This window comes from Ammodytes marinus (genome assembly GCF_949987685.1).
Source record: "Ammodytes marinus genome assembly, chromosome: 12".
Lineage (NCBI taxonomy): Eukaryota > Metazoa > Chordata > Actinopteri > Uranoscopiformes > Ammodytidae > Ammodytes > Ammodytes marinus.
This window is the reverse complement of record NC_137216.1, coordinates 23,362,822-23,484,717: the sequence shown is the minus strand read 5'-3', so window position 1 is coordinate 23,484,717 and position 121,896 is coordinate 23,362,822. Positions and strand designations below refer to the sequence as shown.

General features: G+C 41.2%; 2 protein-coding genes across 3 annotated transcripts; both read left to right on the top strand.

The window, feature by feature from the left end:
• Positions 1 to 1,400: 1,400 nt before the first annotated feature.
• On the top strand, positions 1,401 to 65,089 carry nalcn (sodium leak channel, non-selective; the record flags this gene model as incomplete). 2 transcript variants are annotated; one of them, XM_080038731.1, is made up of 44 exons in its annotated part: positions 1,401 to 1,442; positions 2,539 to 2,679; positions 3,148 to 3,330; positions 5,522 to 5,605; positions 5,736 to 5,875; positions 6,000 to 6,128; positions 10,077 to 10,228; positions 11,388 to 11,530; positions 11,833 to 11,937; positions 15,590 to 15,676; positions 25,889 to 26,020; positions 29,453 to 29,620; positions 32,008 to 32,199; positions 34,002 to 34,139; positions 34,681 to 34,755; positions 49,591 to 49,727; positions 50,543 to 50,684; positions 51,099 to 51,172; positions 52,542 to 52,643; positions 52,759 to 52,828; positions 52,939 to 53,030; positions 53,174 to 53,296; positions 53,584 to 53,640; positions 54,277 to 54,397; positions 54,856 to 54,987; positions 55,845 to 56,012; positions 56,828 to 56,932; positions 57,542 to 57,648; positions 57,748 to 57,868; positions 57,987 to 58,085; positions 58,216 to 58,309; positions 60,050 to 60,156; positions 60,327 to 60,401; positions 60,516 to 60,635; positions 60,721 to 60,789; positions 60,903 to 61,051; positions 61,203 to 61,296; positions 61,649 to 61,781; positions 62,304 to 62,419; positions 63,040 to 63,197; positions 63,731 to 63,881; positions 64,031 to 64,180; positions 64,355 to 64,466; positions 64,947 to 65,089. In XM_080038731.1, 44 exons carry the CDS (start codon positions 1,401 to 1,403, stop codon positions 65,087 to 65,089), a joined length of 5,232 nt encoding a protein of 1,743 aa, XP_079894857.1. The 2 variants fall into 2 exon arrangements, with proteins under 2 accessions (XP_079894857.1, XP_079894856.1); XM_080038730.1 differs by having other exon boundaries at positions 64,902 to 65,089.
• Positions 65,090 to 89,565: 24,476 nt separating this feature from the next.
• Positions 89,566 to 98,833, top strand: tmtc4 (transmembrane O-mannosyltransferase targeting cadherins 4). Its single transcript, XM_080038679.1, has 19 exons — positions 89,566 to 89,776; positions 89,869 to 89,999; positions 90,122 to 90,325; positions 90,575 to 90,690; positions 90,940 to 91,156; positions 92,185 to 92,272; positions 92,503 to 92,603; positions 92,907 to 92,999; positions 93,208 to 93,369; positions 93,715 to 93,917; positions 94,398 to 94,572; positions 95,405 to 95,536; positions 95,670 to 95,749; positions 95,864 to 95,971; positions 96,117 to 96,258; positions 96,478 to 96,592; positions 98,097 to 98,209; positions 98,333 to 98,402; positions 98,581 to 98,833. The coding sequence occupies exons 3-19, from the start codon at positions 90,164 to 90,166 to the stop codon at positions 98,727 to 98,729; spliced, it is 2,226 nt and encodes a 741-aa protein (XP_079894805.1). The 5' UTR covers positions 89,566 to 89,776; positions 89,869 to 89,999; positions 90,122 to 90,163; the 3' UTR covers positions 98,730 to 98,833.
• The last annotated feature ends 23,063 nt before the right edge of the window (positions 98,834 to 121,896 follow it).

The window sequence follows — 121,896 nt, the reverse complement described above, 5'->3', positions numbered from 1 at the left end:
CAAGCCAGGTATTCAGTTGAACTTTGATCAAGACAATGAATGCCCTTTTCAGACCATTTTCTCATTCATTCACTTTTTTATTAAAACTATATTCTTTAGTATTATTTTTTCAAATCTTAAAGATAAATTGAAAGTTGCAATGAACTTCTGTCATAGACCCATGTGAAATGAGTTAGTTTTTTGTGTATGTGTCATCAGCAAGGATGAACAAACCTTGCTTCAATTCATTCAATGCTCCTGTACATGTAACAATTCTGTTTTTAATGAAGTCCAAAACCTTTGCATTGAGCTGTTGATGTAGTGACATGATTCCCCTGGGCATATTAGGAAATGGATATCTGTCAGGTGTTTGTGATCATGTGTGGTTCAAAAGTAAGCAAACAAATGTTGAATCTATTGTTTAGTTAATTTATTCAGCAAGTGTTTCTTTTCTGACATTATGTTTCAATGCTGTTTTTCTTGAAGGACCGGCTCACCCAAATTGAGAAAAAGAAAATACAGCCTGTCTGTCACATTCCTATGTAGTCATGCACATAGTTTTTAGGTGTATCTGCTGAAGTTTCTTTCTCTTAGATTCCTGCCTCTATCCCAGTATTTTAAAAATGTGAATTGAATTAGGTTTGTGCTGCGAGACTATAACTATGACAGGAATGTCTCGTTTACTGGAACAAAGAGTATTACTCTGGGCAAATCAAACTTTTGACAGCTTTCATCCAAACTGCTTTATGCTGAAGAATTGGTTCAGATAAAAACCCTTTTTGCTGTGTCCCCCAGGATTATCAAGAGCAACATTTGCATAGTGTCTTTACATAACAAGAGAGACATATTTCAAATGTGCTGAGGGAACCACATATAATGTAAGTGGACAGTGGCAGAGATCTTAGATAATGATATCTCAAAATTAGGACAAATAGAACCAAAACTATCTGCGTAGCAACATACTGAAAATATGTTTTTGTGTGCTGAAGCTGCACCTTGCAGCACTTGTCTCACCTCTTTTTACTGTTCTTGTGCCTGTATACCATTCACTGTCTGACGACGCAGGACTCTGCAGGCCTTTAGGACATTCTCCTTCTTGCATCAGTGGTCTCTCTCCCTCTCTCTCTCTCTCTCTGGTTGGTCCTTCCACCCCTTCTGTGACCTGGGGATGAACGCACCAATGAGGAGCCTCACAGTGAGTCCCCCCCGTGGTCTACCTCCACCCCATCCTCTTCTCCACAACACCTCAGTCAATCAGTCACTCACTCATAAATATGCCTTGATGTCAGCCATGGTGGGCATCTTTTGTCTTTCTGAACATACTGTAGATGTGGGTACGTAGTGTAACTGTACACCATTATGAACCATTGCTGTTGACTAACTGTTGTGTGTTATTTACAGGGTTTGCCTGATCGCATGTTATGTGCAGTGCTGGAGCAATTTCAGCTTTACTTTTCCCTTTGGTATGTGCGCTTTGTCTCCATTCAGACTGTCATTTCTTCTTGAGTTTCTTCTTATGTTGAAAAACATTTCCTTTTTTCTGCATACACACATACACACAGACATGGACGTGCACACACGAGAAAATTACTGGGATGAAGATTGACCCTGTTTAAGTTAATATTGCACCGAACCCCAATACTTGGTTAACTTACTTTACCCACTGCAATGAGTTGTTTTTCCTCAGTGTTAAACAAGTTTCACGTTAAATTTGTCCTAAATGTATTAGTCATACAGAGCAATGTGTATATGACATTCAAAACTTAAAAAATATGTTACTAATAGTTAGGCCCTTTATAGTTTAGGTAAATAATCATAAAGTCAATAGTCTTCAGTCTGTATGTACTGGGTAAAGTGAACCTATTCTTTTGTCGATGCTATATTGACCAACATTGGATCAGATTTGAGCTCAGTGATTTTTAGTGTGCAGGTAACACCGGCTCACACCTCCTCACACTGTACACACTAGGTTGTACAGCTTAATCCAATGGTGCCTTGGTGTTCAATATTACAAAGATCATGTGTGATCTTTTGAAATGGTAAGTTACTGGAGCTGTTCCAATGTGAATACGCTTGCCCTGTGTTCCATGTGTGCTACTTTGTGTATCACGTTGGCCATTCAACAACGCAACACATGTTTGATTTGAAAAGTACACAAATCTGGCAATTCAAGTCAGGGTAGTTTTATGTTGCAGAACAGTATCCTCAAGCCTAATACTACTGTACATGTGATTACACCACAACAATCCACTACTGACACACAGCTTATCTGATGCTTTGATACTATATTTTATTACCGGTAAATTGAAGCTTTGTACACTTGTTAGTTTTCTTAATAATTCCACTGGTATACGAGTTAGTTACTGTTAAGGCAATCCAAGTGAGCTGAGCTGCTTTAAGTACACAGTACATACATTTACTTCGATCGTAATCCACATGATTGGACTAACGGAAATTGGTACCACATCTGCCCAGACTTGGATGTAGCCAGAGTGTTCTTGTGTTCCTCATGTATGTTTGGTGACTGTGTGGTCCGCCTCCCCTCTCTCCCTGGGTCAGATCCACTCTCTGTATAGCACAGCCAGCCCCAGCATGCTGAAGAGGAAACAGAGCTCACGGGTGGAGGCCCAGCCCATGACCGACTTTGGGCCGGACGAGACCCTCACAGACAGCACTGACATCTTCTGGATCAACAAACCAGTGAGTGCCCTATACTAGCATGTCTGGGCTAGCTTAACCAAATCCTGCTTTTTTAAAAATCTTCCATTTATTTATAATATTTGTGATTTATATTTTAGGATTGTGCGCGCTGGAAGTTCTGGTGTTAATATACAGCCTAGGCTCTCTTAACAGGTTTGTCAACAAAGGGAATGTAAACAAAAGGGACCCACCGTTGCTATCAACATGCCCTATTACAGAGCCTAGGCTTTGTACTAACACTGGATTTTCTCAGTGCACACAGTATGGACAGGTAGCGAATCGTGAGGAGATATTCACTGATTTTGACAACAATATTTCTGACACGCTGACTCCACCTTTAAGTCATGTATTTCCCTTGACATTTTAAAAAATATGTCGAGACCATCCAAATAGCTATACAGCGAAGAATGTAACGACATAATGTAGCTTCATTGTGTCATTATCTCTTGTTTTGCTCTCTCCCTGCAGTGGGTGCACACCCTGCTGCGGGCCTGCGCCATCATCAGTGTCATCTCGGTGTGTATGAACACCCCCAAGACATTCGAGCATTACCCTCCGCTGCAGTATGTGACATTCACTCTGGATACACTGCTCATGTTCCTCTACACCTCCGAGATGATCGCAAAGATGCACATCAGAGGAATCATCAAGGTAGCTACCGACAAGACATAGATAACAAGAAATAAAAAATGCTTACAAAATTTGCCATCCCACAATACTTGAATCTCCTACAAGGAACTTTTATATGTGAAATGTCTAATTTTTCCTCTGATGATGATAAATGACTTGGAACAGCAAATGAGACCATCAGCAAAAACAATGCTATTTTTATGAGTTATTTTTAATGCATTTGCATGGGTCCGATTTTTCCAGGGAACAATTTACGATTTTGTTTCCTTAACGATACTCAATCAAATTTTTATCTGCTTCACATACTCATATTAAAACACATCAAAGTCAAGAGGGAAATGCTGATTCCTTTTGACTTGGAAACCACTTTGACGAATTAAGTCTTGAAATGATTGGCTGAATTTCAACAAATACATATTTAGTTGATAATTCAAACAACATGGGGGCCACTGAAAAGTTTGTTTTCAGTTCATTCATAACCGCTAAGCCAGCTATTGCAAAATCTAGTAGGTAAACAAAGGGGAGCCCTAACATCCGCTGAACAAGGACAAGCCTGATTGAACACATGTTGGTTTGTCAACCGATTCTGCGTGGCCCTCTTTTTGCCATGTTATTCAACCTTGCTAGTTGTAGTGCGCTGTAAATCCAGATGACTCATCACAATTCAAATCCAAGGTGCACAGATAATGTTGAATGGAAGCATCCAGAAACGGACAGCTGGCGGATGAAAGGCCCATAATTACCGCCATAAAAAGTGTGGACAGCTTAATTGGCAAATCAAGGATAACAAGCAAGGAGGCACTGGAGGACACAGAATAAGAATCACCATCAAACTGGAACATTTCTTTTTTCTTATACTTTGTTCTTAAAGGGAGACACAGTAAAACCCGTGTTTGTCTGTAAAATGGCACGGCATTTATCTGTTTATGGCAGGTGTGTGTAGCAGGTAAAATTCAATAACTCAACGTTTTATTGTCTTAAGGTTTCTAAAATGTATATTTAATTTCAGATTTCAGTAGTCGACGTGTCTATCAATATTCATAGGCACTTGAAAGATGTATTTTTTGCAGCTTGTTAATGAAAGTGCCCACACAAAACACACAATCCACATAGCGTGGCAAAGTAATTGCATGCTTTTGCTCTTGTCAATGTATGATCAAACATGGTCTTCTCCGGAGAGTGTTTCAAGAACACACCCTCCGATTTGCAGCTTTTCTTCCTTTGGGAGATTGACCCCCTAAAAGCTTCTTACAGACTCCCTCCTTCTGTAAGTGGTAATTTAGTGTGCTGGCCCCATGACATTTCAGTTTGTTCACACTTCAGTGACTTCATAATTTTGTTCTTATCATGTTGAAAACGGCAGCGTTTGAATATTTTGTCTGTCTGTCATAATGGGAACAGACGATTTTGTCTGTATGTAGAAAAAAAAGTAATGGCAAAGCATTGGTAAGGGAAAACAACAAAGGCTTCCTATCTAAATAAAAAGCTTTCTGTGGCAGTTTTCAGAAGGCAATGGTTGGCACTTTATATAGGCAATTTCCACAAACCACAAAGTGTTTTTAAATCCTTAAATCGTCACAGCTGTGCGATTGGCAGAATACATCAGCTTCCCATACAAATATGGCCTTGGAATATAGTAATCATAGTTCATATTTATTTATTTATTTATTTTTTATTTATTCACTTTCATATTTCTTGCTTCAGCTCTTCTCTTAACAGTTATTCTCTCCAGGGTACCTGCAGGGTCTTAAAAGCATTACAAAAGCATTGCATTTAATATTCTCAAAATAAGGCATTATTGGAATGGATTTTCTTTACAGAGTAGTGAACTTTCTTTACAAAGGTCTTACATTTTTCGATTGCCCTTTTAAAAACTTGGGCAGGGTTTGTTTACTGACAAATAAGCACTTTTTGATTTTGTTAAGAGTATACACATACTTCACAAAGCTATTGTTACAGTATATCAATGTGAGTATATTAATGTGAGTTTATAATACAAGTTTATTATTAGATGTATCTTAAAATGCGTCAGAATTCGCAGAATATCCTTCCTACTTTTGCCAGTATGGCCTGAGGTTGGCATTACATTTCATTTTAAGTGGCATTAAAAAGTCCTAAATTTAACATGGAGATCCTGGGGGTACCCTGTCTCTCATTTTTAGCCTTTTGTCTCACAGTTGATGTCCCCCCCTCCCTGTTTCTCTCTGCACAGGGGGAGAACTCTTATGTAAAGGACCGCTGGTGTATGTTTGATGGATTCATGGTGTTTTTCATCTGGGTGTCCCTGGTGCTGCAGGTATATTGCAACATTATTCTTTTCTGGAATACATTGTCATTGTTTCAAGTGCAGCTTGACATTAGGCAGGCGATCGTAGTACAGTAGCTGCTGTTTTTACTGCTTAACAATCAATTTGTCTTTCTTTTAGGTGTTTGAAATAGCAGACCTGGTAGATCAGATGTCTCCATGGGGAATGCTGAGAATCCCACGAGCGCTCATTATGATACGGGCTTTCAGAATATACTTCCGCTTTGAGCTGCCTCGCTCCCGCATCACCAACATTCTTAAGTACAAAAAACTGTCACAAGCATATTTATACAATATTGTCTCTCCACATTAAATGAAAAGCTGTACATGTAAAACAAATGTTGGGCCTGATATGATTTGCCTTTCTTTACTCTGTGCTCTGCAGGCGATCTGGGGAACAGATCTGGAGTGTCTCCATCTTCCTGCTGTTTTTTCTCCTGCTCTATGGAATTCTGGGTGTTCAAATGTTTGGAACGTTCAACCATCACTGTGTTACTAATGATACGCAGAAAGGGTAAGGGCTAAGCAGTGTTATTGACCCGTCATCCTTTTTTTATTTTAAAGATATTTTTTTTTATGCTTTATTGATAGTGCAGAGAGACAGAGGTGAAATGGGGCAGAGAGGGGAGTGACATGCAGAGAACGACCGCGGGCGGGAATCGAACCCGGGTCTTCTGCTGGGCCCGGCCCGGGGGGGGGGGGGGGGGGGGGCGCCCTACCAACTGAGCTAAGGTTGCCCCTGCCCCGTCATCCTTAAGCACTTGATGAACGCTGTCATTCCCAGCTTTAAAGGAAGTAATGCATTTATGTTTTACTGAAGCAATAACGGTTAATAGGAAGTAGGACCGTTTAGCTATTTAGAAGAAGCATACATTGGCGGTCTTTGTTATCACAGTAAATGGTGCAAGTGAAGTGCAAAACATCCAAGGAAAAAATCATTGATGCAGATATACAAGAGTTTGAATGCATATAGCCAGAGATTTAAACTGGGCTAGCAGTTTATTACAGTGTAAATCTAAAATAAATTATCTGCAAAATTTAGATGATCTAGACCAGGGGTGTCCAAACTTTTTTCACTGAGGGCCACATACAGAAAAATCTACAAAGGGCCGGGCCACTTTGCAAAAATAACACATTTATCAGGACATGTAGCTGCTCTGATGTTTAGTTTCATAGTGTCTTCGTAAATTGTAATCCTTCTTCACGGCAACACTTTCCTTGCACATTAAACAGACACATTTCCCCTCTTGTTTATATGCCAATGATACACCCAGTGTTTTCTGCCTTTGCGTCCAATGTCCAGCAGGGTGAGAACAGTATCCAGCCGAGGTCCTGACCCTCCTAGGGGGGTCCGGGGGTATGCCCCCCCGTGAGATTTTTTAAAGTTTTTAAAGTGAAATGCATGAATCTGGTGCACTTTGAGAGGGAAATTAAGAGGCTAAATCTGAAGAATTTTGTAAGAAAAAAAAAATGGAGACACTGTGTCAGATGAATTAGAAGCTATTGGAGAAGGACACATACATTTTCCATAATAATATTAATCTAAAATAAAATATTATTCAGGGTCCTCTGGGATGGGCTTGTTGCTCTTTTTCTTTTATGGGACATATTTCTCAGTAATATAATGAGTGCATTTAAATTATTTAAAAATTAAAAGGGCCATATTACATTATATTTTTAAAATGTGCCACGGGCCAATCAATCAGTTTTGACACCCCTGCACTAGAGGGTTAACTAAGAAATGCAAAAAAAAAAAAAAAAAAATTATTATTTTTTTTTTTTTTTTCAAAGGGCCATATTACATTATATTTTTAAAATCGGCCGCGGGCCAATAAAAAGCGGGCCGCGGGCCGCAGTTGGCCCGCGGGCCGTAGTTTGGACACCCCTGATCTAGACACTGCATAAAAGCATATGGAACTTGAAAAAGACAAAAAGACATATATTGGACATTATCGAGGGTCTAATAGAGATAGCAACTTGGTCCCCATTAAAATAACAATTGTTATCAGAATGAATTAACTTCTTCATATTAGTAATAGTAGACCAGACTTTTTGCCAAATGTCTAACATCCAACTTAATGGCAGTCTGGTCCTTTATGCATAATACTGCGCTGTCTGAAGACCAGCTGTTGAGGGGATTACGGCTGTGTAATGCCTCTTGAAAACAATAGCCTTCCCCTGCACAATGCCGTGGTTGTACGTTTAGTATGAGAGCTCAGTTACACGGATTCATTGATTTTAAAAGGTGCATGCGGTGTGGTAAACCTAATACTTCAAATAAACTTCACCCTGTCACACGTTCCAGTGTTGCGTGTAACCGATTGACCAATCCATATTTCCCCCTTTGAATAAAAACGCATTGTGAAATCCCGATTTGATTAATTACTGCAAAGCCAAACAATGATGTGTCAGCTGCATGATCAGTCAGCAACTGTCACCTGCTGCGGATCCTTGTCATCTTCTGTGATCAATTTGACTGTCTAAGCAGATAGCCTCACACATTTCATTTGCTTTTTTTATGTGGTGCACATCTTCTCCACAACCTGTTCCAGTATTCAGGAGCAGTTTTGGTCAGGGTTTGGACATTTCTTCCATTACTGTTTTTTTTTTAAATTATAGTTATTTGAAGTACAGAAACATTCAGTTTAGAAACTTAGACAGGATCTCATTATTTTTATTTATTTATCCGACCCAATCTTTAATTGTCTGTTGGACATTATGATTAAAGTGAAACAATGTTACATGTTAACAGAACACACTTTGTAGATTTGGGATTGGGGAGGTGTGACAGTGTTTGCACATTGCAAAATCAGTATGTATTTAAACACAGTAGTACCATCAAATCATTCAGCTGAGGAGGAAGGTGATATTGTGAAGGGAATGGGAAACCTTGTGGAGTCAAAAAGGGGAAGAAAACAACCATCACAGTTCAAGCCCCAGGCTGGAGGGAGAGCCAACACTCATTATAATAATTAAAACTTCCCATTGTCCAGGATTGGTATTAAGCTCAGACCTGCTCAACAGCTACCCATCTATCTCTCCTTACTGATAGTGTCCCTAAGCACCCTAGAGACACAGCATACATTGATTATTATTAGTAGCAAGAACGATAGCACAGGACATTCTCTCATTCAGGGCTCTGACTTCATTTGTTTGCTGCTGTGAAATGCTTCTAATGGGCTGTTTTAGAAATATGTCACACAAGGTCAGGTTGGTCTAATCCTCATCAGCTGAATGCCCTTGGTGCAAGGTCAAAGCTCCCTCGCTTTTCACAAACAAGGGATTACATGGATATTAGGGGAAAAATAGCAGAGGAGACATTTTCTGATATGGATATTATGTGAAAATGGTTTTGTATTTGTGAACAAAGTAGGGTCTCCTCTTCTATTCTGGATGTCAGGATTTTGGCAATTGACCCTCTTTGCTATTTACCTCCATGGCATGAATAATGTGCATAGATTTGGACAAGGTGAATACGATCTTCTGAACTGGATGATGACATTTGTGTTTTGTAGATTTCTTTAAGTGCACATTGGGTTTTTCCGTGTTTGAGGTTAATTCTAAATATATAAGTCTACAACATTAGATTTGATTTTATTATTATTATATAGTTATAATATGTATACACTATGTACTAAACCCAATGAGTCTGTGGACTATTTGTCAACAAGAGCGGGTTTTGCGAGCGGGGCGGAGAGTGTTGACTCCAGGAACTCACATTTTCTATAATGCAAAGCTTTCCAAATTGATTTTGCTTTTTGATTTAATGACTGATTCAGAAAACCAATCATATAACATTTCTTATCACAAATATGTTTTGCGTTTCCTTTGACTCACCATGTTATTACTGGACATGTTGCTCTCAAATTGGAAGCTTCATTTATCTTCTTACCTTTGTCATCACAGACCTTTCTTTGATAAGACACAGTACAGTGGTATCATTCACCCAGTGTAATTAGCTTTATTGGGATTCATGGCTATGCCTCTGATTGCCCTTTGTGATAGTGTAATAAATTATCCCTTCTGATCCTGTAGCCATTAATAAACAATCCTGATGAATGTCTGGGCAGCCAATTTAAAGGCATTCATTTTCATTAGAGAAATCAAGCAGCTCCTGCAATAACACCTGTGGCTAAGAGACAAGCGTGTGGAAAGAGAGAGGAGGGCCACTGTCTCTATTGCTTCTCCTGCCTATGTGTTTGAATGTCTGATTATTGCTATAAGACCAAGAATATTGCCATTTAAAAATATACTTATAATATATTTTAAAGGTTTTACTCACTAGCAATCGACATGATCTCCCTGATTGTTTTGTAGAGCAGAGTATCACCCTCAAACATTGTTATTTACACATTTTAGTGTAAATGTGTTAAATCTTTTAGATGTTGATTCCAAGTACCACATGTTGCATACATAGCATGTACATATTATACAAATAAAGTATTTTTTCTTTCTTTGTCAGTAATGTGTCATGGAACAGCCTGTCCATCCCAGACACCCATTGTTCTCCTGATGGGGAGGGCTACCAGTGTCCCTATGGCTTCAAATGCATGGACCTGGAAGAGCTGGGCCTCAGCCGGCAGGAGCTCGGTTATAGTGGCTTCAATGAACTAGGTATGAGCTATACACTGACACATTCAATGGATTCAAACATAGACCTTTATGATTACAACAAAACATTTCATATAAACAACTATCTGAACATGCAAGTTGTAACTGTTTCTGTTTCCTTTTCACATTAAAGTCTTTTCTGTTTAGAAATGTGTTTAGAAATTGTGAGAGAGAATTACAGCGCTTTATATAACAGATTCATTGTAAAGCCGTGCCATTCAGCAGCACCCTGCCTTCTTATCAGCTACATGTTGCACAAATCCAGTGTCAGTGCACAGCACGGTGCCTCTAATATTTACATAGCGAAGGAGAATGAGAGATTCACAAGTAACCTTTTCATTCAGACATTATAGACTGGACTATGGCACTTTGTATGCAATTCACAATCTAAATGTGTTGGCCTATTAGCACACTGTATACATATTAATGTAGCTTTTAGTTTGAAGCATTGTAGAAAAAAGATTTTATTGTTATGGTCGATCTTATTTAAAGGCTCTCACTTCCTAAAACAGTTTGAGTATTTTTTATCTTAAAAAAGTGATCTGATGCTTAATAGCAGAACTGTGAAGTCCAAAATACTGTTACTGATCTGCCAGCTGTCTGAGGCATGACAGCTGGCAGAATGGTTACTTGTCTCCAAATGATGTAGAGAAAGACTTACTAATGAGTTGTTTTGTTGTTTTAATCACAAAAGACCACAGGTCACTCACAATCTTTTAAAACATTAAAACAATTTGGTGTGGTGTTTTATTTCCTAATTAAACCATCTTTGGCCAAATGTTTTAAGTACACAGAGTTCATTTGCAGAGAGCTGCCAAAAGTTTCACATTTTGTAGTTGGGCCAACTCGCACTGCTTATGTTAATTAGCTGCATCTGATTAAAATTGTCCGTGACAGTGAGAAGAAAAATGCATTAAAGATTATTTCATCAGATGAATGAGTCTGCCAGGCAGTTTAGAGTTGGAGGAAAAGCTTGGTACTTGGATATGTCATCCTGTACGCTGCAGAAATGAGAAACTCAAAGTATTAACAGGCCAATTGATGTGAGGCTCACAGGGGTACAAGTAACAGACAGACACTGAACAATAATAAAATAGGATAAGGAAAATATCTGCATTACATCTAACTGTACATCTCTCTGATTCCTGTGTCTTTTGTTCAGGCACAAGCATCTTCACAGTCTACGAGGCTGCATCACAGGAGGGTTGGGTGTTCCTCATGTACCGAGCCATCGACAGTTTCCCTCGCTGGCGCTCCTATTTCTACTTTATAACTCTCATTTTCTTCTTGGCGTGGCTTGTCAAGGTTAGAGCCAGTCTCTCTCCCTCTCTCTTCTGCACTTTTCATTATGCCTTCAGCTCCCGCAACATGGCAGCAGGTGATAGCTGAACACCAAAGGGTTTTGGTTATTTGACATAACCTTATCTTTCACCTACAGACATAACGATTTCCCCTTGTAGGTAGAATGTTCTCTAGCTAATGAGAGAATGTCACGTCACACATAGTGACAGAAAGTCAGGAGACGGACCTGCACTCTGGGATTTATTTTTTAATTCTCTCTCTCTGTCTGCGTTTCACTCTCTCACTATCTTTCTCTTTTTTTGCAGAACGTGTTCATTGCGGTCATCATTGAGACTTTTGCTGAGATCAGAGTGCAATTTCAGCAGATGTGGGGGTCGAGGAGCAGTACCACCTCCACTGCCACAAATCAGGTACAACCACAGTATTACACTCACAGACACACACGCTAACAAAGAACTGCAGCTTGGACACAACTTTTCAGTATGTGGTCCCTACTGTACATCTGACCTGATTTTAAACATTTCATGAACAGCTTTTGTTTAAAGCTGGTCATCTTGGTACAGAGTGAATAAAAAAAATCTGTTAATTCATCAAAGTTTAGCTCATTAAAGTTGCATGAATTCAGAAGAACACAAACACATTTTGACAGGGATGACTTTCTCAAGTGTTACAAAAGTGCATGGTCATCCTCAGTACATACCTTCGCTTGCCTCACAATAAATGCCTTAGGGCCGGAAGACCATCAGCTCTCTTTTTTTTTTCCTAATACATTGGGCTTCGGAGTATAGGAGATCATATCTGCTTAATTATAAGAGAGGCCACATGAAAATTGAAAATTGACAAACGGGCCCTCGGGTTGCAGGTGAAGGCCTGCTGTTGGTCCTTGTAATTTAAAATGTCATCTCTCTATGGGAAGAGGATTTACTGTATATTCTGCTCTATTCAGCCACCTCGCTCTGGATTCAAGCTCTTGGATAATAGATTTTTACCCAGTTTTCCGAAGCATTTGGCTTGTGTGGTTATACCCCTTTGGCCAAAGATGGACAATCGATGTTTGAGTTGTATTATCAGATCTGGATGAAGTGGTGGGGATGCTGTTGGATGGACACTGTAAACCCTAACATCTGGGAAAGTCTGGTTGAGGCCCTTCTCTACAAGGTCTTTAACCCTGACCTCTTAAAGATTTTCCTGCATCTTTGGAACATTTGATTCATGGAGTTTGATTATGAAAAATGATTAAGAAGGGAGACAGCATTGTATGCTTTTATACCGATTCTCTTTCGTTCTTTGTTTTTTAATGGAATGAATACCATGGAAGAGACGGTCTGCTTTGCTAACTTCAGGGTAGCATTTATGTCTCTGGTCAAAGATGCAAGTGGCCAACAATTTGATAGGTAAGGAGGTAGACCTGTGGAAAGAGCGTGGAGAAGAAATGCTTCTTATTATTTGTGTTTAAAAGAACCATTTCAGACACTGTAGTTTGGTTTGGTCTAACCAGGATGCTTCAATGATAAGGCAACAAAAAAAATAATAGCAACTTGCAATTTACTGAGATTTAAGGTCTGATAGGATAGTGCATAGGATGACATGCAGTAAAGGTCCACGGGTTGGATTTGAACCCGTGACCACTGTGACAAGGACTGAGCCTATATGGTACGCACTCTACCCACTATGCCACCGGAGCGCCCAATAATAAGGAATATTTACAAACTATTAGTCGAAAAAAAACACGCTCAATCTCATAGAGAGGAGGTTTGGGTGAGAGGACAACAATAACAAAAGAAAGGTTTGACAGGTTTGGGAGGTTCATTCTATAATTGTCTGCATATTTCTCCTCATCATCCAGTCTAGACAGTACCCATTTATGTCAGTGATTAGCATTGGCTTGACATTTTTTTCAATTGTTACGTTTAGCTGTCTTACAAATGTCCTTTAAAGTATGAAAGGAGTTGTTATTCTGCTCTTGATTAATGCATATTTTTCTGTGACAGGTATTTGATTGCCTCGACCGCACTTACAGTCTGGCTTCTTGAAAAGGGGGCAAGACGTGGGTTTAAAGCAGGGTAAATCAAGAGAGAGAGAGAAAGTATTTTGTGAAACTGATGATTTACGATGACAGTACAATTGCGAACTGCAGAGATAAGAAGGCAGAAAATCATAGTTATTTATTGAAGAGCTGAATAACTTTAGTTTTTGCAGAAAATATATAAAACTAAATAGGGTGATGTAAGGATGACAGTAGCCAGTTAAAACACTAATGACTACAACAATAATTTAAGTATATGATTGGTGGATATATAGATCTGCACGTGAAAAGCTAAATGGGCCTTTCACTCAAGGATATCTGAAGTTTAACATCTGTATTGGATTTGTCAACGATTCTAATTCCATTTGAAACTTTTAATCATACAGGAGTTTGTCTGATAAGCAGTTCACTCTATTCAATACTAATTCAAACTCAAAAATACTAAACCTGTTACTTCAATCACAACTGAAAACAGGCCGCTGCCACTGGCATGCATATACTGCTATGACCTTGAAAACAATTAGCCTTTCTTTCCATTATCCAAATTAATTGTAATCACGTCGTCATGCCCCAATCCTTATCTTAGAGGGGGGAAACTAATTAGCTGTGGTGTGACTCTTAACCGTCAATCACAGAGGCTGAAACAGTATGCTCCCTTTTTCCTGTTCCCTAGAGAGGTAGGCTGGTACAAGGTGGTGAGTGGGAGACGCAACCTATGCCACACTCCCCATTCCTTGACTTTGCTGTACTGTCTCCAGATTATTGAGACTCTCAATAGAGATTAGTGTGTAAAGCCTGCATCAACTGCATTGATAAAATGACAATGGAATAAACCCACTTTTGCTTCACAGGATCAAGCTATTTGTCACTTTTTGGGGGGATGAGTGGATATGTAATTAAGGGGCTTAACTTGAGGTTGAATTTAATTGAAGTCTGCTTTAGCTTGTCTAAAGTTGAATATATTTAACCCTGTGTGTTTGACATCAAGGTTGTAGATTGTACTCTCTTTGCCATGTTATTATAAAAACAAGATGATAACAAACTTTAGAGTGGGACCAACAGGCTTACCAGGATGTAATACAACGTGGTAGACATGTGACAGGTAAGACAAGGCTGATCAGAGGAATATGCATTCATGTAATTACGGAGTAGAATGAATAATGACGCAGACTGCTGGAAGGGTTTATGCACACGTTTATGGAACAAGCAGCAACTCTTTGTATTGCCTGTGTAATTCAACTGAACGTTTTAACCTTCAAATTATTCTTGGTTCCCACAGTTTCGTTGTATGTCAGTCGCACCAATTCAGAAACAATTAATGATAGAAAGTGATTCATCCCACTGCTTATTGCAACTATTAAGTGAAAGTAAAAGGGACATTCATGCAAAAAGTTCTGGTTTGTGGATTCTACCAACCCATCTGCCAAACACAACATTGAAATTGCAATAGGGGTTCCATTTTTATTAGCTTTTTGCCATGCCGGTCTGTTGGTCGGCCTTTGGGTCAGTCGGTTGGTTCTCTGCTTTGGTCCTGATGACAATATCTCATCAAAATGTGGATGGATTGCCATGCATTTAGGACAGACATTCATGATCCCCAGAGGATGAATCAAATTGACTGGTAATCCCATACTGTTCCTCTTGCACCAGCAGCAGGTCAAAGTTTTTACTGATAAATCTTCTGCCAAGTATAAGGTGCATGCAACAGTATTTGAAACCAGTTGCGATTGTTTATATTACTTAGTGAGCCAGCTGTCCTGTACATTTTAAAATCTCTGCTGTGATATCTTTATTTTCTCGGGTGTTAGGTCCTCAGGCCTTTATACTGTATTTATCATTCTGTTTTCGGTTGGGTACGAAGCTGTGAATATGATGCCTTTAGCTTTTTTTGTGACCACAGATGTCTTATGAAAATGTAGTCAAAGGGCTACATGTGTGGGTTTGAATTATGTCCAGTACTATTTCAAGGTGTGTGTGTGTGTGTGTGTGTGTTCGTGTGTTCGTTCTGCCCCTCATGTGCCATCTTTGTGCCACAGATGTTCCATGAAGACTCTGCTGGGGGATGGCAGCTTGTTGCTGTGGACGTCAACAAACCACATGGCCGCGCGCCTGCCTGCCTCCAGGTAAACACACCACATCATTAATATGCTGCTGATGCTGATGGTGTAAAGTGTTTCTCACACTCACACCCCCACACACACATAATTCTATGAAATATGTTCAGCCTGTGTGAAAGGTGACACTAATTCTAAACGTACCTGAACTGCCAAAGCTGAGCTGTACGTATGTGTGTGTCTGGAATCAAATGTGTGACACTTAGGGATGTCCATGGTTAACTGGTTAACCGTTAAGAAGATCTTTAACCGGTTAATACTAAAGGTTAAACGGTTAAAAAAAAAAAAATCCTCTTAATTTCTCTGAAATCCGGACTCTTATTTTGATATTGATGAACCGGATGTAAGAATGCCAACTGTCGGTAAAGAATGAATGATGGTAGGCTACCCATCCCCTAAGCCTGTGTGTGTGTGTGTGTGTGTGTGTGTGTGTAAATGTCCCTTTTCAGTCACTTATTGCACTTTTTTTTTTCACATTCGCATACTAGACCTCTTCTCACAACAGAGCTGTGTCAAAATGTAGGCATTTAAATTGGCTACTGGTCCTTGAATTGTTTTTAAATTAATATGCTGGTCCTTGGAACAAAAAAAGGTCGGGAGGCCTACTATAATGCTTCATGTATTTCACTATAAATAAGCTACATTAAATCTTAACGGTTAACCGGTTAATAACCGTTAATTCTGGTGGTTAACCGGTTAAAGAAAAAATTCTAAATGGCCATCCCTAGTGACACTTCAAAAGCAAACAAATCTGTATATCTTGATGTTCAAATGCTTTTGTATTATTAGAGGATCAGTAAACCTCATCCATTTAACAAGTGCCACGGACGCACGCACTATCACCTCATTGTTTTCACATTTGCCTGTGTCTTCAATCGCTGTGTCAAACGACCAAATGATGGGATTTTAAATGAGCTGAGGCTTGTGTTTGATGTGTAGAGCAGCACTAATGATGTTGCTCCAGTGATAGATGAGAATGAAATGACGTCTACATGATGGACGCCACTGTTGCCTGCTGGTCAATGTGATCCAAATGGTTGGGCTTTAAAGATAAGCTGAAAGCAGCGGGCGCTGCATACAGCTGGCCCACTGTTGATAGCGCTGTGGTGTAAAAAGGCCTGGGCCCTGGCTGTGAGAGACTGCCAATAGACCTCAGCTTTGAGAAAGGAGGATAGCTGTCAACAAACCCTTGTGGAAAAAATAACTATTCCAGAGCTGAGATTGATGGCACGTGTACACACACACACAAACAGTGAGGAGAGAACACTTTTTTTTTAGAAATGGGGTACAGAAGAAGGGAATAAATAAGAGAGAATTGAGAGAACGTGAAATATGCAGTATTCCCATTAAAGCGGCATGTCCCCCAGAGCCTTATCATCAGTTGGAGGAAAGATTTAGATGGAGGGATAACTAGAGGGATAAACATGGCATACTTTCCCTCTGAGCACTGTGCTCTGTTACATTGAACACCCAAAGACTGCTTCATCCGTCTCATTCACTCATAACAAAACATAGGCTGCCTGGCAAACCATTTCACCATAGGGCTTTAGCTTTACGTTCAACATGGCCTGACTGTCTTTGAGTTTGCCCTTGTCAAAAACGACACTCCTGATCAGAGATAATGGGTATCACAACTGTGGTTACTGTGGTGCCATTGAGAACTTGGGCTTTACAATCAGCATACATTGCTAACCTAACCTGACAAGCTCACTTGTTGCACAGCCCTCTGGCCTTACTGCATTGTAACGACAAGCATCTAGCTATGCATTGTGTTACCTAACCATGAGTTCAAACACACATTCCAAGTGTATTACTTAATATAAATAGCCTAGCCTGCTCCTGTTGTTTATCTTGTAATAATCGCACCTTTGAACTCATGGAATACTAATCAAACTAGAACACTTCACACACAGACCGGGTTTCACACTGTATTAGTGGGTCATAGCGTAGAACAACTTACACCTCCGTCACGTGAACTGTTTTAGCTCTGGGCAATGGCCCAGAAACTGTGATAGATGTCTCCTGCCAAAGAGAGCCTGACACATGAGAAGCACCATAGAAAGTGAGAATGGAGAAAGGAATAATATTTTTTTTATTTATTTATCTTAATACTACTACATGGGGAATATATTTCATAGTAGCACTAGTGTTAAACAGACATTCATTACAATGAAGTTCACAGAGTGGGAGAGGGAAATTCTGCAGAAGCCTTATCTGGTGTTTAATGGCAATGTTCTGTTTTAATTTAAATGAACTATTCCTGCAATACCAGTGCACAGTGTGGTTATAGTTATAGAAAGATTGTGGTTACAACAAACAAACTGGTTAAAGTGTGGTTAAGGATGCATGAATACATCACAATCTTTAGTCACTTGACATATGATATAAGACATCATTAATTGCTTTTCCTTTGGCACTGGATATAAAAAATATATTGTGAAATCATTTAGTAGGAATAAATGATTAATTCTTTAGCCTTTATTTGTTATTTGTTGCCGTCAAGCAGCTAGAAAATGATGGTGCTATCAGTTTCTATACATATTTCAATATTTTTGGTTATTGAAAATAATTGGAATCCATTAACACCTGTATTGATAAGAACACAGATCTCTGTTACTTTCATAGTTTCCACTTTAAAAGTGTATAGAGAATGAGCATTTGGCACTAGTGTCACTTTGAAGTATTTTTGTTATTTAAATGTCTGCCTTGTTGAGGATTTTAAAGTGTCAAACACGGGGCAAACAATCCAGCAGTGCAAATATTGAATAGTGAGAGTGACTTTGACATGCTTTACATAGTGCCTCACTTCATAAATTGTTTTCAGTTGCCAGTCACACACTGACAGCATTTTGTGGCACGTCAAACAATCAAATCATTGTCTTTTGATTTTCCTGATGGTGTCAGGAAATCACAAGATCTAACCCAGCTGTTCAATCCAACCCACAAAGGCCTCACCACACATCAGAGACACATTCTAAGTGAGGCAGTGTTTTTTTTAATGTAGTTTTTCAGTTGGAAAGGGTCCATCTCGTCTCCGATACATAATTCGATTAAGGCCATTTTTTTTAAATGGTTCAAACTAACTAATGCTTTGATTCTAATGAAGGGCAACAAGAGTTCCCTCAATCTTATTAAATTACATTGAAACTCGAGAAAAAATGTGTGCTGCAGATGGAACTTTTAAGTACCTTAATTTCCCACACTTACAGTATATCCCACAAGGATTCCAAATAAAAATCAATACATTCAAATTTTTAAAATCGAAATTATAAAAATATAATGGTGCTACCATGTTTTTCTCCTTAAAAGTAAGATTCGGTCACTTTACAATCATTTGAAAAAAAATATACGAGACGGGGCTAGACTCCAAATTAAATTGGATTCACTTACTACAGTACCCTAGGAACACAAGCAGATGATAGATTAGTGGGAACCTGACTTTCTATGTAAGTGTTGAGGTGATTGACAGTCTGGGTTAAATATTTTCTCAGCATTTATTTCCTCTTTGATGTCGAACCAGAGGTGATAAGGCACGTCACCTCACAGCGGTATCACTTTAGATTAATGATTGATATCCCCTCTCTCTCTTCTTCTAAAGCCTTGCCAAACACCTTTTATTCCATTGTTTTTTCACCCATATCAGAAGGAAGCAGCACTAGCTGTGTTGACAGGTAGAGTCATGAAGACAGGCAGTGGAGAGACCCAGCCTGCAGGGCCATCTGTGGTGCTGGGGGAGTGAAGTGTGAGTTTGTGTTGTGCTCTGCCTTGCTCCAGAGTAATTGGCCGTCACATGATTAAAATGTTTCCGTGCTGGCAGGCGGGCGCTATCTACAGGCGGCGTGTGCGGGTTCCTCCTGTTTGTCTGCTGCTAGCTCACCCGTACCTGTCTTTTAAACCACCTGTTGGTGTCCAGTCAGGCCTCCGTGTGTCTGCCTATCAGCCTGTCGATCTACCTGTTGACATTTGTGTGCGTGGGTGTGTTTGTGTGATGGTCCACCACGCTGCAGACGTTGGAGATAACACATCATTGATGAACCACCTGCTCTTTTTGGAGACAGAGAGGAAACGACAGCTTCCCCTCTCCTGAGGGGCTGAAAACCGAAATAGCCCTTGAAGCAGGGAGCGTCACCACTGTCCTCTACCTACCTGACAGTTGTTTTTTCAATACTTTGTCATTCATTATCAATGTATGACAGTAATAAACCTGAAATAGTCTTGATTTTAATAAATAGATACAACTATATTATGAAGTTGTGGTACATAACGCCCAATATAACCACAGCTTGACATTTTCAAACTATTGAAATATGGCATGATATTGTGTTCATTAGTGCGCTATAGAGGTGCTTGTGAGCAGATTGTGTTACCTTTGGACAGAGTCAGGCTGGCTAATTCCCCCTGTGTATTATTGGCTAAACCAGCAGTTAATTGGTTTGAGCTTCATATTTAAAGAACAGATATTATATAAGAGTGCAATCCATACTCATATCTAACTTTCTGCAATTATGTGAAAACATGTATTTCATGAAATGATGAACATTTTTTTTCGTGACTGCTTTATTACATAAAGTTTAAAGATCTAGATAGACATATTTGCATTCCCTATATTTCAGGTATGAATTGTATTTTTCAGTACTTCCCAATCTGGAGTAGAATTCAAAATGAATTACGGTGACTGAATGGATGGTCAATGCATAAATCCTTATTCATACATTATGCTTTATTAATACTACGACACTGTGCTTCAACTGGATTGCCTATTTGCATCCTATTGACTGCTCTCTGTTCACAATACAGACATTGTTTTTAAGCTTGTTTTGCGCTTTCCTGGGTTTGTCAGTTTGTTCTCTCCTGGTAGCAGTATATAGACCAGTGGAGGTTAATGAAGCATCCTGTTTCTTTCCCTACAGACCTGGTCCACTAATTAGCCCCTGGTGCGCCACCATACCATAATTAAACAGCAGATTGGAACAGTAGCTTTGAGCAAGAGAAGACGGTGACACTCTATACAGCTGCACCCCACAAGTCTTTAAAATGCAACATTCGCTAACCCTAGAACCCTAGAGTGAGAATAAAATATATATGTTTTGGATCTATATAATGACCTATACATGAAAGGTATGACAGCCATGATAAATGCTACCTTCTTCTAGTCATCCAGAGGGATCATGTGATTAATTTAGAATGAGCAGATGTTGCTTACTGCTCCCCCGGTCTCAGCCCTCCGTCCAAAGGGCTAAATACAGAATGATGGACCCAGTGGCCAGTCACTGGGGGGTTCTGAGGTCTATTGAAAGGAAAAGCCTTTTGACCTGTCCCTCCAAAGCCAGAGGTTATTGATTCTCTGGAATCCTCCTTTTACCCCTGACACCAGCCTTTTGCCTTCGGGATCTTCCCAGTGACACCACTTGTATCATTTCAAGCTCACATACTGTGTGTGTGTGTGTGTGTGTGTGTGTGTGTGTGTGTGTGTGTGTGTGTGTGTGTGTGTGTGTGTGTGTGTGTGTGTGTGTGTGTGTGTGTGTGTGTGTGTGTGTGTGTGTGTGTGTGTGTGTGTGTGTGTGTGTGTGTGTGTGTGTGTGTGTGTGTGTGTGTGTGTGTGTGTGTGTGTGTGTGTGTGTGTGTGTGTGTGTGTGTGTGATGAGAATGCAGAGTAAAAGGAAATTGGCTAGAGAGAAAACATGAGACAGGGAAAAGAATCAGTAAGAACATTGCTATAGATGGAGACAGTGAAACAAATATGTCCTTGGGTTGTAGCAGGGTAGATATTAAACAAAATCACCTGCAAGAAGAGCGTTAACAAGATGTAACTAGTCCTGTGGGATAAACATTCTTAGTAGGGGTGTAAATCACTGGTTTTCATAACAATATGATTTTAGATCAATTCATTGGACAAGGAGAAGATATTTGCTGAAATCAGAAAGTCTGCATGAATACGACTTTGATTTCGATTAAGTTTTTTTCTTCTTTCTGAGCTCTTCCATATATTTAAATGAAAAACAATCCATTCTCACACACAGACGCACAGAGAGATTGACAAAAAATAAAATACATTAATGCATGATGCGGTGTGATCTTTCGCCAATGAATCGATATATCGGTCTATATCGATGTATCTTTACACCCCTTATTATTAGACACATTATTCAGATTGAAACGGCTAGATGCACACATAATTATCCTGTATGTGCTGAAATCAAGTAAAGCAAAAGTCTGTAATGGAATGGCCAGACAGGAATGCAGAGGTATTGGCAGAGCACAGAGGATACTATTAAGAGTAGGAAGGTGCAGACAGGCAGACACTAATGTTTTATTAAAGCCTGTTTTCCAGCCAGACACATGAGTCAGCCTGCTCTATAGTCAGGGCAGTAATAAGACAAAGGACTACCACTTCATTAGATCCTCCACCCAGCGAGATTTGACACACCCACCCATCCCTTCATCACAAAGCTATAGGTTAAAATAACTTGGTTGATACCACAGTTAGCCACAAGTTCACTTGGCGGCTTCCCAGTTTGACAACAAGATTTCTATATGAGTTTTCCTGTTCTACATATTTTCAATCAGAGTTGTTGGCCACACTGTGGTAAAGAAAAGAGCCTGGACATAACTCCGATAATCACCACTTGTTTGTCCAATATCGACAAACACCAGTGTGGCGACTGCAGAGATAAGTCAAGTGAAGCAGGCTGTAATGCCACTCGTTCCTTCTTAATCTCGGCAAACAGGAGAGACTAAACTGTAGCAGGAGACGGTCGCAGAACATGGCAGAGTCTGTTGGTGACAATTCCCGCGTGGACACCGCTCTCCTGCCAGCTATGTGCACATGTGCTATACACTCGTCTCATGTACCAGCAGGGAGACCATTTGTCCTCCTTGGCAGTCGGAGTGAACAGCCAGAGCACGAGGAAGCAGTTATTGGCCTGTCAGTCTGCCTGTCTGTATGTCTTGTTGGCGTTACTGTTGCAGCCACCGAGGATGCTCTGGGTATGATGCATTCAAATAATATTGTTTAATGTTCAAAAAGGGGTAAGGTAGATAATAAAAGTTAAATGGCCAGCCACCCGTCTCCGTGATATTGAGTGATAAGGAACACGAGGACCCATAAAATAAATTGGTGTATTATTTTCACCAATTTTGTTCTTATTTTTTTTTTACTGCAGGGAAACATGCCCAGAGTGCCCCATTTTCTCCAAATACCAATTCACATGCCACTTAATGATTCCTTTTCATCCATTACACTATTTGCATACATCATTTGTATCATGGATAGTCTGTAGCAGTAGAGCGAATAAGAGCGAGTACACGCTGTATTTTGCAGATTGTACTGTGTCTTGTATTAGACATTCATCTTAATCAGGCAAAATGATGCCAATGTTCCCTTAACAACAACTCAATGTGTTGCGTCTGCTTGCAATACTTCAACTTTAGTGTGTGTGTGTCTGTGCACAGTGAGCTCCTAGTGTTTCAGAGACATCAGCCAGAGGCAACACAAATAAATAGCATCCATCAAGCAAGTGTGAAAGGATTTGAGTTAAGAAACATCAAACAGCAGGGGAGGGTCATCTTGTCGCACAATTGATGCTGTTAAATTGATTTTGACATCTTCAGGCCGAATATAGTGTGCCAGTTATATGGAGTGAGTGCGTTGAGCTGGTGAATTGCTGAATGGTGAAAGATGAAAAGGTTATTTTGTGCCAGAGCTGATGGGCAGACTGTATTTTCAAATGACAGAGGTTACAAATGAATGCTGATCTCCAGCTTGCGCTCCAGCGTTTTTTTTGGCAGTGTGAATCCCAAAAAACTGACGGATAATATGGACAGCGTCAAGACTTTGACAAAATCCACCGTCTCATACACACAAGCATTTACTTTCTGTTCTCTGTCAGTTTGCCTCTGTCTCTTTCTCCAACTCCATCCCTCACACTATACACACACACACACACACACACACACACACACACACACACACACACACACACACACACACACACACACACACACACACACACACACACACACACAGATACACCTCCTTTCAGCCAAAACACCCGTGGGGGAGAGCGTCTGGTTGCTGGAAATGTCAAACTGCTTTGTCGTGTCCAATCTCAGTCAGGGAGCCTGGCCACTGAGTGTTGGGAGTGACCATGTGTGTGTATGTGTTCTGCAAAAACACCCAGTCCCAGGGCTATCTGTCTGGACTATCAGTTGAGCCTACTGTAAAAGAATGGCAAGAATTCACATTGGTGAGGGGGGAAAAAATGGCATGTTGTGTTTGAAAAAAATATGCCAATAAACTAAAATAATGAGACAACAAGACGGCACTAGAAGAGCAGAAAATATTATAGTTAAACATTAAAACAAAGTTATGAGAGCAGACCTCGTAAAAAAAAGAAAAAAGGCTTTCGGGTTTAGGAAGTCAATTTTACAAGATGCTACAGATTTGGCAGTCCTGTGGCGCTCTGGCAGGGAGCTTCACAGCAAAGGTAGTGCATCATAAAGAGAAACTTCACACCAGCTCAAGATCTTGTTTTATGTGACCAGCGGTGCTTTAGCTTCTCACCTCTCCCTGCAGTGGTGTAGCGCTGTTTACTCCAGGATGTGTCATGTTCACCTTGACATCACCGTTGGGGTGTGGTTATACAGAAGGTGATGAGGTGAAAAGACTAACAACCTTTGAGCCAGAGAGGGCAGATACTTTTCAGAGTTAATTTGTCTTATTTTACTGCATGGTTTTGAATAACCTTAAGGAAAAAAATAATTTTATGTGTTGACTTAAAATGCGGCCATTTTTTCAGTTGGGACGTTCTCTCTTAAACTCTAGTACTATACTATTTTTGTTCCTTGAAACAGCAATACGGCATTTACATTAGGTTTTTAAGTGTTATTTTTATTATCATATGCACAACAAACACAGCCACAGTTGTTGGCAGTAAACATTCATGAATCTCTGGCTCCCTGCAACAATGCAACATTTTAAAAGAAGAAAGGAGAAAGAAACATACATCTGTATATATACTGTATATAAATGTATGAACAAATTTAACTATAGATAAGTATTAAAAAAATCATCTTATAAATAGGTGGTATTAATGCAGATGTGAATATATAAAATGATTAGCAGATGCAATATAAACACATTAAAACATAATGGGTGTGTGCTTAGGTCAGTAAGAGTGATCATTTTATCTACTAAACCCATCATCACTATCACTTGTTTTTTGAAAGCACCAAACACTATTGCAGACCAGGCTTTGTATACTTTAAAGAGTTTGTACTGTAAGTGTATTTGTGCGTAGGATGGTGGATGGCATCCGTCCGGTTTTCCTGGGGCGAATTATTTTTCTTTTTTTCGGCAATGCTGCAAACACTCTTCAGCCGTCTTAAATTTCTTCCTCTCATTTTTCACTTTTTCAATCCTTCCTATCGCCCGGTCTCACATGTTGCAAGTCTTTTTTTAGGGTGAGTGATTGTACCCACTCACAAGCTGTTGATTTCTGTCACAGACATGCAGTTCAAAGCTGTGGTCACATCTGTCATATTGTCTAAAAAAAGGAACGCACAGTTAACATTCCTTGTATAAATAAAGGAAAGTTTTTTTGTCCGAATAATTTTTTTGTTTCTTTCACATTCTTTTAAGTCATGATTGTTTCTACTATGCGACGCTGTTTGCATTCAATTCCACTGCTATTCTAACAGGAAATAATAACATGTATTTATTTTCCCCATTCCCTTCTTGTTTCCGGCTGTCTGAATACACTCTGATTCTGCTGTCTGGTTTGATGTTTCTCTCTCTGCAACCAATGAAAGGCTCCTGATTGCTTTGAATTGGCCCTCTTTGCCTCTTCCCATCTCTCTTATATACAGCACAGTCTATGGTTGGCACCTCATAAACAGAAAAGAACCCACGCCTGTGCTACCTCATGTATATTGTCTGTCTTTGATCATCTAACTAAACCTTATATGTCCTCCAGCCTTTTGTTCTCTAAAACTGAAATTTCAACTGTAAATGTTAAAAAAAAGTACATAAATGTATATTTACGTGTGTGTGTGTGTGTGTGTTTGTGCGTGTGTTTGCGTTTTTGTGTGTATTTTTCAGAATAACTCAGAGAAATGAAATGAAAATGGCCGCTGATTTTCTGAGCACTTATCCTTTTTCCTCTTTGCCTGTTGTGTGCAATTTACATTGATTGCCACTGAACACTGCTCTTGTTTCCACAGCAACTGATGCGGTCGTCTGTCTTCCACATGTTCATCTTGAGCATGGTCGCCGTGGACGTCATCGTTGCCGCTAGCAACTATTATAAAGGCGAGAACCACCGCAGGCACTATGATGAGTTCTACCTGGCAGAGGTGAGAACATGTCCTGCTTTGTTCTTACAATCACCAAATGTCAACCACACACCCTTGATTTTAAGATCAAGAAAAGCCCTTTGCACAAGGCTTTTACGTGTATTATTATACAAAAAAACTGTTTGAGTGTCTTTCTCCCCTTATCGAAAATCTCCCCCATAGCGATGTTATGGTTCTTATTAACAGGGATTTCATTCTTCGTAATCTGAGTGCCTCATGACATTGCCATGTCCACTCACATGTTGCACGATGCCATTGAGGATTTTAGACTGTGGTGTACAGTCATATGAAAAAGTTTGGGAACCCCTCTCAGCCGGCATTATAATTGACTCTGCTTTCACACAAAAAAGATAAAAGTGGTATGTCTTTAATTTACCAGGAACAGCTAAGTACTGGGATGTTTTCCAAACAAAGATTTTTTGAAAAGCAGTATTTAGTTTTATGAAATTAAATAAAATGTGAAAAACTGGCTGTGCAAAAATATGGGAACCCTTGTGGTCTTGCTGATTGTAATGCCTGTAACAGCATGTAAAACTGAGGACTTTAAACACAAAATTGGTTGGATTATGTTGTTAAGCCTTGAACCTCATATAAAGGTCTGTTTAATCATGATAAAAGGTATTTTAGGTGCCTAAATGCAAGTTCTACTTCTCTTTGACTCTCTGCAGAAGTGAGGCAGAATGCGATCATCAAAACAGCTCCCAAAAGATCTTAAAAACAAAGATTATTCATTGTCATGGTTTAGGGGAAGGCTACAAGAAGCTTTCCCAAAGGTTTCAATTGTCAATTTCTACTGTAAGGAACGTTGTCAGGGAATGGAAGGACACAGGCACAGTTGCAGTTAAACCCAGGTCTAGCAGACCAAGAAAAGTACAAGAGCGGCATATGCGGCGGATTGTGAGAATGGTTGCACACAACCCAAAGATCACCTCCAAAGACCTGCAAGAACATCTGGCTGCAGATTGTGTATCTGTACATGGTTCTACAATTCAGTGCAATTTGCACCAAAACATCTGTACGGCCGGGTGATGAGAAGGAAGCCCTTTCTGCGCCCACGCCACAGATACAGTTGCATGGAGTATGCAAAACCTCATTTAGACAAGCCAGATTCATATTGGAAGAAAATGCTTTGGACTGATGAGACAAAAATTAAGTTATTCGGTCTTTATAAAAAGCAGATGTTTTGTTGCAAATTGCGCTGAATTGTAGAACCATGTACAGATACACAATCTGCAGCCAGATGTTCTTGCAGGTCTTTGGAGGTGATCTGTGGGTTGTGTGCAACCATTCTCACAATCCTCCACCTATGCCGCTCCTGTTTTTTTCTTGGTCTGCCATGCCTGGGTTTAACTGCCACTATGCCTGTGTCCTTCCATTTCCTGACAACGTTCCCTACAGTCGAAATTGACAATTGAAACCTTTGGGAAAGCTTCTTGCAGCCTTCCCCTAAACCATGACAATGAACAATCTTTGTTTTTCAGATCTTTTGGGACCTGTTTTGATGATCCCATTCTGTCTCACTTCAGCAGAGAGTCAAAGAGAAGTGCAACTTGCATTTAGGCACCTAAAATACATTTTCTCATGATTAAACAGACATTTCTATGAGGTTCAAGTCTTAACAACATAATCCAACCAACTTTGTGTTTAAAGTCATCAGTTTTACATGCTGTTACAGGCATTAAAATCAACAAAACCACAAGGGTTCCTATATTTTTGCACAGCCAGTTTTTCACATTTTATTTTATTTCATACAACCAAATACTGCTTTTCAAAAAATCTTTGTTTGGAAAACATCCCAGTACTTAGCTGTTCCTGGTAAATTAAAGACATACCACTTTTATGTTTTTTTTGTGAAAGCAGAGTCAATTATAATGCCGGCTGAGAGGGGTTCCCAAACTTTTTCATATGACTGTATGTGCCATGCAGGTTGGTTTGATGTCATCAGTATGCAGGTGGTAAAGCCGCTACGAAGACAGGGGGAGAGGGGAGGTCCACTTCCTGTGCCTGCTTAATACCTCCCTCTCTCTCTCACACAGCTGAATGGAGGAGATAAGAAAAGGGAAAAAAGCTCACACATTATTACCTTTCTCTCTCTCCCTCCATCAATATCATGCAGCCATCGATCTGCAGATTTGTTCCAATCCGTGTGAAGACTGTGAAGGGAAAAATGGGAAATGGAGGCACTGGGTTTTAGAGTCAGTTAGATAAATTAACCTTTCATTGGTGAGGTGCCAATCTTATTCTCCCTGCTCCTTCCAATGATTCAGTATCGCACATAAAAGTCTTGGGGGACTAGCAAGAGACAGGTATACAACAGAATGGCAGACATCATCAAGAATGGCCGAGATATTTGTTTGCTTAATTCCTTACTATCAAGCTTCAAAAAGCACAGAAGAGGATTTCTTCATTTTCCATACTGCAACTTAGTAACGCCGTTTGTTAGGACCTCAGTGACAGGCAATTGCTCCAGTCTTACGGATTCCCTGCCCCCCCCCCATTACAAACACAGGCATTCTGTTAAAAGATTTGTAAAGTCCAAACCCAAGCTAAGATGAGGGACTGGAAGTACTTTTTTTTTGTTTCAAGGCAACAGAGCAAGCAAATTAACTTTGATAAATCGGTGCAGTGCCTCCACCAAGTAGCAATACAACACTGTAAGAATGTTCCAAAAGGCCCTTCAAAATAAAAGTACAGTGATATTGTCAGCAAGAGTTACCCAAGTCTTGCAATTTGAGAGTTCTTATTATGCAGAGTGGTGTAATATTATTAAACATATTGGAGGAAGTTATTTGGAATGCCTCATTAGCATGTAAACTGCATTTTAGTATTGTAGCTGGAGGGGGCTGAGCTCTTCTATGCTATTGGGGAGTGTACTCTTTAATGACACATCATTTTATTAATTGAACAAATGTTTTTTTCTATGTTAAATCATAATCGACAAATTAACTGGGACAATTTGTACAATTAATGTGGCAGCATGAAAAGTACGATGTCCCCCTTTTACATTTACTATAGTAGAGGAGAATAGAAGCACATTTTGAAAATATCGACTTTTTTTCCCCAAAAAACATACTTATAGGTAAGTGCATTACTTTAGGAATTGTACTTAATTACTTTTGACCACTCCTTTTGTGCATCAATATGGTCTCAAGTCCATTGTGTTTTACTCTTTTTACCATCAACATCTTGTCTGTCTGTCTATACTTAAATAAAGTAGCATGGGATAGGATTGGTGGAGAGATGATCACTATGCTACTTCTGACTTGCTCATCAAAGCTTTTGCATCAGAAAGTGACATTCAGCTGGGGTCGTTCCTGAACAATGCCTTGTAGCAATGCATATCTGTTTACTGTAACTTAATGCACATCTGTTAACCCTTTAGCAAACATCAAATGCCAATTCTGATTTTCTATCTACTCTGTTCCATCCTAGGTTGCCTTTACTATCTTATTTGACCTGGAAGCTCTTTTGAAGATCTGGTGTCTGGGCTTCACCGGCTACATCAGCTCCTCCCTGCACAAGTTTGAATCTCTGTTGGTGGTGGGCACAACGCTGCACATCTACCCTGACCTCTACCATTCTCAGTTCACTTATTTTCAGGTATGGATGTACACACATGCACACATTCATCTTTCTTACAGACAGTATACACTTGCTTAAATCAATGCATGCCTGTGTGAATATGCATGAATCCCTTTTTATATCTTAAATATGAAATGAAATCATCCACTCCCCTTATTAGACTGTAGCGAAGAAGAGGATCTGTGAATCACTTTGTGAATTTATGAGTGCAAATCAATCATATCTATTTTGCGTGTTAAAATAAAAGTCTGCTCTAATCATTCAGATTGCTTTAAGTGTACTGTCACCAGAGATTTTGGTTCAATTGATTTCTGAGTTGCGTTTCTCCGTCCTGACACTTTTTGTCGGGGGGGGGGGGGGGGGGGGGGGGGGGGACATTTACACTTGATGTATTCTGTGAAAAGAGTCTTACTCAGATGGGTTTTATTGAATTATAGTTAGCATAAATCTGAGCCTGAGTGTGCAGTCCTCAATTCCTCTATCCTAGGCAGAGAGCTGGGAAAGTCCGGAATTATGTAGGTGGACTCAATGTGTGATGCCTTTGGCCTCTAGAGAAATGTATAGAAAAATAAGTCGGCTATGAATACATACTATGACCTGTGTGAATACTGTGTGTGGCAATTGTGCCTTGCAGCATTATAGTCCATGAATAGAGCCTTTAAGTATTGCACTCTGACCAGCATTGAAACCTGTGAGCTTGCCGTGGGTTGCGTAGTGTAGCCTACGAAAAGGTCAGTGGATGATCCAATGGGAAAGGGGCCTCCTTCAATAGGTCTTTAATGAGCCTTGACCAAACAAGCTGCCCTGATGCTGTCTGAATCTCTCAACAGCTACCATTCTGTAAATAAGATGCGAACACTGAAACAATCACATTCAAACATTGTTTGTATACTGTTGCTGCTGTATTCAATTTCTAGTGATTACTGCTGAACTTTTTCCAAAACATACAACACTGTTGAACACGTTTTCCTTGTCATTTCAGTACAAGATGGAAATGAACTTGCAATGACATGAGACTTTTTTAGGCTTAAGCTAAGTAATCCATCCCAGTAGAAAACGTTTGAACAGTGTTATGTCAGTAGACTTTTCTGATGCAGCAAATCCCTGTTCATACAGTTGTGGGAGTTAAATGCCTTCCTCACTCACGGGAAGGGATTTCTCACTCACTCTCTCTGCTGAAACTTTTCCAAGAAGGTCCCACTTTAAACAGGTGACATTTAATCAAGTGATTAACCTTAAGGCAATTTGCTGGAGTCAGAAGTGTGCGTGCTGGCGATAGGAGAAGGGACAAGGAAACAAAATCAACGATTGTTTCAGATTTGTATTTAATTTTATCCAACCAAGGGGTGTATCACTGCTAAAGGTTAGCCCTACTAATTGTCTTTCAGTCTGGACCAAATGTCACATGCTTTTGGAGCCCTATTTGCAACACACACACACACACACACACACACACACACACACACACACACACACACACACACACACACACACACACACACACACACACACTTTCAGTAGCAGCACAATTGAACAGTTAGTTCTATCAATCCCTTCATTCAGAACTGAGCATTGTATAGTTTTGGACATTTTTGGTCAGGGATGTGCTAATCCAATTCTGGTTATTAAGCCAATATGGATTTAAATTACTGGATGGTATATATTTGACAGTGTCAGTGTGACACATTATGCATGTCAGTTTTCTGATAAGCATTGCTTTGTCTTCCAAGAGTCTGCACACACAGCTGGCAAGCTATTCTTTAAATTGTTTCTTGCTCATTTCATGTCCGCCTTTTCAGAAGTTGAGATATTGTTATAGCCTCACATCCTTTGAGAACTTACCCACTTATGGTTTGCTCTTGCCTCTGTTTTAAAATGGATAGTGGTCATCATGGTCTGTCAGGAGTAGAAGTTCCCATCCCATCTGTCATCATGCTGTGAATGTTATTGCTGTGTTTCTTTACTGTAGGTTCCCTTTCAGACCAGGATCCCCTGTTTGTCTTCTTTTTATTTATTTTTTCGCTGTTTATCTTGAGGGGATTGGGAGAACAAAATTTGGCCAGAGGCATCACAGTGATGAGCTCGATCAATAGCCACTCTCTGGATCCCTGATCAAAGCCTGACCAAGATGCATTACCTTTTCGGGGGTTGTTGTCACCGCAAGCAATTTAGGGACTAAGCCTGTTGACAAAGTACAGTATCACTGCACCTTGCCCACTGGGTTTAAAATCGATATGTAATCAATGTGCTACTATGTTGTTTTTTTATCATGATATTTATTTTGAACCATCCTAAAAATACCGCCTCTTTGGTGCGTATTAGAAATCTACTGTTCAAATGAAAATGGTTAACAAACAGCAGAATTAAACGTAAATATCTGTGTGTTTTTTTTTCTTCCACCTCAGGTGCTCCGTGTGGTGCGTTTGATTAAGATCTCCCCGGCTCTGGAGGACTTTGTGTACAAGATATTTGGCCCAGGTAAAAAGCTGGGCAGCCTGGTGGTGTTCACAGCCAGCCTCCTCATCGTCATGTCAGCCATCAGTCTGCAGATGTTCTGCTTTGTGGAGGAGCTGGACCGCTTCACCACGTTCCCCAGGGTAAGGAAGCACTCAGTCACTCACTCACTCAGTCACTCACTCACTCACTCAGTCACTCACTCAGTCACTCACTCACTTACTCAGTCACTCACTCAGTCAGTCAGTCAGTCAGTCAGTCAGTCAGTCAGTCACTCACTCATTCACTCATTCACTCACTCACTCACTCACTCACTCACTCACTCACTCACTCACTCACTCACTCACTCACTCACTCACTCACTCACTCACTCACTCACTCACTCACTCACTCACTCACTCACTCACTCACTCACTCACTCACTCACTCACTCACTCACTCACTCACTCCTTGAGGTAAACAGCATAAACAACTTGTAGAAAAGTCACCCAAAGCCACAACTGTAGCTTAACTTGAGCACAAATGGCTTCTTTTTTTAATAGTTTATTTTTAATTTTTTTAAATCTGTCTCTAACTATCTGAATTCTACTCCAGTCAGGTTAGCTAAGCATGATGTACTTTACTCTTTACTTTAGCTTCTCTGTGATAATAGCAGGTAAGAATAAATAAATAAATTGCCAAAATATGCCCACCATTTTTTTTTTAATATGCAAGGATTGCAGATCTTCCCTTATGTGGAATTAGGAGCTCTTTGATTCTCCCTCTCCCTTTATTTAGTTTGGGTTGCAGCTCATTGAAAAAAAAGATTAAGCCAGATATTTCAGGCAATCTCAGCTGTTATTTAGTTGGCGCCACCTTATTTTGAAAAGTATTGTTGTTACCTCAAGTAAAGCAGACCAACACTGTAAGTTGGCCCACAGGAAAACATGAAATGTAATTAAAATCAGAACATACAGTTATGATATGCACTACTTAAAAATGAGCATTTCCAGAAGGAGACCGCAGACAAGCAAAAGGGGAGGGAGGTGGGGGGAAGGCCCCGCAGATGTTGATGATGATGGGTCGACAGATGCGGCACCTCCTTTTGATTTCTAAATGCTCACGAGCTTCTTTTCTCTCTCATTAGCTACATCTTTCCATCTTCCATATTTATTTTCTTCACAACGTTTCACTGATCCCAGGCACAGCGGGATGTGAAGGGTTGCTCGTAAACAGATGCCACTTGTATGCTGTGTTACCCCTCTCTCTCGCTCTCATTTTCTCTCTCTCTTGACGTTTCCGTATCGCTCGCGCCACACACTCCCACAACACGCATATGCACATAGACACACACACACACACACACACACACACACACACACGCATATCATAGTTAATGATGTTTGGCTGTCTCCCCCTAAGGGCAGACCTGTTGCTGGCTTTATCCTAATCCGCAGTGACTGTGAGAAGGGAGGGTCTGGGAGGACATTGGGGGGGGGGGCACTGTCTGGAGGTGAGAAGCTAAGGAGGAAAGCGTAGGCATGCCAGTTGGCTCCAGGGGCCACAGTGTTGCAGCTGCCCGTTTCCTACACCTTCATTTGACCTCTACAAAGTAAATGAAAGGGCATTAGAGCAGAGTTTAAAAAAAAAAATTTAAAAATAGTAATGTCCATCTCCTCATGTCCTCCTTTCCTCTCTCCTGTTTCCCATTCTCACAGCTGCAACCTAGAGACTGATGGTCAGAAGGGGGGATATGCGCACCATCTGTTTGATATTTGCTCTCCAGTGAAAAAGCAATGTTTCAAATGTCACATATGTCTGTTTTTCTCTGTGTAATTTGTCTACCTTCTCCTCTCTGCAGCACTTTTATTCTCCTGCGTAGTCCGTTGCCCTCTCTTGCCTTCTTACCGCTCTCCCTCTCTCTCCCTCTCTCTCTCTCTCTCCTGTGCTTCTCTCTTCCCTGTAGGCGTTCATGTCCATGTTCCAGATCCTAACCCAGGAGGGCTGGGTAGATGTCATGGACCAGACTCTGGTGGCTGTAGGTCACATGTGGGCTCCGGTAGTGGCCATTTACTTCATCCTCTACCATCTGTTTGCTACCCTGGTGAGGACCACACTGTGCTCTTTCAAAAAGGAAAGGTCAAATAAGTTCAAAAGGACTTTCGCATGTGAGTTTTTTTAGTGCTTTGGTAAAGTTAAGTGGGCTTTTTTGTTTACTGTTATACAGTACAGTATCTGCTGCAGTATGCTATTCATATTATTCATTATTTCTCAGTGAAAACAGGTTGGGGGTGGACATTAAGTGGCAAAAGCATGCACAAATTGCTTTCTTAATGCATTCAATTAGTGCCCCCGTCCCGTCAGTACTTTCCTCAAGTGGAACATCTAATCACGGTAAATCAGAGTTGGAGGCGTAAGGAGTGCTGACGTTTCAGTGTTTGGCCTCCTGATATGGGGGAGCCATCAAACTGCTCAGACACTCCTCTGGATGACTCACACTTCAACCCAGACGGACAGGATGTGTTCCAGAACAGAACAAGACACCCATGAAATTACCAAGCCCAATTTGTACTTCCTGGTTTTTCTTTTAATCATTACAATGAAAATGTTCTCACACGTCATATGTTCTCTCGTTTCATTTTTAGATCCTGCTCAGTCTGTTTGTGGCTGTAATCTTGGACAATCTGGAGTTGGATGAGGACTTGAAGAAGCTCAAACAGGTAAGAAGCTTACTGTTTGGAACTTGTGCCCAGAGGTTGAACAAGTTCAGGCTCATATGAACAGTATAAGGGCTTTACATGGGAATATGAACAGTGCAGTCATGTGCATAAAAACATATTAGGATTCCACTTTAAGCAAAGTAGTCACTAATGAGTATCTTGTAGATTTGAGCTGTCACTGAGTAAGTAAGTAGTTACCTCCTGCAGCTTATATATTGCAAGCTGAGTTTTCACTGCATTAATTACGTGTTGATGCAGCCATTAAAACATCAGTTTCAACCAAGGCGTATGCAGTAATACCTGACCAATCAGCAAACAGCTTGATGATTATGTGACTCGTGCCTCACCGACCCCTAAAGCCCTGCCAACTGTTATCAACCATTAAAACACTATTCTCCAACTCCAGGACCTATTTTTCACCTAAGAAACTCACTTTGGTTGACAGTTTGAAAGACATGTGAGAAGGTTTTATAAATACCAACCCAGCAAGTGCTCTATTGTTCTGTGTCTGCTTTCAATTGAGTCTATACCATTGTTTCCTTTAACACAAGGTAAGGACTGTCAATAGTCTCTAACATAAAATGATGTTTATCTCAACTTAATTCAACCTTGGCGTTGCTAGGCTACAGGTATTAACTGCCACCATTCCCTGGTTGATCAAAGTGTTAACAATCCACATATCTTTAATTTGGCTTTCTTTATACCGAAACAAAGTGCAAAGCAAAGTACTTCACTCATTTTGAAAAGAACAGACTAGGAAAACCTCCCATATAAAGACAATATGGCCTCAAGAGTTCCTTTTGAAGTGTTTCAATATGTTGCAGTACATACTCTCTATACATCTGACCATTTCCAGAGTGCTGGTTGATGTGAATTGGAAGCCAAAATAGTTTTTTGTATTTCTGGAGGGATTGATGTGGCGAGTACACACCAAGTGGGAACTCTCATAAACCATTCCAATGTTCACACACAGAGAAAAGGTTGAGTGATTACATTGAACTCCATTTCCATACTTGTGCCACTTCGTATGCTTGGCAACTTGGTAAAACACTGCAATATAGCTTTTTGAGGGTGTACAGAATCAGCGAGAGCTCAGTTTTCTGTCTCACATAATGTTTGAATCAGTTGACCAAACTGTTCTTTCAAAAGCCATATAAGCATATGGCAAGAATAACAAGAGTGATCATGTAACATTTCAATTCCTCATTTTTGTCTTCTGCTTGCCATTTCTACTTGTCCTTTTATCCTCTATTCTATTTTAAAACTGAGCACTTTATATTGCGACCCTGGAAAAAGTGACAAGGATGTACAACTGTAATATGTGCCCTCATGTGGGACTGGTCGCGGGTAATTTCTTCATTCTCATCTTTTTCGAAGCTTTTCTCTGAAGGGCTGAGTGAGTGCCGCAATCAACTTTAAAAAAGAAAAAACAATGTGCTGTGAAAAAGCTCACACACACACACACACACACAAACACCCACATACACACACAGAGGACTCCATGCTAAGCGATTCTCACCAGGAGAACTTTAATAAGCCAGTCCTGTCGTGCAAATGAAGTGTGATTGCAGGCGATTTTCTATAGGGACATTGGTTTTTAAGTGGTCATAGATAAATTGCTAAAATTAGATCCCCTGCTCGGTTTCTGTTTCTTTTTGTAGCATGTTTTTGTACATTTACATAAATGACTCAATCTATGAGCTCACAAACATGAACAGGGTTGCGCACACAAACACACACTCGTAGCTGTCTGTCAGGTCTCAGCTTGCCTGGGCAGGTTATTTTCCCACCCACAGCTGAGTGATTAGGCGCAGTGACTGTAAAATTGCCTATTTTACAGGTGCTTCAATCACGGATGCCATGAGTCCGACTATAAATAGACCATAGATTGTGATTGCTCTTGCACAAAAGGCTTCCGCAAAACATTTGGCAGGAGCCCAATGACATAACCAACCTATCCATAACAAATACATACATTTGGCTGTGGCGGATGAGGAGCCAATTTCATAGCATGCAATGGCTCATGTTTGTTTACTGTGTATGAACATTACTTCATGTAGTGGGTAATATTCATTTGTCATGTCTTGAGTATCAAAGGCAAGCTCTTGAAAAAAAAAATTATACCAGAATGAAAAAATTGTATTTCCAAATAGTAAAATACATTTTTTTTCAGCTCAATAACTCTTTTGTTTCAGTGGCTGTTATGGGAATGGAATGGATATCAATCAATATTTCGAGTGAGATTTTGATACACGGGAGGATGCGTGTGTTCACTTCACGGAGACATTTTTAATCCTTTCTTTTTCACAGTTGGTTGAACACACAGACAATTGATGTGTTCAAATTAATTGGAAATAATGGAACAACAAATTGAAGCTGAATGATATTCAAAGAGTGTTTTCATGCAAAGCGTATAATTTCGTTTTGGTATTAGATGAGGTTCAATACGTGTCTGTCTTTGTGTGTGTGTGTGTGTGCGTCTGTGTGTGTGTGTGTGTATGTCTGTCTGTCTGTCTGCTTTTAGATGGAAAGCGGCAGGTTATATGCACAAGTTGACGGTAACAGGGAATAACTAATGCAGTTGCATTGTTGGTGGCATTTAATTAGTAGCAATTATTGGCTAAAGTGTTAAAGTGAGCTGCTCACAGCCGTGCTTGCTGTCACTTACTGAACATTAAATCAGTTGCTATATTGTTTGAGAATATGTTGTTTTTGAAAGTAGCTGATGACAGACAGTGTATCTTGCTTTAACATACCATTCCTCGTCATGCTCCATTGTGTGTCACAAATATCAGTTGGAAAACCAGTCACACATGTCATCTCCCCTTTGTCGACTTTGTATTTTTGCTTCTGTTCAAGCACACAAGATGTGTGTGGTTGCAGGTGTGTCTGATTTGTGTGTGTTGTCACACTGAAATGAAAATGTACATGTGCAGATAAGATGTAAGCGTTTTGGCCTGCCTGCACAGCCACTTATGCACCATGGCATGATGGTCAACCATTCATCAGCCAATGTCATGCTTTATGAAATCCATTTTACATCCAGTTTACTCTTTCTGTATGGGTAGATTAACAATGCTGTTCAGTCAGACAAAATTGTGATGACCTATCCTTATAGTAAATTTCACTTTCAAGCAGACAAGGTTAGCCGATCCTCTTTAAAACAGCCCTGTGAGTATGTTACCGCAGTGTCAGTCAGTGAATATAGATAGGGAAATACCTGTGGTTCACAATACATAAGTAAATAGAAACCTGAGAGGCCAAACAGTCCGTCTGACCTCCACAATGACCTCATGAATCAGAGCTGTGAATGGAACTAATGTTGTAAGCTCCTCTGTGAACGCAAATGTGAAAGACTGCAACATTTTCACGAGCCCTGCAAGACATAAGCTTTATTCTCTCGCCTTCATGCATTTGGCTGGTTAAAATGCCAATATCTGTAAAACTCCCACCCACACGCAAATATCCGCTCCATTATAACCAACATCTGTGCCCAGTGGAGCGTTAATAAAGCAGGTCGGCATGGATCGAGTTACCTGGCAACAGGTTTTGGTCGTCATCATGATGTGAAGGGCTGCCTTTACTTTTCCACCTGCCACTCCATCCGTATATATGCACATTTTGTCAGACTGTAGACATAGCCAGGTGTGAGTGTGTGAAGCGTCAACACTTCTGTGTCCATCCATGCTGCTGATTTGATAATGACATCATCAATAAGGCATGTAGCTAAAACATTCATCATCATATGCTGTTCGCAGCCCAGCCTTTCACGGGAATGACTTGCATCTGTCAACCTGGACAGACCATTTGTCTTGATTTGGTTCATCAGAGTCAATGTTTGAATCGCCAGGAGAAGCAGAAGGCTTGTGGGTAGTCACACATTGATCAAGCAGATCACTGTTAGCTTGCTATGCTCTTAATATTGGGTTGCTTTAATGTTGTGTGACTTGAGCTGTTGGCAAATTGAAAGAGTTCTGAATCCATGCATTGTAATCCCAGCCTGAGAGCAGGAATGAGGATTGTTTGCTGGAACACACACACACACACACACACACACACACACACACACACACACACACACACACACACACACACACACACACACACGAGTATGTGCACATTAAGATTGGCCATTATAATTAGAAAAGTGAGAGAAAGCAGGGATACGGCTAATGAACGGCCAGTTTATTCCACCAAACTGATTAGCCAGGAGCTCAGCAGTGCCAGATATTATGGTATAACGGCACACTCGTACGCATACACACACATTTGTGAGCGGGCACATACATAGACATATGCATTTGTTCGCCAGTGCATGCTTCACTCATCAGTGTTGATTAGGATAATGCATTTACTGCGTGAAATTAGTTTGTTAGAATTTTTAAATGAAATGAAGCCTGGGACAAGAGAAAGGTAGACAGCAGATGAAACCAGACGTGAAGGGAGGAAGTAGACACTCCCCCACGCACAATCGTTCACACACACACACACACACACACACACACACACACACACATTTGCATGATAACAGTCAATAATCACACTGCCACATATGAAGGTAGGTGATGCTAATGTGGGACTAAATAGAACACAGGCTTTGGGGATTTTTTTATTTCTATGTCTGTGTGATTGCTGCGTAGTAATACAACCCTACCCAGTATTACCTGCTAGCTTATGCTAATTATTCCACTAATCTGCTATTCAAAATGTGTTGCATTGTTGTTATTTTACATTATTAAAAGCTGCATCATTAAATTGGGAGAGGAGAGTATTGGGCAGGAAACATAAACATCTATTTCATTCTTTTGTACATTTAGGGACAGTGAATATCCACAGAACAGGCTTTTCAGCTGTGTTTCTGAATCATTTGGATAATTAACTGACTAGGAATGGCAGTGAGTTATATATGCTATAGAGCAATTTTGAAGAAACCATTAATGGAATTCCATATATAGAATATTTAACCCTTTAATCTTTTCTAAATATTAATAATCCACTGACTGCTTTAAAAATAATTTCCTTTTATTTATTTGTTTGTTTCGAAATACAATTCAACCTCAGTTGCCAGTCATTGCAAATTCACAGACTGTAATGGGCATACATTCTAACATGTGAACGTGCCACCAGAAGCACCTGGGTTTTTTTTCAGTCAGAGGAAGACAACAAGAATGGGCCAATAGCTGCATGTGATTTAAAAAAAAGGAATTTGTCTATTGGATGATGTCGCTGCTGCCTGTTGTTGCTCCTGTACCTTCATCTATGGTGTCACAGGTCGATAGGCATTATGATGTGAGAGATTGATGGGCCATCGCCACATGACAAATCATCGCTGCCCACTGAGTAATGTGTGCAGGACCAAGGGGAGGGGCAGGGAAAAGGGGAAAATGTTTATCCTATGCTGTCAGATACGGTAGCAACCAAATAGAAAAACAGTGTTTACCCCCAAGGGCAGTGATGATGGCGATGATAATAATGTGTGTCTGTATGGGAAGGAATTGTCATTGGTGACAAATCTGTGTGTGTGTATACACAAATGTTTAGCATTTATATGTGTGTTTGTGTGAAAGTGGAAAATGTCTTCCAATCAAACAGGTCCTCAGGCTAGGTGGTAGAGGAGTCGTGAGGAGGAACACATTTTGGATATTGTGCAAGTAAAAAAATAGAAGGCAGAGAGAGCGAGAAAAGCTCAAAGTATGGCTACCTTGCCTTCATTTGTACAGTCTGTTTTCATAATGCATGGAGACAAACTGACATTTGAATCCTTTGCAAAATGAGCTTTAAGACCTCTCTTCCTCTGTCCTTTGACATTTCCTCTTACTGTCCAGGCCCGGTTCTAGACAGTTTGATTAGGGTGGGCTGGTAGAAATTTTAGGTGGGCACACTGGGCAAAGAGACCGAAGATGCGAGTGCGCGCTGAGCGCGTGAGCAGATTTTTTTTCCCCTCTAAGATCTCTGCGTCTGATTTTTGGCACATTTACTGTGAAACACAATATGCAGGTCCGGGGGTATTCCTTTTATTGTATGATAATTTAAATTTACATAATATGATGTTGATATCAAACACATAAACTCAATTTTTAAAAAAATTGGGGGGGGGGCCCTGGCAGTCGGGACCCTAAGCAACCGCTTATTTCGCTTATGCCTCGGGCCGGCTCTGCTGACCAGTGACCACTATAAGCGGGTGGGTAACTTGGAGGCAGGCTGTCCTGCCCACCCAATAATACAATTAGAAGCAATGCATGGTAATGGTATATTCTTTAGTATTAATTAATTGTCTGAATTTTATTTGACATTTTCTTGGACAGCGAATGAACAGGGGCCGGTTTCCTGAAGCCTTGTTAGAGCCTTCTTAACACTACGTCAAGCGTAACCCCTACGTAGAGTTCCTACTTAACATTTCGCCTGTTTCCCGAAAACGTTCTTTGCTACGAATCTCTTTCGTGCTTCTAGTGTCCAACGGAAGGAAATGTGGGGGTCAGTGTCTCTGGCGATACCACAGCGATCGCAGGCACTCTCACTTGTGTCAATAAACTAATAAATCTGACTGTATTTCATATCAAGCAGACACAGCGATGACTGTATTTAATAACAAACTGTTAAAAACTATCCATCTGTATATAGTGTAGCCTATACCATTCACTTTGATTCACAAAGTGTTCAAACTATATGAACAAGTACTTTTTAGTCATCTAACTGACTTGACAATCAGCATTAACTGAATGGATGCGATGTCCGTCAATATGAAAATACTTACGTGATATACTAGCCTATAGGCCTACGGTCGGATCGTTTCTATCAGTTAAATACAGTCATCGCTGTGTCCCTTTGATATGAAATACAGTCAGATGATGTATTAGTTTAATGACTCAAGTGAAAGTTCCTGCAATCGCTGTGGCATCGCCAGAGATTCAGACCTCCACATTTCCTTCCGTTAAAGCACCATGCGTAAAACGGACACGAGTGACATCCCTGTTGCGCATGGAACTGCCACATTGCCAGTGTTGTGTTTCACCAATGGTTTAAAGTCATTCATGAAGAAAATAATTGCTGGAAACAATCTTAATCTCCTCCGCTGTTTCTATATTTTCTAGGCAATGGTAGTATGTTCGACCGTGGTTAACACTAGAACCTCCGCACTGTGTTCCACACCGTGGCTCGTCCGGCTCAGCTGACAGCAGACGGGCAGAGTGTGTCGGATTCTCCGCCTCAAAACATGTAAACGTGTGAAAAAATTTAGACACACATTTGGACACTGTTTTGGCCGTCTGTTTTAATTGATATAGCTCATGAAATGAGCATGAAATATAAAATCGATCTCTTTTCAGCACTTTCTTGCTGGACAGCGCCGTCTACGAGCGACATAAGGAGTGGTTCTCCTAAGAGACAGTTCGGGAACCACGACTACAGAGGTAAACAACTTTGGTAAGTCATAACGTAGGAGTCTTCGTAGCACGCTAAGAGAGGACATTATCGGAAAACCGGCCCCAGGTCTGTCCGATAGTGGGTCTGGACTTCCACCTAAAAAAAACAATTTTGATTGGGTGGGCACAGCCCACCCTTGCCCCTGGCTACCGCCGGCCCTGTTACTGTCCGTCAGAGTCTGCCAGATTGTTATGAACAGAGTTTAGAGGATATAGCTGTAGTGTGTTCAGCTTGTAAAGGACAAACATGCTCTAAGGGCACAGTAATGGGTTTCCACTCTGTTGCCTATGTCCTCAGTGTGTAACTAAAATGAGGACCTGTGTGATATAATTTCAATGTACGTGTGTCTTGAGGTTGAATGATTGCATGACAACAAATTGGAGCACTTCAATGTGCAGAAATGTTTCACAAATAGTCAAATATGACCTTGTCTGTCCACCATTAAGCATTATTCACCTTAAAGATAAACCCACAGAGTCTTGATCACAATTCTATAAAGAGACACTTCACATCGGCTGAATGTCTTGTTCTTGCTGACCTCCATTGGTATGTATATTGGCCAACAAACCCAATATCTGTTTTTTAAACTGTTAAGTAGCGTACCATTATCCATATGTTTTACCCTTTCCAGTAAAGTTTAAGCTGAATTATAACGCTAAAGAAAGATGAAGCAATCAAAGCAGAACCATTTCCAAATTTTGGTTCATGAGAGGACACTCCCAGTAATGCATTCCTTTTCATTCCCGGCCACGCTCCTAGTCATCTCTTAAGCTGTTGTGATTGGATCTGCTGTGCTGTGTGCTCTGTTCTTTTTTTTGTACCTCGTAGCCTCTGGCCTTTTGTTACTGTAGAGCCAGACCCTCGGTGGCCTTGGGAAAGGATTTCCCCCTGCACACACCAAGGATAATTGTGGTAAATATTAGATCCATGATTATCAGACCCTGTAAGGTTCTGTTAAAAGCTACAGAGATGATAAAGCAGACTGTTCTGCCTCATAGTCTCTACCATCTAACCATACTGCCATCTAGCTACTGCAAAGCCCACAAGTGCAAATGAATTTGAATTACAAGTCATAAGGATATATGACTGGTACAGACACGTGTGTGTGTGTGTGTGTGTGTGAATGGTTTTGCATCTCTTTATACCGCAGAGGTTTACATGGTATAATGTATAATGGTGAATGACTTTCAAATCACAAATATATTATCAGTTTAACAGACAGTATTGTGAGGGAACATCCTTAAAGCCCCTGTTAATCCAAATCCACAAAATAGTTCTAATTATGTCATTTTGGGAGTTAGTTCCATGCAACTTTGATATCATTCATTGACTTTACAGATTTACAAGGGCTTTAAAGTAGCATTGCGGGGAGTTCCTCAGACTACAGACAGAGGCTGTGATCTAACAAAAGAGGAAATCAGATGTCTGTGTGTCAGGCTTGTCAAGGTTGGCGTGTAGAGAGAAACATGGCGGCGACAGTGTGTGTGGTCTTTGCATTCCACGTTTGTCAGTTGAACGCGGGTACAATCCACCCTTGACTGTGAGATGAAAAAGACAATGAGGAGGGAGGTGGTGGGGAGGGAGAGCAGGCCCAGACTGAAGAGGGATGTTTGCTTTGGGTGTAAATGAGCTTTAGGAGCAGTCACTGTTCCACAGCTGTGACAGTGTCACCGTGGCAACAGTGGCACGATAAGGGCTCTTCTCTCCAAATCACAACGGAATCTTTTCAATATTGATCTATGCGCGTGTATGTGTGTACATATGAGGGTGGCGTGTTTGTACATGTGCATTGTCTGCTCTCTCTCTCTCTCGCTTTCTCTCACTCTTTCTCTCTCTCTCTCTCGCTCTCTCTCCCCCCTCTCTCTCTCTCTGCTCCGTGCCAAAGCCGCCATATTTCAGATGGCACTCAGCATTGAATATACATTTTGTTAAGGAGAATTCAGTTTGATCAAATGAGTTACGGGGGCGATTGTATTATGGCTTCGCACCAAGGATTTCATTATTTATGAATTAAACTAAAAGCCCTGTCCTCCATTTACGTGATTTAATGGACCAAGGTCTTATTTGGGGATTTAGTGGAGGAGAAGAAAGGCGAGAAAGACGGAGGGTGCGGAGAAGAAAAGACGAGAGTGGTGCCCCTTTGAGAATCCCAGTACAATGTGTTCTTATCTTTTTGAATGTCACCTTCAGAATTTTATTGAAAAACACTCAAGGCGCTGTGTCCCTGCCATGTTCTAAAATGAACACACACGCACACACACACACACACACACACACACACGGACACACACACACGGACACATACTTATCGAACACATACTTATCGAACACAGTCACAACCACCTGTGTTTAAAACTATTTTGAAGTAGTACAAATTATTACTTTAGTTGTTTTTGCACGTTTTTTTCTTGACTGTATCTACATAATAATCAGACACAGCTCGGATTGTATTTTTTTTAGAATAACATTCCTGCAAATGGGAAACCATGATTGGGGAAAAAAAATATACTTTGGAATATAAAGCCGCCATTTAATTTGGACTCATTTATGTTCTCAAGTTTTACACTCAAAGTCCATTTTAAGTTATTGACCCGATAGTGACAATTTACAAAGAGCACAGTTGCATTTTACTGCTTAGCTCCGAATGATAGTAAATGTCCACACGGATTAAAGTAACTATTGCCTGCAGTGCTGTTAGCATAATTTAATTAAATGACCCTTGAATTACGAGTTCTTTTTAGGATGACTTTATTTGTCATATTGATAGTGTAGAGTTAAGACAGCCAGGGAGCATTGGGAAGGAGGAAGAGAATGACTAAGCCAAGTTCATGAACCCAAAGGCACACAGATACATAGTTTGGGATATAGATGTTTGATATAAGAAAGCAATGGTGTCTGCCAAGCTGTTTTACAGGAGCGCCTCAGCAGGGCTCATTACCCAGCTAATGAGATGAGAGGGTGACCCTGCTAACTCGCCCTCATCTCTCTCACCCCTGAGTGTAAAAGCCAATCAACACTGGGAGGGAAGAGGTGACAGGGACCACACGTGTTCGGATTCCTATGTATACTTTTTTTAATTTTTTGAAGATGATGATTGATTGTCAAGGGAATGCAAGTTTACAGCAGAAGAGAGAAACACAGATATAGTACATGCCATGCTGAATGATTGATTACACAGAAAGCAAGGCTTTGTTGTTGTTCTAATACGAAATGTGCAGTCTGTGATGACACATACACACGTTTTCACACATGCACAGCTGTTGTCTAGTGTTGTTGGTGAATGGCAAGCTCCGATGTTTGAATGGTAAAATGCAGATGACTACAACGTACATCCACCCACGGGCGCTCGGGGGTGTGAGTGGGCAGCAGCAGTGGTGTAGGCGGCTGTTGAACAGTTCCCCATTGTTTAATTGGCTAGTCTCACTGATACTCTATGTGTGCATGTGCCTCCGAGGGACTGGTCAGGGAGTTAAAGGGAGATAAAAGCAGAATTCAGAGACAATAACCAGTGCTTGTACTTTTTATGAATGCTCATGCTGAACTGACCAACATGCTTGAGTAAGATTAAAGATTTTGAATGTTATTTATTTTTTGTTCTGGCATATCAGTGATATTCAAGTTGTTCATGGTTAATATTTAACATTTTCTCCTTGTTCCAATTGGCAGCAGTGTCTTGTTTGCCTACTTCCAGGTCAGTTTGAAAGTGAAATATTTTTAAGGTTTGCATGTATTAAACAGACAAAGGGCCCAGTCTCCAGGTGGGTTAGTCATTCTGTTAAGTGAAGTTGTCATCATGCTATCAGCATGGAGCTGCCTTAGATTGAACTTAGCTGGTCCTGCAGCTGTGTAGTAAAGCTGTCATGACAGCTTGTGCATCTTGTCTGAAAGCCTACATATCGTATGGAGATATGTATAAAGTATATCCAATGCTTGTACATATTGTCATAATGCAGGCCAGTTTTAATGCTTTGTCCCTTAAAAAGAGGAGCGTTTTCTTGCTTTTTCTCCATACTGTATAAGACTGTACAACGGCTTATTTGAGGCCATTTTGATGCTGACTACTTTATCTCCCCTCACCCCCTCAATGCCCCCCACTGAACTATGGCTATGACGGGCCTAATGCTAATGGTCAGCATTAGTTTTTTCATCCTCTTTCTCGGCGTTGGTGAGAAAAAGCTGCGGAAATCCCGGACGGAAAGCTCCCCAGCTTAGCCGAGCCTGAAATTGGCTTCAATGGAGGGGGAAGCAGCGGCAGGTCACCTGAATGGATCTCAAGGCAAAACACATTAGTCTCGGCTCCATTGTTACACCACCATACACTAAATCTCATCTGTGACAAGCGAAGCAGCAGTTTTGATTTATGAACCATCCCCTGTGACATAATGAGACACACAGAGACGTTTTTTTTTCTCAGCTACACAAACATGTACGGATTTACAGGTGAGCCTCTTTGCCCGATGAGAGTGGTCATACAATTCACTTAAAGGGATAGTTCAGTATTTTTGAAGTGGGGTTGTATGAGGTACTTGTGCATAGTTAGTCTTTTATCTCATGGAGATGGCGGTCAGTGCAGTTGTTTTAAAAAAGCTTGGGGGAAACATCACTTTAACCTTTGGTTTTGCACTTTTTTCAAGGGTAGTTCGGGCCATATATTACCACACCAACTTGTGCCGGTAGATAAGCATTTATATGGCGAAAAAAAAAAAAAAGTTGTTCTGCTTGCCCCATTTGCAATAGTGCAATACTGTCTTCTGCTACAGCGATGTCTCTCCCAAACTCCTTATAATGACTGCGCTGACCGCCATCTCCAAGGTAACAGAGTAACTATGCACAAGTAGCCTACCTCATACAACCCTACACAAAAAATACGGAACTATCCCTTTAAGGAGGCTAAGATTTTCCATAAAGCTGTGGGGAATTGTGGCATCAATTGATAAATCTCTGTGGGTTCATTACTGCACGCAATACCTGTCACGAAGGTGTCATGTTATCCATTGTTGATTAGAAAATATGGATTATATTCTACATTCACTGACAGAAAGAAAAATGGCAGGTGCATTGAAATACCGAAATGGGTAGCTGTTCCTCTTCTAAGATACAGGAACAAGTAAAACCAATTATTAATATAAGATAGATGTTGCTTGTAAGTGCTCTGTTCTTGAGCTGTGTTGATTGATTTGGGCTTTATTGATCCTATTTATTGATCATATGTATTGATCACACAGATGGCCCAATATGCATGTGCAGTCAATAGTGATGTATTGCAACTTACCACTGCATTTATTCACAGGACATCCTTATACATCACCTCCATTCATTAAGGAATCTGTATGTTTAGTGCTGTAGCTGACAAACACTTCTCCTGACATTAGTCTCCTGGACATTATCCGTTGTGCTGTAAAGGCATCATAGCACTTCCCCAAATACAATCATCTAAATTGTTGATGGTGGGGTGGATTCTGATTAGTTTTTCCAAGGCTAAATTGAAATTAAATTCGCTGCACCCCTTGCTTATTCATTTTCAAAGTAGGTGGGTCCCCAGACGCAGCATATAGATAAATAAGCAGATGGATTGACGCACTTGAATAAGTGTGCATCACTCACCCAACTAGTCTATTTATGAGAAAGGATTTTAATGGCATTTCTTTTTGAATGCCTGTTCCTCTTCCTTGCAGCTGTCTTTTCAATTTGTTGGGGGGAAAATAGAAAGGAGAGAAGAATAGTAGATCAGTGAGGCAAGGAGGCAATGACTAGAATCTGAATTTAAAAACTAAGACAGTCTTATATAAAAAGATCTGGGGTAGATGCTCAGTTTGATAATGAAAAAACAAATCCCTTTTAGGTGGAAAAAGGGAGAGTAAGGACATGACACAGAAATGTTGCTGTGTTGAGATTGTGCTGCAGATAAGGGCCTATAGAGCCTTGCTTAAAGTGTACATCTCGCTGAGTTGGCCCCAGTTGATTAGGACCGTTGGGAACAGTATGGTCCATATTAATTCTTCACTTTGTGTTTTGTGTGCGTGCTTTTTTTTCCCCTGGACTTTCTTGTTTGTATGTGGTTTTTTTTCGCTGGTTAATTCTGCTACCAAATGTGTAGGTTACTTTTTCAGATGACTGCAGCACTTTCTCTCCGAGTTTCACCCAGAAAACTGCAGCACCAGAAAAGAAGCCCACTGTTGAGCTCGACACATTTTTTTATTTTAAATTCAATACCGCTGAAGCGTATACGGCATTGTTTATCGCTTTAGGCATACTGGATCCACAATTTGTAATCATTCTTTAAGTTTTGTCTCGTGCTTATTGTCCCATATACGTATTTCATGCATGTTTTTTTTTCTTTTCTCTTCTACTTGTTTCGGTCCCAAGCTCTGTTTTCCTCATTCTCTGCCTCTTTTCATCCCTCGTCTATCTTGGGAGACAGCATATAGACAGAAAGCCTATGCAAGCAAAACCTGCTGTATTATTCTGTCTTCACTGTATATGCCAATCACCACTCACCCACTCGGGGTAAAAAAGAGGCTCCCAAATTCGAGTCTTGACAGAAATACCAATACATTTGAGTGTCATGAAGGGACCATTTCATTGACAAAAAGACAGACAAACATCATGAGCGACAGAGATACATTCACCAAGCCAAGTCAATATGTTTCACACAGTGGTTACCTGCTCTGAATGACAAGCGACCACCATTCACCATTGTTCCAAATTCAGTTATGCCCTTCTTCCAGGCACTAATCTGCAATGCATCGGGGAGGATATCTCCAGGCACCCAGACATACAGTACCTACGGGGGAATTTCAATCAGCCTCCCACATATGTAATTAAATAGAAATAATTGGTTCCATTTTCTTTGTAATTTTTTTATTTTTATTTTTGCCAGTGTGCCCCACAGTGTTCAGGTCTATTCTAACTGCCTCTATACCTTTTTTATTTTCTCCATTAACCACTCCAAATTAACAATTTTCTTTTTCTTTTGTTGCCTTCTCCATTCTTTATTTCTAAACGTAAGTGGGATCTCGTCCTAAATGTTGTTTTCCATAATGTAATGTATGTTGTGTGTGTGTGTGCACAAGTGTTTTTGGTAAGTGTGTTGCTGCCATCATCAGGCAGAACCCTAAAGCTGCACTCTTAAGACCTTGATCAAAATTAAATAAATAAAAAATCCTCTGCATTTCACAGTTTTCTATTGCAAATACCAGGCTTATCTCAGGCCAAGGGTGATGTCTTGCATTTCTCCAAAATCCCTCCACTTTCCACACCCAAAACTACAGTAGCAGTGTCCTTTTTCCCCCTTATTTTCCGATTTCCTCCTCTGCTTCATTCTCGTCACGTGGCTGACTTTCCCATTTCACTATATCTTGTCTTGCTCTTTCAATTTTTCGCTTGAACCAGTTTTCTTGCTCCCTTCTTTAGCTCAAGCAAAGTGAAGCCAACGCTGACACCAAAGAGAAGCTCCCCCTTCGACTCAGGATCTTTGAAAAGTTCCCCAACAGACCACAGATGGTGAAGATCTCCAAGCTCCCATCTGATTTCACCGTGCCCAGGATCAGGTATATAGTCGTAGGCATACACACACACACACTGAGTTAATTCATACAGTATATACAGTATTTTGTTTGTAGACCTAGATTTCTGTTTGCTGCTAAGAATCATGATGCAGTTAAACTCTGTAGTGGGATCTCCAGCCATTTAAAAAAAAAAGATAAATTGCTCTTTCAAGATCCAACTTCATTTTTTTGGGGGGGATTTTTTTGCAAATACTTAATGAACCACTTTATGTTTCAAGCACACATTAGTAATTTAAGGAAAAAGAAAACTAGGCTGTCAAAAATGTGCGAAACTGGGACAAAATGGTCAACAATATCCACAACATTCAAGCAGAAAATCGAGGTGTGGAAAAGTGATAACCGCACAACAACGTGCACTACAGATGTAAAACCTTTTAATGTTGCCACCATTTCCCATGTACTTTTTAACATTACTGACAAGATGTAAAGTTGCAGAGAAAAAGGGTTTCAGCCTGGCTCCTGACAGTTACCAACAATATTCTCCCTCTCTGAAACTCCTCTTGTATTTCATGCGGTGTTGGGCAGGATAGCAGTTTCTGGCAAGTGAGCTGAACTGTGTCCAACACAGTGGACCTCATGATCAATTTGATCATTTAGTTGCTGGTTAGTGCACAGCTAGGTACTTCACTCCTCGAGAAATCCCCCTTCTGCAGCCTATCTGCTGGGCTCACTCAGATAGTTTGCAGCGGAATATATGCCAAGGTTGTTTGATGTTATACTACAATCATGATAATACAGTCACACGTGTTTGTGGGTGTGTGTGTGTGCGTGTGGTTGCTATGCGTTGTGTACTTTAGGGAGAGTTTTATGAAGCAGTTCATTGATCGTCAGCAGCAGGACACCAGTTGTTTGTTCCGGCGTCTCCCTTCTGCATCATCATCCTCCTGTGACCACTCCAAACGCTCAGCCATTGAAGATAACAAGTATATTGACCAAAAGGTACTTTCAATCACACACACACACACACACACACACACACACACACACACACACACACACACACTCACACTTACACACTCACATTCTCTCTGTTTCCCACACAAACATTATTAATTAATTTATTTATGTAGTGAATGTATTAACATTTTTTAAATGATAATAACACAAAGGCAATTCTGCACGCACACACACACACACACACACACACACACACACACACACACACACACACACACACACACACACAACATTTATGATAACTTACTTTTTACTGGTAAATATCCAGAAGATTTTGCAGCAGTAGCAGTAGAAAATTGTCCCCAATGTTTACAGTTGTATGTATGGTGTGTTTTTGGATGATACTCTTAATTAACAAACTACCAACTAATAGACTCTCACTATGGACTCTCTCAGCTCCGCAGGTCAATATTTAGTATCCGAGCTCGTAACCTCCTGGAAAAAGAAACTACTATCAATAAAATCCTTCGGTAAGACACATCTCTACACCTCCCTAGTAAGCAATGTGTTGGTGATTTAGAGGTCAGAGGAAATCTAGGGTTAAAATTGGGCTGGATTTGGTTTCATTTTAGTTTTAACATTTCAATGTCTGTATCTTAACGTATGACTTCCTCCAATCAAAGTTAGTTTGAATCCTTCTGAAACAACGTGACCCAGATGCATAAAAGCGTTCCACAACCAAATCTGGCTCCATTTTAACCCACAGTTGTAGACTGCAATTTTAAACAGCTCCCCACTGATGGCTCTCAGTTGTTTGTGTTCTTTACTTATTAATCAGCAGGACATCATATCATTTTTGAGTTGACACCATCCTCGGAGACCCCGGCAAGATGTGTTTAGTATGCATCATCCACTGTCGCGAAATTCATGCCAGTCTTCATAATGTGTGAGCCAAATTAGATGTAGCTCTGCTGTAGAAGCACTCTGGTATTGTTAATGCTTCTCTCTCCTTCACACACACACACACACACACACACACACACACACACACACACACACACACACACACACACACACACACACACACACACACACACACACACACACACACACACACACACACAATCCCACTTCAGACTCATTTACTTTCACAGTGAAGTAAATGGATAATTTGCTGTTCAGCATGGCAGAGCTGGCACTAAGTGTAGATTAGCTTGCTGGCACCATGTCCAATCTGGGCCTCTTTCCCTCCCTCATCCAGACAGTCTGAAGGAGAGACAGCATATCAGCAGTCATAACACGTTCTGTCTGCTCTGCCTTCTTCTTCTACACAAACACACAATTAGGCATCACAGTCGCACCAGTGTATGCAAACATAAACGCAGTCCATCAAACGCAGGCACTCATACATAGCCTACTTAACTGCCAATAAGTTCTCACTCAGTCTCTGTAAATGATTCAAGTAGTACACACACTGCTGGTGCCCACTGTCATTAGCTCTGTTCTGGTACATGACACACATGCACGCAAAAGCACACACACACACACACACACACACACACACACACACACACACACACACACACACACACACACACACACACACACACACACACACACACACACACACACACACACACACACACACACACACACAGACACACACACACTGACTAATGGAAAGATTGGATCCTATATCAAAATGACAGTCCGGACCGCCACTTTTATATTTGCAGAATGAAAAAAGCTAAAAATATAGCTTGTTTCGCAGGCATATGGACCACATCCAGCTGTTGTTGTGATTGCCAGATGGTGGACCAACTGATAATAATATAATCCTTATTATATTGCTCATGAAGAGAGAGTGGAAATAAACCTTTTTGTGTTTGTCTTTCCCAGGGCGTGTACCAGACAGCGTATGCTAAGTGGATCCATTGAAGGCCAGCCACTCAAAGAACGCTCCATACTCAGTGTACAGCATCACATACGGCAGGAGCGCAGGTCTGACAGCGCACACACACACACACACACACAGACACACACACATTTCGAACAAGTGCAATCTTATCTACCAACACACTACAATGTTGTACCTGTCTGCTCTTTGTATCTGCAGATCTCTGAGGCATGGTTCCACTAGTCAGAGGATCAGCCGTGGGAAGTCGCTGGAGACACTCACCCAGGATGTGAGACACACACACAAATACTGACAAAATATTGCACTCATATTCATTAAAATATATAAGACATTTTATTCTTCTAACCTAATTGTCTTCTAACCTAATTTTTTCCCCAGCATTCCAGCACAGTACGCTATCGCAATGCACAGAGAGAAGACAGTGAGATCAAGATGATCCAAGAAAAGAAAGAACAAGCAGAGATGAAAAGGTATTCACTCACACTATAATGCCTCTAAAGTAATTTGCTGACAAAAAAAAGAGTATATATTAATGGGGCAACATTCACTGATTTCACCTATGTAGTAACTGGTGATTTTACCTGTCTCTCTCTGTGCTTGTTTGACTGATCAGAAAAGTCCAGGAGGAAGAATTGAGAGAAAACCACCCATACTTTGATAAACCTCTCTTCATTGTGGGGCGGGAGCACCGCTTCAGGAACTTCTGCAGGACAATCGTTCGGGCTCGCTTCAATGCGTAAGATCTGTCTCATATCCATATACGCTCTGTAAAGATGCCTCCACTGGCTGTGAATGGTCAAAAACTAGACCTCAGCATTCAACAATTGGAACATGACATCAGTGGTCCTCTTTCACTGATCTATTTACATATACCCATGTACCAATTTACCAGTGATTATTCCGCAGCATATCAGGAAACAGGGTGATTATCCCTGTATGAGTTTTTGCTCATTAGATGGTTTTATTTAGCTGTTTTTTCCTGTCAAAATGTTGACAATTTATTTCTGTTTGTATGAATTATAGATCCAAAACCGACCCCATAACAGGAGCAGTGAAGAACACCAAATACCACCAGCTGTAGTAAGTGTGATGAATTATCGATCCCTTCACTCTCCTATTGATCTGCCCATTCTACAGCAGTGAAATACCTTTTAATTCTGTTGTCTAATTGCCTTTGCCCGCTGTGGCTTCCCCTTCAAAAAAAAAAACTGTGGTAAGGAATGAAGATTGTGAAGTGAAGAGCTGTGAAATAGATCTCAGCCATTACACAACCTGATCGTAATTCAGCCCGAGCACACGGTCTGATTATGAAAGCCAGAAGCGGTCCTTTGTATCAGATACTGCTGGTGTCGGGGGGATTTTATACTGACTACCTGCTGTAGAACAGATTGGTCTGCACACACACACACACACACACACACACACACACACACACACACACACACACACACACACACACACACACACACACACACACACACACACAGAATTATTCACTCTCGCTTTCTGATACCTCTCCTCAATTAATATCCCCCATTCCCCCTCCCTTTCTCTTGAATTATCTCTGAGTATTTCCTGGCTTGCAAACCAAATAGCTCTTCTGACCTACTTACGGGGAATATGCAATTTCTCTGGGTAAATTCAAAACCAAAGTAAATAACTATGTTAATGTGTGTGTGTGTGTGTGTGTCCGTGTCCGTGTCCGTGTCCCTACAGCGATCTTCTGGGCCTTGTCACCTATTTGGACTGGGTTATGATCGTCGTTACCATCTGCTCCTGCATCTCCATGATGTTTGAGTCACCCTTCACCAGGGTCATGTACGTCCCCACACTGCAGGTAGGTAAAAAGCAAATGGATCGGGGGGCTTAAAGGAATAGTTCAACATTTTGAATTTTTAGCTTTTTACCTCACTCTCCGGCTCAAGAAAAGGCGACAGAACCCATCCCTGTAACCCTGTGCATGCAATTGTGATGGATACAAATATAAAGCAAAACATAACGTGGTTAATAAACCAGTCCCAACAAGGACACATGAACATTTAGTGATGTTGTTAAGTGTTTCTTTTGACCCGCTCCCCTTGACTTCCAGTGTTGAGCTAAGCTAACCTGACCATTTCTATATCAAAACAATGCACACAGTTACAGGAATGGTTTCTGTAACCGTTTCTTGAGCTGGAGAGTGAGGCAAAAAGCTTAAAAATGTTAAATCTTGAACTATTCCTTTAAATGAGCGAGCAGCAGATGCGTTGTGATTGGTTAGACGTAGTAACACCCGCGTCCTCTTGTTGGTTTCAGATCGGGGAGTATGTGTTTGTGATCTTCATGAGCATTGAGCTCAACCTGAAGATAATGGCTGACGGTCTGTTCTTCACGCCCACTGCTGTCATCAGAGACTTTGGAGGAGTCATGGACATCTTCATCTATCTTGTGAGGAATGGCACACAGTTTGGCCACACAGTTTGGTGGCCCTCAAAATTACTCAATTATGTGCATCTAATTTGCATGTAGGTTATACGAAAGATGGATTATTCAGTGGTGGATAGTAACCAACTAAATGTACGTGACTACATTCTGCTTTTTTTTTGGAAACTTTAGACTTTCACTCCACTACATTTCAAAGACAAATATTTAACTTTTGACTCCACTAGGTCTCTATGAAGCTTGTCTTTACTTGTTACTTTCAGGCTCAGCAAAGCTTAGAAGTGAATTGTTGTTTTTATTTTCTAAAATGCACTTGCCACAAACTATGTTCCTCACAACTAAGTGAATACCGAAATACGTTGAGAGGTATATATACGTTTTCCAATGTCATAATTGTAAGATTATACTATGAACGATGATTTTAGATGTAATTTTATAACTTTGGAATTTGAGTGAAATACATGTCACTTCACTTCTCAATTTGATCCCCTTGTCTTGTTGGAACCACAAGTCCTACGTTAATCCTTTGCTTGTATCTAGCAGAAATTTACACTTTGTACTTTTCAATACTTAAGTATTTTGACCCAAAGCGACTTCTAGTAAGTGCATTCAACTATGAAGGTACAAACTCAGAACAACGAGAATCATGTAAGTACTATAGCTTCAAATAAACCAAACTGATTTTTAAAAGCCAATACTCTGGAACTTTAACTTTTGACCTGGAAAAAATTTGTCCTGGCAACTTTCACTAGTACTTGAGAACTTTGTCCACCACTGCTATTAGTCAGTGGCATTGAAGTAGAATGTATTGGTTGCGATAGGGAAATGGGACACTCACACAGGCTTGTTTTTCTCCTGTATAGGTGAGTCTGATCTTTCTGTGCTGGCTGCCTCCTGACGTCCCTCCTGAGTCTGGGGCTCAGCTGCTGATGATGCTGCGCTGTCTGCGTCCGCTCAGGATCTTCAAGCTGGTTCCCCAGATGAGGAAGGTGGTGCGGGAGGTTCTCAAAGGATTCAAGGAGATATTCCTGGTTGGTGTATTTGCTAGTGTACCATTTCAACTTGTGTCTGGTAGAAAAGTGTTGAGAAAACTATTTTCAAAAAGTTTTACAAGAGATATTGAGGTGAACTACTACCGGTAATTACATTTACTCAGCCCCATAGCAAAAAGGTGCTATATAGGGTAATTAAATTAATATGAAAATGTTATTCCCTGTGAATCCCTCTTGATAGGCACTACAGACACATGTCATTTTCTTAATCTTGCTGCTAACTTGCATCCACTTAATTAGGAGAAAAACATTAACAGTTTAGTGGTGATAAAATAAGCCATTACCTTTTATATTTCTTATCTGGCAGGTAGTTATTTGTTTGCATTCCACTTCAGCGCATCGACCTAATTTGCTTGCAATGACAGGGCTTGAATACAGCACTCAAGAACATGTTGGGGGGAAAGCTTTTAGGGCTGTGAATAACCATAATATGCTTTGGAATTGAGTTATAATTGGCAGTAAAGTATTCATGGTTACCTGGCTTAAAACATGCAAAAATACAACCAGGATATGTAAAATAATGCATTGTATTCACCTCTAATGGATTTTGCTCTTGTTGTTATTGCATTAATAGCCATTTCTTGGAACCTTTTTGCTTTTTCTAGCGCATATTTTATTATATTATCCAAAGCTTGTGGTAGTTACTGGTTCTCTGTGGGTCCTGACTTGGATTTTCCAGGCTGAAGTCCCTATATAAGCAGCTGTCTCACTATAAAGCTTTTTCTCTTTAATCTCACAGGCTTGGATTATGTTGAACTGTATGTCCTTACACTCTGGATTGATTCTCTCCGCAGGTTTCCATTCTGCTCCTCACACTAATGCTGGTATTTGCCAGCTTCGGAGTTCAACTGTTTGCCGGAAAGCTCGCCAAGTGCAACGACCCCCATATCGTCAAGCGGGTACGGACAAGAGACATTATCTCCTCAATAAACCACCCAGTCTGCAATAAAAAAAAAACCCGCAGAGACACACACAACCTGAACCAGTACAAGGGGTTTCCCCACAGTCAAATCAATTATCCTGTGGTTCCTTGTATCCTACTATAACAGAAGTCACTATGCCTATGATGAAGAAAAAAAACCCTTACAGATATTTTACACTATGATGCTCGAACATTTCTTTCTGTAACAGCGTGGGTATAATCTTTGTAATTGTAGCTAATGTTCCAAATATTTATAACATCACTGAGTTAGCCAAGTGTGAACCTGGAATGCAGTGATGATAATAATGCATTAATATTATCTATAAACTTGCTTATCAATGAAGAGGAACAGAATGTCTTCACACTATTTTGGGTTTTTCATTATTTACGGCCAGGAGTTCCATATTAAAACCACATATGTATTATGCAAACCAAGCAAAGTATTACAGTCAAACTCAGTTTGTTTACTTAGCAAAAGAAAATTGTTCTTTCATACAGCAACAAACCCCTTCACTATCTTTTTCTGCTTTGCTTGCTGTTTCTACCGGTTGCTTTATTCTGTGCTTTGCTGTGTTGTCGGTTTCAGGACGATTGTCATGGTATTTTCCGGATAAATGTCAGCGTTTCCAAAAACCTCAACCTGAAACTGAAGCCTGGGGAGAAGAAACCTGGATTCTGGGTACCTAGAGTCTGGTAAAGCTGCTCTTTTTTATTACTGCTTGATTTAAGATATTTCTTCTGTTATTTGCTACTGCAGCCAGAGATTGATATATTGACTCATTCCTTCCTCAGGGCTAACCCTCGTAATTTTAACTTTGACAATGTGGGAAACGCCATGTTGGCTCTGTTTGAAGTGCTGTCACTCAAAGGCTGGGTGGAGGTCCGAGATGTCATTATTCACCGTGTTGGACCGGTACTTAACCTTACTTTACCTTACCCTTTTCCCAATCACTTCCATCAAAGAGTTTTTCCCACTCCTGACTCCTACATTATAAGTAACGGTAACAGTTAAAATACCTCTGTGCCTGCAGATCCATGGCATCTACATCCATGTCTTTGTGTTTCTGGGATGCATGATTGGACTCACTCTGTTTGTGGGTGTCGTAATTGCAAACTTCAACGAGAACAAGGTAACACATAGAAACAGCTTATTATTCTTTTTTCTTTTCTTTTTTTTTACACATGTGGCTGTATGGAGACTACAGTATATCTGCATCCATCACCAAGATTGATATTGTGTTGTGTCTTTGCCACCACCAGGGCACTGCTCTCCTAACAGTGGACCAGAGAAGATGGGAGGATCTGAAGAGTCGACTGAAAATAGCTCAACCTCTCCACCTGCCTCCTCGCCCAGGTGCTCTCAACCAACACAAAACACATGCAACCAATGCTTTGTAAAAATTCATCATTCTAGAATACAAAATCGGTGATGGCGTATCAAGCGGAACATTATCACAGCCATATCTTTGCTCCATTCCCTGATTGATCATGTGGTAAATGTGCGTGTGCCTGCCTGTGCATTGTTAAGAAGCACCTGCATAATCCATCCATATTTAATAGTTAGTTCCTTGTTTTCGTTGAGAATTGATGCATTGAAGGATTCATCATGAAAACCGAATGATAAAGCAGTAATGAAGAAGCATAACAGGTAGACAAATAATGCAAAAATGTTCACAGTTCTGTTAAGTTAACTACCATGTTTATCCACACAGCTAAATGTTGAGTTTATTTAAAATCGTACACACAGAGTCAATTCAAGAATGATTGAAGGGTTGGCGGTTCGATCCCCGCCCTGCCACTTGTGTCATGGTTGTTGTGTCCTTGGGCAAGACACTCACCTTGCCTTGTGTGAATGTCGATAGTTAGCCTGCTATCGGTGTATGAATGTGTGTGTGAATGGTAACGTGCAAATGGGAACAGGTCTCGCTGGCAAAAGAGTTTCCTATCTCAATGGGATTTACCTGTAGAAATAAAGGTTAGAATAATCAATAAACGCTGCACTTCCCCCTGCGATTACAGTCATGAGAATAGTTGGAAGTGTGTCGGAGGCAGTGTGGGAAATGGCCTGTTTACTACAGTTGAGGCTGAGGACTAACAACAAATCAATTGCTTCAGTTTTAGTCGGCAAATGCGGCTGACACCAGCAGTATCAACCTGACTTTGATCCACATCCAAACGGCCCACGGCAACTGGCGCCCATTCGCTCTGTACTGGCAGATCATTACAGCACGGAGCTACACTCACACGTTCTCACTCAAAGTACTAGCAACATGATTGTCTCTGTGGTCAGCAGTCATGTGCTATCACAGAGATTGCTGCTGGATATTAAATAGATATTAAACTGCCCTCTTTGAAGAGGACACTAGGGACAGTTATAAAAAAAGATTTGAAACAAGGATCTATTTTTCTAACAAGGATTTGTTATGCTTATGCCAGGGATAAAATATTACAACATGAATCAAATTAAAGGCCAAAATGCATGAAAGGAACACACATTTTGAAATGAAAGTGCACACAGGGAAATGTAATTATTGCAGTTTTGGAAACCCACACTGCAAGTATACAGTCCTTCAGATGGACCAGGAGAAGTGGGAAAAATACAATCTATTATCCTAAAGTAGATTTAAAATGGGCTTCAGTAATGGCCAATCAAATCCGCTCCTTTCTTCCCTTTTTTAAAAAGGCCTTAGTTTCCCGATGGAACTAAGAAAATACTTTTTTAGTAGACACTGAAATACAGTCAGTTTTGAAGTCGGTGAAGTAACAGTGACCTTGTGGTGCAACATGCAGAATTCACATTTGCAGTTAGTTTTTCTTTTGCCCTATTGTGACAAAAACACATCTACATACTGTACATAAATGTGTGTAAAAAAAAAAAAAAACTGCAGCATATTTGAGCATTATCATAGTGATAGAAGCACCCCAGCAGTCCATGAGTGCCATCTGCAGGACATTGAGGGATACCACCACAGATTCAAGCATCAGCTGACCTGTTGAGGGCACCACAATGCAGACAGGCAGTTCTGATAAATTACTTTTCTCATAGGCTGTGCAGGTTATCAATATAACTCTGGTCTTCTTTTCTGCCTGACAGAAAATGCGGGTTTCCGGGCCAAGATGTATGACATCACCCAACACCCTTTCTTCAAACGAGGCATTGCTGTGCTAGTGTTGGCGCAGTCAGTGCTGCTCTCAGTCAAGGTAAAGCCTCATCACAATGCATCATGTCATTGCATGTATGTACAGTATATGCTACCTATGTATTTTTCTTTTTTCTTCTTACATTTCAGCTAGTGTTTTATTTTGAAAATGTTTAATATAGATATAATGTGAAGTGACATATTGATGGGTTTGAATCTGCTCTTCTCCAGTGGGACGTAGACGATCAAGTAACATTTCCCCTTGCCACCATGTCAGTAGTCTTCACCTTTATATTTGTGCTGGAGGTGAGTCTGTTGTCCTGTCTACTCATAATACATCACTCTCAAGGTTCTACTACAGTCCACTCCTTTGGGGTAAAACTGCCCGACTAATGTTACTTGTTGTTGTTGTTAACCCAGGTGACCATGAAACTGATAGCCATGTCTCCGGCGGGTTACTGGCAGAGCAGACGCAACCGCTACGACCTGCTAGTCACATCATTGGGCGTCATCTGGATAGTCCTGCACTTTGCCTTACTGGTTAGACAAATTATTCTCACATTAAGGGGAATGTTTGAGGAAATCTAATTAAATTGATGAATAACAACACCATTTTCCTCTGTAGAATGCATACACCTACATGATGGGCACATGTGTGATTGTCTTCAGATTCTTTACAATATGTGGGAAGCATGTGAGTATATTGTATCATACTTTGTGTATTTTGACAAAAAAAAAATGATTTGCATTGTGAAAGCGAAATTCATTCTGGGTTTGTGTGTGTGTGTGTGTGTGTAACAAATAAAGGTGACTCTGAAGATGCTGCTGTTGACTGTGGTGGTCAGCATGTACAAGAGCTTCTTCATCATAGTGGGCATGTTCCTCCTCCTTCTCTGCTACGCGTTTGCTGGCGTCGTTCTCTTTGGAACTGTCAAATATGGAGAGAACATCAACCGGTAAGGATTAGGATCATCTTTAAAATGGCCTGAACATGTCCTTCATTATGCTGCTTGTTCCCATTGGTTATATGAAATGATGTATTCTATAGAAGTAGTGAAATACATCTGTATGGAGTTGTCTGATTCTGTCTATCTTTCCAAATCGTAGGCATGCCAACTTCTCTACAGCGGGACAGGCCATCACCGTTCTCTTCCGGATTGTCACAGGGGAAGATTGGAATAAAATCATGCATGACTGCATGGTAAGATGGTCCAGCAGGTCCAGCGCGCATCCCCACAGACAGAAGAACAAACAATCTATCCTCAATCTGGAATAAACTGTATATTATTTATATTATGCCTATTGTTAAAATGGTTGTCACCTACATTTTCTGCCAATAGCCCAACTAAAAATGGGGGGCTCACAGCAATATTAAGAGTTTCTCCAGTGACTTCCAGTTGTTCATACAATTTTTGAGACTTCACTGACTGCAGATTTCATTATAACTTGGGTAAACCAAACCTGTACAGTGACATTTTAGAGAACATTTGTGATGGTTTAATGCTCCGTAAATTGATGAAAATGATGTATTCATATTTGTTTTCTGTCCCCAGGTGCAAGCCCCATTCTGCACCCCAGATAAACATCGATACTGGGAGACGGACTGTGGCAACTACGCTGGAGCACTGATCTATTTTTGTTCTTTCTACGTCATCATAGCCTACATCATGCTCAACCTACTCGTAGGTCAGTGTGTAGGATTCATTGTATATAGATGGTATTGTGGGGAGCTAATTTGGTCACACATTGAAACTTAGGACATTAATTGAGCAAACATTTAAAAAAAATCTCTGCATTACTCACAAAATTTTAACTTAACATGACCCCTTATGGTTTTATTTTATGGTTAAGTCATTGAACAATGGTCATTTTCCAGGGAATATAGGTCAAACCATCCTAAGTGACAAACACAAGTACTTGTATGCATAAAGGAGCTCCTTTGGATGTTCTGCCTTGAGAACATAAAGCACACTCCAAGCAGTCCAAAAAAGACAACAAAGGGTTTTATGTATTACTTCTTATTATCATCACAATGATCACATGTCTTCATGCCAATATTATTATGATGATGATGATTATAGATCCACTTGCATTCATTGTTATATCTACTCCAATGATGCAACTGAATACAAATTACACGTATACTGTATATTGCTATTATGGAATCTTTGCATCTCTGAGTATTAACGTCTCTTGCCATTGTTCTAGCCATTATCGTGGAAAACTTCTCCCTGTTCTACTCCACGGAGGAGGACCAGCTACTGAGCTATAATGACCTGAGGCATTTCCAAATCATCTGGAACAATGTGGATGACAAACGGGAGGTGAGAAACTAGCAATAGGAGGGAGGATGAGAACACAGCAGAGGGGGAAAAGGGTGACGATCATATAACCATGAACAAAGGCTGACAGCTAAAGAGAAGTCAAGGAAATGTATGGCGTCGAGTTATAGCAGTCAAAGTAATTAGAACAGTGGGTGCTGGATTAAAAATAGAAAAAAAAGACCCCCTCCCATTTAATCATCATGACACCCAGATATACTTATAATTTCAATAACTTGTGCAGGCATGTATAATTATTAAATAGAGACAACATATATATAGGCATATATAGTATATGGTCCCTCCCCAACCCTATTCCAATTTGCTAGTCATATCGTTGCTGTGGTCATATCAGACCCAAGGTTCTTCTCTGCACTAATACCCCCCACCCCCCATTAAAAAAAAAATTAAAAAGCTGAATTAACGGTTTTGAATGCAGATGTCAACATGATATAGCTGTTAGAGGGCCAATTCATGTCTGTGTTAAAAACTGATTGGGGAAAAAAATGGCAGCAATATTAAAGATCTTAAAATTCAGGTGTAAACGACAGCATTATCATCAGACTCCAGTCCGCTCACTGCCTCTTGAATAACCCTGGGACGTGTGCGCCTGTTTCCCACAGGGTGTCATCCCCACATCCAGGGTGAAGTTCCTGCTGCGTCTGCTGCGCGGCAGACTAGAGGTGGACCTGGACAAAGACAAGCTGCTGTTCAAACACATGTGCTACGAGATGGAGAGACTGCACAGTGGAGGGGATGTCACCTTCCATGATGTGCTCAGGTGACCATGGGAAAACCACATAGACTCCAGGCAGATACCAATTTATAAAGGGACCCCCTAAAGATAATAACATGTAGAATAAATACTGACCTGTACACACTACTCACACAACTGTCATGCAATTTGTTGTATAGGGAATATTATATATATTTTCATAAAATCTCCGCAAGGCAAGATTGTAATTTAAATGCATACATTCATTTCAATCTCTTAACTGAAGCTGACATTTCATTTTTTTGCACAGGAAATAACTGATTACATGAAAAAGAAAAAACACTTCTAAAGATAAATTGCCTCCTCGTGATTGAAGACAATAATTGGGGTCCATGGAGTGAAGAGTTAGCCATATTACCTCTGTGCAATATTGTTGCACAGATCTGCTCATGTGTTGTACAGCTATTCATTTGTAATAGTGTATTTTTACTTTGAAGCCCTCATACACTTTCATTTTAAGGGAGCAGAATGACAGTCATTTCCACTAAACATGTCTCTCTTTTGGCTGTATGTCTGCCTGTGTGGGTGGAATCCTGCAGCATGCTGTCATATCGCTCGGTGGACATTCGAAAGTCTCTCCAGCTGGAGGAGCTGTTGGCAAGGGAACAGTTGGAGTACACCATTGAAGAAGAGGTTGCCAAACAGACCATACGCATGTGGCTCAAGAAGTGTCTCAAACGCATCCGGGCGGTTAGTCCCTTCAACCGAAAAACCCAACACACAAACATGCCTTATGAACAGGAACACACACTCATTTTTCCCAGGGTATTTTACACACTGCGCTTGTATTGTATGAATTGTCACAAACTGACACCCCATATGTGCCTGTGGGTTTACAGAAGCAGCAGCAGTCGTGTAGCATCATCCACAGCCTGAGAGAGAGCCAGCAGCAGGAGCTGAGCCGCTTCCTCAACCCCCCCAGCATAGAGACCACGGTGCCAAGTGAAGACCACAACACTAACAACGCCGACAACCCCACGCAGCCTGAGGTAAACGTCAACATCTATACCAACAGCGCACACATTCACACACACACACTCACACACACTCACACACACACACACACACTGGCTCACAGCTTGATGTATAGCAAGCGCATCACCACAATCTGCAGGTGTGCGCTTGAACTGTGTTGATACAAAGGATATCTCCTCTTTGTTTAGATGAGTGGTCTCCAGCAGCTTCTGAGCCCCACGTTGTCAGACAGAGGAGGCTTCAGGCAGGACTCTTCAGAGAGGCCACAGAGGAAGCTGGGACAGTGGCGACTGCCCGCAGGTGTGTACGCCACACTATACTTTTAATTGCAAGGACTTTTAAAGCTATAGTGCGTAACTTCTGATGCCCCCATGAGGAATTCTGAGTTATTACGACAACACTTTTGTCGCATCTGCATGAGGTAAGCCTTTCGGTGATCGCGCATGGATTTGTATTCCTTCTGCTGTGCGTCCAGGTTTTTTTTTGAAGTAGCAGTAGAATTATCAACTGAAACATTTCTTAGGCGCTTCTCGAGCTCCTGCGCCAGTGTCGAAGGGGGACGACACCAGTTTGTAAACGCTGATATACTGAGAAATACAGACAGAGTTTTGTGGAGCTGATAGGCTCAATCAACTTTGTGTCAACTCGTTTGGCGATGGCTTGAATGTAGCAGACATTCAATTATATTAAAAAGCTACGCACTACAGCTTTAAAATGAAGAGAAAATAAATGCAGAGGGTCAGGCTTTACATTTTCTGTTCCTTGTGTGTGTTGTTCCAGGTCGCACAAGTGTCAAGTCCATCGTGTGTAAGATGAACCCCGTAAACGACGAGGCTTCTTCGGGCTCGGAGGTGAAGAAGTGGTGGACCCGTCAGCTGACAGTGGAGAGCGACGAGAGCGGAGATGACCTCATCGACATTTAGAAAATGAAGCGCGGTCAATCCTGCTGTTTTATAAGGCAGCTTGCTTTCATTTCCTCTTGCTCTCCCTTGACCAATGAAAACAAAGCTTCTTTTTTTTTGTCCCACAGAATGGTAGGCTGTGAGTGCAGGTTATGGATGAAATATTCTTTGAGTAGCCATTTTTTTTTATATTTTTTTTTAATATATATATATATATATGCAGTGATGCTTTTAAACCTCTGGGATATACGTATATTTATTTCCCTCTGTGATTTCTGCTCATAATTATTGCTGAGTTTTTCTATGCAGGCCCATATGGTGTTAAAGCAGACTGTGACAGGAAAGGACATGTTGCATTGAAGACACTGCTGCTGTATGTGTTTTCTACCGTTTGTGCTTCTTCATGTGAACGCTTGAAAGCAGTAGTTGTGTTCATGCAGCTCCAATAATTTGTGACGTCCTGTCATGTCTATGCTTTGTCTCTGGTCTTTAGTTTTAAGTCCATGTGTCCAATAATGTCTGGTCTCGAGTATTAATCCTATAAAAATAGATTTTCGTATAGTCACTTTATACTTAAATCCGTCCTCTTGTTCTTGTTGGTAGGACAAGCAAATTAGACCTGCCTTTATATTTATGACTGTGAATGTAATTAAAAGTCAAATCTATCTTATTTATTTGTGTGGTTAAAATAATGAAATATTTTGTAAATGATTATACATAGATTTATCAAGTATTCAATTCTTCTAATAAAGGCCTACACTGCCTAGGCATTTATGAGCAAAAGAACTGCCGGATCTTTGATTTTCTTAACAACATATCTTTTTGAAAATGTTCATATAAACTGATTTAAAGGAAGATTAAACAAATTGTCACTATTTAGTTAATGTTCCTTTATGGGCGAGGAAAACTTCTGATGTAAACAAACTTTTGAAAATATTTACCTTATTATTGTATGATGTCATCCTTTTTTTTCATTTCTTTTTTACATTCCATGATTCCTTCAGAGAGCCTGTTGCCCCCTTCGTCATGACTTGTTTTAGCCAGTAATTCAATTCATGGGGAATGTAATTACCCATCTACGAGTAGAGAAAACATGGGATTGGACTAACAAATGTGCTAATTGAGTGGACAGATGCTGCTTGATGATTCTCCTCGTGTTCATCTACTCAGTTCAAACACTCAGTGCATTCCTCACCCCTTCTCTGAATAACAGTGCCCTCTCCTGGACACATGCTGAGCTGCCCCAAAAAAGCTGCACGTTTTTTCTCTCTAAATGCTACCAACTTTTGTTTACATTTTTTTCAACGTGTATAACATGCAACTGCGTAACCAAAGGAGGATTGAATATATTCTGAAGCTGCATGCATTGCTGTTCCTTTTGGGTTCAGCACAATGTATAGCTAGTTCGTCCTTAAAGGTGGACTCAGCAATTCTGGAGAATGCTTGTTGTTAAAATTTCTTTCTGTCGAAATCAGTGAATATCTCCATACAATCATCTACCTGTCCATACTGTGTGTGTGCGCTGGAAAAAAATCTGGTGTTGATTCACAGCAAACTGGTACTTAAATAAAGGGCATGTTGACAAAGGGGGGCCTATCGTATCCAACATGGCTGTTTACAGAACCTAGACTGTGTTATAATAAGACCTGGTTTTGTTTCATTGGACACACAGTACAGTAGCAAAGAATATTGAAAAGATATTCACTGATTTTGACTAAAGTTTATTTTGACAACACTCCTTCTCCATAATCAACTTTAATATAGTCTCTATGGAGTCATTATCCTGGTGCCCAGAACTTTCTCCATTCCGAATCCATAGTGATGACTGGTGATGACAGCTCTGTCATCGGCCCTGAGCGGCTTGCTGTGGATGAAGATGAGCTTTGTTTCCAGACAGCCATCCAGGTCAGCATGAGCCTGCCATCCACAGAATGACATGTACTTGATCCAGTAGAGAGGCACTGTGAGTACACACATCCACAATTCACCAAAACAAACAAACATGTAAACACAGGTGTGTGTGAATTAGCATCTCATTATATTCCTCATGTCTCTTGATGTACTTCCTTTCTGGTTAATTCATCAGACAATGGCGGCGGGTTGGAGTTGAGCTAATTGACTAACGCACTCAACTGCCGGCTAAAGCACTTTCTCCCCTTAACAAGGGCCCTCGTTAGACACAGAATTAGCCCATTAAAAAGAGACAGGGTCTTCATTTGTCCATTCCAAAGACCAGTAAGTTTCACAGTTGACGGAGTGTGTATGGGGGCCGGGTCTGGATAATGAATGTGAGGGAAAGCAGAGAGAGAGAGTGCAGAGAATCGGCTGCCGGTGGGACGCCTGCTTGCTCTATAGAAATCATGACTTACTCACACATTCCAGTCTCTCGATGAGTGAGTGCTCCCTGCGACATATGGTCCTGTAGGGAAACAGTGTGACATCGGCCCTCTTGCCAATCAACTGTCTTTAATTTCTCTTTTCTCGCTCTTTCTTCTCCTCAACCATCGCCTCTTAAGCTCCCACTTAGCTCGGATCTAGCTCATCAAAGGGCATTTTTTCCCCTTTTTTTTCTCATTTTCGCCCTGCGTGGTAGAACACTTTTTTGTCTTATAATTGCCTCTGCATCACACTGGCTCTTACGGGGCCTGTTGTTTTTACCCTCTCTATTGTAATTTGCCCATCTCTCCCTTGTGCGTGTCCACTGCTTATTTAGGGCCCTAATTGAGGCACTTTGGTAATTGAGGAGGAAGTTCTTAAGAGCAGAGGGAGAGTGTCTGTGAGTTGAGATTACCTGTAATTAAAGTACATGATGGCTTTGATGGCTCGCTCCCCTCCCGTTGAGATGTCGCCTTCAGAACCCTGGCGGCGGGTCGTCGTCACATGGACTAGAAAAATGCCTTCTCTCAGCCTGTACCGCAGAACAAGACCCCACACACACACACACACACACACACACACACTTACACACTCACACACACTGATGCAAATTCTGTATGCACAAGAGCTAATACCACTGAGAAGATATTTTTGTAGTTAAACAAACACACTCTATACGGCCTCTTTTAAAAACTAGTTTTGTAAAGTGGACATAATTTAGAGCAAAGTTATCACCCTCCTCCAGAAAGTCTTGATTTTTTTTTTTTAACTCTGGGGCTTGACACAGGCGATGCTGACGTGAGCGGTCTGATTATTAACCAGACATGAGGTGTGATTATCTTTGAATGTGTGAATTGTCACCATTTCAAATGGTGAAGATGTAGGCCTAAGTGATTCTATTCCTCGTGAACATCTCCGACCTGATTTGTCATTGGCTGCCGAATTTCAACACCTTCCCCATGGGTAAAAAGAATGCTCAACGCTTGGCTAACTTTCCATCTCCGCTCCTGTCTTTACCTGCTTGAGTGTGTCTCCCGGTATCGAAGCACTATAGCGGTGGAGAAAATAACTTAGCAAACAGGCAAAAGCATGCTGCACCTAAACACATTTTCTATGGCTGCTTGTTCAACAGACACAAATAAAAAGCGCAAAATCGTACACTCGCTCCTTGACTTGAATAGAAACTTGCCTAGGAACCATAAAAGAAGACCGAAGACAATCGCGCAGCCATTGTGTGCTCAATCTATACAACCGGTGATGTGTGCCTAAACAGTTAGACTGATTAGAGTAAATATGAGGTGAAGCGGGGTAAATGCTTTCTCTCACTGAGCTCCTCATGCCTATTGTCCCGACTAGACATTATTGAGAGTGTGTGTCTGCTGCCTTCAGCAATTAAGGGACACACACAGACCGGGGTTAAAGTAGGGTGAGCCTCATAAGGACGCCATTGTGCTCGAGGCCTAGTTCAAAAGATGCAAAGGATAATCTTGCATGTACGTTTGTATAGTAGCGACTAGTCATTTATCATGTACATGATAGGGAGATGTAGCTTTTGAATTAAGCTTCCTCTTTACACTGGTTTTGTCAGAAGATTAATATTCTATTTTCATCATTTCACTGTTGCTCGCTCTCTCCTTTTTTTTCCGACGGTGTTGTGAATCCTTCCCTCCATTCCACACGTCCTTAGCCTCGTAATTAAGGTGGTGGCAGTGCAAATTAGCCGCCCGTATCTCATGTCAACATCCACCCCAGGTCCAGGCCCGATCCTGTCCCTGTGTTTTGAAACAGATGGCTACTACTACAATAAAAAAGTAGCAAATTATTTTAGCAGCAGGCGGCAAAAGCAATTAACAACTGGCATAATGTGTTGATTAAAATCCATTCCAGTCTCAAATGAAGGGAGAGAAAAACTCCCATTTTACACTCAGTCGGTTGGCGCGCGCCCACCACTCAAAAAGTCCGCTGACCTTGACCCGACCACAGCTGTGCACTTAGGACCAATATGTGATATTCTTTGACCGCAGTCACTTGCCATTTGTACGAGTAAGCACTGAACAAGTGCCAATCTTTCTTTTGATGTGTTACTTACAATACAAAAAGGAAATAGGAAAAGGAACCTAATTTATTTGGAATAACTTTGTTCAAGAAATTAAATTGATCTCACCCACTTTTGTGTATTATATTATGACATGAAAAAAAAACTCATTCATAACTCTAATTCCTCTCTCACCATCCCACACACATCTTAAACTCTTCTGCTTTTCACCGTTTGCCTCTGTGCTCCGTCATCTCCGCAGCTGATCTGGGTCGGCCTGTTTTCTGCCTAATTAGAACATAAATTCTCCATATAAGTTCAATTGGAAAGCCTGTTTCATGCTTGAAGTTGTATCTCTCAGATTTAGACTGGTGGCTCTGACGGCGCGGCTCCTCTCCCTCTTAGTAAATGCAATGAATGCAGGGAGTCATTTTCAGGCCTTTACCTCATGTATACCTCATCAACAGCAGTCAATTGCCAAAACCCCGCCGAACACCGAACACCAAGTGAGAGGCTGCACTTTGTCTTTGAGCCAGAAAATCTCATTTTCACTAAACACCTAATCAGTCCCATTCATCTGGCTATGGTTCCCTAGTTCCTCCAGTTCTATACACCTGGCTTCGGCGTCTTTAATTACTGGGAGGCTGGCTTTTGTCTGATCTGGTGCCAAGATTGGAATATGAGTGGCAAATTCAATTACCCACCAATCAAAGTAGAAAAGGCCTGTAATTGCAGTGAAAAGGGTAGCAATGAGAGCCTCCGTTTTAGTCTGCACACCGAGGTTATTATTAGTAAGGAATAATGCCAACCTGCAGGGGGTGCTATGCTCAAACTATTACATTCTACTGCAGCCGAGCAATCTGACTGATCACTGGCAAAGCATTTTTTAATGTGGCTATAGCCCTCGGTGGGACATTACCTTATAATTTCATGTTTTTAACTCCCCTATTATGTCAAATTGTGCATGAATATGGCGTACGTGATGCAAGGGAGCAGAAAATGGATGTGACATTACGGAGAGGCAAAGCATGCACACTGCAATGGGGGATTAGTCCAATGCTATTGTAATGTACTAACAATAGCAGACGGAGAAGCATTGTGCCGGAAACATTTCTTATGAGAAAAATCAACGACAAGAAAAAATAATTAACTGGGTATTTACACATTCAATCGAACCATGTTTCTTACTTCTTGTAAAAGTCCAACTCTGGACAAAATTCCTGGCCACACCCCTCAGCGTCTTGTCTACCTCTCCAATATCATGTCATATCAGACTTGCCTTCAATGTTAGCCATTTGTCTCACCGTCCTCTAGACATTGTGAAATGTATTAATGTGTCTTCGGCCCAACCTAGTCATTTCAAGCCCCAGACCCAGAGATGCACAGTATAAAAGCCCAGACAGAGAAATGGAAAGGCGCTGATAGACAGAGAGGCAGAGAAACATAGGAGTCTGCTTCAGACAGACAGAAACCCCCACCGTCTGCAGAATTAGATAGTTTTGGACAACTCAGGTACGCAAACTGACAACTTCAATTTTGCCTTCCCTTTGTGTGGTTTTTCTCTTTTCATTCCTCTTTGTTTTCAGCTGCATTTGAAGATCTGCCAATCAAGATATCAAAAGAGAATGCAGTTGTCTTATACTTTGTTTTCCAAATGTAACCTTTTGCCGCTCTGCAGTCACACTCAATTTTTTTCAATTCCAAAAAATCCAACTCATGCGCGGCGTACGCACACAAGCCTGCATGAGCAAAAGCAAACAAACACAATCAAACAACATCAAAGAGTATCAAAGTGAAAATCAGTGTCCTTCATGGATTGTGTGATGTTACAGATTATTTTCTGCTTGGCTTGGCACAGCTGATTTTTTTTTTTAAAGATAGCGTAGATCTGATTTTAAAAAATAAGATTTTGATATTTGGCATGACAACTTCACAGTAATTAATTTCACTCCGGTGACATAACTCTGCAAGATCACCTAACTGTCTGATCACAAGAGGATCGGGATGAATATGATTTGCTTGTGTTTACAACCTTATTTAAATTACTCAAGGAAATCTTAATATTTCACTCTAGATGGTAGCAAAAGGCATATGAATGTTCAACTGTGTCATTACATCAACAAGAGGGTCACTAAGTTTAATATCAAATGGTTTGCCGACCTGACCATCGACGGTGAATATACACGGAACAAGCCTTTTCAGTGTCCACATGATTCATTAATACTGATTCTTCAGGGAGTCTAGCTCTTCGGACACACACACACACACACACACACACACACACACACACACACACACACACACACACACACACACACACACACACACACACAGACGACACCAATACTCAGGGATTACTAGAATATTGTGTGAGTTTGCAAACTTAGTGTATATACTGTGTACAAATGACTCACCAGTGGACAGTGGTAAGGAGTAATGGAGGCCAAGGGAGGCAGACTCACTGGAGCGCAGACACAGGCTGTTGTGTTTACCAGTCTCTGGGTGGGAGAAGGGGAAGTATCCTGGAGTTCAATCTGACTCATTTCTGTCCCTCCAACATGTGCAGCATCTCGCCGGCACGGAGCAATGAGGCCCACTGTAGTACACAGAGCAGACAGTTGCTGAAGATAAAGCCTCTTGAATAGTATCCATCCCTATTCAAGTACAGTATTTCATTTCTGTACTTGACAAAACATCTATTCATATTTTATGGTTTCAAAACTACTGTAAGCATTATTCTGCCTTTTCTAACCACACAGTGACACCATTCAACGACCAAAAAAGTTGATGAGGATATATATATAGACAGAAATGAACAGATCATTATCAGTCAAAGGGGTTCACAACTCACTGCATATACCATCTTCTATATATACACTCCTGCGGGCATTCAGCCTTCTGATATATTTAGCTTCCTGAGAGAAGTTGTTAATCAACCTAGGGCAGTTTTGTTAAATCTTCTCAGAGATGTAATTTAAAGCACCACTGGTGCTACTGATCTCTGGCTGCAGGGGTTAATCAGTATTACACATAGTCCAGTGGTTGTGGGGCTGACTGTTGACACCTGTGTCACGGGAGAATATAGAAATGTGGGTCAAAGCCCAGCTGAATCAAAAGGGTCAAAGGTTGATTCATAAGAATATGTTGCAAATCTGTTGCTTTGTACTTCAAGGAGCACAGAAGAAAAACATTTAAGATATTCAGCGAAATGTTAACCCCCAATATAACTATCACTGGTCCTTTTTTCTGTTGTCTCTTATGTATTACACCCTGACCAGACCTTTACACCTGTCCCCTGACTAGTTTTAGTGCATTTGTGTTTTCAATTATTATTTTTTTTTATTATTTTTTTTTTCATTTGTATATCCGTTATATATTTGTCTAATGTGAGTCATGCTTGTGTATTTGTTATTTGTGCCTTTATTCCTAGTGGGGCTTCTTGGACCAGATCAATATTGTAAATAAGAAACTGTTCTTAATGTTTTATCTGGAAAAATAAAGGTTAAATAAAAAACAAATACATTTGACTGTATCGGGGAAGGGAATGACATTGACAGTACTTTGACTTTAAGCTCCACATTTTTCACTTTAGATTATGGCTTGCGACGTACAAAGTAATTCTTCACAATTAACTTGGTCACTTGAAACTAAGTGCACCTTTACAGTACGTACTGATACATACATTTGTTTTAGTTACAAGGGAAACAGCTGCAAAGTTAGTAAATAAGGAGGTAACAATCTGGGAACTTCTAATATGTTGATGCACAGTATGATCTGCTTAGAAACAGAGATGGAAGAGTGATGGAAGATGAGCTGATCAGTACTGTAGCTAATAATAAATCTGCTTGGATGTATTTCAAAATGACCACATATTACTTTCCACTGCTTGATGCGTACAGAGATTTTAACAAAAAGAGGATAGGCTGCATAGGACTAGCTAGTTCCTTTTAGACCTATTTGTTTATGAATCTATTTATTTTTTGCAACAAATTAACGAAGGTCCTCATATCACATTTACTTTGAAGGAATGATTTCCTCCCTGCTGTGTGAAATATAAAAAAAACAAATGAATCAGTTTTATTCAGGTAAAAGGCTGAGAAGACTCCTGTCGTAGTGTGGCAGTCACATAGTGATTCCATGTACAGTAACAGACAACTGTGGGCTAAGCAAACACCACCCGACTGTACCCGGATACACTAATGACTCATAAAGCCTCTCTGCCACCTCAACTTGACAAATGGCAAATGTCAGCGGCATATTCTCCTGGTAGGCATAATTTTATTAAGCGCAAATATCACTGTGCTCCTTAGGAGACACTCAAAGGTTAGACCAACAGCTGTAGCAGTTTCATGTGTATTAGCTGAGATTTAGCAGCGAGTCAGGCTCCCCTGAGTTGATGGACACAACCAGTCAAGCATGAGGAGGTATACTCTTAACTAAATGCAATAAAGAGAAGCTCGTGCTAAGATCATGTTTATTTAAAAGCCTGGGACAATAACCTAATGGAGGACAGTACGGTGATGGGGGGAGAAGGAGGAGAGAGGGAGGAAAACAGCAAAGAAAGGGAAAGAGAGAGAGAGAGAAAAAAAAATAAGAGACTGGTGGCATATAGAGGGGCAGATCATTTTTTCCCATTTATTGGCTGTGGTAATTTGTTGACTCACTCATCCATGCAGAGTCTTTATGTTTAATGCAGGCCTCCAGAGGGAAAAGGAGGGGAGAGTGGGGGGTTAGGAAATGGAATGACAGGCAATAGGGGGTAAGGGGGGTACCCTGAGAGATTAGCCCCAGCCTCACAGTGTGAGAGACGGAGGTGGATGAATATCAACCCTTAAAGTGGGGCCCCAGATGCTAATGGGTACTTCTTATTGGCCTGCTCAATATACACCTGCCAAATAATTGATGGTAATACTCGAAAATAGATTTTTTTTTAAAGATCTAAACAATGATACACAAACATACACATTTAAAGCTATAGTGCATAACTTTTTCATATGAACCTATGTTGGTAGCATTCACAATCCCAATAAGCGGCCACGAAATGTTCCATTTGTTGATTCTACTGCTAAGAAAAAACCTGGACCTACGGCAGAAGGTATACAATTCATGTGATTCATCGGATAACTGAAGCCTTACTGCCCCGATATTGTTGTTGTAATAACTCAACATGGGACCAACAAAAGTTACGCACTATAGCTTTACAAGTAATACATTAAACATTGCACTGATGATAGAGATAAACTAAAAGGGCAGATTCTCCTTAACTTCCAGTTCAATGTCATCCAGCTGTCAGATTTGTGTCTGTGCTTTGACGTGTGCTGTGGTCTGACACCCGTCATCCTTAACCCAGCTGCTAGTGGCATGCCTGCCCTGACCTAGGCCTTCCATAGGGTGGTACCCATGTGGACAAACATTGGTGTCCCACTGCTGGCAATGGCTCCCTGCAAGCTCCATTTACAGGAAGGGCTACCACTGTCTGTTCTGCTTAGAAAACCGAGAACATCAACCTCTCCTTAACAACTGTTGACGAAGACCCAAGCCTGTACCATATCATATTTTTAGTGTATTTCAGCGTAGAGTCACACTGTGAGGTTTCATAGTAAATAAGTGTTAAAGTAAGTTAGTTTCTAAAGAAACTGCGGCAGATGTTCAAATGTATGTCCACAAGTTGTCTGTTGAAAGTTGAGAGAAGCAGAACTAAGCAGGATATTGGCATGTGATGGCCTGGAGAGAAGAGTTGGAGCCTGAAGGTTGAGTATCCTACTGTGGCGAGTTGTGTGGAGATGCCTTGGCTTGACGGTTTGTGCGCATTTGAATTCCTGTTACCACCGTGTCGGAGGAACTGTAAAGATAAGGCTAAAGATTAAAAACAGAAAACTTTGTTGTTTGTCTCAATACACAAGTCTACAGCTGTGTGATGTTTGATTGGATGTTGACCATTATGTGTACATAGTGATCCCATGTACAGTAAAAGAACAAAACCAGGACAGCTGTCTGTAAAGAAGCAATGTGCTACTAAGAGTTTTCGTTTTTTTTTCAACTCTTAAAAAGATTCCTGAAAAACTATCTACAGTGGAAAAGTGCCGACAGGTTCTGTTATTACTGTCAAATTAAATGAATGCAGTTACAATTCATACTAAGAATTAATATTATAATTAGGACCATTATACAACTGATGAATCAGCACTAAGCTATGGTTTGCTGTCTTATCCTTCATAAATGGTTAGACAAATGTTTTATCTTTTTATGTGTCTCTCATCATATTAACTTTAGAACAAAGTTGAGAGATCAACGTTTAAGTCTCTTTGCTTGACTTTCATCTATTTTAAGTCCTCTTTGCTGATTTACCAGCCCTTGATACGTGTGCCAGAGATGTTACATTTCTACAATAGAGCATCTCTTGGGTATAGATTGACACAAATAAAAGCCTGGAGCTACCTCCGGCTATATAAAGTGATGTTCATCTCATAAAGGAATCAGCGGACTGTTCCATACACCCTGCTGCCTAAAATAGCATGTCTCCGGAGCGCGTTGTTCACGATGAGAAAAACACATCTGCGCCCCTCTATAAACCTTCCCCAGTGTTTTGTGAAATCTGCCTCTAGAGCATGAGTTTGCACACACACACACACACACCTACACACACACATACACACACACATACACATAATGTACACACACACACACACACACACACACACGGCTGGTACTTCCAATACCATACCAAGTGTGTTGAAAAGCTCTTTAGGGTGTGTTTGTATATGCGTGTGTGCATGCATGCATTTGTGCAGGCGCGTGTGCAAGTCCCCAGCTACTTCCCAGTATCACTGCTCCTCAGCTCTCTCTCTCTCTCTCTCTCCACCGGCGCTGTCATAAGATAATGTGACAGGCTGTCAATCACGCCGGGGCCTGGGGTGCCATGGCGACAAGAGGGGTTTTTAGGCGGAACACTTTTGTGAGCAACACCATGGGAGAAGGCAACAGCAGGGACCACAGTACAGAACGAATCAACCTTAGCAATGCCAGGTCTCACACATGCCATCTTATGATATGCCTGTGGCCACTCGAGTCATCCAACCATTCCTCTGGTCTAAATCTTGACCCCTGTAAGAAGGAACCCTGTGGGGGGGACGCGAGCAGACAAAATGTTCTGCCAATATCCCCTAAGACAATCATCATGATCTGACTGACTACCCATCCCATGTCCGTGCCCGGGGGCCCTACACTGTACAGTAGGTAAGCTGCCACTCTTCCCACTCTGAGCTTTGATGTAATATGATGGCTCCGTCACTCTGGGAGGCAGGGCCACAGACACCTGTGGAGGCTTCTGGTAAAGTTGATGAAATAAGACAGGATTTAATCTGTCTAGAGGAGAGTGTCGACGACTGCAAGTGTTCAAGAAGTGTGGCAGTAGTTGAATGTCTGAGTTAAGATTATATTAAGTGGTGAATTTGATGGATCTTATCATTTTTAATAGTGAACGGTTCACTGTGTAGAATTGAGTGCCATTTTTCAGAACAGAGTTGTTAGAAATGTAATGTAATTTAATATTCATAAGTACGACTTTATTTGTATTACTTTAGAATGAGCCTTTTCTATGTACATGGAGCAGGGCAGGCCACCATGTTGCAATGCCATGATTCTACAGTAGCAAAAGAACGGTCAACTGAACTGGCTTTTTGTTTTTTTATATTTAGTGGGTGTTTGTCCACCCTAAATGCACCAGTTGGAAGACGAAGAATAAGTACTTTAGAATAAATAACTAAATACATCTTCACCTCATCACTCGATATTGTTTGTGTGTTTGATATTAATATAATTTTATAAAAATGTGAGTTATCATACAAGAAAAGGAATGAAATGTTTTGGTCTAGATAATTAATAGCCTAAAAATGTTATCAGTTCATCTGGGAGGTAATCCGAAATTATCTGGTCATGTCACGTTCACATCCATGCACAGTGTCTCTCACTGCATTTAAATGCATTCATTATATTACAGAGAAATATGTCCCGTAAAAGAAAAAGAGCTGCAAGCCCAACCCAGAGGACCCTCCATAATATTTTATTTTATATTAATATTTTTATGGAAAATCCATGTGTCCTTCTTCAATAGCTTCTAATTCATCTGACCCAGTGTCTCCAAATTATTTGTTCACACAACATTTCTCAGATTTAGCCTCTTAACTTTGCTCTCAAAGTGCACCAGATTCATGCATTTCACTTTAAAGGTCACATATTGTGCTAAATGCACTTTTTAAATGTGTTCTAACATATCCATGGGTCCACGGTGTGCCTAGAGACTGCCAAAATATTTAAAAAAATAACAATCTCTCCTGTTCTCACTCTCCCCCTTTCTGAAACCCCCACCCCTCCCCCCCAATATACTCCAGTCAGAATTTTCCCCTTTTCTGACCTCACAAACTGGAAAGCCAGAAGCTTCCACTGTGTAGCCCACACCCCTATTTCTTATTGGTCCACGGCCCTGACAGACAGAGGGCGAGACGTATCTGGCTTCGCTTCCGGACAGGGGGCGGGGGCAGCTCAAAGATTGTATATTTACGAGGGGAGCTGCAGCTCTTTTTAAAAAATAGGCCATTGTGAGATTAGCTGAACATCAGCATAGTACAATAAATGATCTGAAAGTTTTTTTCAGCAAATAATTAAAGAAAAACGTATTATGGACCACTAAGACCATATACACTCAACAAAAATATAAACGCAACACTTTTGTTTTTGCTCCCATTTTTCATGAGATGGACTTAAAGATCTAAAATTCATTCCAGATACACAATTGTACCATTTCTCTCAAACATTGTTCACAAATCTGTCTAAATGTGTGATAGTGAGCACTTCTGCTTTGCTGAGATAATCCATCCCACCTCACAGGTGTGCCACATCAAGATGCTGATCTGACATCATGATTAGTGCACAGCTGTACCTTAGACTGTCCACAATAAAAGGCCACCCTGAAATGTGCAGTTTTGTCTCACAGCAAAATGCCACAGATGCCACAAGCATTGAGGGAGCGTGCAATTGGCATGCTGACAGCAGGAATGTCAACCAGATCTGTTGCTCGTGCATTGAATGTTCATTTCTCCACCATAAGCCGTCTCCAGCAACTTCGCACAGCCATTGAAGAGGAGTGGACCAACATTCCACAGGCCACAATTGACAATCTGATAAACTCTATGCGAAGAAGATGTGTTGCACTGCATGAGGCAAATGGTGGTCACAACAGATACTGACTGGTTCTGAGTCCCCAGACCCCCAATAAAGCAAAAAACTGCACATTTCAGAGTGGCCTTTTATTGTGGACAGTCTAAGGCACACCTGTGCACTAATCATGATGTCAGATCAGCATCTTGATGTGGCACACCTGTGAGGTGGGATGGATTATCTCAGCAAAGCAGAAGTGCTCACTATCACACATTTAGACAGATTTGTGAACGATGTTTGAGAGAAATGGTACAATTGTGTATCTGGAATGAATTTTAGATCTTTAAGTCCATCTCATGAAAAATGGGAGCAAAAACAAAAGTGTTGCGTTTATATTTTTGTTGAGTGTAATATGGTGTATAATAGAACCGAAAAGTGTATAATATGGGAGTTTTAAAAAGGTTAAAAAAATCTCCCGGGGGCGCATACCCCGGGACCCCCCTAGGAGGATCTGAATCATGGCTGTCTAATATTTTCGCACAACTGCACAGTGGAGGCACTAGCGGGAAACACTGGGTGTGTGAATGATATTTAACAAAGATCTATAGTTTCAGCAGCGCTAACATTGGAGAGGGGCCCTCTAATCATATTTCGCTTAAGGCCCCCTGAAGGCTTGGGCCGGCTCTGGGGGGGGAGTATGGGGTTGCATATGCTTTTTAGTTTTTTTTTAAAGTAGATACTGGTGATGATGTATTGCATCTTAGTTTTATTTCACTTAATTTCATATCTCACTTTTCCAAATAAAATGTTCTGCACCCTTTTTCACAACGCCCCATGTTACCTTGATTAACAACAGATCAAATAACTACATGTATGAAACAGTCTATGCATCTTTTCTTGCTACAACACACACGCCAAATACAATTCTGTCCTGTCCAGCACATATTCCCTAGTGAAAACAGCATGCACTGCCCTCAAACAATATGGATCTGACATGTGTCGCATGTATTCAGAGATATATATACTTGCCACACAAGTAATCCCTGTAGGAGGACCGTCAGCACAAATGCACGTCTATGCCATCACAGCAAAATGTAAATATGATAAGAAAAAGGGTTCCTGCCTGCGGAGGTCCCTCCACGGTGACTCTGTGGTGGACTGCGGTCTCCCGGGCGCCCATCTTGAAGTGAAAGCCCTTATCATTGATGATCACTATTCCCACCTGGTTGTCCATTCGGCCTCATGTAGAGAACAAAAGAGTGCTTCACCAGCAGCCGTCCACAAAGTACAGAAACACACACACACACACACACACACACACACACACACACACACACACGCATTAGTTGAATTGAGCATGTAGAAAGCTGACTCTGTTTTAACACGGATATAAGGAATGAAAGTGGCAGAAGCACTATAGGAGCTTTCATTCATATTGAGTTAGCTACTGACTAATAGTATAAAATCAGTCCCTATCTTATCTTCTATAAGTTACACACACACAACACTGCGATATTTCCCCTTTTCCCCCCAAAATCCAAACAATGGCTAAACGTGTGCATGTATTTAATCAATACATCTGGTATATTTTCTGGCATACTCAACATACATCACGTTGAAATTAATCAGGCTCGTTCTCACATTTCTCATAAAAGATATCCAAAACAGTCCATGCAAAAACGCAGACAGCGATGCTAAGACTTTGTGAAATATATCAAGATCACTGCTCTTTCTTGTTGAAATTGAACAGTTGAGAACAAAAGAAAATGCAATGACCAATTTCGTATCCCCGTCTTTGAAAAGAATGAAGTTATCTGTGACACATTGGCAGCCTAATGAAGCGCCAAACTTTTCAGCAGAGACAAACACTTCGCTTCCAGTTTGTCGCACACTTATCCTTTAAGGACAAATGTACTTTGTTTTAACTGCAAGATGCTTACTTTGCACTTATGCATCATTATTATAATGTGTCATCTCATCACTTTTTTCTGTGGGCAATGGATATTAGTGGCCATCTTAGCTCTTTAAGTGATAGTTTCTTTGCTCCTGCCTGCTGGGTTTCCCCTCATTAATGCAAGCCATTCTCCATCACCATCCTCTGTGAAGGGACTCTCCTCGTGCAGGCCACAAGAACTCTGACAAGGATGAAATTACTGTAAGCTTTCACACCTAATTAAGGTGTAGATGGCTCACCTTCAATGGGGTTGACTGCATTGATGTCATTCTTTTACAAGACAAGGCTTTGACTGTAAGTAGCCACACTTAAGGTCGCTGGATTTGGATCCTGTGTGTGGTGCTTTTACCGAGCTTTTGGAGTTTTTTTTTCTCAGGTTATCCTCCGGCTCCATCCGTCAGAAAGGTTCCAGCTGTTTTCCACTCACCTGTAAAGTGCACACATCGCCTAATGACTGTTTCCTCAACAGAAGCAGAATGACAGCGCTTACATTATTACTTTTACTGCTTTAGTAATCAGGGTTAGGATTTCTATTACATACTTTACATGGTATGCCCATCTAAGAAAGAAGACCAAATGCAAGAATATTCTTGTTTTTTATATTTAACGTCTAGTTTTCTATACTTTAAGCTGAAGTGCGTGACTTGTGTCTCCCCCATGAGGAAGTATGAGTAACTACAACAACACTGTCGGCACATCTACATGAGGTAAGCCTTCAGTGGTCCAATTGTATCATATTGTATGGAATGTAAAGCCCACTGAGGCAAATGTATATTTGTGATAGGCTATACAAATAAAACTGATTTGATTTGATTTGATCGTGCATCGATTTTATACATTCTGCTGTACGTCCAGGTTTTTTCTTAGCAGGAGATTCTACGACTGAAACATTTCTTGGCCATTGTTGGGATTTTTCTGAGCTCCAGCGCCAGTGTCGAGGGGTGACAACAGTTACTAAACACTGCAATACTAAGAAATACAGAGAGAGTTGTGTGGAGTTGATAGGCTTAATCAACTTTGTGTCAACTCGTTTGGCTCTGGCTCGAATGTAACCGGCATTCATTCACATGAAGACGTTATGCACTATAGCTTTAAACCTCATGTTTGATTGAGGAGGACTTTGAAGGTCGAATTGTTGCATTATTTAACTTTGAGTGAATTATTTAAATACAGAATGACAGTCCTTCTCTTCAAATCCCAGACTCCTGCCGTATATGCTTAACCAGACTCTACAAGCTCTTCATTTGGCTGGAAGTTGTTTTTGGAAATCCTTCAGTGGGCTTGTTATAAAAAACGAATTTTCACTGTCTGTGAGAGAGAACATGCTGTATTTTTCCAAGCTACTGAACAGAAGGAAATGAGAGTGAGCTGAAGAGAAACCGAGTAATAACCCTCAGCTGTGGAACGAACACTTAGGGATAAAAGAGAGAGAAAAGATGGGTATAAATAGGTTGGTTGCTGAAAGTCAGTGTGTATGCTTGCATCTGTGTCTACGCCTTGTGTGATAATGCACATGCTTATGTGTACGTGTGTTTTTTTTGTGTGGACTGCATATGTACAAAAGGTGAGCAAATGAGCAGTTCTTACATGCAGGTTGGCAGGGGGAGCTTAGGAAGAGCCTTGAACATCAGCAGCTCCCGATGAAGAGCTTGGAAAGTGCTTGAAGCGGCGTTTGATTTTCTACGTGAAGTCCCCGTGGCTCGGCTCGATCGTGTAGAGATTTGGATTCGGAGCCCTTTGAGGGTGAACATTTCAAACGGAGATGGTTCAGCTCCACCGCATCAATAGTCACTTACAAGAACTTTTAGAGAGAGAGAGAGAGATGAAACACACAAAACGGTACAATACTGTCTTTAAGGATAAGTTTTGGGAAATGTGATATCAGGAAACTTTTGATCGAGAAAAAAAAGGTGAGGCTAACAGATTTAACAGAATAATGAGTGAAGAGCCCCCTTTTATAGAGGTACAGACAATGATGACTCTGTATCTGGTTTACAGTCAATTATATCTCGCTCACCTTTTGTTGTAGATGTCTGTTCCACCTCAGTCACCCTGACAAAAATAGGAATGTTTTTGTTTTCATAAACACTTTGGAGTCCAAGTACTTTAATGGGGGAAGTTGTAGATAGTGAGAAAATAAATTCATGCTTCTTGCTTCTTGAAACAAAAAGAGAAAACTATGGTTAAGCAAGCAGAATAAGAAATAGATTGTATCTCCCCCCACTGAGCTGGAACAGACTTTTGCCTATTGCAAATATACAACACAATCACCACTTTAAAATTAAAGAAGTGAGCTTTGGCCAGTAGTTTTGGCTTTCTTTGTTCTCTGTATTTTCGGTTCTGGCCCAGAACTGGCTATGTCTGACTGACCTCTGGAGTGCAGGGTCGGAGGTTCGATTCCCCGCCTACCCGTACCCGCTATATGTCGAAGTGTCCCTGGGCAAGACACTGAACCCCAAATTGCTCCAGATGGTTCAGAAAGCGCCTTGCATGGCAGCTACTGCCATCGGTGTTTGAGTGTGTGTATAAAAATGTGTTAAGATATGTGAAGCGCCTTGTGACCCTGGTCTGTGAAGGGCGCTCTATAAATAAAGCTTACTTACTTACCTTATGGTTTTCCACATCAATACCCTTTGCAGCAGGATAAATAAGTTTTTCTTCGCTGCGAAGTTTGTTGGAGGGCAGGAGGTTTATGTTTGACTACATCTTTTCTGGGAAACATCATTAAAGAGACATACAAAAGAAATCGTCAGGTGCTCACATTAGAGAAAAGACAATTTTGGACCTGATTTTTAGCCCAGTTTTTACCACTCGCAAAGAATATTTTTGATCAGTTTATTTCCCACAGTTCTTAGTCCAAATTCCTCACTACATAATAATAAGGCATTCAATGTTTTAACCAGTTCCTTTTCATTGGCTGACACCAATAATTATAATATGATTGAAGTCTAAAAGGGGAAAACACACATTACCTCAAGGCAAGCTCAATTATTTTCTTTCCTGAATACAAAAGTAGTTGCCGGATAATTAACCTTTAAAAAATAGAAAATATCTCTCAACCAACTTTTTTTTTTCTTCTTTATTTTTTTTAATTTTTTTTACAAATGCAAACTTTGCCTGTCATTAGTAAACATTTTCTTTTATACACACAAGGCTTTGGAGAATATCACTGTATAACGCCCACTGTGAGCAGAGCAAAGAAATACTGTGCCAACTGCGATTAAAAGCTAATGATGGAGGAACACACGCGGGCTGTGGCTCTCTCTCGCGCGGGACATTGCGTGATGCTCAGCCATTTCTTCACTTTCACGCCATTTGACCCTGACCTTTCCTTTCTGCTGCGATTCTATGTCAGACTGCACAACAATCAATGTCTGTCACCTTCTGCCTGATCACAACAACTGTGGACCCTCCCTGACAGGGGTCTCCACTGGCAGCCCCTTGTCTCCCTGCATTTGGGCCACTAGATCTCCCCATTGGTGGTACTGGGACATCCTCCCTCATTATCTACCCCCCTCCACCCCCGCCCTGGCCGGCCCCAATGAAAGTGATGCTAATAAAATGAATTCCAACTGACTGACATGGGTGAGGAACCAGGAGATGAAATCCATACTTCATGCATTTTGCATGGGCTTGTAATTAGGCAGTTTTTTGGGGAGGTACTTAATGCTTCTTCTGTCCAAAGTATTCATGTTTCTGGTAAGACAGGAACAGATTCTGCTTAAACCTTGTAATATCAAAGCCGGATGTAAGACTTGAGTAAAGTAAGAATCAAGTGAGGGCTCTGAACCGTTTCTAACATTTCGTAGTCGAGCACCAATCCCAGTGTGTTCCTCAAACCTTGAAGCTGGCAGCACCCGTAAAAGAAATTGTATTTGACTGTGCAGATACCAAAGGGTGATGTTTTGGAGCACGGCCCTTAATTATGGCTGCTTTCTTGCTGAATAAGTGTCTGCTTCTCTAACCAACCCTGAGACCCATTTTAAAGGTCTGAGAATGTGCCCTTGAAAATCTCCCCCCTCTCCCCCCATCCCTCTCATCCCCCAAGCCTCTTGGCTTTGGCCATTAGGGAGATTCCTTGTCTTGCCTAAGCAATGACAGGTGAAGTGGAGCACAAAATCCCAGAGCCTGCCATGGGCCCCTCCACAAACTCAGCACCTCTAATTCTTACAGACACTCATCTTTCTATTAACACTTCTTTTCTACTAATATATCTTATGACAGACAACAGATTACCAGTGTTCGAGATGACAGGACGCCATTATTAAATGCACTGACAAAGGCAGCACACTGCACCCTTCCACACGGAAACACTTTGGTGTACAGGCTGGGCCAGTGGAAGATACAAGACGATCAAGGTTTAATATCCTATGGCATTAAAAGAAAAGCTTGCTCATAATTGTCCTTATTTTCTGGCTAACGATGACACTGAGCTCCAAAATATTTTATTTACTTTGCCAACCTTGTGACAAATCATATTATTATGATATACATATATAAATACATGCTATATATTAGGATACTTGGTTCTTCTTAGAACTTGGGGGAAAAAAGCTAACCCCAGAGCTAAAGATATTAACTTATCTATGGCCCAAGGATGCACATCATCAGCTGAGCTGCTGTTTGTCTCTGAAAAAGAAAACTGGTGTCTTACAAGCTGTTACTGAAACATTTTAATTATATCCATCTATATCACAATTATCATAATAATACATGGCCAGAAATGTTTGTAAAAAACACCCAAACAATATGTCACTGTATTAGTTCACCTTGCAATCTCGTTTTTAGTACCTCATTATGTAAAGTGGTTAACTTTAAGGTGAACATGTGTGCTTGTGCGTGTGTGTGTTTGCTTTTAACCTGTAGCCTAAGAGCATGCACAACATGATCTTTATTTGAGTGAGACATTTTGAATGAAACCATACTGCAGGCCTATGCAACTAGCGGCCCGTGGGCCGAATACGGCCCTCCTTTTTTTTTCTGGCCCACAACAGGTTGCCTGCAGTAAGGAAAATTATTGTCTGCAAATCTGGTTTGCGTGTGTAGTATACGGTGTATGATAAATAAAACAAATGCATTAAATCAGTTTTACACATGCCTATGAGGCTGGTTTATGAAGCTGCATGAGTGTCTCAGGATTGGCCTTACAACTTATGAGCCAAACTATGCTGAAATAGCAAAATCAAGGCAGTGCAATTTCTCTCACTGACTGAAACAGGCTCAAACTGTCTCATATGTACAGTAGTTCTGTTGTGTGATGATTCCAACAACATTGTTAAATCATAAGAATGTGTCAAAAATATGTAAGAACAAAAATTGTTATAATGATGCGATCAAAAGTGAAGAAGAAAGGAATGCGTCTGACAAGTTTATTCCATTTACAGTGCCTTGCAAAAGTATTCATACCCCTTGGAATTTTCCACATTTTGTCACATTAAAACCACACACGTACATTTATTTTATTGGGATTTCATGTGATAGACCAACACACATTGTGAAGTGAAAATGAAATATGGTTTTAATCTTTTTCAATACTTTGTAGAACCACCTATCGCTGCCATTACAGCTGCAAGTCTATTGGGGTATTTCTCCGCCAGCTTTGTATATCTACAGACTGACATGTTTGCCCATTCTTCTTTGCAAAATAGCTCAAGCTTCAGATTCAGCATCAGATTGGATGGAGAGCATCTGTCAACAGCAATTTTCAAGTCTTTCCAGATATTCTCAATTGTATTGAGGTCTGGACTTTGACTGGGCCATTCTAACACATGACTATGCTTTGATTTGAACCATTCCATATAATATATATAATAGTAGATCTGGCTGTATGTTTAGGGTATTTAACCTTCTGGAAGGTGAACCTCCACCACAGTCTCAAGTCTTTTGCAGACTCTAACAGGTTTTTCTGCCCTGTATTTGGCTCCATCTATCTTCCCATCAACTCTGACCAGCTTCCCTATCCCTGCTGAAGAACAGGACCCCAACAGCATGATGCTGCCACCACCATGTTTCACGGTGGGGATGGTGTGTATAGAGTGATGTGCAGTGTTTTCTGCCACACATTGCACTTTGCATTAAGGCCAAAAACTTCAATTTTTGACCAGAGCACCTTACTCCAACACTTGCCACAAGCCATGCGGGGGACACAGCATATTCAGATGAGACCAAACTTGACGTTTTTGGCCTGAATGCAAAATGCAATGTGTGGCGGAAACTAACACTGCACATCACCCTATACCAGAGATGGGGGTAAGTCACTAATGTGCAAGTCACAAGCAAGTCTCAAGTCATAACCTTCAAGTCTCAAGCAAGTCCAAGTCACTGTGGTGAGAATCAAGCAAGTCACAAGTCAAGTCATTGCTCAGGTCAAGCAAGTCACAAGTCAAGTCATACAAAAATCATATTATCTAACCCAGTTTCTACATTTAAAAGACCTGCATTTCACAGTTCTCTTCTTCATACCGTCATCGACAACATCATCCTTGAACTACAATTTAATTATTCTTGGTCTGACCGAGGGGTCTTCAATTAAAATTGAAATGGGTCCAGTTGACAACATTTTCTTACAGCAAAGGTCCGAATCTCATAATGTCTGCATCCAATAGCGACCCCTTATCTATCACATATGATCAACACCGCACATTTCCTTTTCTTTCAACCACATTTAGGCTACTTTCAATTTTCAAGTAGCTTACTTTTAACATGGAAAACAAGAAAGGCAAATAGTAACAGATAGCCTACTACTTAGGCTACACAAAACAGACACTTAAACCTGCAGTGTGTAGAATTTTGGGTTTTATTTCCTAGCAGATTTTGTAGAAAGTAATTATAATATCCATAAGTACATTTAATTTAGTGCATAATAGCTGAAAAAAATGTTTTGAATTATTTATTTTTCTCTTAGAAAGGGTCTCATATATGTCCATATTTCTGCATATTTTGGACCAAGGCCTAGTGCCGCCATCTTGAAAGTGTCATAGTTGGAATGTCATCAGGTGCATTGTTTAAAATTTAGAATTGTTTTTGTCCTTGAAGGCCACTGTAGCTTCTGTTATTATTCGAAAGGGTTGGGGTTACCCAGGGAGCGTTGCATTTTAGAACTTTCTAGAACTTTCTTGATGATGTCATATTACACACTGCACCTTTAATCCCCATAATGCATTTAGAATAAAACAGGGCAAGGATCTGCGCTATGGCAAAAATATCATATCACCTTTTATTTTATGGCAGGATCACATTTTGATTTATCCCGATTAATTAATTTTTCATACTGGGGGGCGAACTGTCATAACGGGCAGTTTGCTGTGCTGTCGGTGCGGGTGCGGCGGCTGTGAGCTGTCGGAAGGAGCCGGTGAACGTGGAAGGTTGAACTGCATCATATTAATAACCGCTGTTTTGTCTCACAGAGATGCTTATATAAAGCCTACAGTCCATGGAGGTAGGGCGCTCGATAAGGAAGCGTGCGTTATCAAGGCAGCAGCGCTGCAGGAAACGCTCGTTATTTTCGTTTTCTTTTACAAGACTTCCCGGGGCCGTTACAACGTGAAAAGGGAAGGGAAGAAGGCGCTACATATTTACTGTGATAAGCGTGTGAGAAGCTCACGTGAATTACTCTTGGTCTAGCCCATGGACATATAAAGAAAGGTCTAGCCGCCTCCATGACAGCTGCTCTGTGTTGACCTGCTGACGCTGTTTGTCCGTGCAGCGCGCTGCGTGCATTGCACTGTAAAATCACCCGATCATGTTTCAAAATAAAACATAATCTCTAACGTAATCTAACTTTTAAAAATTCAAGTCATTTCGAGTCATCCGTCTCAAGTCTAAGTCAAGTCTCAAGTCATGAAGACCAAGTCAAAGTCAAGTCGAGTCTTTTATCAGTGTTAGTCAAGCAAGTCTCAAGTCCTCAAATTTGCGACTCGAGTCTGACTCGAGTCAAGTCATGTGACTCGAGTCCCCCATGTCTGCCCTATACACACCATCCTCACCGTGAAACATGGTGGTGGCAGCATCATGCTATGGGGATGCTTTTCTTCAGCAGGGAAGAGGGAAGCTGTTTAGAGTTGATGGGAAGATGGATGGAGCCAAACACAGGACAGAAAACCTGTTAGGGTCTGCAAAAGACTTGAGACTGGGGTGGAGGTTCACCTTCCAGAGGGACAACTAGCCTAAAAATACAGCCAGATCTACTATGGAATGGTTTAAATCAAAGCATTGTCATGTGTTAGAATGGTCCAGTCAAAGTCCAGACCTCAATACAATTGAGAATCTCTGGAAAGACTTGAAAATTGCTGTTCACAGACGCTCTCCATACAATCTGATGCTAAATCTGAAGCTCAAGCTATTTTTTAAAGAAGAATGGGCAAAAATTTCAGTCTGTAGATAGGCAAAGCTGGTTGAGACATAGGCTACCCAAATAGATTTGCAACTGTAATTGCAGCGATAGGTGGTTCTACAACGTATTGACTCAGGGGGCTGAATACTTTTGCACGCCACACTTTCAGTTTTTTATTTATAAAAAAAATTTAAAACCATGTTTCATTTTCATTCCACTTCACAATTATGCGCCACTTTGTGTTGGTCTATCACATAAAATCCCAATAAAATGAATGTACGTGTGTGGTTATAACGTGACTAAATGTCGAAAATTTCAAGGGGAATACTTTTGCAAGGCACTGTCTGTAGCAGTACTATAGCTATTGAGTTAACACTACGATTCATTTGTAGCGATTAATTGACATTATATGTTTTACTTTATGTGTGACCCATGAACCCCCAGCGGTTTTCCTTTTCGGCCCACTTGTTAAGGAGGTTGAATAGCCCTGCCATACTGTATTCTGTATTGTCCATACACTGTAATGCTGCCCCCACTTTAGCACCATCATTGTTCATCGTTTCAACTATTGGATAAAACGTGAACACGTGACTGTGGGTAGTAACTAGACCGGAAGCGTTGCAGCCTGAGCGTGTGTATTTGTTTACAGTCGGGAGCTGTCCATCTGCACGTTGCCTGAGCTGTCTTGTGAGACAGAGAAACTACACAGCTTTCAGCAAATTAGCATAAATAGAAAGCGCGTGATACCTTTAAAGCTTCCACCGTGCGACCGTAATGTCTTATGATGCAGAAATGGGAATAGCAAGCCGCTAACAAGACATGCTACCGTTGCGTTTTAGCCTGCTGACTTCCAAGGTACCCTTCACGTTACACCGCCATGCGTCAGTGACAGTGTAATTACTATGTAGTTATAACAGTGCAAGGCTAATCAACACGTCTGTGTGCAGGTTACTAGTGTTGGCTCATTCGGCGAGTTAGCTGTTGTTGCTTTCTAGTTAGCCAGCTGGCAAAGAAGCTAACATGGGAGTTACACAGGACAGGGTGACCTCTCACTATACGTCTCACCATAAAAGATAAGGTATGAATCTACCCGCAGTACAAAGACCTTGTCTTTCTTATCAAGCCTGATGTCAGTGTTTACAACTGACTGTGTTTTATAACACACTCTGTGACTCCTGCTCCCATCCTCTTGCCCCTCAGGGACTAAACGATGATACAGAATGACCAAAGTCCCGCTGCATTATGGCGTTACCTGAAGTTTACTGGGACCAGCACATCCCTCTGCCAAAGCTTGCTCCAGTCCAGGCTAAGGTCACTGTCGCCTTGGTGGCACTGCTGTGCTTCATCAACAGTTATGACGGGGAGTTTGTGTTTGATGATTCTGAAGCAATCGTCAACAATAAGGTATTTTATTTTCTATATCTGTTATAAACACACACACACACACACACACACACACACACACACACACACACACACACACACACACACACACACACACACACACACACACACACACACACACACACACATACTTGTAAACAGTGGAAGTAAAAGCTCTCAATTTTTTTAACCTCTGCTACATCAACCCAGCGATGTCCTGTAAGTCTTGGTGTCACTGGCATCAGTCGGATTTTTCTGTTTTTGTTCCAGGACTTGAAACCTGAAACGCCACTGAACAACATCTGGAGCAATGACTTCTGGGGAAGCAACCTGAGTAGCAACTCTAGCCACAAATCCTACAGACCACTCACTGTTCTTACTTTCAGGTAAGGGCACTTATCTACTGCAGGACTCACACATTATTATTATTATTAAATAAACAACAGCAACACTTGTTTCTGATGGAGTAACACTTTTTACCTGGACACCACAACATGGTTCCTGTCAACACTTTGTGGAGATAGAACACACAATGACATGCCACATTAGACAGTATCTTCACAAAGTGTGACCTCCCCCCCCCCCTCTCTCAACACACACTTCTGTCATATGTTTTCCCACTCTTCTTTTTGCAGGCTGAACTACCTCTTGGCTGGAGGCCTTCATCCCGTTGGCTTCCATGCGCTGAACATCATCCTCCATGCCGTCATATCTGCCCTCATGATTGAGGTGTTTGCTATACTGATCGGTGGACTGGCCTACGATGAAGAGGGTAGGACGCTAAACTACGCTCCCAAGACCTCGCTGCTTGCTGCTCTCTTCTTTGCCGCACACCCCATTCACACAGAAAGTGTAAGTAGAGTTCAAGTTAAAGTCTCTTATTTTTTAGTTTTTTCGATTTGAAAATCCAAGTACCAGTACCAGTTTGCAAAGCGGCAGCAAGATATGCTCCAAATTGTGTCCTGTTTAAAAAAAATACATTTTAGAAAGACCCAGAAGATAAGATGATTCTGCTTGAAAAGAAAATGGTGTGAGTAACACTAATCTCCAAATATAGGAAACATAACATTCTTTCTTTTTGTCTTTTCTTTTCTTTTAACTATGTGATAAAAAAGGGAGTAATTTACACATTTAGATGGCCTTTTTTCCTTTTATTGATCGATTCAACACCAGTTTTCCCAAATTGTTCGAGCTCCTGTTCTTGCTTTTAACATGGGCATGGTCAGGAAGTGTCACCCCAATACATTGTACTGGCTGTAAATTTGGGCTACATATAAACCTTTATTTAACCAACACAGAGCGGATCATGGCATCTTGACATTTTAGTCCTGAGGTTTTAAAATACTAAACATGCCAAGAACAAACGCCCTGTCTGTGCTGGGTGTGCAGGGCTTAGGTTAGTGTGGTAGCACAGCCTGGCTATTAGCTGTGTTGGGTTGCTTACTGACCTGCCAGAATATGTGTGTTTGCTATGAAGCCTGGCTGGAAGGCAGCAGTTCCCCCCTCTCTGTTCTCTTTAATCATTCAAGTCAAGGACTGGGTGAGAGGTGTAGGCAGACTGTTGGCGTAGGCCCGCTGTATGTATCAAAGCAGCTAGCCACAGGATGCCAACCATACTGCACTGTACTATCCACACACACTATATAGAAAACACACACCAATACACTGATAATGAGAGATTTTTTCCCTCTGTTAATAAGCCTCTCCATGCAAAACAGAATGTGATACGATAGACCTAATACAAAATGGAATAATTTATAAAAGCAAGCATATGATAATGCTGTTTCTCAATGTGTATTTGCTAGTTCTCTGCCTCATGCATGACTATTTATTTGGATCTTTCTCTTTCTGTTCCCCCCCCCCCCCTCCATCTCAATAAGGTGGCTGGCATCGTGGGTCGTGCAGATCTTTTGTGCGCTCTGTTCTTCCAGCTCTCTTTCCTCACCTACTGCAAAGCGTTCAACAGAGGTAGGTGCCCAACATCATGAGTATAACACTTCTTACACTACTGTAATACTGTGCTGTACAAAGGACTGTCCATCCGTATGTGCTGATAAATTCAGTGCCAGCAACAACAACAAAAAAAAATTCTGGAGCTGCTTGTTTTTTTCTTCTCAAATCCATCTGTTTGAACACCACCCACATTTGAAGCCTTTGCTGTCCCCCTAACCGGCTCGGTTGGGTCTTTGTGTTTGCAGGGAGCGACAGAGATGACAGCTTTTCTGTCCAGTGGGTTGCGGTCAGCCTCTTGCTGTGTGCTGCGGCGATGCTCTGTAAAGAACAAGGCATCACAGTCTTGGTACAAAGTTTTTTTTTTCTTTGTTTTCTTTGTAAAGCCATTATGTTGTTTGATGTCAATGGTTTCATCGCATCCAGTGAGAACAATTTTTTAAGTGATACAAGATGAAAACACATTTTATAAAAAGGCACACCAATTGATGAGATCTCCTCTTGTTCTTCTTTGCCTGTGTGAAAAAAGCTAAAAGTGATTTAAGAAAAAAATGTATGATAGGAGCTACAGATCCATTTTGTTGCTGTGCTGACCTATATACATTTTAAATGCCATCTCTCCTTCCTTCTCCATGTATGTATTTTCCTCCAGGGTGTGAATGCTGCCTTTGATGTCCTCTTGATCTGTAATGTTAATGTGTATGAACTCAGCCAGAGGCTACTCCTTAGGAAGAATCCACTCAACGTGAGTTACAGTTTGTGTACCCTCCCCCTCTTTACTGTCATCAATTATGCACTCCCCTTGTATGATTAATGTCACATCACATACTGTACATTGTCTATGTTAAGCAATAACAGTTTTTACTGTAACGGCGCTCGTGAGGTAGTGAGTAATAAACTTGTATTTTTTTATTGGTTGGTGACAAGTGGGATTTATTTATTTTTTCTGACAGGTAAGGGAGATATTGCGAACAGGATTGCTCACACGATTGGCTCTGATGGGCCTCGGAGGGCTCGCCATGCTCTACGCACGCTGGAGGATCATGGGAACGGGACCACCGGCATTCACTGAAGTGGACAACCCAGCCTCTTTTGCAGAACATATATTTCTTAGAGTGAGTACACATTTTTTGTGTGTAGAGGTTATTCAATGTGAGAGATGCAACATTTATTAACAAACTAAAACATGACATGTTTACCCCCTGAAAGGATCGTAATCATTAAAAACACGTTAGGATTTATGCATTAATGAATTGAATACAGTCTAAGCATATTTTATTTTGTCATATTTTAGGTCTAATCAAACATCTGATATTGGGTTTGCCTCAAGTAACCATTGTCATTTTTTAAACACAGTGATCGACTTTGATTCCTGAGTTTGAAATGCTTTTTCCTCCTCTCCTCTTTCCCCTGCTCTCTCTCCCACTCCGCGCCCCTCCCGTTTCCTCTGTGATTGGCAGATTGTGAACTATAATTACTACTACTCTCTGAATGCCTGGCTGCTGCTGTGTCCCTGGTGGCTGTGTTTTGATTGGTCCATGGGCTGTGTGCCTCTCATTAAGTCTGCCACTGATTGGAGGATGGTTTGGCTGCTGCTGCTCTGGTGCGTCCTGATAGGCTTGATAAGCCAAGCCTTATGCTCGCCGGACAGCCAGAGAAGGAGGTAAGCGGAGCAACGGCCATCTCGCACTCGCTGTAGATGAGGCCAAAGTACATGTTGGCTGCTTCTCCCCAGACTTGAACTTGATTATGAAAATTGTATCATATCCACTGCAGTGTGACCTAGAGCACCACTGCTGGATTGAGATTTCCAAATTCTCTGTTGGTTCACAGACTCTGTGTGTGTGTGTGTGTGTGTGTGTGTGTGTGTGTGTGTGTGTGTGTGTGTGTGTGTGTGTGTGTGTGTGTGTGTGTGTGTGTGTGTGTGTGTGTGTGTGTGTGTGTGTGTGTGTGTGTGTGTGTGTGTGTGTGTGTGTGTGTGTGTGTGTGTGTGTGTGTGTGTGTGTGTTTTTGTGCGTGGGTTCACAGAGAAAGTTGCACATGTTCAGGATTGTTTTTGGAGTTTAGCTAAAATGTCTTCACCATACAGTGTCTTTCTGCCATTTTTGAAAGTCACACGAGTCACTCTCTCTGTCTCTGCCAGGACGCTGAGCTTGGGTCTGGTGCTGCTGGTCGTCCCCTTTCTGCCGGCCTGTAACGTATTTTTCAGGGTGGGCTTCGTCATTGCAGAGAGAGTGCTCTACCTGTCTTCTGCTGGCTACTGCCTACTGCTGGCCTACTCTGTGGGACACTGCTGCTGCCGCTGGCCCAAATACAGGGTAGGGTCTGCTAAATCATAGCGAAAACATAACGCCAAAATAAAAGGATGTACCACACTGTATACAGTCTATGGTCTGAACACTCATTTTCAAAGCCAACATCCAACTCGGTATATTTTTTACAAGCCACCAGGTCACACTATCCTGTTTCTGCGGCTTTGATTCAGTAAATCAGCGATTCATAGCCGGTACAGATGTGAGAAATGACTAATGACTCACCTATAAAGAGATGATAACAGCAGGTGGTGTCCACTTGTTACATATATACATTTGCAGGGTGTAAACTCTTGAGTCTCAGCTAATTTACTCTTAAAGGGCAAAGTGAGTGAAGGGAAATGTTTTAATTAGTTTCTGATCACTTCAAAAATAAAAGTTGCAACGCCATGTTTCTACAGGTAGCACAGAACGGACAAACTTGAGGGCCATGCGCATTTTTATTTTCAAGCGTCTTTGAGCATTTGGAAAAGCGCTTTATAAATCCAATGTATTGTTATATACAGTATATTGGGTGTCTGCCGGAAATACATCTGTTGTAATACGAAGAAGAATATATAACTAAATTCATCTACACCTAATCACTTGATATTGTGGAAAGACTAGAGGCAGTTGAGGATGATGCCATCTTTATTAACTAGCTTCTTGTCCCAGGAGGCCACCGTAGCCTCTGTAAACGGGAGAGGAAGATAGTAGACACGGATCATTGCAATCTGGATATTTCACCACTAGATCACACCGAAATACACCTTAACTACACACTGCACCCTTCAGCTTTAGGGTTATGACTAACACTGAATGATTGTTAAATGTCTTCATTTTTCATCCCCCAATCTAGAAGCTGCTGTGTGTGTCGGTGCTTGCACTGTTGTGTGTGTATGTAGCACGCTGTTCTCTCCGCAGTCACCAGTGGCGGTCGGAGCAAAGCCTCTTCACCAGTGCCCTGTCTGTCTGTCCGCTCAATGCCAAGGTAAATATCTGTGCATTGTTGTGTCTTTGCCTGGCTGTTTAGAGCATGTCTCTGAAAAAACTCTTATTTAAACATTGTACAAAATGTAAGTCACACTCTGATGGCCTTATGTATTAATCACTGATTTCCTCAGGTCCATTATAATGTCGGTAAGAACCTGGCCGACAGAGGGAACGCTACCACTGCCATCAGTTATTACAGAGAGGCCGTCAGGTAAGACTCCTCCCAAGCACTGGGCTTAGGCTAGCCAATCAGCTACTTGCTAGTTGAAGTATGGCAGCAGTACATGTGAGAAAGGGTAACTGCAGTTCTCCGTGGCTTTCACAGGCTCCATCCTACCTACGTCCACGCCATGAACAACCTGGGGAATATCCTGAAGGAGAGGGAGGAACTCATCGAGGCAGAGCAGCTGTTGGCCAAAGCTGTTTCTATACAGTACGTCGCCAAGTAGCACACAGCAATACACCACTCACTACACACAGACGCCCATTTTAATTTCACTGATTCCTACACCAAATGTCTTGGAAAAAATCAATTTTTTGATAGCATGCATTATCTTTAATTTCTTTCATCTATGCAGGCCTGACTTTGCTGCAGCTTGGATGAATCTGGGCATAGTCCAGAACAGCCTGCAGAAGTTTGAGGCAGCAGAGCACAGCTACTGGAATGCCATACGCTTCAGGAAGAAATACCCAGACTGCTACTACAACCTAGGACGCTTGGTGAGACTCTAGGGTGTAAACACTGTTTAGCAGGTGTTGCTTCAATTGGAAAGGCAGTATGCTTTAACGAACAGAAACAGTGCACCTCTCTGACTTGGATCCTAAAATATAAACCAAGTACAAAAAAAATGAACTACTGTATATTGGTCTGTTTTTTCCATGCACAGAGAAAGGAACATTTAATGACTCTCTTTCTCTCTTTCTCTCTTGTCATGATAGTATGCTGACCAGAACAGAAACATAGATGCCCTGAACGCATGGAGGAATGCAACCGTGCTGAAACCTGAACACAGCCTGGCTTGGAACAACATGGTCATACTGCTGGACAACACTGGTATTAATACAATGCAAACACACACACGGACAAGCACACATACATGCGCACACTTACACACGCACAAGCAAAAATACACACACACACACACACACACACACACACACACACACACACACAGTGTACATACAGTGTACATACATTACATAAAACTAAAAGTGCTAGGGATTTGATAAAAAAGATCTGCTATCACTACAAAATGCATTTTCAGGTCTTTTAATATACTGTAAAACAAAACACTCATCATCAACTATTTTCATGCTGTGACAGATTTGTCAGTCATATTATAATTATGTAAATGAAATATTTTACAATAATAGCAAGAGCTTTATATGTAGAATTATTTTGTACATTTCTGAGTCACTTTACTTTCAAATGACTCTCTGTTCTGGTTGCAGCATTGTTCCAAGCATTAACAGCCAAGAAACACAGCGTTGATTTTTGGGGGGAAACGCAGGAAATCTAAATGGCCAACAAGATTAGACCGGAAGAGCAGGAATCAGTAATGCTTGAAATTTATGTATTAAAGCTTTGTGTTGTGAGTTTTGAAGGCACTCTTCCCTGCCGTGTGGAGAATGCTCTGATTTCCAAACGCTCGAGCCGTTTTGTCAGAAGCTTCTCCCGCGGGGGCGGAGTCTCCCAGGAGGGCACTGGAACTGTCCAATCAGGGCCCAGTGTGCTCCGGATCAAACGTGGGCAAGCACAGCCAGGAACAGCGCCCCCTCAGAGTCCCCCCCACCGCATTTGTTCCCCAAAATCTGAGAGAAAATAATTCTAACCTCTTTTCCACCGGCTCACCACCAAAAGAAAAAAAAAGCAGAAAAATAAGAACAATAGGTGTCATTTTCAAATAGCAAGGAATTGGGATTGTTCTTTTCTCTCTTTGGTGTTCAGCCCCACCTCCTTTTGTTTTGATCATTACACAAACAAAAGGCAGAATCAGTCTACATTCAGGTAGATGCACTTAGACACAGTCACACATGTTGGCACGTGTTGGCAAGCTGTGTCTCAAGGGCAAAGGCAATGACTCAGGACATGACTGTCATTGTCTGTCTGTCTGTCTGTCTGTCTGTCTGTCTGTCTCTCACTGTCTGTCTGTCTCTCTCTCTCTGCCTCTCTCTCCCTCTCTCTCTCTCTCCATTTCTGGCCAGACATCAGACGGGTCTATGACAGAGATCAATAACCCAGTGGGCCTTGTGTTCAACCTTAATTAGGGAGACTAAACCGCTCCTCCATGTGTGGAGAGGGGAAAAACTCTGCTCTATCAATCGCTGACAAATAAAGCATGATCTTCTCTATGCCAGCTAGTATTACAGTTGCATCTCCTGAATTTGTGATGTTAGCTGTGTGTATGAATTATAACAGCTGTTGTTGGCTATCATGTTGTCTAGATTACAATTAAAATAACACACATAAGCATTTATCTATCAAGCTTTACAGCAGTGAGTGTATCACAGAAAATAAAAGTGAAATTTTTTTATTCTCATTTTGTTCTGTCTTCAAGGAAACTTGGGTCAAGCGGAGCTGATCGGCCGCGAGGCTCTAAAACTCCTCCCCAACGACCACACTATCATGTTTTCATTGGCTAACGTCCTGGGGAAATTACAGAAATACAAAGTCAGTGTATTTTTAACCATGATGATTGTATTCCTTACATGTCTGCCATGTCTGCTTCATACAGGAATGGTTTACTTTATATTCTCTACATAATATATCTAAACATCTTTTTTTTGTCTCCAGGAGTCGGAGGGCTTTTTCCTTCACGCTCTTCGGATCAACCCAAATACCGCTAGTTGCCATGGCAATTTAGGTAAGCCTCTGCAAGTTGTTGAGAGATTCTACGCACACAGGAATAATTGTACATGCTCGCAGAGGCAATGTTTGTGCAGCCCTACATTACCTGTGTTGTTGAATGCACTAAATGAATCGAATTAGAATGGTCGCTGCTTCCCAGCTTGAATAAGCGTTTGTGTGTTATTTTCCCTCAGCCGTGCTGTACCATCGCTGGGGAAAGCTGGAGCTGGCAAAGAAACACTACGAGCTGTCTCTAAAGTTGGACCCCGAGGCTCCTGGGACCAGAGACAACTATAACATGCTGCGACGCAAACTGGACCAGCTTAAACGCCACACACCCTGAGGGACAGCCTCACTGGGGACCCCTGCCTGACGTAAAAGACATTTTGTCCATTGTTCCACTTTGTATATGTTTATCTCACTAATTCCAGCTTTGTATCACTTGAACAATAAACACCATGATCTGTGTTGAAGGCTCTAGTCCTTTGATGTTAGACCCTTTTCATGTTTGAGACTTGCTTGTGCACCAAATAATCTAATTTGATTTCATGGCTGTGCAATGTGTCTGGGGCAGGTGTGCTGGATGCCTGTGCTGGTTACATGGTCGTCTGTGCACCGTGCTGTTATGTTGAAGGCCATGTGGAACTGATCCATGGTGAACCCCGTCCTCTTTTCATCTCTGACCTTGTGTTGTGTCAGCTGGGAAGAGCACCATGCATGTGTGGATCCACATAATCAGTTGTAAAAGTTATTTGATTTGGCCCTTTTTCAGCATGTTCCAGTTGTTGCTTTACTTAAAGGCGATGCTATAGCTTGGCCCAGAGGGGCATTGCACACATGGGGGGACACAATGTTGTCTTTATTCAAGCCGTAAAAAAAAAATGCACAAAAAGCACACTGACTAGCCACATTGGTGCTGACCACTAATGTAGTTATCATGTTTGTTTTTTAAATGCCTGCCTCTTTTGTTCCTGAGTGGGATGGCACTCCAAGGTTCAAAGCCCCCTCTGCCTCCTAAAGCCTCTGTAGTTAATGGGAGAAAGGTGTTTGTGTCGGGGAGTTTTTCTGAAGTGTCCGTGAGGAGACAAGGGGTCAGCTGAGACAGGAAACCGGTCGTTGCTGTATGAAAACAGCTCCATAGCACAGAGAGCCTTCAAAGAGAGACGGAGATGATCTCCCCAGGGACTATGCATCCACACACACACACACACACACACACACACACACACACACACACACACACACACACACACACACACACACACACACACACACACACACACACACACACACACACACACAAACTCACACACACACACACACACATACTCACACACACACACAGGCCTGCTCCTCTTGAAGAACGCTGCGGCGGGAAAAGGCGACCTCAGTGTGAAACATCAGTCAACAAGTGTGCACCCGGGGTCAAAGTTCAGCGCACTTCTATTTTTTCACCTGCTTCCTACAGCTTGCAGGGAACTTTTGAAGCTGAGGCGGGCTGGTATGGCTTTGCTTTAGGGTCCTGCTTAGTTTGTTTGCACATACAGTACAATACACCAGTTGATGCTTTGATGCTTGGGAAGATGTTAGTGATATGCACATCGGGGGGTGCCACAGCACACACGACCGTCCGTGTCCTTGGTATGCGACCTCCTAAATATGCAACTAATAGCACATGATGGAATTTCCTTGTTACTCGACTCTTGTTTTTATTTTTGCTGCTTTGATGTAAAGAGTCAGGGGCAGATCTTTCTGAAAGCACAACAAATAGCCTACGTATATGCACAGCGCACTCAAAAAGTCTGGTTCAGTTCCAAATGAAACCTGTTTCAACAATGTAAAGGTCAGCGTGGTGAAAAGGCTTCATGCTATGGAGCGAATGCCGACAGAATACGATCAAAAAGGCTCTGGATAGTGACATTCAACACTGAAAGCTTTTCCCTCATATTATTTTCCATCATGCAGTGTGACACGCAGCGCCGCAGACGTACAGTCGGCTACCAAACCATCAGCCATCCGCTTTATGTACTCGTGGATCCCTTTCTTTACTTTATGTGTGATCATTTTCATTGGATGCCTGCAGCCCACTCTCTGGCTAGCACAGCTGTGCTGGCACATCAGTGGGGGAGCCCCACTTTTATCATAATCATTCTTTGAATACCTTTCATTATCATAAAATATGTGAGTATTAAAGGGATGGATTCACCGGCCCCGCCGACATCTTCATTATCCATTCTGACTGACAAAAAAAGCTGCTGTCCTAGGGAGTGACATTAATAAAAGATGGGGATACTACCGCCTTATGAAGTCCTCTCCTTGTACTCCAGCTTTTCACTGTACTCCTTTTACCTGCTTGGATGCTCCATCACAATGATATAATGAAATCAAGTCTCAGGAGGGGTCCTTTATTGTGTTCTATTAATCCCACTGATGAGTTTTGATCATTGTAATCAATGGATTTTCGGGAGAATACGCCGCACCGATTGTTCCCACTCATAAAGCATTCAACAATCTGTAATAGTAAATTCAACAAACTCATTATGAAAAGAAAACGCTGTCGTGCCTTTGTTGCGGCAGCATATTCAAACAGAAGAACAAGAAGCAGGGGAGGACTAATTTGAACCCACTGAGGGTGTTTGGGAACAGCAGGTGTGCTATTTTGCATCTGATAAGCACCAACAGCCACTGCGCCAGCAAAATAAAGAAACACAGGGCTTATCAAAACTGCTCAAATGAAAAGTCCTGAGCCATTAAAAACGAAGCAGCAGTGGGAATGCGTGTTATGGTCGCCCTAAAATTGAGCGACTGGGGGTCCTTTTGATTTTATGATCTTACACGTATGGCTGGAAAAACTTTGAGGGAGGTAAATACTATACCTCAGCTTAAAATAGTTGTTTTGGTGTTTTTCTGTAATTAAGATAAGGACTGGAAGCAGATGTACACATACACTGACACACATATACCCAGTCACAAACATACCATACGTTAGAGTAGCTTTGACAGAGTTCTCATCAATGTGACAGGATATGATCAAGGGCTAGTCCTGTGATGTGTCCGCTGGGCCTTTGTAGGGCGTGCCACTCTCTGTATACCTCCCTCCCCTCGCCCCCATTCACCCAATCACAACAATCCTAATGGGCTCTGATGGGCACCTCCATCTTGCCTTGTCTAATTGATGTAAATACTGCGCATTTGAACCCAAAGCCCTTCCCACCATCCCCATGCATGCCCCTCCCTATGTTTCTTCTAACAGTAAGGGTCAGAGGTTAGGCTGACTGAGTGATCATTGGAATGGCAGCCCTTATTAGAGGAGCAGCTTGTCTGACACATCCCGAAAGAGGGGACCGTACCCCTGTCCGCTTCATCTAGATCATATTACATGACACGACCTCGGAACAGATACTACCAGTGCCCTGCCACAATGTAGGGCCACTATAGGGCACGGTGGCATTTTTTTCAGAATGGGGTTCCCCCTCCTCGCCTGTCACTGCGCTTCCCGAAGACCACTCCGTACGTCTGGCTGGGATGCACTCTGTCATTTTAAGGAGGGCTACTGTCACTGGGTATTGGGAGCGTCCTGTCTACATGCCCTGGCATTTTCAGTGGTGTTCTTTCCCCGTAAACAGAGCATCTCTATACTATAGCATCCTCTCTCTCTCTCTTGAGAGTCTTGTGATGCCGCGGCCAATGATTAATAGTTAGAGATGGGCGATAAAACGTCCAGTGTGGGCCAGATGCTAGCCAGGGCTTCTGCTGAACTGATATAATGGACACAGCTCTGCCAATTTGGCTCCCTTACAAAAAGCCTGGAAGTTCCCCAAGATTGATTCTGTTTCGATGTTAGTGGGTGCCCTGGGGGCTGAATGTTGAGGATGCACTCTTGTGAAAAGAATGTTGTGGTGTATTATCTTCAGTTGAAGAAAACCCCACTAAATGATCATGGTTTGTATATGGCTAATATACCTGCTGACATTTGCATGCAACAGTGAAGATTTAAGCTTCTTCTTCTTCGTGATTTTTGTCATTTAAGTTGTGGAAAGGCTCTCTGGCTGTGGATGAAAAAGAGAAGAAATGGGGGTTGGTGTGTGGGGGGGGGGCTGCTTGGGATAATTTGCAGCAGGAGCCTTCTGAGGCTGTTTTGCAAAACAAAACGAAGCAGCCAGACCCTTATTGAAAAATATAGTGCAGTGAGACGGAAATGTATTAACTGGCACCAGTTAATGTGTGCATTATTCATTTTCTGGTGAGCATGAAAAATGATCTAAAGAGGTTTGAAATTGCAGGCGCGCAGGCTGACTGCACAGTGGCTGGGCGCGCTGGTTCGTTTCATCCTCTTGCATGGGTGTTTTGGGGCGGAGAGGTGGAGGGGACGGAGGGATGGAGGGGAGGGAGCAGTGGAGCCCCCTTTTCTGGACAGTAGGGCTTTCCAGTAACAGCTGTGCTTCTCTCACGAGGGGGCGGCAGCAGCACTGGGAGAGAGGCTGCTTGGGACAGATGGACCAGCCCTGCACCACCTCCCCTCTAACCTCCCACCAGGGCCGGCGGTAGCCAGGGGCCAGGGGGGGCCGTGCCCCCCCAGATGTGAGCTGTGCCCCCCCAACCAAAATTTGAGATTTTTTTTTTTTTTTTTTTTTTTTTTTTCGATAGTGGGTCTGGGTTTTTTCCCGACCCACTATCGGACGGAAAATTTCGTTCGCTGTCCAAGAAAATGTCAAATAAAATTAATTGGGTGGGCAGGCCTGCCTCCATCCACCCGCTTATAGGCCTAGTGGTCACTGACACTGCCTGGTCAGTGGTCAGCGTTGCCAGGTCCGCTTTTTATATGCGACTTTGGACTTTTTTCTCAAGAGCAGTCACTGCCCCCGACTGCCCTGGGGGGCCCCCTCCAAAAAAAAAAAAAAAAATTTTTTTTTTTTTTAGTTTGTGTGTTTGATATTAACATCACATTATGCAAATGTCAGTTATCATACAAAAAAGGAATACAATGTTTTGGTCTAGATAATTAATAGCCTAAACATTTTATCTGTTCATCTGGGAGGAAATCCGAAATTATCTGATCATGTCACTTTCACATCCATGCAGTGTGTATTGAGTTTATTTAAAAACAATTGGAAATGGGGCTGCCCTCAGTTGCCCATACACTGTGTATAGTCTATAGCCTATTTCAGCCTTGTCTGTGGAAAAAAAGATACAGTAGCTGGACAACAGAGTTCTTCTGCTTAGTTCCTCACACTGCATTTAAATGCATTCATTATATTACAGAGAAATATGTCCAGTGAAAGAAAAAGAGCTCCAAGCCCATCCCAGAGGACCCTCCATAATTTTTTTTTTATATTAATATTTTTATGGAAAATCCATGTGTCCTTCTTCAATAGCTTCTAATTCATCTGACCCAGTGTCTCCAAATTAATTTTCCTCTCAAAGTGCACCAGATTCATGCATTTCACTTTAAAAAGGTTAAAAAAATCTCCCGGGGGGGCATACCCCCGGATCCCCCTGGGAGGGTCTCAATCTCGGCTGTCTAAAACTTTCGCACAGCCGCACAGTGGAGGCACTAGCGGAAAACACTGGGTGTGTGAATGATATTTAACAAACATCTATAGTTTCAGCAGCGCTAACATTGGAGGGGGGCCCCCAATCATATTTCGCTTAGGGCCCCCTGAAGGCTTGGGCCGGCTCTGCCTCCGACGCTCTCTGCTCTGCTCATCTGACCAGTGGCGTTTTCTCCCGGAGGCCAAGGGAAGCCAGGCTTCCCTGTTTTTTAGGCTGTAGTTGTCATCCAATAAAAACATTTTTATTAACAGTTTCGGTAATTATTTGGTGCTGTGTTGCTGTCATTTCTTCCCCATTTTTCTCCTCTCATTGAGCATTTCAAAATGCGCGAAACAGCGCCCCTTTAAAGTTACATACTGAAGACGTGGCGAAACCAGAAAAAATAACCAAAAAATCTGTTCTGCATTTGTCCTGTTGGACACACAAACACACACATGATTTAAATTGCCTACTGTAAAATATAGATTAGCTGGCTACTGTTGGCTGCTGTTAACCAAGTGTATTTTTTTTTTTTTTAAATCAGTTCTGCATTATCCTGTTGAGAACACATTCAGACACACAATGCATTGACTAATAGGAAGTAGGCCTATTTAATTCACCATTTGAGGCATCAAATAAAATTAGCCAATAAAACACTTACATCACAATCATTTATTTTATATATATACACATTATGTTGTATATAATGTATATTATATGTTATTCATAAACATTTTGGAGAAAAAAAACATGCAATAATCAAATTTCCCACACAGCAACACTCAACGTTTATTTGCATATTGTGTTCTACACAATTCACAGTAAATGTGCCAAAAAGCAGACGCAGAGATCTTACAAGGGCAAAAAATTTCGGCTCGCGCGCTCTGCGCGCGCTCGCATCTTCGGTCTCCCTGCCCAGTGTGCCCACCCAAAATTTCTACGGGCCCCCCCAAGTCTGACTTTCTAGAACCGGGCCTGCCTCCCACCACAGCTTCTCTTATTAAAAATACATTTCTCTACCACCGTTAATGTGTACAGAGCTGAGTGAGTGGATGTATACGTGCATGTGTTTGTATGTGATTGGGTTGCTTGTGAAGTTTTGCCCATGTCACAGAATGAGAAGCTGCTCTTTCAGGTGGTGTGTTAGTGTTTCATTTTTCTTTTCATTTTGTCTCCTTCTAAGATTATGATAGATAGATAGATAGATAGATAGATAGATAGATAGATAGATAGATAGATAGATAGATAGATAGGTAGGTAGATAGATAGATAGATAGATAGATAGATAGATAGATAGATAGATAGATAGATAGATAGATAGATAGATAGATAGATAGATAGATAGATAGATAGATAGATAGATGGATAGATTCACACGTCATCATGTTCCTTATTCTTGTCCCTTTAACCCTTTCTCTCTCATCCTGCCATTCCCTTGGATTTTCTCCTCCTTCTCCTCTTTCTTCTCTCCACCACTGGTACAGTACATAGGAGGGCGGTGGGCAGGAGTCCGTGCCAGTGGCATATGGCTTTCCACTGTGCTAAACATTCATACAATAGACAGGCCCATCAGTCATGGCCCTGGCCGGATGAGGGGAGAGAGCAGGCCTCTGATGAATGGTGTTGAGGACTTACCTGCTGTTAAAACATTACCTCCCAAACACATTAGGAGCCGTATAATATCCTGAAATACGGCCCTCGTGTGCACACATCATGTACGCCAGGTAATAGCAAATAATAAATATGCTTCTTAAACCCCTTCCGCAGAAACCCCAGGTCAGGCCTTCATAGACCAATTAATGGAGAGCATCTGCTGTATATAGAATGGAGCATTGCGAAAAGTACTTCCGTGCCATTTTAGGCCCATTTAATAAGGGGCCGAGAGCTGCTTCCTGCTTGCTTGCTCCAATAGCTCCTCTCATTGCTAGAGTAAGCATGGAAAAGGGTCTCCTCGATTAGACCAAATTAATCCATTCTTCTGGGATTCTTTTTTTTGTTGCTGGTTCTATGGTTGAAGCCGGCGCCGCGCCTTTGTTCTTCCTTGAGCCTCAGTGTTTTTTCTGCCAAATTTAACAGAAGGCTCGGAGGGTAACAGGGGTCCAACCCGGTATCACCTTCTGGAGCAGAGCAACTAGCAGAGAAAGACAATCAGCCCTGAACCCTGCTGTCTGCAGCACAAAGTGAAAAGACTCTAATTGGGCTTTTTTACGCTGCATTTTTCCTGCAGGATTGCTGGATCATAAAATAGCAATTAAACTTCAGAGTTGCAATTCATTCATTCCGCGGTTTTTATCCTTTCACTGGAAAGAGACAAATTTGAAATCACTTATGTGAGTCAAGGCTTAATGCTTTTGGTGTTTTTTTCTGTTTTGTTCTGTTCTGTTTTTTTGATGTGAGAGAGACCAGCTGTCGGCTGAAAAGGATCCTATCACATATTAAATTCAAATGGAGATATAATAAAACTACAAGAAAATGAAGGTTATATAGTAGATGATATGAAAGGTACACATACTCAATTCAAAGGATATATTTTAATTGTAATAATTTGTACAAAAATCCCAACCTATTAGATTCTGAAAGGGTTGTAGTTCCTAATGTTACATCTAGGGGCAGTGTTGCCCACAAAACCATGACCTCAAGTCTGCAGTGAAATAAAGTCAGAACAATATTCAAGATATGTAACCTTTATAATAAATGTTTTTTTTATTTTGCCTGCAAGTGAGAAATGTGTACCGGAGCAGATGAGGGGCGAAAGATTAATCATCAAAGTATTTCATATGGATTTCAATCAAGTAAAAATATTTAAACACTTAAAAAAAGGAAACATTTTGTTTTTCAGGTTTTCTTTACAGTCAGATTGTGTGAGCGAATATGACATCACTGCAGTTCAGTTCAAATACCTGAAATAAATGTTTAATACATGTAATCATCAGGATGAAATATTTTTTTAGGTTGAAAAAAACCAGAATCAAATAACCTAAACATTTAAAGAATTTAAAGAAAAGATTGCTCTTATTATATCGACAAATACAATATTGTCGATTAGCTACATAGACTTTTAAAGCATGACAATTGAGGTTCTCTTCACTTAAAAATAATAGCAATGTAATCGTCCCTCTGAAATGATTTCCTTAACACATTATTTGAGTAAAGATTCGGTTGAACCTGAAATCCTGGGGAGCCTTAATTAAAGTTTCCCTTGCTGTGCTTTATTTGGCAAAACAACTAATCACAGAATTCCTACGTGCTTTTGCATCAAGCAGAAGAATCAAAATCTAATTCATTTTTAATTTTTTGTCCCCCCTGGAATCTGTTAAAAAAAAAAGAACAAACACATATCAGAAACAGACAGCATCCAAGTGAATGAGTCCATCTCAAATATTGATGCTCATTGGAAAGAACATGAACTGTCAGTATTTATTTCAAAACAATTACGTTGATAAAACACAACGGAATACACATATTACAATCTGAAGAGTTAAAAACAAATGAATTCATTAAAAAAATATTAATTAAAATTAAGTAAATTAAAAGACACATCATTATTGTGACATTATGTCAAATTCAAATATCTTAAATTACATTATGTGCATACTAATAATTAAACATCACTCACTTACGTACAAATTATTCATTTGGGCATATTTCTCACTGTTGACTACAAAATCTTCACAGCAATAACTCATAATTGACACAGTGACACACACACACACACACACACACACACACACACACACACACACACACACACACACACACACACACACACACACACACACACACACACACACAACATGAGTAGCAGCCACTGGCCCCATTTTCAATCTGAGCATTGTTAACCAAGCGCTTAACTATCTCATAACTCCAAATGTTCCAGTCTACAGAGTCCATACATTATAAATTAGGTCTGTTAATGTACTCTACTCCGCTCCAAGACACAGAGAAGAGGACAGTGGTGGGAGTAACCACACACACACACACACACACACACACACACACACACACACACACACACACTAGACAGCAGGATTGGCTTTGCATGCACTTTTGTTTTTTCCCACCATGCACAAAGTGATCAACTATTACACCCCAGACGGTGACATATCAACATGAAATACCTTCATTTGCATGAGATTTTAAAAAGGCCTGACTTCTTGTTATGCCAGCGGCCCACCAGTGTCTCCATAAAATTCACTTAAGCCACAGGGGTCCCGAGACCTTGCTAAATACTGCCCCAATACTGCTGTCAACAGTCCGTCAATCACATGACAAATCCTTCTGATTAAAAGAGAGCGTCAGTGACTGCTTCACAATGGACTGGAAGGGACTGAATTAAGTCTGGACGTGTCTGTTTTACAAAATAAAGTCAGTATTAGTTATTTCCAGAGCTGTTTAAAAAAAAATTTTTTACAGATTGGGCACATTTTACATCAGGCAAATTAAAGAACAAACTTCAAAGATGTATTTGTAAGCATTTGAAATTTCCTCAAAATCTAATTCTTAATTTGTATGTTTTTCCTGATGAAAGTATTTAGTATTTGGATATTAAAATAGTTTGAATTTTTTAATGCTTCACAGCAGAAAAGTTAATATGTGAGTATAAAAAGAAAACAATTAAATCAATTAATTAATTACAAAATAATGAATCTGAAGATGCATTTTTAACAAATTCCAATCTTACCTTAACGTCAGTGGCAGTTTTTATTTTACAAAACTGTTTTAAATCTTTTTTTACATTGTGACTATACTTATGTCACAACTTCTTGGTTCGTTTCTACAGCTGACGTTAGAAGTTACCAGCAAAAGGGGGACCAAATCATTCTTTTTAAAGAAGCAATGTGAGTGGACGCGTCATACAAATCAAGCGCGCCTTGCTAAGAGCATCTAAGCGGAGGCCTGCAAATGCCTCAGACAGACAGCTGAATAAAAGACAGGCTCAAAAGACAGGCTGTGGTAAGATAAGAGGCAACGTCTAATCTGACTCGGATAGCTGATACAGCCCTGCCACGTCTAAATCCTGGAGGTTTGGTCTGAAGAGGAAGGATTTAACTTAAACCCCTTTCAACGTGCTAAATGTGTTTTTGTAATTAAACCCATACAATTAACACTGACATGCACAGGTCACAGAGAGCACGGCTCCTGTGTGTAAAAGAAGGGAACTCCACAAGTGAAAAGGGGTACGGAGAAATAGGGCAAGAGAAAGAGGGATGAAGAGGGGAAGACAGAAGGAGAGCTACATAAAGTTACAAAAGCTGCTCAAGTGAGAGAGGGAGAGAAAGAGAGAAAGCAGGGAATGATCGAAGGGTTGGGGTGGGGTGGGGGGGAGAAGAGTGAGAGAGGCACCTTCATTGAAGCCGTATGGATTTCAGCATTGGGGCTATATGGTGCTCTGCAAGTTAACCCCCAGACCACAGTGTTTATTCTGGGACTATGTTCCAGATCTGGGGAGAGATCTAGTTCCGCGACATCAAAGACACAGAGCTGTTGGAGCAAAGCTTTTAGCTGCTCCTTAAAGCCCGACATTAAGTGAATTGGAGCAGCTGTGGCAGTGTGTGACAATATTTTTACTATAAATACAGCTCCGCCATGGGGCTGTGGGTAATGGATTACCGACAGCAGGATTACTGTAATTTTAACACAGAAAAAACTATCTGTAATGGGACGACAACAGAAACAAAATCCAAAAATGCATTATCTGTGAAAGAGAAAATGTGCAAATGCACAGTGGCATGCAAAGAAAAAAGGAAAGTGTGTGTCGGTAAAATCATGAAGACAAACCTGGAACTTTTTAAAATTTAAAATGAAGATTGCAAATAAATAGAATGGCACCAAAAGTAATAAAAACGTATCCAAGATATTGTTTTTTTCTGATTTGAACAATCCACTGCATTAGATTTCAGATTCAAGCACATGCAAGAAACCATCTGTGACAAACTTCATTGTAAAAGTCAAGCCTGACAGTTATTACAACACTATAATTTAAGAGGGCATCATATAGAATTACACTGTTAATTCAGAAAAACTTAATATCAGATAGTTTTTAAGATGACTTTGTTCTTACATTAGTTTGTACTGTGCCACTTATTACATTTATAATTTATTTTGAATGACCTTACATTCTGTTTTTTAAATATACATTTTAAATAATTAATCAGTTATGTTTTGTTTTTCCGATTTCCCCCGTCTTTTATATTTTTTTTCCGTAAAACCTGGATCTTCATTTATGTGTTTATTAACGCGCCATAATAAAAAATTAATAAAATCTGTTTTGTCTGCTAGAGCACATCTGGCAGCTTTGAAGTCCACTTAATTTATCGTTACCAATTTTACTTGCATCAATAAGATGTAAAACCGTCTTTTATCTTGGCAAATATGGAAGAAACTGTTGGAAGTGAGTGATTTCCTCTGTTAGTATTCTCCATGTGTTACATGAAATAACAGATCCAGGTCATTCTAAGTGAAGCTGACAACACCTTTTAAGGAGCATGCCGTCAAAACTCTGCTCCAACCAGCCATGAAATCATAATGGATCTCATTCAGAGGCCACTATGATGGTCCACTCATTATTACAGAACCATTCAAAACACTGGTACTTCTATTGTTGCCAGCACCACATGAAAGGATTTAATAGTGAGGTGAAATGAGCAAAGTAAAAAAATTGTGAAATAGAAATATTTTCTTCTATCATTCTGTTGACAAAACCATCTATATAATTATAATGATAGTTCACCGCTGCTCTACATTTGAACCCCTTAACAATTTTTAACCAATCTGTCTTATTTCAAATGAATGCATTGTGTACAGTGTCAGTCACAATAAGGTGCTGCTGGATGAAAGACATGCATCTGTTTTTGTCTTGACACAATTACAAAGCCAAAATGTTTTCGATGATTTTTTTATAAACTACAAAAAAAAGGCATCCTTGTAAGAAATCAAAATAAACTTTGAACATTGTGAATAATTTAACTAAATGATTTATACATTTTTGCAAAAGTGTGTATTTTTTATAATTTCAATGGAAGAAACAGATTGAAGCTCATGCAGGAGCCTGAGTGTATCTCCTCCCTGTACAAACAGTTAGAAGAGCTGCTCCACTGCCATGATCTTAGTGGGTTCTTAGCATGTGACCGATGTCACCGACCTCACGGCCTGATGGACACAGCTGTCTTGCCACAGGCAAAATGGAGGAAGGAGGGATAGTTGGAAAAGATACAGACAGGAAAAAGGAAAAGGATAGTGCAAGAAATGTGTGTGTGTGTGTGTGTTTGGCGGCTGCGTTGATTGTCCTCTGGCACTTTCTGGGGCATGTGCCCACTCAGCGTGGCATCCCGCTTATTCAACACCCCACCCCGACCCCACAAAAAACACTCTACACAACGGACAGCAGAGCAACACACAAAGTAAAGTCACACAAACGCTTTTGACACCGAAAGGAAACAGCACCTCTCATGTTGCTGACCATCGCACCGCATAGAGCATGAACACACACAGACACATACACACACACACACACACACACACACACACACACACACACACACACACACATGGACCCTCGGCAGGAAACATAGGGTACACAAACACAGGTACTGGGCCTTGACACTACATTATGCAACATGATGAAACATAGCTAGTGAAGTTGCTGGGCGCCGTAAAAGGGAGGGAGGCTCACACACATACCCCATGAGACATCCTTGTAAACAATGGAATGAACACAAATGCCACAGGACTCTTATCAGGAAATCTGGGAAACAAAGTAATGTGGAGCTGATTTTTCTATTGAACAGAATTCAATTGAGACTGGAAAAATGACTTTTACAATGTCAGTGCAAATGATCCGGAGGGATGGTTATACAAATATAACAGCACAAGTCTAACTAAATGAAAGGGCGGAGCAGTATGTCTGAAATCACTAATAAGACATTCACTTGGATTTATTTGCAATATGGATATATATCAGGATATGGCAAACACTTGACTAAAACAAAAATCTGTTTGAATCATCTAATGAATGTTAAGTCGGATTGTTTAATTGAAACTATTCATTTGGGAAACAGACAGTGACACAATATCATTATGATATATCATCATATTCTGATACTACAATTCTACTTAAAAAAAAATAAAAAATGTGTTGTACGTCTATATCATGTAAAATGCTCTCTTCAGCTTGAGTAAATGGCCAGCTCAGTGGCAGTCAGGGCCTAACAGAGCAGAGCAGGGCTGGACAGGGCTGGGGAGGCACAGAGCGCATGTTAGCAACAGAGGAAAGAGACAGTCAGACCGGGCCGCGGAGACAGACTCCCACACTGCTCACGCTGTCAACATGCTGACATATACATAACGCAAACATTCGTGTGGCAGTAGAGACACACATACAGAGAGACACACACACACACACACACACACACACACACACACACACACACACACACACACACACACACACACACACACTGTAAGGCCAAGCCAATTAACACCCTGCCACAGCACACAGATAATTTTTTCCTGAACAGAAGTGAACCAGGAGGGCATATGTGGATAATCATACATGCAAATTAGACGAACAAGAAAGGCATCTAAAATTCTGGCAACAACTCAGGACAAACACAGCTCAAAGTAGGACCTTGAGTCACCTACAAAAAAAAATGCATAACAGCATCAAGCCAAATTTCATAAATCACTTTGATAAAGAGCACACTTGGAGACAAAATTCAAAGAAAAGCATTGAGAAGTGGTTGCCAATGACTGGTTGTTAACGACATTTTCATGTGAAATTCAAGGTATGTAACAAGATGTTCTGATGTTCTAAAAGTTTCATTTCAGTGCTGAAATATGACTCACACATATGAAAGATGCTGCACTTCAGCTCTCGGGGCAATTTTTCATTTTTCTTTTTCTTTCCCTGAAATTTGACTCTAAAACCAGAAGATGGCAACATACCTCTGGCTGAGACAATGGCCCTGCCTCGCTGCTCTATTAGTTATTTATGCATTCACATGTTCACGTAGTGCTTCATTTATTTATTTATTAACTTATTTACTTGAGCTGCAATACAAACATTATGAGTCTTGAAGAGAGGGAGAAGGTAAATATAGTGAATTATTCACTAGGTTCCTGCATGACTACTGGTGGTTAGGCAAGATAAAAAGCGAGACACACACACGTCCCTAAGGTTGGCTCTGAGTGTGTGGTGGTGTACATGAGTGAGTGTGTATATGTGTATTTGTGTTGTATTCATACCCTGTAGGAGAAGGGAGGGACAGTGAGGCAAAGCTGCAACATTTGGCACACATCTTTCAACATTTCTTTGCTTTGAAGAGCAGCTTACCACTCTTTACTATTCCTCATTGACAGTGTTCTCCTCCTCCTCCTCTTAACTGTATGATGTTTGTTACATAAGCAAACAGACAGAGACCAAAACAGGGTTCAAACATTAACACCCAAAAATATATCATGTTCAGCCCTGAACGCAGAGCGGGTGCCTTTCCAACAAGAGTGTGTGACAGAAGTGACACAACACAGGGCATGGTAAATGAGTCTTTTAGTTACAGTAGTGGGACCACACTACATGACAAGCACTGATCCAGTTTTGTCCACTACTCGCAGCAATGACATTCATTCCAAACAGACTGGGCTGAAGATGATTCTATTTGCCATCGTAAACAATTTAATATTTGATGTACAGTATAGAGTGAGCAACCCTCCCCTCCTCTGCTTATCCCCTCTATTCTGTTTGTGTTCTCGTGTGTGTGTGTCTGCATGTGTTTGTGTGTGTGTGTGTGCTGGTGTAGTCAGCGGGGCTACACGAGGCAGCGATAGCATTTGAGTGCATGCATAATCTCACAGAAAGATGACGACGAAGAAAACAAGCTGGCAGCTAAGTAAACACTGAGATAGTCATACTGTATGATTACGTATGGTAACTGCCCCAATGTTCAAATCTTTATTTTTCCTATTATTATTTTTTATAATTTTTTTTTACAAACGTGTCTCTAATAATCACTGATTATAAACAATATATAAAAACGTCAGTTCACTCCAATCACACATCCAAAACAAATACATAGCTATATACCAAATGTCCTCAATTCTATCAAGCCATGATATTTTTTTTGAGGCCAGGTTTTATCCACTGTATACTTCTACCATCAAAAGCTTTCACTGAAAAAAACTGTTGTATTTGAGTAGATCTTTTTTCATTTTTGTTTTTCATTTTGAGCTTCAGAAAAAAATATCCTATTCAACTCCATTGCATTGGCGAGCCAGCTGCAGCCTGTCGTTCTCTGCATATAGTCAGATATACCAACGCAGGTAGGTGGAAACATTAGGTTTATGAAACACATTTTGCCAATGCAAAACATACTTCAGAAATAGCTTACAGTACCAAGCAGCAGATGCCTTACCGAATCCTATTTTATGTGAATGCTTCTTGATAGGACTGATACCACGATGAGAGTTCTGTGAGTGCTACAATCATTGATGCATGGTGCTTTGGTGTGAAATAAATTCCACATCGCTATCAAACTGTACAGTTGTATTAAATCTCTGTTTTGGATGGGGGGGAGGGGTGTAGAGTAGGGGTGGGGGGGCTGTGGGCTCATGCCAAGACGGCCCACGAGGGCAATGTGGCACGACCAGGAGGAATGAGCCAGTTGGTTGGCTGAAGTGTACGAAGCTGGGAGCAGAACAATTACAGCAGTCACTTACCATCACAGTGTCTGGTTGAAGCAATGGCACAGCGGGACGCCGCGGGGCAAGAATGAAGCTTTCATCCAGCTGGTATCACAAGATCAAGCTGGTCATGCCAGAAAATGACAAAACAATATGCTGAACCGAGCAAAATGCCTTTTAAACACTGATTTTATTTATTTATTTTTTAATAATTAAAACTTACAATTACAGTAAGACACATGATGAATTCACCTGTTAGATTGGGCTTCAGTAATGCGCAAAGGAGATGAAAGATCGAATGTAAAACATTTGATATATCATCCTTGAAAATTGTATTTTTTCCACTACTGTTCATTCACTCATCCCTTTTTTTAAACATGATTTTGTATGCCCAACCTCAACATGTGGCATCTGTCACTGTTTTGAGAAGGTCCAATAGCAGACACGACAAACACTAAGATTAAAACACTGCTGATATTTTGTCAGCTTTCCAAATAAAAATGCAACATCCTACAGCTAATGAAATACTTCAGGTCCAGATGGAGAATGTGATTGGAGTCCAAAAAAAAGAAAAAAAAGTACAAAAATAAATAAATAACTGAATGTGCCAAAATTACCACCCGCAGACACCGGAATTCAAACGCATGCATCCACACAGACGCTGAATGCAAACACTCACACACTAACGCAGACATGTACACACACACACACACACACACACACACACACACACACACACACACACACACACACACACACACACACACACACCCACACACGCACAAAGAGCTGAGGCAGCTGACCGCATCTGCCCCTCGTCCTCAGGTTCAGTGGTGGCCGCTCCTCACAGGCTCACCTCCCCCTGTCATGTCTGGTTCTCCTGGTAGGATCCATCATCTGGTTGGCAGTCTGGGTGCCAGTCAGCTGCTTCCCCATGGGACTTTGCGGGTGTTGGAAGCCCCGGGGAGGCACTGGGCTGAAGCCTGCCCAGCCGAGGCAGCAGCTGTGTGGGGAGACAGAGAGAAGAGAGGTGCGGCACAGATGTGGGCGTCTGGAGCCCAACAGAAGGTAATGGCTGAATTTCAACTGTCGGCCATGTTTGTTATTCCACCTTTTCCTGGGAGGGAGCTAGGCCCTTGATCTTAGGCTCACTCGCTAAACACTAAACGCTTTTGTTCCCCGAGATGGATGACTGCAAAGGGGGAACGAGGCGCCAGGGAAAACGAGAGAAAGAGAGAGAAGGCAAAAGAGGTCTTGAGGCCAGAGGAGAGAAATCCGTTGGTTGACCCAAGTGCAGAGTGAGGCCGGCCATTCTTTACACCTCGCTAAAGCTGAGCACCCATTCACAGAATTAGAACCTCTGAGCCGTGACACACCTTTCTTTTTTTGCTGCAATTCCTTGAAGCCACTTACAAACTCACATTATATCACAATGCCTGCAGACCATGTCAAACCATGACAGAGCAATTATGCCCATTGGGCTCCTAAGGTAAAGTATATCACGTAAAATATATATAAACACATTATGTAGACAGTGTTCATTGTACATTTTCAAAAGAAGTGTACATTAAATCAAATGTTGTATAAGCCACAAATAATCATTTTGGTGAATGACAATTTTCAACAACACTTCTGTTCTAAGGGTGGGAAGGTAGTCAGCCCAGCATAAACAGACCTGCTCGGCTGACTCTCTGCAGACCCACGTGATGAGCAGTATACCAGTCAAAATCGTAGCTAACGCTCATAACTACACTTTCACAGGGATTTTTTTTGCACAACTTCATTTGGTAGTAACACTATCCACCTTGTCAAAATGAACACCCTCTTCGCCAACAGCACACGTGAGAAATGGGATAGTTTTCCCACTGAGTTCCCAGATGTAGGATTGCCATTGTATTCACACACCCGGTGTTAGCGCCCTCAAATACAGCGCTGTCTTGGCGCTGTAGAAAAAACAAAACTGTGATATGGAAAAGCTGGCAGTGTGAAGCCTTTGGTATAATGCTTGTTTAGACAAGGATAACCCCTTAAGCAACATTTGACTTGAAATCTGACAGTCTCTTATCGTGTTGCATCTAAAAAACATTGTCCTAATAAATATTTGAGTTCCCAGGATGAGTCTAATGCTAGAAAACGCTGTGCTTTTGTGTGTGTGTGTGTGTGTGTGTGTGTGTGAGAAAGTGTGTGTATGTGTGTGTGTGTGTGTGTGTGTGTGTGTGTGTGTGTGTGTGTGCGCGCGTGCGCGTGTGTGCGTGCGCGCGTGCGTGCGTGTGCAGTACAGCGGAGCAGAGTACATCTGCAGTGGTAAGGAAACAGGCTGTTAGCATACAGCGTTGACAACTCCATCAGGCCAGTCTCAAGGTAGCTGTCAATCAAAACAAATCATCTCATCCCTCGGCGCCGCGAGGACCTCTCTCCACTACTACACACATGACAGGCCCCTACAGCTCTATTTACCCATGCACACCCTCCCCGTGCCAATGGGTTTGTAATTAGAAAAAAAAAACAGGAGAAGAGAGAAAGAGAGACGGGGGTAGGTGGTAAAAAGTAAGTCCGTAACAAGTTTGTATACAGAGCGAGTGAATGGTGCCTTTTCACGGGCCACGTTGGCATTTGAACGAGTGGGTTGCCACTTACACGGTGGCAGTGCATTGAAGAGCAAAGGCATTCTCATTCACTCTCCTATTTAGGGGGGACCATGTGAGCGTGTGTCTTTGTGTCTCCGTGTGTGTGTTTGTGTGTGTGTGTGTGGGGGGGGGGCGGGGGGGGGGGGGAGAGGAGGTAGGGGGTGTCACTCTCCTGATTTGCAAGACTCATTTTCAGCTATCTATAATTAGATTAATGTGGTGATGGCATAGCACAAAGCCAAAGCCACTCCACTTCCCATCCCAGAGCATATGAATTAGGGACTAAACACGTCTCTCGCTATTCCAGGCAGAGAAAGTGTGTGCGAGTGTGTTTTGCATAGCCCTTTATGATGGGGAAAGATGTTAATTGTGTGCCATTACCTCTAAACTGTTTGCTTGTTGTATTAATCACTGTGCTAATTGATGCAGAAATAAAATTGTTGCCACGGGCGAGGAAAGGGAGTGAACCAGAGTCAGGGAATGGCGGATAAAAGATTTATCGTAGTAAACATATGGAGATGGCACCGCTTTGAAAGTCTGCTCTATATGCCCACCAGCACCGCATGGGATGATGAGTGGAGTGCCAATGGCTTCACCATCTCCTGATGCAATGCAGTATAAAACAAAAGCATGTCGTCGGTAGGTTTTGTCTGCATATTTAACAGCAGACAACAAATAACAGTAGACAGAGCGACTTTTATAATATGATAATGGGGGAACTTGTCTTTGCTGAATGAATAAAACATAATGCAAGATCTCCATCAGATATTAAATAGTGTATGATTTGGAAAGACGGCGCTCAGTTTGAGTTACATAACAGGGCAGAAGCATTGCTCATGTACAGTTGATTAAATGCATAGAATTACCATTGTGCACATTTTTCTTCCATGAGCAAGAATGTATAATTCTGCCTTTAAATGAAACTTGTGGGGTTTTATTTTCATCATGGGAAGTCAAGCGCACAGTATACTTATATATACTGTTTCAGTTGGTGATTGTTTTTTTAGCATGTTCTTTAGGAATAAAAAAGATAAAAGAAAACATAGCAAACTATTAAAAAGGTAACCTGCTTTGCCCCTAGAAGTCCTTAAAATCTTGGTTCTCTTACGGACAGACAGACAGACGGACCCCCCACCCCAGTTTTTTCCAGATTCAGTAAATATTTTGATGCTGAGTTTGCGGACTACAAGATAACTTCCAGGTAATCCATTAAAAGTTAAGTCAGGCAGAAAAACAAAAGCCAGGAAGACAGAAATCAACTTTTACAAGTGTAGCCCTCTCACTCAATTCTGGTTTGACCAAATTACTTTTATAGAATGTCCCTTTAACATATAAAAGTTACTGCATGGGTTGTGAAATGGTGAGAGCTACGAAATATATTTTCTGGAATGGTGTACACTAAACACAACTTAAGGATGACTCTGGCTAAGATGCCAAGAGGCCTGGTTAGTTTATTAATGTAACTATACTGGCAATGAGCATTGATTTCCCATGCAGTGTATTTCAACGATAACTATAGCCCTTATTCAATATGAAACAATACAATCAACATGACAAAAAAACATTGGAAAGACAAGATTTGAGAGCAATATTAATCCGTTTTATTTCTAAACAATATAACTCAGCTCTCTTTTTCCCTTTGATTTAGATTGACTCATGAACACATGAAAACACAGCTTTATAACCCTATACTACTACCCCGGGGTTTTTGAAAGGTTCAGTTACTGGTACCAGTGTTGGCGCGCTTGTTGGAGCTCATACAGAAATCCTCTTCAAAAGAAAAGTCCATATACTCACACCCGAATCAGGCAAAAAGACACGGTAAACTCCTTGAAAAGGCAACCTCTTCCAAGAGGCAGCTACACGATCAGGAACCTGTCTCGATGCTCGGTCCAACACCAACTCCTCTGCTGCAGCACGTGGCAAAGTCCGTCCTTGTCCTGGCTTCTCCCGTACACGCAGTTGGTTATGCTAACCGCTAGCAAAACAGTCCCGCACTCGTGGTCAGCTTGCGTTAGCCCCTTAGCAAAAAGCCACACTTCTAAAACACGCTCGTTTACACTTTTAACAAAATAAACAAACCCTCACGCAAACGCCCGGTTGCAACTGGTAAATAGTATAACTGTTCTTCAAGTTAACTTTAAGTTTTCTCCACATAACATAGTCTCTTCAGTTTCTTCTCGCAGCTTCTTTTTCTCTCATCCACGGACAAATCTTTTTGTATCTCCCGCCCCTCTGACAATCCGACAGGTTAATCCACAATGACAGATACAATGATTGACACCTGCCTGAACAAATCCAAACCCATAAAAATAAACTGAGGGGTTCAAGGGCTCTTTAAAACATAGGACGTTTCTATATCTAACACAAACTTCCCCAAATTAACCAGATACATGTCAACAATATCATTACCATTTCAGGCCCACATTAGTGACAATTTAGCATAAACTGTACATGTAGGAAAACCTCATTTAATCAAATTAAAAGGGCGCTACACTCTCCCCCCACCAAAATGGTCATGCCCTCATGACATGTAATAAAAAGATCACATCTGTTCTTACTTGAAGACTTCCAACCATTCACATTTAACTTATCCACTTGTAAAAAGTGCTTGTGTACCTTACAATAGGACGTAAATGTAAACAACATTTCACGTCATTAACCTTTGCTAAGGCAGTACTATGTGTTTTAACTGCTACTGAGGTTGGGCTGCCCAACGAGTCATAGGTCAGTCTGGTTGGTGCTTTTCTTTGTCTTTGAGGTCTTGTTGACTCGTCTGAGTTTTCTGTTACACTGTCTCTTTCCTCAGTTGCTTCATCTGAACTTTCAGCAACTCTTCCTTGTTCCGAGCATTCTCTCTGTTCTTCTGCTGCATTTACCTCAGCTGTTTCCTCTTCCATTTCTGAACTATCTTTGAAGGCAGCTAGGCCCAAATCAAGACTGGAAGGCTCTGACTGCTCATCATTGCAGGGCTCTGGTTCCTGTGTCACTTGTGATTGATGATAGTCATACCATATCCCCACTTCATCATCTTCTGAATCAGAGACAGACTCCGTCTTGTCGTTCTGCTCAGGAATTTTTAAACAACAGGGGTCACAATTGTCAGTTCTCTTTGCTTTGAGGCGTTTGCTGGATCTCCTTTTAGGTTTGAGTGCCTCCTTGCACTTTTCAGGCTGCAGGTTCACCTCTTGACCAATAGGCAGAATGTGATTTCTGTGCAGTACTTTCACAGGCCCATTCCCACTTTCTGGCTTCAACTTGAACACTGGCAAATCAGGCATCTGACTCTCCACAAGGTAAGGAGTATCTTTCCATCGGTCAGCCAGCTTGTTCTTTCCTTGAAGCCCCAGGTTTCGGATTAACACTCTATCACCAGAGAGTAAAGGACAGAAGCGAACTCTTTGATCATAGCATTTCTTGTTGCCTTCATTTTTCTTCTCTGCCTTACTCTCAGCCAGCTGATAGGCAGCTTGCAGCTCACGTCTCATGTTTTTCACATATCTCAAATAGGATTTGGTTGAGGTACCGTCACTTGAGACTCCAAATGCAACGTCTACTGGCAACCTTGCTTCTCGTCCAAACATCAGAAGATATGGAGTGTGGCCGGTTGACTCGTTGACCGTACAATTGTAGGCATGCACAAGATGACTGAGGTGTCGACTCCATTTACTTTTGTCTTGAGGATTGAGGGTTCCAAGCATGTTCAATAGCGTTCTATTGAATCGCTCAGGCTGTGGGTCACCTTGAGGGTGGTATGGAGTAGTTCTGGATTTCTTAATGCCAAGCATGCTCAACAGTTCATGAATCAGTTGACTCTCAAAGTCTCTGCCTTGATCTGAATGCACTCTCTTTGGAAGACCATAGTGGACAAAGTACTGTTCCCACAGAACCTTAGCTACAGTTGAGGCCTTTTGATCCTTTGTTGCAAAAGCTTGAGCATATCGAGTGTAGTGATCTGTGACTACAAGCACATTGCAGATGTTTCTAGAATCGGGCTCAATCGAAAGAAAATCCATACAAACGAGATCCATAGGTCCATCACTTTGCATATGAGACAACTCGGCAGCTCTCTTGGGCAGTGTCTTTCTTTGAATACACCTGGGACAGTTTTTACAATACTTTTCAATCTGTACTTTCATGCGAGGCCAATAAAACCTCTCTCGTATCAGGCCATAGGTTTTGTCAAACCCGAGGTGACCAGATTGATCATGCAAAGACTTGAGCACACCTTCTCTGAACTCTTCTGGGAGTAACATTTGCTGGCGAAGTGGTTTGTTTGGGGGATTACTTTCTCTATACAACACAGAGTCTTTTAACTTGAGCTTTTCCCACTCTTTAAGCAGCAATGACACATCAGGATGTTTCCCTTTGTTAGCAATGTCAACACTGTTTTGCATTACAGCACGCCACACTTCTCCAATGCAGAGGTCTTTCTGCTGAGAATGTGAGATGTCTGCCGAGTTCATTTTGGGCAGCTGTTGACTGCTCAAAAGAGACAAGTTGCAATAGGCTCTGGGTACAGCATATTTGGATGAGCCCATGAGATCTATAGCTCTGCGGTGGCGATGGCGAGGTGTTCTCATTTCTACCATGTGACAGACAGCTTGGACTGTGGATGCAGGCAAGGTTTTGTCCTCATGAAAAGTATTGTCGTGTGCATGGGGTCGCCTTGATAAT

Coding starts and splice junctions, on each gene's coding strand:
- tmtc4 (XM_080038679.1), top strand. CDS start 90,164: ATGGCGTTACCTGAAGTTTACTGGGACCAGCACATCCCTCTGCCAAAG. Junction 90,326..90,574: donor AAGCAATCGTCAACAATAAG/GTATTTTATTTT, acceptor TTTTTGTTCCAG/GACTTGAAACCTGAAACGCC. Junction 92,604..92,906: donor AACAAGGCATCACAGTCTTG/GTACAAAGTTTT, acceptor ATTTTCCTCCAG/GGTGTGAATGCTGCCTTTGA.